This window comes from Harpia harpyja, chromosome 1 (assembly GCF_026419915.1).
Source record: "Harpia harpyja isolate bHarHar1 chromosome 1, bHarHar1 primary haplotype, whole genome shotgun sequence".
In the NCBI taxonomy this organism is placed as follows: domain Eukaryota; kingdom Metazoa; phylum Chordata; class Aves; order Accipitriformes; family Accipitridae; genus Harpia; species Harpia harpyja.
Window position 1 is genome coordinate 6,819,018 of NC_068940.1, and position 144,179 is coordinate 6,963,196.

At 42.5% G+C, this 144,179-nt stretch overlaps 4 long non-coding RNA genes across 4 annotated transcripts in view; 3 read left to right on the forward strand and 1 right to left on the reverse strand.

The window, feature by feature from the left end:
* Nucleotides 1-38,868: 38,868 nt before the first annotated feature.
* Nucleotides 38,869-68,299, forward strand: LOC128150445 (uncharacterized). Its single transcript, XR_008238062.1, has 3 exons — nucleotides 38,869-39,037; nucleotides 58,972-59,126; nucleotides 60,486-68,299. It is a non-coding gene; the product is annotated as an uncharacterized LOC128150445 (long non-coding RNA).
* Nucleotides 68,300-68,918: 619 nt separating this feature from the next.
* On the forward strand, nucleotides 68,919-77,531 carry LOC128150494 (uncharacterized). The gene is made up of 4 exons (XR_008238074.1): nucleotides 68,919-73,822; nucleotides 75,608-75,809; nucleotides 76,763-76,991; nucleotides 77,240-77,531. It is a non-coding gene; the product is annotated as an uncharacterized LOC128150494 (long non-coding RNA).
* A 12,760-nt stretch (nucleotides 77,532-90,291) lies between these two features.
* LOC128150572 (uncharacterized) lies at nucleotides 90,292-102,831 on the forward strand. Its single transcript, XR_008238111.1, has 2 exons — nucleotides 90,292-90,569; nucleotides 102,260-102,831. It is a non-coding gene; the product is annotated as an uncharacterized LOC128150572 (long non-coding RNA).
* Nucleotides 102,832-138,328: 35,497 nt separating this feature from the next.
* LOC128150535 (uncharacterized) overlaps nucleotides 138,329-144,179 on the reverse strand; it is an 18,231-nt gene continuing 12,380 nt past the window's right edge. The window contains exons 2-3 of the long non-coding RNA XR_008238091.1: nucleotides 138,980-139,027; nucleotides 138,329-138,443 (exon numbers count right to left, since the gene is read on the reverse strand). This is a non-coding gene — a long non-coding RNA (uncharacterized LOC128150535). The remainder of the gene's footprint in view (nucleotides 138,444-138,979; nucleotides 139,028-144,179) is intronic.

Sequence of the window (144,179 nt, forward strand, 5' to 3'; positions counted from 1 at the left end):
GGATTGTAGTGAACCCCAGGCTTTTGTGAACTTCTAGATTTGGCCTGGACCAAGAAGCTTGTACATTTGCAATTTCTCACAAGAGCTTTCCTGTACAAGCTGGTGCCTGTTGGAGGAGGTAATGGTCGATTGACCCTTATTCCAGCAGTAAGGTATGAGCACCAGAAGATTTTTCAGCTTCTGAAATCAGCAGTCTGATGGGTAAAGCAAAGCAAGACGTTCTCTTACAGAAAAGTATGACACAGCAGGTGTCATCTGCTATGACGACAGATAGGTGATGTATTTTATATATTGCCTATGATGTACTATCCTTCTACTAAGTTGGCTTCCTGGTGGAAGTGTGTGTTATTTTTACTCTGTTGTGCTAGTCAAAGTAGTGATTTTAGTGGCAGGTGAATATTAAATGCGTATGTTCAGATCAGACCTTACATTTGTAGTGGCTGCAGATGTGAAAGTCAAACGTAAGAGCAAATAGTGAAGTGATATACAGAGAAAACCTTGTGATGTTCTCAGCAGCTTCAGTGATGAAGCAATTGCTGTAGGTTAAAATGGTGGCTAAAAAGGTGAGTGTACAGATGTCATGATGAAAAAAAACAAAGAAGAAAGAAGAGGCCTAGGAGGTAATTTATTTGGAAATGTAGGAAAGACGAGGGGGTAGCTCTTCAGCTGCCATGAAGGGGCATATATCTGGCAAAATGGGTATGGTTCCTGTAAAAGTTAGCGGAAGTTGTTGTCTTGTTGACTTCAGTGGGAAGAGAGATCAGCCCCAAGATCAGGCAATTAACATTGGCACTAAAAATGGTTTGAATGATGAGCCTTCCTGTAAGTGATGAATGTAGAATGGCTTGCTAATGATTAATGCATATTTTGTATTAATAAATCATATTAATTGTTCTCTTCCTCTTTCCCTTTGCATTTTATTTCTCCCCGTGTATAAAAAACACTGTATATGGGTCCAAAACCAGAAGGATGACTAAGAAGAGACAATTACACTTGGGGTCCAGACAACATTAGAGGAGATTTAGACCAAAATCTTATATTCCTTGTAAAACTACCAATCTGATTTAGGTAGCTGTTTGAGAATATTGTCATGTTTTACTAAATTCTGGCTGTTTCCAAGTACAGTTTTCTAACGTGTGGCTTTTGTATTTTCATAGTGTTACAGGACATTGCATTATTTACAGCCATTAATTGCTATGGATTTGACTTATATATGCCAAGGGGACATAGCATGGAGGGAAATATGAAAAAGTGAACTTGCAGAAAAACCAAACCAAAAATTAGAAGGCAAGCGCGTTTTCCAGAATTTTTCTGAAACTGTAAAAAGATACAGGCTAACAGAAGAAGCTAGGCCAAAAGTAGAAGGGGTACTTAGGCGCACGTAATGCAACACGTAATGTACATAACATGATTTAAGTCACTGAGTATTTTGGAGTCAGAGCAGAGTAATAAGAGATTTGAAAAAAGTCTGAAGATTTGTCTATTCATCCAAGCCCTGAATCAGGGAAATGCTTTAGCATAGAATCATAGAATCATAGAATCATTTCGGTTGGAAAAGACCTTCAAGATCATCAAGTCCAACCATTAACCATGCCCCCTAAACCATGCCCTGGAGTACCCTGTCCACTCGCTTTTTGAATACCTCCAGGGATGGTGACTCAACCACTTCCCTGGGCAGCCCATTCCAATGTTTGACAACCCTCTCAGTAAAAAAATTTTTCCTAATATCTAACCTAAATCTCCCTTGCCTCAACTTGAGGCCATTTCCTCTTGTCCTATCTCCAGGCACCTGACAGAAGAGACCAGCACCCACCTCACTACAACCCCCTTTCAGGTAGTTGTAGAGAGCGATAAGGTCTTCCCTCAGCCTCCTCTTTTCTAGACGGAACAACCCCAGCATGTCCTTGTCCCCTAACTTTTCAGGTTTGCATGTGAGCAAACCCTTGACATAAGCCTTTATTTTGGATGTTAAGCATCTGCTGAGTACTCTTCTGAAACTCATAAAGGCACAAGGGACACCCCTTGGGAAAAAGGAGGGTAAGGTAATTGCAGCGTTAGCCTGCAGTGACCTCAGATTTGTTTCTCAGTTTGTCCTCAACATCCTCAAGGAAGTTATGCAAAGTGATTACACTCTCTTCCTTGTACATAAGAGTGGGTGAATAGCCTTGCCCTGGTCCCTCAAGTATTTTGAAGATGATTGTTGTACACCAGGCTCTTACTTGCCACTTCTGTCCTTGAAAATTATTGTCCATTATTAACTACAGTGACAACACCCAAAAGACAATTTGCATACCTGGTTTTAATCAGAAAACATTCCAGAGCACTGCAAAATATGCACAGAGTCTTGCAAGCTGTTCCTCATGTGAAATTTCACATGAAGTTAAGATACTCACATTATTAAGAACTGCTTACCTGAATAAGATGATGCGGAATTAAGTGTTCAGTCCACTCCTAACGTTTTCAGCTGCTTGGTTTTAGTTTAGTACAGCTCCCTTTAACGGTCATCCCCAACTGCCCCCAAGTTTCAGACAGGAAGTTTAACAGATTTTGTAAATTGAGATACTAAGAAAAAGCAGAGAGAAGCAGATTAGAATGGTCTGATTTGGAACTTACTTCCACCATATTTTTTTACTCCTTATATTGAGGAAAAGTGTTTTAGTGGAACCTAAAGTCCAGGCCATATTGTAGGTTTTAAGGTGGCAGGGGGGTTTGCCACCTCCATGATGCTGGAGATTCCAGCAACCTTGTTAATTCCCATTCTAAAAAAAATTAAGAAAGCTTTTTAAGGAGGTACTTGATGATAAACCAGATGAAAATAAGCAAACTGTGGCCATTTTCTAGGCAGCTGGATCATTAAGGGAAGACCCAGATTTGGAACTCAAGTGGAAAAATTTCAGAGTGATAAGAATTCCATGGAGAATATGTCTGAATCATTTGCCCTGTGTCCTTTAAGCTCATATTTCTCACAATTCAAGGACTGATGACACCTAATTCTGATTAATCTTTGGCATTTGAGGAGATTACAACTGGAGATGGCAAAAATACATCCTTAGAAGAGTAAAGCCCTGTTTTATTCATAGTGGTGAAGCATTATTGCATGCAGTAATTTAGATTTTTCACTACTGTCTTTTCCCTGATACTGTCTCTTGATAACATATTAACTACTGAAACTACCTTACTGAAGGTAGTACTCAGGATGGTCTTGTGCATGTAGCAAAGTGCCTGGTGATGTCTTGAGGCTGATGGAGAGTAGTGGGCTATTTTTTTTTATCAGCAATAATTATTTTCTCAGCAAATTTATGAGTTTATTGTCACTGTGTTGAATATCACTTCTCTATCATCCAGAAGAAGGAGCAATATAGAATCATGAATAGAATTTTTGTTAATCTTACACTTTTTCCTTGTTAGCTCTGAAGTAAACCTTCAAGTTCTTTGAGTTGTTATAAAATATATCTAATTAATTTGTGTGTTTAATTTTTTATGGTTTTGCTATTATCAAAATAGACATTATTTTAAATGTGTTCTAGGAAAGAGATCAGCACCCTGAATTATTTGTTGCAAATAAATTATACAATAAACAACCTACTTTCTATTGTTTGCAAACCAAGCCTGTTATCTCTGACTGTGTTGGTTTTAAGCATTAGGTGCATCTATTTTGGTCTATGGATTATTCATGACAGGTTCATTTCAGCTAGACAATGCTTGTGAGATATAATGGATTATCCAGTTCATACGTTTGGGGTTTTTTTTCTCTGTTTCCTCATTGGGTGACTGAAGCTTTTTTTGAAGAAAGGAGTTATGGTTAAAATTTGTGAAATCATCATGAGCCAAAAGTATTTTGCAAATGACCTGGCAATTATCTGCATACAATGAATAATGCAACTCAGTGAATAATATCAGAGCTAACTCATTTAATGATATAATTCTGAAGTAGTTCACTGTTTGACCAGCTCTACTTATTTTATCCATCTAGTATGGGACGCAGGCTGATTCTCTTTTCTTCCTCACTGTGGCTATATGTTGGTCTGACTCCACTGACGTTGACAGAATTCTAATTCCCTTGCAGAGATGTAAATGATGAGAGAGGCACACTCTCTGCATGCAACTGTCAAACAAATGTGATCAGACTCCGTACTGGGTATTGTGTTTATGCTACTCTAGTGCAGTAATGACAGTTGAGACTGGCTCAAATCTTGCCCTAATATCACAATGGTATCCCAGAGCTCCATTATGTAGAATGGTTTACATGCAATGTTAATTTAAAAGAACATGAACAAACATCCCAAATGTTTTTGGTCCATTAGGTACTACTTCTTATTGACCAGAGTGGTGACGTGGTACACGGATGACCCATTAGATTCTATTTGACCCACCAGTTAACACTTGAGATTTGGAAGACTTTGAAGTTGTCTACTTTCTTGGCAATTACCCCACAAGACTGAGATTTGAGAAAGCTTCTTGACAAGAAAAACGTAAGCAATGGTTATATGAGAAATGCCTGTCATGAAAAATCTTAAAGATTTTGGCTCGGTGGTCAGAAAACAAACCCATTTCCTGTGAGTTTAGCAACTCTGTCATGAATTATCTCAGTTTGTTTAACACAGTTTTCAAAGGTGTGTTTTTTGTTAATACTGTGTATGGTAAGTGCTACAATTTTCCTGACAGCTTGGATAAGAAGTGATGAACACAGCGAATAAGCTCCATCAAATAGGGCCAGGAATTATAACTGTTCTAGTAATGTCAACTCATCTTAATACTGCATTTCTTGGCACTATACCTTTATCACATTTTATAGCTTTTTTTCCCCTCTCACCCTTCACTCTCCAACTCCCCCCCCCCCCCCCAAAAAAAAAAGAAGTCATGTTGTCTTCTGATGCTTACACTTCTGTCGCATTTCTGTATTCCTTTTGGTAGAACCCAAAGGAATAGCAGGACTCTTGAGGTATGGGATAGATGATCAAGTTACAGTGTTTCTCAAGTTTGTTCCTTGACAAAGCTTCATCTTTTGGAGATTTGCAATAGATCTGTTTTTCCTCTTCTTTTTTTTTTTAATAATTTCTTGGCAAGTTACTTGTTTTCCAGTGAAAGCTGTTGCCTTTACTGTAAATGACCATTCAGAACTTTGAGCACAGCAAGAATAATGTGTCTGTTTGGCTAGAAGACGTGAGCTTAGGGATAATCTTCTACCTCTTCTTGTACAAAGAGATCTGTTAACAAGCCAGCGCATTACTCAGATGCTGGCAGCAGAGCGCCTGCATTTTAGAATGAGATCTAACTTAAAAAATATCCATCAACTTGATAATATGTCAGGTATAACTGTCCCTTATTACAAATAAAAGTCCGATTTGCTAGGTCCTGAAGACTTAGTTCTTTTAAAATAGATTGTTCTGAAGTTTCAATAGCCGTATTTTTTTTTTTCTTAAACACAAATTAATATCTCTTGCAGGTGCCCAGTGTTACTGGTAAAAATACTATTGGTAGGAAGGAGAAAACTCAGGGTTTTTTCTATCTTTCATGAACTAAAATACAATTGTTTTATCTCCCAAATGGACTAAGTCTGGACGCCTGGATATTAGCAGAATCAAGCATGGTCTCAGCCTAGCTTCACTGCTTATTTTCTTATGTGTGTGTGGCAGGGGCAGGGGATGTGATAGAAAACTGAAGAAACTTTCCACAATTTATATGATCCCCCCAGCTCTGAGCTAATTTCACTTTCTAGTTTTCATGTGTTAATGCTGAGCTGCTTTGAGGTCCCTGTCAGTGCAGGGAGCTATTTAAATAAATGCATCTGTTTGTGTAGGCAAATCACAGAGCAGTAGTAGCTTATAAAGTTTGGTATATATTTCAGAAGTAGGCTCTTCATTTGATTCATATCCACAGTTGCACATGAACATAACTTCTCTGTGTGGCTGTCCCTGCTGACTGGGAGAAGGACTGTAGAGAAGTCTGCAGGAATTACAGTGGTTGTGTTTTGGAATTTGGAGAAAATTTGTACTAATTTAAGTAAACTGTCTTCATTTTTGCTGCTTTTAATAATGGGTATTGTATTCCACATACATTGCCTAGCTGAGTTGCAGGTGCATTCTACGTCTAGAAGGCAAGGAGCATTTTCCTTTTGTCAGGAGCCACATTAGGGGCAGAAGAGTCATGGAGGGAGATGGTCTTTAGCCATCATTCATCTGCTCCCATTCCAAGTATGACCATGCATAGGGGCGTAGCTGTGCAGGTGATTCACTTTTCTGAAAACGACTCAGGTGAATTCTCATTTTCAGATAAGAGGTACTGAATGAGAAGGTGCTCTCATTAAGGTACTGAGATGGTGATCCAGGCAAGGCTGAAAGAAGCAGTCCTGGAAATCAAGAAGTCACTTTACTGTTAATGGCGTGTTGTGCAGCTTTTCCTTCAGTTTACCCCATCACCTTGTGTTAGGAAGATAAAGCCAGAAGTGCCTCTGTAGCTGAAAGTAAAGTTCCTCTTCCCCTACCTCTGTGCTGTAGGTAGCATGACCATGTAGCAGAGATTCTGCCACCCAGAAAGATATTCAACATTTTGTGTTAGCTGCCGGAGAGAGTCCAGACCTCCACTGGCAATTCAAATCGATCTTCTGGTTGGAGAACCTTCTAACACAGCTGAAACAGTCATCTTTTGTCTGAGCTGAAGTCCTATTCTCTTTGAATAGGACTGTTCTCTGACTGCTACAAAGTCATTGCTGTTTTGGCATTTTTCCTGATGTTTTTATGATACTCCTTTTAATGTACTGCACATTTTTCATTTTGGGATAGTGCTCAAAAATTTGCCCATAAATGCCACTTCAGCTGGGTGAATGCTGCTTTTTATCACTGCATTGCTAAAGGCTTTTCTGTTGTTTTCCCAGACCACTGCTTTCGTTCGTTGATGTTGAAACCAATTTCAGCACAGGTACAATGGGTTAATGTTTTCCTGCTTGTTTGTGTAGTGATTGCAGCTCTGAGACTAACCCATAGCAGGCAACGGAATACAGGTATTTTACAAGAGATAAAATAGATAGACCTGCACATATTTTTGAGAGGAAAATTTTAGGGACAGAGGGAGGCAAGATGGGAAGGATGAAAAACTGTGGATGTTGTCTAATGAAATACAATGGAACAGGAGAAACAGGAATTTTCCTGTTTCGTGCCCTACACCGTTTTTCAATGTGCAGCTTCTTGTTATATGGGAAAGGCCTCTGTTTCAAGGCGCTTCGATAAGGAGTGCACAACCCTCAATGGACTTGGCGGGGATATGCAGCGCAGGGACCTTGAGGAGGGGGTGATAGGAAAGGAGGCAATGCATACCCACGGTGTCTGGTGAACAGAGTAACACTGAACCATCACATAGCCTGTTGCTATTTCTGCTTTTCCAAATGGAAATCAAATGACAACAGCCTCCTCGTTGGTCCCTCTAATTTCATCTCCTTTCCGGATTAGCTGTACTGAACAGTGGGAGAAAGGAGACAACATTGTCTTCTCTGACCTGCCTCAGTTAGAGGCTTATGTGGGTAGCACAGGAGAATCAATCCCCTTGCTTCACTGTGGGAGCCTGTCAGCAAGATTAGTCCAGTGAGATTAAGAATAGCAAGACTGGTCCCTGACAGCTTTAGTCCATGTTGAGGTTGTCTTCAGCCCCAGGGGCTGCTGAGATTTTCTTTACGAGCTTCTACATAAAAAGCCTCATCGCAAAAATCCCTCTTTGTTTTTAAAACTAGCTTGAGAAGATATTTTAATTAAAAACTACCAGTGGCAGTACATAGCAGGGCACTGGAAATCCTTTCTCTGTGGCAGTTTCTCAGCACAAATGCTTCTGTGTGGTTGTGGTCACATGTTTGATTGACTTGGTTCCCAAGCTGATGTTCACAGTGCTGTATTCATCTTGTTCAGATGACTGTGACATGCTGCCTGAATGCACTGATGCTGACAGTGAATGTGAGGAGAACCAGACAGTTGACAGCATCTCCATTTTTCAGAGCTGATGTAGGATGATCTGTCACATGATGCTAGGCCGCAGCCTGTCATTTATACAGCTACAGCTGTAATGTGGGTAAAATGAGCAGAAAAGAGAGAGAAGTGACAGGAGGGGGAAAAAAGGGGGGGGGGGGCATGACTATTTATGCCCACCTCCTCCCACAAAATTGCACAAGCGTTTTTGATTTCAATGAACGCTATATGGATCCCATATCTCAGATCTCCCTGTGATTTCTGCGGGTTGGAACAGCACGGGCAGCCCATCCATGCCTGCCATTCAGGGCAACGTGTCTGCCTAGGGCAGGTGTCAGAGATCCTTTGGGCCGATCCTGTGCCACATCCATTATGGCTGTTAGGGAAGCCTTTCTCATTGTTGCTTGGAGTGCACAAGCAACAGCAGCCAGAAACGCGGAAGATTAAAAAAATCACTTTATCTTGAGCTAAATAGCCATACTCTTAAGCTGGGAGATGAACAGCCTTGTATATTTTGTAGCAGGCACAGAAGAAGGAGACCCCTAAGGATGTATTCAATGCTGCCATTCAGCACCTAAGATGGATTAAGGGACCTTTTCTGGCAGGAGATCAATAGGTGATTCAAGCCACCCTTCCAGGTCAGGCAGCCTGTGGTCTCTGTACAGTTGCTGGGAAGACGAGTGTGCGGAACATGTAACTCTGTAAGCAGTTCTTTACCTGGATTTTTCCCCATGCATTGACTAATGCTGTTCCTTGTTTGGCTGGTCTTCCCTGTAATTTGGGAATAATAGTTCTTGTAGCACTGGACTGTTCAGATCTGTGTAAAGGAAATGCAGCTACATCATAAGGGCAGCATTCAAAAACACGTCTTCTACTTGCTGTCTGCTTGTTTCCCCACCTGGTCCCATATGACCCCAAAACAGAAGGTTGGATGCAGTGGTAGAGGGGTGAGGCATGAGCTGCGCTGTCCCAGGCTTTGCGCTAGTAGTTGTGAGCCTGAGTGATGTCTTGTGAGTCCCAGCTGCCTCTCTGCTTCACTTTTTCTCTAGGATGTGCATAATAAATTGCTGGTGGCCTAAAAGTGCAGGGGACGTGATGTGCACTGGCTACCACGCTGGGGGCTTAGGAGAGAAAAAGAACAAGGCTCCTGTCCATTCCTCTCATTCTCTGTTCACCCTCTCACAAGTGAATGGAAAGTCAGTGCCATTCAGCTTAGTCCTGTCTGGGTATGAGGGTCAGCCAGCTTGCACCGGCGGGGTGTGTGTAAGGAAGGTTGTTCTTGTGCATCCTTGAAGTCTTGCTTGACTGTAAATCATATTCTTGTGCCTAACTTGGGTTAAAAAGAAAGCCCCATGATGTATGTGGTACTTCTGTGACAAATGCTACATTTTTCTTAGTATCATATACTTATGTTGAGATGACTGGGGCACCACACTTGACAATGATGAATTATTTACAGCAGACCGACAGCCATTTATCCTGTGGTACCATCTGCCATAAAGATCACATTTTGTCTTAGCAGTTTCCTCCCTTTGTTATTCTTTGAAACAATATTTGAAGATGTGGAAGCAGTGAGGAATGGATAACCACCTCTGGGCCATGGTTTCAGTGGTATGTTCAGATGTTCCTGGACAACAGTGTTAAAGGTTAAACGCTCTTGGCATTTGATGGGAAAAACTCTAACAAAGGTGAAGTGAATGATGCAAGCCTAGCATGAGCTTTAACTGTTTAGGATGTTTCCCATGTGCATCATTTGCTGGTCTCCTTGGTATAAGGGTCATGTTGTGGGCAAGGAGGAGGTGTGACTGGAGCAGAACTGGCAGATGGTCCCTTGAAGGTCGTTTCTTGTTGCTATCTCCTGTAGTGATGCCATATGCTGTGCAGGGGGATGTTTCCTTCCTCTTCATGGAGTGTAAACTCATCAAAACAGTAAGTGCAGCATGCCATCAACTCTCAGCTCTTCAAGTTTCTGTTTAGGTCTGTAGCTTTAAGACATTTTTTAGTATGTTGTCAAAAAGTATATAGAATAAGTATGTTTGAAAAGAAATTAAAAAAAAGTCTGTCCATGATGAAGGTGGAGGTGTTCTCTTTAGTGATTTAACTTTTTTCTCCTGAAATTTTCTTTCTGCCTATAAGATTTTTTATTTTTCTTTTTATTTTTTTCCCTAAGATCTTTCCTTGTAACCTGTGAACATCCAGTGCATGGACAGGGCTGCATAAGAGATTTGGGGGAATTGAATGCCACCACTACTTCTGGATTCATAGCTGCTCCTCTTAGCTGTTGTTAATGGCAAGTATTTCCAACAGAAAATACCTGAAGCAAGTGCCTACAGCAACTGGGAGGCAAGCAGTGTATCAAACAGAAGAATTTGACTGTGTCTTGAATGTAGTTAGTGTTTCTGAGCTGCTTGTGCAAATTTTACTCTCACAGTGGAGTCTTTCTAAAACTGAGTCCCATAGTGAAAGCACATGAAAACCATTGTTGCTCTATATAATATGTGATCTTTAGAAAGATCCCCCCCCGTCCTTTTTTTTTTGTTAATTGTGATTAATAACATCAGGAGATTTTTATCCTGAAAGACTAAATGGAGGCATAAATGAGTTTATAGAGGTACAAATCCTGGCGTACTTTTTCAAGCAAATTCATTATCAAACTAAAAGGGAACAATGTCTGAGCAAAGCAGTAGAGCAGGATGTGTTTGCCCGTTCAGATGACTTGAGCCCTTTTAGAAAGGGCTTGACTGTCTTAGCATTATACCACCTTATGCCACTGGCACTGGTGTTTAATATCACTCACTCGTCAGTGCTGGCTCTGACCTGGTTGGCCCAGACAATAACTATAACTTTACAACTCTTTAGAGGGAGGAAAAGTTTTTGTGAAGTGCTTCAAGCCACTCTTCCAGGGCTAAGATAAGATCCAAGAGTAGCCAGGCCACCAAGGCTTAACGTGGTATAACTTTTCTTTGGTTTACTCTTCTCTTTTGCTCTTTAGGTTTCATTGACATTTCTCCGTCAGCCTGTTTACGATTTGCTATTAAAGCTATTCTTTGAACACAGTATTTCATGGGCTGTATAGCCAATAGGTGGGTTTAAGATTGCAAGGGCTGCGCATGAAATTAACAAATCAGCTATTAAAACAGTGATATTTGGTACTACTATTTAAGGTTGTAATATTTACCTGTGGGTCATAATTGAATATTGACAGCGTGTACAGTTATACAACTTCTCTTAACATTAGATATTTACAATTAGCTTATTCTTTGTGTAAATGATGATTGAGTGATCGATATCATCTCATTTTGCCTAATTACTAACAGATACCTTGTTAAATATCTACAGTTTTGGTTTGGATGGGGGGGTGGTGTATTTAACAAATTACATAGCTACTGTTGCTGAATTGACCCTTTCCCTATCAGCCTTTCCTTCTTTGTATTCTGAAAAACATATCCAATGTTCATGCAGCTTCCTTGGTCACTTCTGCCTCTGTAGCAGGGCAATACTTTCATACCTTGATAAGATCAGAGACGTGGAAACTGTAAAGATTAAAGGAAAACAATGGTCAAGCTAAATTTTGCTTTTTTTCTTTGACTTTGAAAGATAATTGTCAAGCAGATTCAGGTAAATGCAATGGGCAAAAACATAGAAGGTGTGGAAATTTAGAAATCATAATCTGACTTATGTTTATTTAATTTTCTTACAATGGCAATTTGAAGCACTGATGTGCTGGCATTCCTGACCACCGAAAGTACTATTTTATCTACTACATGAGCGAAGAATAGGAGAGTAGTATAGTTAACATGCCTCAGCATTGCCTGGTCATTGGCTTTCTTGGTCTCCAACACTGCTTCCATAGACAGAGACTTCTTGATTTTGGAAAGGGACCAGTTCTGACAGAGGAAAAAAAAGGTGATCAGGACACTTTTGCAGGAAGCAAGATGAGATTGGTAAGTTAATGCTGTCATCGTAATGGTTAGATTTTAGGAAGCAAAGTAACTAGCTTATACTTGCAGTAGAATCAGCACTGTAGTGCTGAATCGTGTAGCGTGTCCTGTGAGATGTTTCATTTAGTATTGGCAAAAAGCCAAAAGTCACACCTTAAAATGCCCTTTTTCAGTTCTTCTAACCCAGGTGAGCCTTGTTCTTGTTTGTTGTGAATGTGGACAGTGAATGGTTTGCATATTTATCTGCTTGTTAGGCGTGAGTTCAATTCAGTTTAATTACTATTTTGTATGGGTTGATGTAGAGCTCTATTACTGTGTTGCACTAATTTTTCAAGTGATATACTTGAAAAATATATATCTATATACTGGATATAGAAGTCAGAGGAAGAATCAACAAGATTGTGTCTAAATAACAGCATAATTAACCTCCTATTATGTAGCAACTTTGTCTCATCCCACAGGATGCACAAAGAATTTAAAGAGCTGGTGTAAGAGCGATGTGAAGAGGGTTCATACATGCGTGATGACTGCTTCCAGGATAGAGTGTGGCAACTGTGTAATATCATATGTCACTAGTGCACAATACTAAAAACCAATTTATTCAACAGAATCAGCAGCAAGATGTTTTTGGTTTTTTTTTTTTTCCCTCAGGTGGCAGAGTAGAGCTACCCGGGTTGGTATTTGGCTAGTATACTGGAGTTGATGTGTAAATTCTGGAGCAAAAATTACTGTTGGATATTCTGATTCTACTGGTCATCTAAAAAGTGAGGTCTTCGTCAGTACAGCCTCTACTTCTGACATGGCTTACTTTGTAGTGTTTTTGCTGAGGGGAAAAGTGATGTCCTTCCTATGAAGGAAATACGACATGGCCTGGCCTTCCTCTCTTTAGGGAATAGGGTTGTAGCCAATAGTTCAAGAGACGTCGCTGAGTTTTCCTTACGTTTCAGAAGTTTTGTTGTTTGTTGGAAGCAACTCCTGTGTTTAATTTGGCTGGAAATATTGTAAGTAGTAGAACTGGCACGGGATAGGCTGGTGGTGGAAAAGAAAGTTAGAAAGATCTGGAATACCCAGGTACAAAGCCCTGTGCAGAAGACAGGTGCTGAAAGCTGGGGAAATCCAATTCATCTTCAATGGAAACACTACATCCCTGGCTGAGCATGTCGGTGGAGCATCTCAATGTGAAAAGGGCACCTGTAGCACCTGCTCCCTATGCCCATCTTCCAGAGCAGCCAGTTTCTTCATGAAGCGAAGCTCTTTGTGTTAATGGGAGTGTATGACCATGTAATGTGACTTTTGGAAGCGTTACAGCAAGTTCTGAATGATACATGAAATGAAAAATCCCTGCCTGGTGCAGAGAAAACATGTACAGCGCTGGGTGATACACTGCCAACAATTCTAACAAGGGGCTCCTTCACAGATTTTCCACCTCAATCAGCAATGCAGTTGACGTCCCCTGAGCAAAATCTCTCCTCTACTTTTTTTTTTTTTCTCTGTATGAGCAAAGAAAAATTCTTCAGCTTTATAGCTTACCCACCGCCTAAAATACTCATTCAATAATCTTTCTCTGCTTCCAGTTGTGACAGTCTCTATAGGCAAGCATCCTTTCCCCATAATTCATGCAGGCTCTTTCAGGTACTTTTTACTGTAAATTTAGTCTCCATACACTGGGAGGGTGGGGCAGGCAAATCTTGATCAGCAATCTAGTCAGTGATGTATAACATTTGCTTGTCAAGTCCAATGCAAAACTTAGTGAGGAAATAAACAATAAGGCCGGGTAAAGAGTGATCACCTAGTTTAATATTTCTGTTTCAACAAAACACTGTTTTTTAATACAGTCGAGGCCTGTATTGGGATGGAGAATGGAGTAAATCACATTTTGGAAGGCAGTGGCTTGTGGAATAACTTAAGTGGCATCACAGATAACTTCTTTAACTTGATTTTTTTGCTGTTGTGCTATGGCAAAAAAGAGCTGATGTGATCTATGAAAAAGAGAAACACTTAGTACTGTTTGTAAGCTTCCTCCTAGGACAAATGCGTCCTGTTCTGCCCAAGCTCGCCTATAAAATGAGTTAAAGACTGGAAAACAAGCATCGGGATGAGGGGCTTAAAGAAGTCAGAGCATTCAGCTAACTGAAGAGCAGGCTGAGAGGCCACTCTGAAGAAGATACCTGATAGCAGAGGCTTTTCCACCTGGCTGACAGAAGCTGAAGTTCAGCTAATTCAGTCTTGAAATAAGAAGTTACTTTCTGGCTGCGAGGTCTGTTGAACATGAGAGTGTCTCTCTGGGGAAGAGACAGAGTTGTGATCGCTTCAAGCCTTTTGATAAGCCTGGGCTGGACGGCTGTGTCCCTGTGCAGCTAGCCTTGCTTGTCCCTTTCCTTTAGGGGAAAGAATTGCGCTCAAAAGCTTATAGCTAGCAACTCCTTATTAAGACAATTAACAGACCCGAATGTCATGGCTCAGGTTTTCAGTGAGCTGTCTGAAGATGATCAGGGCAGATTTCTTTTCATCTCTTCCCTTGCACAATGAACAAAGATTTCTGTATGCTGCTTCTTTTCATTGTTATTAATTGCTTTCCCCTGCAGCATTAGAGATTGGCCACAGCAGGAGATCTCTTTGTAGGTGGTATAGAGAGTGATTACGGATTGCCTTAGTTGGTTTGGGAGGGAATTTTCCCTGGGTCAGGTTGGCAGGCTCTGTGGATCTTTCACCTCATATAGCATGAGGTGTGGTTCGTCTGCTAGGATCATTTGTGTACATCTCACATGATTAATTCCTTGCCATCGCAGGGCTTCCTCAGGTTTTGCCAACCCTGTGTCTGTGGCAGATAGTTTTCTAAGCACAGAAGTGCTTTCTCCTCACTGAAGTCTTTGGGCATCAACTAGGATGCTTTGGTTAAAGTTAATGGTCTGTGAATATACAGTAGGTGCATCTGGTATCCTTTTTGGCGTTAATTTTTAGGGAATGATATCTATATGCTATCTGATTGGTTAAGGCTGGGGTGGTTATTTAGGAAAGCATGCTCTTATGTTCTGAAAAATGGCCTGACTCCTTCAGATGGCTTGTCCTGGCAGCCTGAGAAAAGCTTGATCTCTATTGAGCAGAAGTGCAGCTTGCTTTAGTTTAATTGCAGAGACCAGTCAACACCGTTCAGATTGTGCATTTCCATGTGTAAAAACATGCAATTCTATAGATTTATCTTGACTAGGTATCTGTACTGTCCTAAAGGATATCCCATTCGATTAGCTTTCTGGCTCTGTACAGAAACAACCAGTGTGAAACAAAAGATAACTCAGTGTTCTTCTTATAGTTAAAGTAGGTAGATAGCTAATGAATTCCTGTCTTACTGTGTGCTGGTACTGCAGGAGTATCATTTCTACAGTGACTTTTCAATGTCAGTGAAGTCAATGAGGTATTCCTGAGTTCAAATCCTTTTTCAAAAAAGCATACAATTTAGCCCTTAAGTCTGTCTACTTCAGCAAAATAACAAAGCCTGCCTTCAAAATACAGGCTTTGCAGCCTCAGGGGCCCTGTGATATACGTGACAGAGCCTGACCTGCTCTATATGCAGGCAAGTATTTGTGAGTGTTTGTGTGCATAATATTATGGTATAGTATGCATTTTATGAAAACTTCCGTTTCACTGGAGCTAGAATTTCACCATACAGGTATATGCAGGAGTGCAAAGACAACGTGTGCATGAAATGCTAAGTTGAAGTTCTGCTATTTATAGAATGTGTAGCAGCACAATAGAAAGAGACGTCGTATAAGCAGGAGTGTTTGATAGTTGTCTTTCACTTCCCGATCAAAGAGAGAGAGATTTGTATTTTTCATGAAATGGCCTTTGCAGGAATGCCATAAGCAATCAAGATTCACCCTGTGCATATCAGGAGAAACCATGCCACTTGCACGTGTCTGGCTTCATCCTGTAAAGTAGAAAACAGCAGCAATTGTGTGACTTCATTCAAATGCTATCTGCTGTTCTACATCTTTTTTCTTTGCACACTAAACTAAAAACTTTAAAATAAAAATAATTGAAAAACAGAATACTGTATTTCTAAGCTGAGTTGTCCTTAAAAATTTGAATGAGTCATTTAGATAACATTCACAATACCGGCAGCTCCAGGGCACTTTAGAGAATACATTTCAGCACAGAGACATTTGAAACAAAAATCGTAATGTTCTAAATGGAATTAGATGAGCAAACCCGTGTCATACAGAGATGAAATATAAATAAGTGCTTTAGGCCCACTCCATGAAAAATGTATACACTTTTTAAAAAGCCTTTTTTCTTCTGCAATGGTGTCATTTCTGTAGAAACCAGTGGTTGGTTGTGGGTTGTTTTTGTTGGGTTTGTTTGTTTGTTTGTTTTTGGTTGTTTTTTTTTTTTTCCTCCTAGTGCATTCTCCTAGAATGTGCTTTTGCCACTCAATAAACCCTTCTTTTGACTAAATGTCTGTCTCTGTATTAAGCCCCCAAGGAACCGTACAAGCCAAAGGCAGATGGAAACAATAGGCATTCCGTGTTCAAACGTACAACCTACAGAAAGTTCATTTGTCAAGTCTGAAGAACATTTCCAAGGAGGCTGCTTCATAAACAACATCCACATGGGGCAGATCTGACTTGTGCTACTGCTTTTCATGCACATATTCCATAAGAATTTAATAGGCTCTTTACTCTTCAATTAATAGTTAAAGCAACATTTACAGAAACTTGTTCCAAATCCCAGTCTCAGTTCTCTCCTTCCCCTCTCGCCCTACTTATTAAATATTTTCATTTTTACATGCCCTAACTACTTTCCTTCTTTTTACAGAAGCCTTATCCTAGCCCCTCTGTTAAGACCAAAGCACTCTCAGACTTTTTTGAACTCTACTTTTGTACCTATTGGAGTTGTGTTCCTTCATTGGTAAGTATGCAAACTCCACTACGGTACCAGTCTTTGAGATATCAATCATTAATGCCAGTACGGTAGTGTTGAAAGTTAATCTAACCTTCTGACTCATGCCTGGAAGACAAAAGTTACTCTGGTTGGTACTGTCTAGCAGACAGCATACTTGCTTTTTAAAGCTCTAATTACTTATGGTAAGTGTTTGCCTTCATTCCTTGGCTTTGTATTAATGAAAAATTTTTAATGTGGTTAAGTTGTAGATTCTGTAAAGTTGTGAAATCACTTTGGCTCCCATGGACTTCAACACCTTCCCTGATCAGACCCCAGATTAGTGACAAGGAAAACAGGGAAGACTTTGTTGATACCTGGATGCTGCATGCATGATTCTGAGCTTGTTCTGATGTAATCCAGAGCTGAGACCAGCAGAGCTGAAGAGCTATCAGCCAGCTACTCATAGGTCATACGTATGTGTGTAGGACACATGTTCTTATACCAGGCCACATCTGTGCACATTCTACCCAAACACCTTCTGAATTGAATATATGGACTGTCAAAATAGGCAGCTGATTCAGAGTGCTCTCATCATATAAATGGAACTAGCTAGCTTCTGGATTAGGCCAATTTGAATTTACCTAGGACACCCAAATTCTGTATCTGGTACTTAAAATCCCAGGTAGTAGTTTCTGGTGCCCAAGGAAGATGATTAAATGGTGTCATTAGAAAATTAGTCACCCACAAATGCAAGATTCAGTTTTGATCTGTAGTTAATCAATGACCATGTATCGCTCTTCAAAATTATAAAACGTTGGAAGGTGGCTTGAAACCAGAGGTATATTACATACATTTCTATGTATAATCTCCTAGCACTAAAAAATGTATAGCCAATTCTTAGCCTCTGACTGGATTTCAAAAGCAGCAGTTGTGAATAATAGATACAGAAGAGTGAAAACTACTCAGTGGCAGTTTATCATGTGCCACAGGACATCATAATTCCTCCCAAGCAACATCAAATTCATCTGAACGAGCTGCTCCCCGGCTGGCAGGGTCCAGGCAGAACTTGGATCTCCCCCTCGCCTGAGCTGCATGGAGGTGCAGGGGTGTGAATGAGCGTGAGGCATATTGACAGCTTTGGGTAAGGTTTCTCCAGCATAAGTACAGCCCTCAGACTCTAAGGTCACCGGTGAATTTTTGTCTGCTATGACTATGGAAGCTGCTAGCTTTGACCAGTACAAGAAGAGAAATTGCAACCTGATCCTCTTCTTGAAATGTTGGACAGGAGCACAGACCGCATGTGGTCTTAAAATGGATCCGGGTCTCCTCATGGCAGCTGCTAAGTGTGTTTAAGCCTAACACAGGAGCTTTTCACCTCCCAGAATTGGGGCCAAAAAGCTCCATCTAGGAGATGCTGACACAGTCCATGTGTTTCATTGCCCTCTGGTGGCATGTCCACCAGAGTATAAGGCTATTGCTGTTACCAGTTGCAGTATATGCTGCTTGTGTAAGAGAAGAAGGTACTACAGAAAGCAGAGAAAAAACGGGTTAATATTGGTCAGGGCCTTATTTTATAAGAACTGTTGTCTGCTGTTGCTCTAGTTTATTATGAAAATTGTAAAACAAAAACAATGGGCCGAGGTCTGCTATCAGTTATCCCCATGTGAATCCAGAGACTTCTGCTGGAGCCAGACTCATCACTCTGGATTTATACCTGTGCAGAAAAAGTTGGAGTGTGGCTTGGAGGGACGGGCCAACCTTTAAACTGCTTGACTATTAATCTATGGTAAAGTTATGAGTTTGCCCTTGCAGCATATGGGCAGCCTCTTAGAGCTCAAAGAATAAAAAAAAATTTCAGTGAAAATCCAAGTGCTTTCAGTACTGTATAGTCACTGAAGGCAAAACTCAAGTGGACTGAAGCTAGAACCCTCTTCTGTAATAGTCACCATCTGCTCTCTGAGGTTGGGCACCTCACCTCCCGGGTGCTGTAGCCTTAAATCACTTACAGCCTTTGACATGGTACATTGGATTTTAGCAGTTGAGGTCAGCTGCTGCTTTCAATTGTGCTGGTACTAGTAGAGTAAACCTGTATTTACACTTGTGGGTCTGCTGTCTGAGATGTGGAAGAATACGAATGTTTTAGCATAAGCGACTTACTATAGACCATTATTTTTCATTCCTGCTAGAAATGGTTCCCAGGAGAAAGATACTGTGAAAGGGAGTGACAACCTTGGAATCAGATGCTTTCATTTTTGTTTATGTTAGTTTGTTGTCTTCAGTGGCTGTCTACATATATGTTAATGATCATTTGCATGTCTGTGGTATTTTTATAGGTGGGGAAGAAGTCTCAAACCTATTTAACAGTGTGCTTCCAGAAATAGGTCTTTACAAGTCATGGCAAAAGCATGGTAGGAAGTGAGCCAGAGAAGCAACGCTTTTTCCATTTACGCTGGAAGAGTTTTGGCTCCACAAGGTTATCTGTTATCACAAAGAAGTCCAGATCAGGAGAGCCAATGGAGAATTTTCTTTGTGGATTGTTTGTATCCCAGCTACTTTTGCTTGCATTTGTCATGGAATATATTAAAATAGTCATATTCCACAGTCCACACAGCATGTCAGCTTTGAGACAAGTACTCTGAAATGTGCTCACAGATGATAAATTGCACACTATGTCAACTACATCTTTGTCATGAGATTCTATTTTCTATTTATAGTTGAAATGAAACACTTGAGAAAAATTCTAAACCAAAGCAATTTCACAGAAATCTCGTAAATTTTTCCTTATTTGTGTATCAGTGAAAAGACCCTCCTGTGCTATCTTTTTGCTCTGTGGGGCTCCAGCAATCAACTTCCGAGATCAAAGTAGGATGCTCTCAAGATTGTGAAACTTATAATGTGTCCATGTAATTTAGCTGGTGTGCCTTTGGAGTATGTTCCCTTTCAAACGTTAAGGGGAAAGAGCACTTAACCATAACACAGTGCAAGTACATGCAAAATTTGATACAGTTTGGGGGAATCAAAACCCATTATCTCCATAACAGAAGAGATTATTTAGTTACTACTTTGGCTTGTTGTACTAGTTTTGTTTGAAGCTGTCAGTGATGTCTGTGATGTACTTTGCAGTACTTTGCCTATTTTTTTTTTTCTCTCCTTCTAGAGACGGCTTCCTTTTCACTTATGCATCTTAAACACGTAATCTGCTGCAACAGAGTTGTGGGTAGCAAAAACTGGAAAAAGGTACATATTTGGAGATAGCACTAGGTATGATTTGAAGCTAGAAATGCAGCTGTGGATTTTTTTTTTTTTTTCTTTTTCCTCTGATTACAGCAGCCTACTTTAGGAAAAGCATGTCTGGATAGCAGTCATGATGCACTCTGATGGGAGATCTCCCAGCTCACACTCGCCTAGATACGACAGGATGTTCTGCAATGTGCTGAATGAATATTTAAGATTAGGCCTTGGGATGGCTTCCTTCTGCTTTGGGCACCCAAGTCTTAATGGGATGCACAAGGAAATTTTCTTGCCTCAGAAAGAATCATGCAAGCAAGGATCTAAGATTAGTGAAGTACATGCAGGAGAGAGGCCCTGCTGTCTGGTCAGCATCCTCTGTATGGGGTTCAGGCAAGAGCTTGCCTGAGAAAGGACTTGTAGCTGTCCACACGGTGAGCAAGGCATTTGTCCAGGAGGGTTCAGATCTCTGGAACCCACGGCCTGGGGGAGCCTGGAGCAAAAGCAAGCTACAGCTTTCTTGCAGTTGTAGAAGTGGCTTTTTATGTGCTACCGATAGAAGTGTTATACTTTCTGTGGCCTTTGTGGCTTTCCTCTACTACTTCTGGGCTTCTCAAAGTATACTTTCTACCCAGCTCTCCCTTCTTGAATCTAAGAGGAGTTTTGGTGGTTTATTCCCAATTTACGTGCATGTAACTGATTTTAAAGCTAACTCTTAACTTGAACACTAGAATAGCTGGCTTGTGAACCTGAAGGTATAGACACTTCTTCAAAATGATGTCTTCCTGCATCTGACTCTGCTCTAAAGCTGTAGTGGAAGTAGGGAGGTCCTGGATTTAAATTCTCTTCAACTCTATAACCTTAGCCATCCATTGATCTGAGTGCCATGATCTAGCTTAGAAGTGTATATGCAGGGCATTAACTGCAAAAGAAACCATTGCAACATCAGTGCACTGGAAAGGTTGAGATAATTACTGCAACTCAGTTAGACTAGAAAGGTAATTGATCATACTTAGCAGCATTTTTACAAATAGCGAGCTAATAACTTGTGCCCAGTCTTGCAAAATAGCTGCATCAACTGCCTTTCTTTGAAAATTGTTCTATGGAGGAAGGGATCTTTAAAAGCTACATATAAAAAAATCCTGATGTTCTTTGTTTAAGCTAATAAAGAACACCAAAGAGAACGTGAAATCCACTCTCCTTGTTTGGAGACAGCACCCTAAAAACAGTTTGCCTTTTTTTTGTTTTTTTCCTTTTCTCTCTTCCATCTCTCCTCAGACATCTCCGGCTCTTTCCTTCTGTTCTTTTTCAAGGCACTTTTTCTAGGCACTATTCTACCAAATTTTGGATGACATTAGAAAATGAACCTCCTTCTGCTGCAAGTTTGGTCTGCTCATACTGCCAGCTTTCTGCCAGTACTGTGTTTAATCAGGCAGCTTCCTCCTCTGCAACTTGTCTGTCCTGTTTAACTAAATCTTTTCACCCAGAGCAGCAATAGTGTTTTGCTTAACCGGTGTGCTAGCAGAGATTACTGAAGATATTTGTCTGGATGCGATGTGATATGCACTTGGGTCAGTATCATTAACTTTTACCATACTGCTTTGTTGTTTGCTTATTTGTTTAAAATACTCGACTGTTATATTTGCAGTGATGAAAAATAAACTAACTAGCATCCGGCTCCAAAACCGTTGGTGGGGGAGGGCTGCCCACTTGAAAACAAGCAAGAAGTCTTACAAATATTTGGACTGATTAATTCACCAGCTTTTCTTTACAGAGCTCTTTTGTGGTATAAAGCCATTCATTGACCAAGAGAGTACATTGTCCATTTAGTTACTGTTTTGTATCTTGTGTCAAACAAAAGCCACTGCCTCCTACAACAGTAACAGCTGAATATTTTCACTGCTCATGCAGTTTCCTCTTCTAGCTGCTGGATCATCAAAAATTCTAATCAACTCTGATCTAACGCAAAGTACTACGTGGCATTCATCATCTGTTTTAGCCTTTAATGCACCATGCAGGTTTTAATCAAAGGTATGCAACCATTAGCAAAAAAGAAAGACAAGAATTATGATGGTGTCCTAAGCAGAGCTCTTAAGCCCACATCACAGGCAGCAGATAAGTTCACCTCCCCCTGCCAAGTACAAATACAGGAGGGTAAGATGGGTCTCGTTTGAAATAATTGCAGGGGAGCACCACTGAGGTTTCAGGACCATGACTTCTGTTGTTTTGTTTTAGTACTAAACACGAAGACTTATTTGCTTGGCTTTCCTGAATATTGAAAACAAATGTTGGCACTGTTGCCTTGGTGTGTGGGGGCTGCTGGATCGTCTACTCGGTTCGGTGTACGCCTGTGTCTTCCACTGTTGCCAGAGGGAGCCAAGGGGATTGGCAGTGACTGGCAAAACTGAGCCCAGCACCCTGCTTGTGGCAGCCAGGCCTTTTGGTCTCTCACCTCCTCCTAAATGAAACTCCATTAGTCACCTCCCCTCTTTTTCTTAAGTGCAGGACTGCTGGCTTGTGGGTAGAATTAGATCCATGTGCCCTGCTTGCATGCAAGCAGCAGACTTACGCTGTTTCTCCTGGATTTGGCCTCTATTCCAGCACCTCTTACTTCCCTGCCTTTTTAATCAGAGACATCCATCCCTAACAGGATGGCAAGCAGCCCCCTCCTGCCTTTCCCTGACTCACTACTCACAAAGCACTAGGGTTGCATTTGACTGTAAGGATGCATATTCAATACCGGGTCAAGAAGTTCCTCCTCCTGCTTCCCCACCCACCCCAGCCCAGTAAATCAAAGCCAAGCAGCAACAAGCCACAAGCATCGTATCAGGCTTTGAATCCAGTTCGGCATGGGGAAGAGGTACTGGTCCATGCTGCAGAATTGTTTCATTTACACCTAGCTGAGGGAAGGGCGAAAGCAGTCTTTTTAGGGAGGGGAGCGGGCTGCGGACGCAGTAGTGTGATCTCTCTCCTGCCACGTGAACTCATGAGTGTACCTTGCTGGAAGTGGCTCATTTGAGGGTGAAGGACCTCACGCTCCTTCATGTGTCCTGAGCAAAGGTCCCCTTCGTGGGGTTCGAAGGTTGGCTGCCTCTAAGACAACTGCAGTTGTTTGCTCAGCCTTCCCCCTTGCCCTCTTCTTCCTTCTCCTCAGTTCTGGTATTGGCAGAGCTGTTTCAGGTCCTGGCTTAAGAATAAATGGTTGTGACCCCTGCCAGCTCGTAGCATTTCCTTGAAGCTGTGATAGCAACAGGGAATGAAGCCATGCATCGCTCTCTGGCTGTGCCCCACACAGCTGATAAGGGCAGGGTGGGGAGCTGACAGTCACCCAGGGAGCCCGATGCGAGCAGGGAATCACCGTTGAAATGAGTGATCTGGAGGTCTTTGGGCTTGTGAAGCCAGGCGAATGGTGCATGGGTGGATTTCCTCCTCAGGCTGGCTCACACAGAACATGAACTTGGTGAATTATGTTGATTTTGGGATACGCAGCGGAATTTCCCCGTGTCACGGCAAACGTAGAGGACAGTGCTGTGGGCTCAATTCCCCCTTATAAATTGTTACCGCTAGCAGGAGCTGGCCCTGGACAGACATTAAAAATTGGTCTTTCTCATGTGTTGTCTGGGGGCTGAACCCTGATTTTGCTCATGTGCTTTGTTCAGTGCCGGTGGGGAATGGTGTTCAATCGGAGTGTACGCGTACCTGCCCGCATCAGCTCCTGTGCTCAGCCTCCCGCCAGGCTGAGGTCCCAGGCACGCCTGGGCTTTCGCACCACACTGTCGCTCTTGTAGCAGAAACCCTACGTAAACGGTTGTCTTTTATTTTGACGTGGCCTTTAATGTGCAACATGTGGGTCTTTTAATGACCACCTCTGGCAAAAGCTTAATTTGGTTGGGGGTGGGGGGAATGGATGCTTTAAATCTACCTGCGCTTCCTGTGTCCGGCCTGTGCCCAGCTATGCGTGGAAGCCAGAGATTTTCCACAGCACCTAGGGCCCAAACGGTGGGATTATGTTTTCAATTTCCTATTTAATGAGGCTAAAAAATAAACAGGTTCCTGTTGTTTTAACCCAGGTAGGTCATTTGCTTTACCCCATTTGTAGGTATTGGTTCATCGTTGCAGTGTATTGTTGCGGGTTCCAGAGGTGGATAATCAGCAGTACAGTGTCGCAAAGATTTAGTTCCAGGTCACAGACGAGTAATGAAAAAACAGCAGTCACTGAGGATTTGATTTACACACTGCAATGACTATGTGATAGCCCCTTTTGTGAGAAGGAAAGTCTCCCTCTGGAGACCACATTCTAACCAGTAGCAAACATTCAAGCTCCCCGGTGCTTCAGATGTCAATTATACCAAAGCCTCTTATTGTATAATGCAAGTCTGTTATAATAATACTGTCTGGAACAGCAATAATAATGTGAATGAATTTCCAAACAGTGGAGATGGGAGGGGGAGATTGATCAATACGGTACTAATGATGGCCTTGTCTTTCACTGAAATAATTGTGATAGGGTTTATAGCACTTCCTTCCTACACCATGCTGTGCGGCAGTGTTGGTTTACTACCTGCTGTTATTGCTTTTGTATAAAAAGGTGTTAAAAAGAAATGTCTGTCAAGTTTTAAGGCTGTGAGTCTTTTTTAATGCAGTGGGGTTGTTCTAGTCAAGATGGTCTGGGATAGGAGAGACGCAAGGTTCGCAGGGAGAAGTGAAATCTTTTATTAGACATGCTGACACAGTTAGGAAAAAAAGCAGCTTTTGGGCTCACAAACCAGTAGCAAGCTCCCCATTTTTATAGGGAATTACTCATACTTTATCATAAAGATGCCATTTGAAGGCCAGAGTTCTTCCAAGTGGACTCATCCTGCTTGCTTGGACATACAAAAGTCTCTCCTTTGAGAGAGAGCGTAAGCACTTGAACACATAAGGGTTCAAAAAAAAAAAAAAAAAGCTCTCTGGCACGCTAAGCATGTTTTCCATTTGTGTGCCCCCCTTTCTTGTCTGATAATGATGTGGGGTTTTCTTTGTTATTCCTCCAAGTGTATAGCATGCATACTGAGACCCGTTGGAAGAAATATCCTTTGAATTTTCTGATTAAAAAAGAGGTTATTTCTTTTAAGAGAGTCAAATTTTTGCATCAACATTTGTATTCATCCAGTGGGAAGCCATATCCTCATAATGTGTTCCTGAATGTTGGTGGAGAAAGCAGGGAAAAGCCCGTTAAGGAGGAAGATAACAACGTATTGGAAGTTATTTGTTTGTTATATATAAAGTCCTAAAATTTTCTGCAGTATCTCAGAGTTACTTTATTTCTCAATATGCTGGAATGATGGATTCCATACATTTTCTTTTGTGAAGTGAGAGAAATTGAAAGAAAACATAGCCTGAGTCTAATGATAAAAATCCCCTCTGTTGAAGCTCTTCATTACGATACTTTTCAGAACAGAAAAGACAAACTGCTTTTGCAGTGGCACAGGTCCAATCTCAAACTAGAATCAATTGCTTTGCCAACGCTGAACACAAAGGATGTTCATTGTTTGCAAACTGAATTTTTCTTAGTGTGTGCAAAACCGATGATCAGATTTTTTTTTTTTTTTCTTTAGAGAAACCCCTGCAGTGAAAAAACTGCAGCTGATTCTATGCTTCCCATCCTGGTTTGCAGGAAGGCTTCTTGCTTCACAGTGTGATTTCTTCATAATAGCTGCATGACAACAGCATGCCAATGTTTTGAAAAAGCAATGGCCAATGTTATAACGCAGTTGTTTATGTTAGCTACTTACTGCTGGTTTGGGTTTTTTTCCTTGAGAAAATAAATCTGCCTTTGTGATCTTACTCTTCTGAGGCTCACCTTGCTATATATAACAAACCTGTATCTATGTCTGTCTATGTATGTAAGTTTTGGCAGGAGTAGGGGGACCTTCCCAGGCCTGTCCCTTCCTGTCACAAGTAACTGCATTGTATCATGCTTGGTATCAACTGATGAAATTCCATGTTAAAAAATGAGGAAAGGTTTTTTCCCTTGTTATTTTTATGCAAAGTCTGCCTCAGAGTCACTTTTCCTGAACCTTATGACCTTGTTTTCTAATATCTAAACACATATCTGTCTGACTTCTCCCTATTGCTGTGCCAACATTGTCTTTACATTCTTCTTTCCTCCCCTTATATAATTCCTCCTTGGTATATTTGCAGAAAGTAATCACGTCCCTCTCCGTGTCTTTTGCTGCTGAGCCAGCATCTTACAATATAAGGTCATTATGGGGTGGCACAAACTCACCCAAACATTCACATAACCCCTGGGACATAGTGGATATGGCACCTACTTGGAGTCATCTCGACTGTGACTGCAGTATTTTGTACTTTGAGGACTGGATTCTGAGTGGAGGCTGGTGATGCTAATTTTGCAAAGTTGTATTTATTTATTCATTGGCCATACCCCCCTGCAAAGCATTGCATAGGATTCCCTGGTACAGAAGGCTGCTCCGTGCCAGAGCATGGGCTGTATGTGTTCCATGGAAAACAGTCCCACTTGCTGACAGAAGAGTGAAAGTAATCTAGATGCTGCATTAGCTATGTACGTATTAAAGCTGAATCAATTGCTTATTTGAATCTTGCCTACATGTCTTTTTACGCAACATCTCCTGGTTGGCTGCAGTTTCCTCAAAAGTCTTTGCAGCTGAATGACATGTTGTAAATTACTCTGTGGTTTGTGGAGGTGTTCAATATTGGTAATTCAAGCCGTGCTGCCTGTTTGTTATTGGTCACATGGCACAGTTTGTCTTCCCTGACTGAATGAGCTTAGTGAGTCAAAATTTTCTCTTGAATCCTCACAGGAAGTTATTTGAAAACTTTCTGCAGAATCATAGAATCATAGAATCATTTCGGTTGGAAAAGACCTTCAAGATATGCAGGGTTAAAGATTTGCTTCCTCTTGCACATTTGCACTGGTTTAACATGACCACAGAAATGCTGGTAGAAAACTTAACAGGGGGTTGTGTATATAGTAGCACTGATTTGTGTTAGGGGGTCCTGCAGAAACTTGTTTGCAGTATTTCTGAGTAATCATGTCAATGTATCAGCATAAAAACTCCCTCATTTGCCATTTGTTAATATGTATCTCTTCGCAGGTCTCTTCTGAGAATCTTTGCTAAATGTGTAACAAAGTGCTATAATGAGAATTTCTTTCCTATATGTTATATATTCTTACATATTTTCTAATATCTAGTATTACAGGGTGTTCGTTGGTTCTCTTGGTAAGATGCTATACAGTATCAGTTATGACATTTATCAAATATAAGAAATGGCATACATTTTGTGAAGCGTTCGGCTTTACTTCTATTTGCAGATTATTTTTTTTTTTCCTGCTTGTTCACTAATTGGCAGCACTAAGTAATTTGTAATCTGTCTTCCCAACTAAACCAGTGAGTGTTCTGTGTGCATATGCATATGTTTATAAAGCCTTAGGATTAGTCTACGTGGTAACTAGAACCAAAGGAAATAACTGCATTCTAATTCATAATATTTTGATTAAGGTCTATTTGTAGACCCTGGTTTTGATGTAATTTAAGCTGATAAAAGAAATCACATTAAGCTATACTGAAATGGCTCTGAAATCTGTGTCTCATGCTAACTACTGAAATGCTAAGGGTGTGATTTACAACTGATTTAATTGGATTGGTTCCATTTACCATCTAAGCAAGCCCTTAAATGTTGGAGTGTTTACCACCTGTTGTGACTCTTACCTTACAGAGATCTTTGTTCACAGGCAGGAGGGTGTGCACTATAATGAGAGAGGAAAAGGAGGGCTATAAAAATGCATCTCGGCTTATGTGTGCTATTTAAGCTTGCCCCTGGAAAAATAAGAAGTTTTTTCTAAAATTTGCAATAAATTTCTTCAGGATGTTGATGGCGATTTCTGTCTAGCTTCTGACAAGTACTGCATTTCCTTCTCATCAGCTGTGATAGTTAATGTGGAAAAAGGTGTCTTTGTTGTAGTATATCATGCTAGCTCCTCTTATGCTGCTGCTGTACTAATCTATGTCTTTTAATAGTTTGTGAGCAACCCTGATAAACAATTCTGAAAAATATGAAGGATTTCTTAAAATTTAGTTGGGATGTTGGTTTTTGGAGCTGAGTCTTTGCCATAGTCAGTGGGAAAGATATATTTAAGACAGAATTGTCTATACTGGAGAAACCCTGTGAGATTATTTTGATCTAACCAGGTTGGACTGTTGACACAACATAGTCACCCTGCTCCCCTCACAGTCTTCTCTGCAAATGTAATAGGCTGAGTCTTCCTTTGCTGATCTTCTGCAATAGTTCTGTTGTCTTTGCTGTCCTGGAGAAGGGATGGTAATTGGAGCTTGAAAAGAAAAGCTGCAATGGGACCCTCTTTGAGGATCAAGGACAGCTAGGAAGATGCAGGATCCACCTAAGTGGGGCAAAAGCATCCTTGCCAACAGGCTGGCCAACTGGGGAGGAGATCTTTAAGCTAGGAATGACAGGGGAGAGACAGGGTGACCCACAGTCAAGTGAGGAACTGGTCATCCAGGCTGGTAAGGAAGGGGTACAGGGTGATGTGGACAAGACAGACCTGTTGAGACCAACAAAACAGAATCGAAGGAGGCTCACCGCCCCAAATGTATGCACACAAATGAGGAAGTGCCTATAGGATAGCATGAGGGGCGAAGCACTTGTACCTTATCTTGAAAATCTGTACAACTGGGTGCCTGTGTGAAATGCCTCTACATTAACACAAACAGCCAGGGGACTGAACAGGAAGAATTACAGGTCTGCATGCAGTTATATGTCAGTGATCTGCTTTGGGATCACAGAGACGTGGTGGGATAACCCTCCCAATGGAACGTTGCCATGGCTGGATACAGGCTTTTTCGTAAGGACAGGTCCAGACAGCAAGGAGGGGAGTTATCTTTTATTTATATGTGGGAGAGCAGCAAGAACACATGGAGCTATGCCTAGGGATGGACAAAGCCAGCTGAGAGCTTGTGGATCAGGACTGGAGGGCTGAACAATGTGGGTGACATTGTGGTGGGTGTCTGCTACCGACTTGCCTGATCAGGAGGAAGTAGTAGATGAGGCCTTCTTCAGACAGTTGGAAGAATCATCATGTTTTGCAAGCCCTGGTCCTCGTGAGGGACTTTAGTCGCTCTGATATCTGCTGGAAGGACAACACAGCAAAGCAAAAGCAATCCAGGAGGTTTCTGGAGTGCATTGATGAGAAGGATCCAAGGGAGCTGGTTGATTTTCAAGGATCATTTCTGCAAGCTTGAGATGGGTCCATCCAAATGTGCAGAAAGTCAGTCAAAGGTGCCAGGAGGCTGGTATGGATGAACAAGGATCTTCTGACTCAAACGTAAAAAGGAAGAATATAAGAGGTGTAAGCAGGTACAGGTGACCCAGGAATAGACACACTGTCTGAGCCGGCAGAGATGGGGTTAGGAAAGCCAAATACCTCCTATTGAATATGGTAAAAGATGTGAAGGGCAACCAGAAGAGCTTCTACAGGTATATGAGGTGCAAAAGAAAGACTAGGGAAAATGCGGGCCCGCTGCTGAATGGGGCAGGGGACCTGATGACAAAGGACATGGAGAAGGCCGAGGTACTGAATGCCTTCATTGCTCCAGTCCTTACTGGTAAAATTTGCCTCAAGAAATCCCAGATCTCTGAGACCAGTAGGAAAGTCTGGAGCAAGGAGGACTTGCCCTCTGTGAAGGAGGATCAGCTTGGGGAACATTTAAACAAACTGGATATACACAAGTCCATGGGGCCTGATGGGATGCACCCATGAGTGCTGAAGGAGCTGGCCAGTGTCACTGTGAGGCCACTCTCAATAGTAAGTGAAAGATCATGAAGACTGTGGGATGTTCCTGAAGACTGGAAGAAAGCAAATGTTGCTGGTATCATCAATGAGGACAAGGGGGATCCAGGGAACTACAGGCCAGTCAGCCTCATCTCAGTCCCTGAGAAGGTGGTGGAGCAAATAATCCTGGAAACCATTTCCAAACATATGATGGACAGCAAGTTGGTGGGGAGTAGTCAGCATGAATTTATGAAGGGGAAGTCATGCTTAAGCAACATAATGGCCTTCTACAGTGAGGTGATTGGTTCAGTGAATGCAAGAAGAGCAGTTAATGTTGTTTGTCTTGTCTTCAGTAAGTCTTTTGATAGCATCTCCCATAACATCCTCATAAACAAACTCAAGATGTACAGGCTAGATGAGTAGACAGTGAGGTGGACTGAAAACTAGCTGAACTGCTGGGTTGTGATCAGCAGCTGGATGCCAGTCACTAGTGGTATACCCTAGGGAGAGATACCAGAGCCAACGTTCTTGAACATTTTCATTAATAATCCCATTGATGTTACAAAGGGCATCCTCAGCAAGACTGCAAATGATACAAATTTGGGAGGAGTGGTTGATAGTCCAGATGGGTGTGCTGCCATTCAGAGGGACCTCAGCAGGCTGGGGAAATGGGCCAAAGAGAACTTTATAAAGTTCAATAAAGGGAAATGGTAATTCCTGCCCCTGGGGAGGAACAGCACCATGCACCAGGACAGGCTGAGAGTCAATCAGTTGGAAAGCAGCTTTGAAGAGAGTTTGTTGGCCAGGACAAGTTGACCAAGAGCCAGCAGTGCACCCTTGCAGCAAAGAAGGTCAACGGCCTCCTGGGCTGCACTAGGTAGAGCATCACCAGTAGGGCGAAGGAGATGATCCTTCCCCTTTGCTCAGTTGTGGTGACACCCATCTGGAGTTGTGGATCCAGTTCTGGGCTCCCCAGTGCAAGAGAGACATGGACATACTGAAATGGGTCCAGCAGAGGGCCATGAAGATGATTAAAGTACTGGAGCATCTGAATTTGATGAGAGGCTGAGAGTGCTGGGACTCTCACCCTAGAAAAGAAAGGACTCAGGACAGGTCTTTTCAATGTGTACAAATACCTGGTGGGGCAGTGGTAAAGACGACAGAGCCAGACTCTTCTCAGTAGTGCCCAATGAAAGGACAAGAGGTAGTGGGCACAAACTGAAATACAGGAAATTCTCTTTAAACATAAAAGATAACTTTTTTACTGTACAGGTGCTTGAACACTGGAACAAGTTGCACAGAGAGGTTGATGAGCCTCCATCCTTGGAGTTACTCAAAACCTTAGTGGACCAACCTGCTCTAGTTGCCCCTGCTTTGAGCAGAGATGTTAGACGATCTCCAGAGGTCTCTTTGCACCCCAGCGATTCTTTGAATCAGTAATTTTTGCACTATTCCCTACTTAAGGTAAATTTGATTGTGGATTCTGCTAGATATATGCCTCTATATGGAAACTAAACTGAAGCCAAAAAATCACTCTGAACTTAAACTGAGATAGTTCAGGTCACACCACCACCAACAGATTGGGGAAATATATTCAAAAGAACCCAACAGCCCAAAAGTAGGAAGTCAGTCTCCTCCTCCAAGGCGTGTTTACCCCTGCTTCTACCAGCAACTTCATTCCTCTTTGACCCCAGGTGTAACTTATTACTTTGTCACTTCTTTTCCTCTTTGGTGTTACATACTGCTCTGCATGTTCTCTCTCTTCGATGACTTGACTTAAATATTAGCAGCCCGTTAGGCTCACCATTTCCTGCTGGCCCAGCAATCACAATTAAAATGTCTCACATTAGAGTCTGATTCAAGCAGAATGCCCTACTGGGACATGCGCTCAGTGGCAAAAGCAATAATCAAGGTTTCAATAGGATTTGCTTACAACCTTATTGCTTTCCTGAGATACTGAGAAATCGGATGCCTTTAGGCACCAAATTCTGTCATCTTACTCATTCAGACTTTCACTTCTTTCTTTGCTCCTTCCATTTGCCCCACCTTTTAGCCCCAATTTCCCTGTGATCTCTAGGATGCCATAATCTAATAGCCGCTTTCTTTGTAATTTCCCAGAGTTCATCAGAATTATGGATCTTTCTGGCTGCAGATTACTGGGATTATTAATGTTCAGCTCTTAGCCACCTCCTCACTTCATCCAGCCTAATGATGTAAAAATGGAACATTATTTGGGTGGAGGCCTCTGTTGTTCATATGCTGTCATCAGTGAACATCTCTAGTTGCTTCATACATTGGTTTTCAAAGCATTCTTCTTTAATGGCTTCCAGCATCTCTGTTTTCAAGCTTTAGTGAATTCAAAATGCTGGATTAAATCAGTAAATGAGTCTCTAAGACCCATGTGTTTTTTGACCTTCATGTGCTCCCTGTCATTAAGGCCACTGTCGTCTTTCTCTACTCAGAAACGTTCCGATTCATCTATAAGGTGAAGGGTAACCTGGATCAGATCATTTCTACCCACCTTGGACACATTCTTTGTTCTCCCAGTCTAGCCCTCCTCTCCTTTTCCATTCTTTCTAACCCTGGATGTGCATGTCATATATCTTCATTTGCAATTTATATATATATTTTATTGTGCTATATAGTTTATATTTGGTAGCTTCTTTAAAATGCCTTATCATTTGGGGTTTTTTCATCCAGAACTGACCCTCATAATTTCAGAAAGCCAGACACATCTTTTAGGATGCCAAATGGAGTCCTTAACAGCATGCCCAATTTGTGCCTGCAAGTAAGCAGGCTGATTCTCCATACAAGCAGGTACCCCTCTTACACGTGGAGCCTGCCAAGCCGTTAGTAGCATCACTCAGCAGTTTCACTGTTTCTTGCTGGTCCAGGAACTATAATCAACAAACCAATTCAACTTACAGATTATTAATTCTACTAAAAAATAACCTGTCCATGTCCTCCTCATTCTCAGAACACTTAAGTTTTGTGTTGGTGTTAAAAAAATAATACTAAGTAAAAAAAAAAAATCCCCAAACTTTTGGGGAGCAAGACCACATTATGTTTGTAAAAGTGTGTATATACTGCTGGGTTTAAGTACTGTCCAGTGTGCCTAGAGTCGTGTGTTCTTTCTGCAAGAGAAAATGTTCATATTTTCATGTTTTTAAAGGTTTTAGTAATATTAGATGAGATATTGTGCCTGGCAGTGTTGTCTCTATTTTGTGAACCCAACCACCACCAGAATTCCTGGAACGTTCTCAGAGTTGATGGTAGCTTCCCTCTACAGCAAGAGCCCATCATCAAAGACTTCCTTTGCCATGAATTCTCTAGAGCCATCTAGAAATAAGTATATAAATTTTCCAAGGATTTTACTTTAATAGCTCAATCTTACTGAGAGCCAAAAAAGCACCTTGTCTTGTCAAGGTAATAATACATTAGCCTTTGACGTACTTTTAACTTCTTGTACACTTTGGCAAAGAGGAGGCAGGAAAAGTGTTTTTTCTGATATGTCTAGAAACAGTTTCATTTCATTTGGTAGCAGCTAGGATTTCTGCTTCTGAAAGTTACACTGTAGGGACCATGCCCCTTGTCTGAATTGGTGATAAATCTGTATCTCTTCTTCTTTGGATTAGGTTTTGCTACAGTAAGTCATGCAGTTAAAAGTCATGGGGAGAATCATGTTGTCTCAGAGACACAGTAGAGCATGCAGGTATTAGAGCACTGGAGGTAACACCCTAAGAGCAAACAAATCTTAGTGATAAAGCTCACAGAAACAAAGGATAAAGTTTTCTTAGACTTACATAGGGTTTTGCATCAGGCTGCTGGTAGCAATTGGATTTTGCACACCTACCACTTTATAGCAGATTAATCTGCTTTTTTATTCTTTTGAATGGAAAGTGTAGTGTATTGAATTGAAATCAAATACTATAAGTCTCAGTAGGACTGAAGACCCTGGAGACAGAAGAGCACAATCATGGCGTAGCATATGTAGTTAGGCAAACTTGTTCTTTCTGCAGGCTTCTTTCTGAGATCCCTCTTGGCTTTTAGTTCTCCTCTACAGGCATCTTGTAAACATTTCAGCAGAGATTATGTTGCAGTGAATCTCCTGCAAATTAAGTCTGATTTGTCTAAGTTAAATTCTGTTTCCAGTACTGTTTTAGATTTAGGACGATTAACTGCAGTAATGGTAAAATCAAGGGAAGTTGCATGCAGAATGGGAATACTAGAGCAAAGAAATGAACACCACTGCAAATATTGGAAGAAATCATTGCCTGGCGTATGTAGTCAGAACTCCCCTGGACTAGGATTTATCCTGAGCAATGTACTTAAGTTCCCTAAACCTTTGTTAAATCAACATATTTTGAAATTGCAGGAGGATTTGAATGTTCATGTCATCTTTGTAGCCAATTTGTTGTAACCGACTTTTCTCTGAAAAAAACGTATTGTATCTGTCTAAAAGCTGCTCCCCTCCTCAGAACATGTGTAATTCTTTTGTTCTTAAAGCTATTTAATAACTTTTGCAAAATCAACATAGGAAAATGAACAAGGTCTGTGAATGGAAAGATGACTTAGGAGGAACTGATCTATAGAGAATCCTTTTGTAAGAAGTATTATTTGCCTCCTGCCTTTTGTCCTCTGCTAAAAAAATACTTATTTAAAATTTGGTTCAAAAGCTGAATAGAAATAAGATAACAAAAACAACCAGTGCTGTCTGGCATGGTTCTGTTTGTCTGTCTCATAATTATAGCATCATTATCTGGATTTTAGTAAACGTCTGCCCAGTGCTGAAATTATCTTAAATGCACAGACAACACAAATCTGTGTACAGGGAAAATGGCATTATCCAAGGGACATCTATACCTTTTGGGTTTAAATACCAGGTTAAAGGGAATAGGCAAAATACTGCCTGTGACTGTATGCCTCTTCAGATGTCAGTATGGTTGCTGATGAATATTCTGTTGGTATTTTCCCTAACAGCTGTTGCTGCATTGCCAAGTTACACAGAAGCAAGTGTACATGGAGTCCTATGCATAAGATGCAAAGAAAAGTATCTAGGTTTTTTTGCTGCAGGGTATCTTCTGCTAAATCAGTATGGTGGTTGCTGTGGGCTGATGGTGTTGAAAACCTCTGAAAAATTGTTCCCATGGCTCCACTTCTTCCCTTTGTTGGATTTGAAGGTAGAAGGAACAAAGTCACTCATGTCTCTGGTGAGAGGATTTATGGCTAAACAGTCTCTCAGGCTGGAATTTGGCACATTAGACTCCCATCCACTTGCATATGGATGAGAGCAATGAACTACCTTTAATACAAAGTGGTCTTTGGACTTTCAGTGGTCTACAAAACAAACCCAAATTGCTTGTTGATTTGAGTGAAACTGTGGATGGTAAGGCTCTGTGTATTTTTACACCCTCTTAGTGGGGTGGTTGTGGCCAGAGAAAGAAATACTACTCCTTCGGGAACACTTTTAAATGATCTACTCCTCTGTGGAAGCTGCCAATCGTATACTCAGTCTTGCGCTCCATGTACATCTAAATGCTTCATTGACTTGTACCAAGAGGTGGAAACTGCCCTGCTTGTTTTAATACATTCCTGATGATTTTGGTGAAAAATCTAAATGTGTAAAGAATACAAGATCCTGCCCACTAGCAGCCAAAAGGACAAAATTTCAAATTTGCTACTCTGGGGAATCAGGAAAAAAAACCCCAACAGTAAGAGCAAGCTCTTGAAGTTAGAAGGAAACCAGGGAGGAAAAGCTGTGATTAAGCTGAAAGCCATCTATCAGAGCAGATCTTCCCATCTTATAGAATCACAGAACAGCCCAGGTTGGAAGGGACCTCAAAAGGTCATCTGGTCCAAACTTTCATGGGAGAGGGAGCCTAGATGAGCTTATCTAGTGCCCTGTCCAGCTTCTCACGTGGCAAAGGATTCTGGTTCCCCATACACTGTAAGGGGAGAGCTGAGTAGCGCTTCCTAGCCTACCTCATCAGATTGCCGTGTTGGTGGCTTTCAATCTGATTGTTAATTATTCTTTTTTATTGCATGTTTTTGTATTAGACACTTAGCTCTTCTTTGTAATTAGACATAGTGATTATAGTATCTTTTTATATTACACTGGAGTGTTCCTTTAATGCAGACATCAAATAAAACAAAACACATTAAAAAAAAAATAAAAAGGACTGCAACAGTAATGCTTGGGTCCGAAGGATTGAAGAAGCGGGAGAAAGCAAGTTGCAGTTATTGCTTTTGGCTCCAGCAACGCAGTTGGTTTTGTTTTTTTTTTTATTCCTCTCCAAATTATGTTTATTCATTTATTACAACCCACTGAATGAATTAAATATAAAACCAATCCAGATTTTTAAAGACAGACATTATGTGTTGTATCTAAATGCAACTTTTTTGTTGTTGTTCAATTGCTGGGAAACATTTTTCTTCTTAGTGTTAATGTTTCCTGAAGAAAGGGTTACATGGGGTGAGGAAAGAACACTCAGGATGGAAGAAGTAGTAGCAGAGTATCTAATACCACAGAGCGGATTCATGCTGTTCCTTCATGGCAGCATCCACACAGTGATCAGCAGTCTGACAGCTTCCCTTTATCTAAGGAAGAACACGTGTATTCCAGGAATACTGTTCCACATGGCCCCATCTGGGAGTTTGTTTCAGAACAGAATTACCTTCCCCATGATAAGAATCTTTGCTTGAGGAATTATTTTGGAAAAAGTTCAACTGCTAGTGAAAAAAAAATTTAAAAGTGCATGATTCAGAGCATAAAGCTTTGATTACCGCTCTCTTAGGAGGATGGACGAGGAAGCAAGGGTCCAAGGAGCTGTCCCTGGAACACATTTTAGAACAAGCTGTTGGGATTGACTGTAATGTCATGCAGAGGCTTGTTGTGTGAGATACACCAGTCATTTGGCTCCCAGTGAATGAAGCAGGTTTCCTTCACCACCCTTGGCTCTGAGTGGTTCCTGAACAGTGCACAAGTAGTGAGGAAGGAGATTTCTTCCTGGTGTAAGCATCATCAGCGCTTGGTGGCATCTAGTGAGACTGGCATGAGAGAGTGGGATAGAACTGCCCTGAGGAGGCAGCTGGTGTGATGTGGTGTGAGGTGTTTGCTGAACCTAAGACACTTCAAACTAAGATGGTTTTATAGTAGTTCAGTAGCTAATTCATGAGTGTCTCAACAGAGACAATAGTGGAGAGATGACACCTTAGCAGCCAGATATTAGTCATACCTTCTACAAAATCCCTGATCCCGTTCCACATAGAGTTCCATGTAATATAAGTCCAAGAAACACTAAAGTTTGAGTGAACTCTCTTATTTTTACATGATTTTAAAGACTGCTTTGATTCCTTCAGTTGCTTATACAAGTATAAATCAGGAGTAACTTTTGGAGTGACTGTATTCCAGAGGAAAGTCTGCAAATGAAGTAAATCCTCCACTTAGTTGGAGACCTGGGTGGAGGAGGGCAACCATCCTTTGTAAGAGCTGTGTTTGAAAGTGCTCAGAAGATAAGATACACCAGCTGTGTTAAAACAAGCCATTTTCATCTCACACATACACCCTGCAATTCTACTTTTTAATTTCTAGGCAATCACACTGCTGGAATCTTATTCAGCCATTGAGTAAAATATATGTTTGTCTTGCAATTATGTAAATAAGGTAAGTGGTTAAGATTTAGACCTAGAATAATAATGTTAACATCATTGTCCCTTCAATAAACAGCAAGCTTTGGATGTAATGTTGGTTTTGCTATATATGTTCCATGCCACAGACAAACACAGGCTGACACAGAGATGATGTGGTATTCTTATTGTATTTGAAACAATATTTAGGCAGGGTAACTCCTACAGCCATTTACATGTGTTTGAAAGAAAGGCCTGTTTCATCAATGGGAATGTGTCAGAATTTTGTAATAAAGCATGCTGTGTAATATATTTAAACACAGTCCAAATTAATTAAAGTGTAGTGGACGTGAAAGATACATACTCAATGTGACATTTCAAATAGGGAGAAAATATGATAATGAGCTATTTCCATGTGTTGCCATCCTTCTGGTTAAATAATACTTCTGTTTTCAATGAAGCCACTGAGCAATAACATTCATTTTTGGAGTTCCACAGTGGTTAGAGCTGATTGTATACAGGCTGTAATCATTATCCTAATTCTGCCCAGGAAACCCTCTCTCCCCACCATGGAGAAATTTGGAATAAAAAGTCTCGTTCCAGGAAAAAGAATTTCCAAATAATCCTGGGCACCAGATCAAAATATGAGCTCCAAATCCGTTCCTTTTTCTTAATAAGAATCAGCACTTTGAAAAATGCTGCTTCACAAGGAAATAATTGCATTAGTCAGCCTCTTGGCACTGGTGTGGGCTGCAGCCTTCTCTTAAAATGAGGTCCAGCCTCGCCCTGCAGTGCATCCAAATCCCCCAAAGATGCAAATAGCCCCAAGACCCTTCGTTAACAGGGATGTTCGTTCACTGCTGGAATTCCTGTAGCTCTGGTGTTGCAAATGGCTGTGTTCTTACAGGCAGAAAACTAAAACATGGGACAACAGGACAGAAAGGGATCTGGAGACATAGCCTGTCTGTAACTGATGCTTGAGGCAGCCTTGGGTAAGAGAGACATCATCTTGCATGCTGAAGAGCAGAAGCCAAAGAAGGAGCTAGATATAAGAGGTGACTATTTCCACAGTGTCCTTTGCTTACAAAGGATCTGATCGCATAGATGGCAAATTTAGCTCTGCCTTAGATGCAGGGCCTTTGGCTAACTGTATAGCCCAAAGGGTTGGTGACATGTGATTACATATTTGCCTCTTGCTAGGTCTGTTCTTTGAATTATAGTGCTTACGATCAGGACAACTCCAATGTTCAGGACCTGACGAGCCCTAGCAAGATTCTGCAAGACTGCTTTGATTGCTCTAGACTGGAGAGATACTGCTTTTAGTCCAGAGAGTGAACCTCTGCACCTTTCACTTGAGTGATTTTTAGAACCATGTCAAAATATTCCTTTTTATTAATCCTCTGATTATCTGATTTTCAACAGTGAAAAGGTTGCATATCATTGGTGAAGGACGAAAGGCAAGCTGTGCGCGTTATTGGACATCAAAGCGTGATGCTGGAGCCTTGATCTACAGGAATAGAAACAAGCCTTGCCTAGCACTGAGACCTTAAACCCTCCAAGGAACCATCCAAGCTGGGCAACACCCCTGAATTCACTAGGAGGTAGGTGTTGAAGTACTTTTCATATGCTTACATTGTCCTTATGTTATTCCAACTTGTCCATTTGAGCCTTTCATCCCATCACCAACAGAACTATTTCTTTCACAGCTGCCCTTCAACTAGACAAGTAATCAGTACCAGTTTTAAGTAATGTAGTAGAGCCTGTAGTGGAAACTATTAAGATTGGTGTGGTACAGAATGGGCAACTCATCTCTTTTGTTCAAAGACTAAGAAAGGGAACTGTTTCCTAAAGTGCAGGGAGAGCAATTTATTTCTAAGATAGTTGTATGCACAACTTCGCAGCTAGCGCTGCTGAGTGCTATTGAATACACGGGAACCGGCTCCCTCCGTGAGGTCGATGATCAGGGCAGGCAGGCAGATGCCCACCCCATCCCTGCTGATGATCACTTTGTTGGCAGTACTCTTTCAGGTTCTCTACATTCCTCCCTCTTTGGGCTAATATTGTACTGATTGTTGTTTGCTCCTATCCAGCTAAATAACCAGTAGCAAGTGCTCCTTTATTGGCTGCCATTGACCTAATGGGAAAACACTATGCAGATGTAGTTTTCAGTCATCATTTGAATATAGACAGAGAAGAAAGATTCATTAACCTGTTAGCGTTAAAACTAAATATAGGAATGTGCATGTGTCAGTAGGGAAAGCATGTAACCCCACCTGTGCCAAATCAGAGCTTGCCAGAACCCTTACCACCTGGTAAAGTGATGGATGGAGCCAGGCTCTGTGTGGTAGATACAGCTTTACCCCTGTGTCACAGAAAGAGCTCTGGGGCAGAGAAAGGGGGAGGCTTGCAAAGGTGGAAATTAGTTGCAACACTTTTACAGGCTTTTGTGCATCTGTGGGAGGGGGGAACTGCTACTGGATAGTTTACTTTGTGCCCTTGCCAAGGTACTACAGAAATGCCCTGTCAAAGACAACAGAGGAATCCAGACCGTGTGCTCTGTGCTTTAACTACTAGGCTGTGCTGGTTCGTCTGCATTTAGATTCAGCTATTCTGTCGCTGGAGTATTCTAGCATTGTGGTCTCAAGGCACTCCGAGGTGTCTGAACAAAGAGAAAGATTCTGCTGCTGCCTTGGAGATGGTTTTCTGAAAAAGAAACACAACAGATAAAGTTCAGACCTGTAGGATCTAAGCTAGACTTACTGCTCTGGTGTGCGCTGGTCTGCCTGCACTGCTGCTTTGGCAGACTGGCAGTGCCCAGCAACCCCACCGAGAGGTAGGGGTGGTGCTGGGCAAGGGGCTGTCGTGTTATGTCCTGTCCTGAAGAAGATGGGGTTATCCTCAGATAAAATACACCTGTGTGTGTTTGGGAGGAAAGAGTGGGAGAATGAAGCAATAACAAAGATAATGTCTTCTATCACCAAAGAAAGGGTAAGTCAGGAAGAATTTGGAAGGGGGCAGTGGCATTACAGCTGTCAGTGTGGGATGTTTATGGCATTGAAGTAGGTGAGAGATTACTACTGGTTGGAAATTTTCCACCAAAATGTTTTTTCTTAGGGGAAGATTACCCATTAGTTTTAAAAGGGATGGGGTTTTGTGTGAGAGAGACTCTCATCCTCAGATTCAGAATGTGCTGAATGTGAGAAGGGCATGTGTGTACCTGTCCATCCCAGTCTTCTCCTGCTTCGCAGCACCTGCGCTGTAAATCTGAGATTTAAGTGCTGCACATTCAAGTATTCCCCTTTGCCTGCTGCAGATCAGACATTGAGTATTGACTCCAGCATCTTCTGGATGATTGTCCTAGTGAACAGGAGCTACGCTGTCTCAGGCTGAATATGGACAGTTGTCCCTCTGGCTTTGCTAGTTCAGAGATCTCTGTTCTTTACCAAATGGAGAATAAGAAAAAATTGTGAAACTGCGAAATCTGTTACGGATTATAGGGAAAACCAGACATGCTTGTGATCAGTGCAGTTATCACTGGCAGAGGGATGGTGGGAGTTGATTGTCTGAACAGCAAGAAGGGAAGATAGTGGGCTGGAAGGCAAAAACAAGAAAGCTGTTTGCAGTGAAGGAGGGAGAGCTGATAGAATGATGCATGGAGGGAACTGCGCAAGAGTGGAAATAACACGTTGGGCAGCAACATTGATTTGAGGGAAGCCCTGAAGTGCCAGCTCTACAGATCAACAACTCGGACAAATTAGAGAAACTAGTCCAGGATAGGTTTAGACAGAAGCAACCCAGTTCTCTTGCGTTATGCTCCCAGACTGTGCAAGAATGGCACTGAATTGAATATGGCCTGTGAGAGCCCAGAGGGCAGCTGTTGATTAAAAACCTGTGCAAGAGAGAGAGACAAGGACCAGGGCAGGGCTGCTGGGTTCAGAAAAAGGAGGGTTGAAGGGGGTGCGAGGGCATCAGTTAATCTGGAGCATTCTGCATGGGGGGTAAGATATAGAGACTGCTGTAAGGGCGTAAAATGGGTGAGACTTTAAGAAAATAAATCTGGTTAGGAAGGGAATGGAAATGAAATAGCACATGACCTCTGGTAAGTAAGGGAGTGAGAGGACATGATATCTAGAGAGCAGGCAGAAACGAGACAGAAGGAGGGGGATTGCCTTTCTAATTATGGGTATCTGTAACTTTCCTGAGATATAATGGGCAGAGGATGACTAACAAATGGCTGAGTCACAGAAACCGTGTGACTGAGAGTCTAAATTCAGCTGCTGAGGGGCCTGAATATTCACATGAAACTTGGAAATTTTCCTCTAATACTATTCTGGTGCAGGTGATCCTAAACCTCCTATGGCAAAAAAACTTTCCAACTGCTGTTTGGAAACATCTAGCTCAGTAAATAGGTCAATATTCATTCTGGCAGGCAAGTTTATTACCCGATTCACCCATTCCTAGTGGAGAACGCCACTTTTGGCCAACTAAACAATTGTTTGTCCATTTTTTACTCGTAGAACCATTTGCAGGAAACTTTAATCAAATGTTGTTTGAGCCTTCACTGTAGCCATTTGGTGAATGATGTTGCTCAGAGTCAGAACAATGCTCTGGCAGTCTTTGTAAGCCAACTTATTACATTAACCATCTACTACTTGTAGAACTTTCAAATACTTGATGCTTCAGGAAATAAGGAGAACACGTGTCCTCTGTTTTAAGGTGCTGACTATTGAAAGTCTTTGTTTCATGCATCGTTAATGCTGGCATAAATTGGTAGTGCTACCAAAAGAAGTGACCCGTGCCTTCCATGGGAACTCATGTAGGTTAGAATTATCTGTTGTCCTGGTCACCTGCTGATTGATCAGGTACAATCATGGTTGTCTGAAGTATTTCAGATAGTACATTTAGGGAAAAGATATAAATGTGAAATACCCCCCACCCCTCAAGAATGGGATAATTTATTTTCCTGATAGCAATTACGGAAGAAATGCAGGCTGATGGAAACCAGGATTAATGTCCCTCCCCAGCTGAGCTGGAGTTTCTGTGTGCGCAGTAGGGAGATTTGGGCAGCAGTGGGCTTTTGTGGGTAGTGTAGATTAATGAAGTTTACCTTCTTCTGACTTGGCAATCTGTAGTTTACTTGAGATAAGTGAGTTGACCCACTTCTCCCTTACCTTTTTGTCACTGGGAAAGGGCAATAAAACAAGCAAGCTGGCTACTGAGGACGAATGTAGAGTAAGCAGGCTTTTAGCCTCAGGTCTTAGACATTAGTCATATGCAAATCAGTGATAAATCAGTGCCACCTGGCTCATGAAGCTGCCTAGGAAATTGCCAACTGAAAACATGATTTTTTAAAAGTACACAACTAATCCTTCTCTCCATAAAGAAACAGTTCTGACTTCCCTGCTCAGCAGCATTTTTCAGAGCAGGAGCTGGGCTTTTTCCACAAGGTTTCCCTGAAGTTCTACATGGGCAGAAGGGAATCAAGGAGTTACCCGACTCCTAACCCTTCCTTAGTGCTCTTCCATCCCTTCTTCATAATAGCCAGAGGGTCTCAGCAGCTGATGCTTTTATGAAACAGCAGAGAGGAGGTGGTTCTGATTTTGTTTCTTTGTGAAAAGTTTCACTGTCACAATTCCCTGGGTTTTACACAGTGCTCTGGGGTTCTGTCTGCACAATAGCTAGTTTTAAACATTTCTGTTTAATCAAGAGTGAAGTAAATGTCAGAAATTCAATGTTCTAGATCAGCAGTTTCCAACACTGATACATCTTAATCAAGCAATTAGGTGCCTTTTTTGTTATTGTTTGGTGTTTTCCACATTGGAGAAGGGAACAGATTTGCTGCTTTGCTCTGATGACTGCTAGCAGCAGTGTTTGTTGTTAACAGAGACATTTACACCTAACCACCAGTTGGCAGGTGTTAACACTTTGTTACTTGCTATTCCCACATGCTGAGGATTGTGGGAAAGCTGTCAAGCTCTCTGTCTTGTGTAACACTTAGCTTTTACAATAACAACAACAACAAGAAGCTCCGAACAAATGCAGAAGCTCTGTAAGAATGCAGCGCTAGCAAGGGAAACAATAGGACGGATTCTCAGGCCTCCCGCTTGGATGGGAGGTAATATGAGGCTTTGTGGAAAGTTTGAGATATTTCCTTATCTTGATTTGGAAGCGGGTAGATGGAGGTTGAGTGCCTTTTTTTTTTTTTTTTTTTTTTTTTAATTCGTGATATGGTCTGATCTTTAGAAGAAACCAAGAATGTACCGTGTGTGCCCCAACATTTCTAGTCTGCCTCTGACATTTGTACTTGTTTGTATTCAGGAAAAAAAGGTATGAATACAGCATACAATCTGAGAAAATAACACAGAAAGAGGATAGGAATGCTTTGATTTGTTTGGGGGTGACTGGCAAGCAAGAAATGAGAATTTCTATTAGTACAGCCCTTCTGGAGAGCTCAGATGTGGCCAGAACAAAAAGACTCTCTGTGAACTATAGCAAATAGATATATAAAAATACTTTTTTTCTCTTTTGCTTGCTGTCATCCACATGCTCGCACATACTCTGCCTTTGCAGCCACAAGGTCGTTGTTTTATAGTCGAGTGATCCAAGTGATTGATTTATTACTGATGAAATGAGGTTTGATTGATTTTTTTGATTTACATGAAGACAGTAAAGAAGGAAGAGTGGGAGGTGCAAGGCAGCTGCAGAGCTGAGTACAAAGCAGAAACTCGCTAGAGCAAGTGGGCCAAACACTGCAATGACTTATATCAGTGGTCAGTTTATATGGCTGATTTTAATAGGGCTGCACTGCATAACTGCACCCTTTCCCCTGAAACAGTGTTATACTGATCATTTCTTTAACCTGCAGAATTATGCCATCAGTGAGGAGGGATTTCATGCATTTGCGTTTTGATGGGAGTGCTTCAGATGAAGGGAATGTGATAAAAGGAGTGATGGTGGATTTTCTTGCATGTGGACTATGGCTTGGCTGCCTTTCGAGCATGATTCCAAGTTTGGAGTCGTTCTCCAGTTCATCTTATGTCCAAACTGAACACTAGCTTTGGATCAGCTTTACGATGTGGTAGGAAAGAAACTTATCCTTGCGCTATGAATATAGGCTGGGTTCAGGATAGGGCATTTCTTGAGATACACCCATGCTGAGTTGAATCCGCCAATGCCCATCCTGTCAAACCTGAGGAGATGGTCCCCTTACAGGTGGGTTGGCCCAGTTCTTTCCTGCAAAGGTTCCTACTGCATGCCAAGAAGCCCTGTGGGATTTGGAGGCAGCTGAGCAGCAGGTTGTTAACAATATGGTTGCACGGTCATGCTTTAGTGGCCTGCCCCCAGGTCTGCGTTACATGAGGCAGTGTCAACTTAGCCTTGAAGTCTCTGAATTTGAGTTGATTTCAATTCTGGAAGACAGGTTCGAGATTAGTCAAAAGTTAGGGGCTTAATGGAGGAATCACTGGATGAAATCCCCTGGGCCGTATTTTGCACTGGGTGGGATCGCAATGGTCTGTTCTGACTTCACAGGTCTGCAAACCACTACAGTAATCAGGTTTTTTTAATGGAGGTAGCATTATTTTCTTGACATGAAAATCATCCCTGTACCTGTGCATCGCTTTAAAAAGTCTTCATGTTTGCAGAGCCACCTCCTGCAAGCTGGTTCTGAAAGATCTGCCTGCTAAACTTGGGTGTGTGGGGGAGGTACTGGCTTGCATGCATCTGCACGATATATTTCCTAACTTCAGACTTCTCTTTAAAAAATTATTCGCTCTTGCTTGGCCACAGGAAGCAAGTCAGGGGAGTCACTAATATTGGTAAAATCAATATGTGGAACAAATATTCATAAACACATATTGTGTGTAGGCATGGTCCTGAATTTGTTCCTGTGCATATTAAGTTATATTTGTGTCTTTTGAAAACCCTAGGTAGAAAAATCTTGTAGCTTAGGGAAGCCACAGTGAAAGTGAGAGGAGGGAAGACCAGTCATTTCATAAATGGGCCTCAGAAAGTGAGTTTGACTTCTGCCACACACCCTCTGTTGACTTAATTTTTTTGTGCGCTACTTGGTTTTTTATTAGTGGGGACATGTAGCGTGATACGTAGATTTTGTAGGGCTTGAAAAGCATGTGCTGATTGTTTTTGAGGTGCTCAGGTGAAAATAGGTGTTTTAATGCAATGAAATTGTAGATTTGATTTGAGGGTGTGGCTACAGGCTGACAAAAGACAAAGTTAACAGGCAATAAGAAGGTCCTTTCCTGAGACTGGAAGTCCATCCTCCCACCTGAAGGCCCAGGCATAGCTGTGAGCACAGTCTCGTCCACTGCAGCTCTGAGCAAAGTGGGTTATCCCATTTACTTTGGAGTGCAACATGTTGGGAAAGATGCTAGCAATCCTCTGTGTGTTCCTTTGTTGGGGGGTGAGATCTCCCTGAAACGTGGCAGTGGCTTTGCTGTGGTCATATGATTTCATCTGCAGTTGCTATTTTCTACTTGTACTGTGGAGGTGCCTAGAGGACTAACAGTGAGGACTTGGATATAGCTGGTTTGGGCCATAGGTATGCACAAGAGTCAGTTCCTCCTTCAGGGACTGTCTGTCTGGAGTGCTGATCCTGAAGACATGAGACCAATCACTTAATCTACTTGCTTATACGAATATCTGAAGGACTGGGGCTGAGCTTTGTGGCTTCTCAGCACCTTAGCTGCCCTAGTTTGAGTAGAGTCATCAGCATTTTCCAAGGGGATTCATGTTTAATTTGGATTATTTGATCTCCATACGCAAAACAAGGAAGGAAAGATTTCCTGAACTACTGGCAGGATTTCTGTTCTTTTTTTCCCTTCTTTATAAACTTCATTTGCTTCTTTTTTTTCTTCTTTCTTTTTCCCACCCCACCCAGGCTTAAACAGTGCCGGGAAATTCTGTACTTAACCAGCTGTACTGTCTGAGGAAAGCCAAGTGGTTTTTTTTTTTCCATGCATCAAAATCATAATAGTTTGAAATGACTTACTAACTCACTGAGTTTCCCAGAGAGAAGACATCAGCTACTTAACTAATATGCCCCTTGTACTTAGCCAAAAGGCCAAACAAAGGTTAGGGCAAGTGGATACACACAACTTCTTTATCCAAGTCCTTGAGGATTTCCCATTAGCTAAGTCAGAGTTTCTTCCTTTTTTTTTTTTCCAAGCAAAAATAATTAACATGGATCAAGTAAAATCGGTTAATTTTTTTCATTGCAGCCCTCTTCCTGGTGCACACTCTGCAGTCTGTGGACAGAGAAGCTATAGTTGGTTACTCAAATGGCTGTCTTGCCTGAAAAAATACAGTGATACCCTCAAATAGCTCACCTCAAATTGGGTCATTGCTTGAGAATGCGTATTATGAAATAGTTTTAGATCAAGTTGATTTGTGTGTTAGCAAATAGATCAAATAAACATTTCCTTGTATATAACCACTGCTTCTGTGTTGATGACAAAATTGTGTTACGCGTGTTTCTTTATCACTTCGCAGCAGTGTGACTTTTTTTTTGGTACTATTAAATGAAGTCCTAAAACACTGCAGTTCTGTGGGTTAGTACCGTCTTGCTCTGCTAGCAATAGAAAAATGTTTGTTTGGACTGGCAAGAAACACTATTCTGTTATTTACTGTGCTTTTTGGTGGGCGCATTGTATGTTCTGGGCCATGGCATACACAGTATATAATAACGCAACGTTCACAAGCATTCGCACCCAAATCAGGATGGAGAAACCTGTATCAGTAAAAACATTGTGACCTACAGCTAAGTGTTATCTGTGTCTGGAGTTCCCAAAATGCCCAGGGTGTGCTCACGCGACAAGAAATGGTGCACCAAAATAGAACCCTGCATGAGAAAGCGTCCAGGCTGCAATAATATTTCCTCAGCCGCACTGGCTGTTGTCGGGCCCTTCCTGGCAGAGCTGGACCGCGTCCACAGGTCATGTTGACTTTGTCTGGATTGATGGGGTTTCAGCAGCTGTCCCCTGCTGCTGTCAGGAAGCCAGGTTGGGAGCCGTAAGGTGAAACAGCCCTGTAAGATTAAGAAGGAGTGCCAGTGCCGGGCTGTGAGCGGTGGTGTGATTGGTGTCCGAAAGAATCGTATCCAGCAATACGCACTGTGTCCGTACCCGTGTCTGGGTGTGTCAGAGGACTCCATAGGAAGAAGTGTGGAATCTGGGGGCAAATTTGGGGCAGATAGGTCTCTAGTTCCCTTGCTCTTCTGACCCCATAGAGATCTCCAGCTGATGCGGTACGTAACTCCTGCGTCATTGTCCAGCTGTTGCCGTGTGACTGCGCGGGTCCCTTGCTGGGATGAGATCCATGTCCACCCTTGCTAACTCTGGTGGCACAAAAGCTGTCCTCCCTAATGCACTGTTTGCTGCGTTGTACGTTTCAGGAAGGTATCAGAGAAGAAGAAATGGAAAAGGGGTCTGGATGTCCCCAGAATAGGCAAATTAGTGAAACCTGCTGAACCTACAAAAATGCCTAAGAAATGTCTCCCTTTTCCCTGGGTGTGTTTATATCTTACCTGCACTTCACTGCCAGACTGGTGGGACTTGGAGCTGATAAGAGGCATCTCATGGGAAATAGTTTTTTCAAGCAGCAAGTCTGAGCTGTAGGACTTGGGGAGTCAAGGACTGGTCTTCTCCCATCAGAAGGTCACTCCTGGAGTACAGATGTTTTGCAGACCTTTGGTTTGATACTAATTAATTATGTGGATTTTTGAATACTTGGATCCTAGGTGGCAAATAGTTGGATCCAGGTGGTAACTGGTACAGATAGCAGAAAGTGAACAGCAACTTTGCTTCTGTTTTGTTTATGGGGTTGTTTTTTTTTTTCCTTGGGTACTTAAAAATTCCAATCTTGCTGCATTAAACTAAGTCATGCAGAAATGCTCCAGCTGTTCTTTGCATTGTGGAAGCCAAATTCAGCATTTTGATGGGTTTTTTTCCTTTGTTTTTGAGAGACCAGTTGTGAAACTATTTGATGTGTTAGGTAACAAAATCTTACCTGTACTCTCCTTCCAGTTATTTGGATTTTCCTAGCTATCTTATTTAAGGTGGACTCCTTCCAGCTTATCGTGTAAAATACCAAGGAGGTAAAACTGGCCAGCCTTTTTGTGAACTGGGACGTCTAGCGGTGCAGGTGAACTATTAGCCTTTTAGGCTCCCTCTTTTCCTTCACTAATACTCTGATGGCAGATGAACTCACAGGAATTTTGGTCAAAAGCAGTAGAACACATCCATAAATAATTTCTGTGGTAAAAAAAAATTCTGTTTTTAAAAAAAAGCTTTATTTGCTATGACGTGTGGTGAACCTTTCTCAGCTCCTCCATTTGCAGGAAGATGCAATCCTTCCTTTAATACTCCTAAGGGAGAATCCATTGAAGTTTGGGGATGTTTTTTGTTTGTTTTTGAAAATAAGATTTGTGTCCTTTTTTCCTAATAATTTTCAGGTGTGAGCTCTCTCTGAAATGTAGATGATCTTCATTATGGTGTTTTAATGAAGGCCCATGTCTCTGCGTAAAAGTGAGTTGCCTGCCCTCACTTCACACTCGGTGTATGAAGGAACAGGAATGCTGAGTTTGGGAGTGCTCACCCCATGGCATTAATCCCTAGAGCGGTGGGACCCGTGTCTGTTTTGGGATGGTCATGACATATTTCATTTCAGAGTCCTGCTTGTGACCTTCTGCTTATGCTGTGGTTTCTGGATGCATGATCAGGAGAACAGTACTTGCACTAAGCAGCTCCAGGGATTGATAGGGACACTGGGTAACCTCATGCTTACATGCAACATGGGATAGTCCCCCATCCCTGAAGTAAGCATGGACTTTCAGCGGTCAGTTCCTTGTGGTTTAATGGAGAAGAAAATAACCTGTGTCCATTATCAAATTATGCAGAGTCCTTTCCACAGGACTTGTGATTTCAAATTTGTTCCTCTTGTTGTTTTCAGCGAAGCTGTTTGAGGATTTCCAGGGTTACTAATATTTTTAATCTAAGCCTTTTTAATTTAAAGGTCAGTCAGCTCTCATAAGGCTAGAGCCAGGTGACTGGTGAAGGTCATGGCCAAGTGACAGGTGCAGTGTTAACTAGGCTGTTATCAGTGACTGCACCAGGTACAGTTCTGTACCTGACCATATGACAGTACGTAGCCTGTTTTGATCTTCATTTTCTCCCTTTAATTGGGTGGCCTTTCTTGTGTGTCTCCATGCCTGTAGTCTTGTTAACTTGTGAGCACAGAATGGACTGGCCAGGATATCAAAAGACTGGGTACTTAAAATGAACAAAACCATACATCAGTTTATAGCAATTCAAAGAATATGGCAGCATTTGCACTTCTGATACCACCTGCTTTGTGTGCCAAAGATTGTAATGGGAACAAAAAACTTACAAGGTTTGGGGAAAAAAGAAAGCCTTTTTGTGAAAAAAAAAAAAAAAAAAAATTAAAGAAAAAAGCAACAGAAGTTGTCTTGGGATGTGAGTGAAGCAGAAATATTTGTCATGAACTGAGTGAATGAGGTGGATCTAATCACTGTGTAACAAAACAAAGGAAGATGGCTTAGCAGCCATTTAAATTTCAGATACTTGGTGCTACTGAAGTGCTACAGATTTGACAGCTGTAGGTAAATGTTGAAAATGTCAGTCCAGTCCATTTTCTGGGGTTTGCCAGGATCACAGAGGTACTCGTATAGAAATCCATCAAATACTATTACCTCCATATATGTGTTAATAATATTCTTAATCTTCTTTATATTTTTCTCTTGGGCCTATATATGCTGCATGAATATTTCCTGGCATGCCTACAGATCTCTAATTGTTTGTATATTTGGCTTGCCTCAAGCCAACTTTAAATGAATGTGTACGGGAATCTTTGCTGTGTATGGGATTATTTAAGTACCATCACTATACCTGTGTGGTATTGTTGATCATGTGTCATCCCATTCAAAAAAACCCAAAGAAAATGCAGAAGGGGAATCCTGATTAGTTTTTGATCAAAGTGATATATTGGGGAATCCGGTCAGTGATATGCAGAGGTGTTAGGGCTCCTTCTGCACATTTCAAACTTCTGTTGGTAGAAGTAATTGTTTATATTTTTTTCAGGGTAGCCTAGAGGGGATAAGGCTGTGCTTTTGCAACTCATCTAGAAATGTCTGAAGTAGCTTTACGCTACCTTGTCTGATAGCACAGAGTTTGGTGTGGGCAGATGTCTTGCCTCTGACACTTGATAAATACACGGGGGACACTTCTTCTCAGGTGAGTTTGCTGCTTAGTCTGAACCAGAACTGAGCTATCTTTTCGTTTTGTCTCCCTCAGCAGCCCTTCCTTTGGATCCCAGCACTAAGTGTGTTGCATGAAGCCCTCTGTTTTACGTGCACCAGATGAAGTAGTTGCCTCTGGGGATGGGCAGCCAGCAACTTGAATATACCCGTAGCAGTGGTGACAGTGAGTTTCTGAGTAAATGCCAGTGAATGGGGAGGCAGAGGCAGACAAAGGTCAGGAAGTTGGGCCCACAAGATAGCAAAAGAAGTTATGAAATATGGTGCTATAAAAAAAATCTTCTGTGGGGTCCTCAAACCATTGGCACGTCTCTGTTGTGGTTTATGACATTTCTGGCATGACAGAGAATGACATCCCTGTCTTTCAGTGTTCGAGGTTGTTGTGGTTTAACCCCAGCCAGCAACTAAGCACCATGCAGCTGCTCACTCACTCATCACCCACCCAGTGGGATGGGGGAGAGAATCAGGGGAAAAAAACCCATAAAACTCATAGGTTGAGATAAAGACATTTTAATAGGGCAGAAAGGAAGAAAATAATGATGATGATGATAATAAAATGACAACAATAATAATAATAATAATAATAATAAAAGAATTGGAATATACAAAACAAGTGATGCACAATGCAATTGCTCACCACTCGACAACTGATGCCCAGTTAGTTCCCGGGCAGTGATTCCCCCCCTCCCCCGGCCTATTGCCCCCCAGTTTATATACTGGGCATGACGTCACATGGTATGGAATACCCCTTTGGCCAGTTTGGGTCAGCTGTCCTGGCTGTGTCCCCTCCCAACTTCTTGTGCCCCTCCAGCCTTCTTGCTGGCTGGACATCAGAAGCTGAAAAGTCCTTGACTTAGTCTAAACACTACTGAGCAACAACTGAAAACATCAATGTATTATCAACATTCTTCTCATACTGAATCCAAACCACAACATTATGCCAGCTACTAGGAAGAAAATTAACTCTATCCCAGCCAAAACCAGGACAAGGGTTATTTATCGGGTGTCATTGCCTTTGAGCCAGCTGTTCCCAACAGGTACTCTCATGTCCTTTCCTTATTCCTGCACTGTTGCTCTGCTTTGCTGTTTCTGTGTGGTGTTATTTACTACATGAGGAAAAAAAGACAGGGTGAGAAAAATGCCTGGTGTATTTGCTTGAATAGCACACTGTAGGGGCCAGATTTCTCAAGGAACATTTGTGCCTGTGTGGCACTGACACTTGAAGCAGGGCAATTAGGTGTGCAGAACAGAGCGTGCAAATGCCTGCAGAAATCTGGCTGATCATGGCCAACACACTCTGATGCAGGTACAAATGCTGATTATGAGGCTCAGTGCTACGCCAGTGGCACACTCAGAAGTGTTTGGCAACGGTCCTGACAGTGTCGGGGTTGAGGCTTTGGCAAAAAAGGTACTGAGCTACATGGATTTGCCCCATAGACCATACGTGGCCCTTGGGCCACCAGCTGATACGTCTGAATGAAATCATACCATGTGTAGTATCCCTGACTCAGGGTATTCTCTCTGGTGGTTCAGTTTGGACAGAATTCCAAACTGCTCCAAGCGGTTTGAGTACCATGATGTGGTGAGTGGCCTGGTCTCAGTCATGCTGAAGGGCTTTCATAGTTCAGTCCTTCTGCAAATAGGAGTCTCCAGCCCTAAAGCAAAGAGCAGACTTCCCCAAAGGCAGGGAGGCAAGCTAGAAGAGTGGCTGCTCACAGTTTCTGTTTGGTTCATTCAGGTTAAAAAATCAGCTTTGCATGTGGAGAAAGAGCAGAGGCCTCTGTTGGCTGACTTTCAAGAGACTCGCACCTTCCTTTTCTTCACTTCTGGAGCAGGGAGTTGTGATTTCTTTTCCCTTTCACGTACCCTTACCCCATCACAGACCTACCCTGTCTCTAAAGCTATCGCAAGGAACTTGTCACCTCTCTCTCTGCCCTCACCCCAGCATCTTAACCCACTCTCCCTGTGCTCCCTCACTTTTTGTTTTCCTCGTGTCTCTCTCCATTTCACCCCTCCTTCAGGCAAAATCTCCCCTGCAGAGCTGTGCTGGAATAGAGGCTGCATGTGGGCCGAGAGAGGAGAAAGGATTTAGACACCTCCAAGCACAATGCGTCGTCTTGACAAATAGCCTGGTTATTCTGGGTGAAGAAAGAGAAACAGATCTGACTCTTAGCCATCGCCACTGAAGCCTGTGCTGTTGCTACGCTCCAGGCAGCGCTCAGTTCCCGTAAGAGGAGCAGGTCGATGGGAAGGTTTCTGCGGCTGAGCTCCAAAACGCTCCCCAAGAGTCTCTGGGAGTGTCAGCAGATTTCTAACCGAGCCAAAAGAAAGGCCTCAGCGGATCGCCTGGCTAGCTGACAGCACCTCTGAACTATGCGTAGGATAAGCTGTTGTCACACGCGCAGCCTTCCTGTAAACTTGGGGTGTTTGGCTCCGTCCGTTCCCTCAGAGCATTGCAAAGGACAGGGGCTGTGGAGGCGTTTGATCTGCAGGAGGTTGGTGCAGCGTGGTGGTTAATGCGGTTATCTCTGGGTGGTGAAAGAGAAGGGGAGAAGCTGTTGTGAAAGAGGCTTTTTGATTTCATTACTTTCTTCCCGCACCCTGTATCCTGTCTGTAGAGAGCACTTAACAGATTCATGGACCTGGACTGCCATGTGTGTTGAAAAAAAGAAAAAGTGAGGGAGAGTGAGAGAAAACCAAGGGAATCCATTAAAAATTGCCTCTGCTACCTCATTAATCTTTTGCAGCAAATAATACATGCAAAACTTGGGCTAGCAAAGTCTCCAAAGGATAAAATTATTTTGGTGAGGTTTTAACAAATTAAAGAAATAAATTAAGTCACTAGCACAGCAGGAAAGTGCTTGAGGCCTCCAGGGTTTGTATGTTTTACCATTGTTCTAAAAATAAACTGGGAAAAAAATTTTAAAAGTCTTTCAGTTGAAAAATAATATTTGCTTTAAGTGGCCATGTTTGGGTTTTGCTCCCGCACGGCGCTTCACCACCTTCCCCGGCCCTGCGGCTGACTTTTGGAAACAGAAGCTGGAAAATGGTCGGAGTAGAGGTAGCAACGCCGTGCGGCGAAGGGAGAGGCATGCTGGGTGTTAGCAGGAAGGATGTAAAGCAGAAATTAAAACCCCTGTGCCTCACCCCACTACAAATGATGAGACAACGCACGTGTTAGAGATTAACAATCAGCTTTCTGGCCCCCCAGGCCCAAACCAGTGGGAATATCTCTGATAGCTTTTGTGAGTTTCAGAAGAGAGGTGGCTGGTGCCTCCCAAAAAATGGCCAGGCTGGTCCCCTCCTCTCTCACTGTATTATAGGCTGGTCATTTTTTTAATGAGCAGAACAAGGCTTACCAGGTTGCCAGAAATCAGAGGAACAAGGGCTGCCTTCTGATTTCCCGATTCCATGCTCCTTTTTGTAATTTGCAGTAAAGCGCCTAGAGAGAACAGCATTCCTCCTCTATTTTCTCTTCTCCCCTAAAATTGACTGCTTTCCCTCTCATCCCAGCTGCTACCTCAGTACTTGCTTCCACTGCTGGGCTACCTTCACTTCCCATTCACTGCCTGCTGTCATTTCTTCCAGCTCCACCCAGGCCTTGCCTTGGGGAAGAATAACTACGCTCACTCTTTCTAGCCTGTCCCAGAAATTGGAACAACTGGTTTTTGTCAAAGCTAGCTGAGCTGCATGATCTGCAGGCAAACAGCATTCTGGAGGAGGTTTTTTTTTTAAAGGTATAAATGACAGGTAGGTGCCTAGCTTCCCACTAAAGATTATCACTAGAAGTTAGGTATCATGAATTTCTCCTGCTCCAGCCATTGCTCACACTGAAGCTGAATGCATGCACATTAAAAAAGAAATTAGTTAAAGGATGCCTTCAGAGTTGCAAAGGCAAGGCTGCTGTTTTCTGGCAGGTAATCTGCAAATTGAGTGTAATTCTGCAGTAGTAGGTATTATATATATGCACGAGCAGTATAAGGAAACACTTACTCTGACATTCTGCATAGTTTTTTGCTGCTGGAGCTCTGACAATTGTTCCTCCAACCTCAATTCCCTGCCCTGTAGAAGCCTCTCAAGGGACTTGGCTGCTGATTTTGTGTGGATTACCTGTGCGTGGGGTAATCAAATGTGCACAGCATGCATACACACACGCACTCATACACGCATGTGTGTGATGCTTCCAAGTCAGTGAATGCCAGAACTCTGGTTACCCCTGGTATCTTCAGTTAGGCCCCTTGTGAATGTTTTTCTGCTGTAGCCTTTAATTACATATGCTTCTGCTATTTCCCCCCTCTTTCATCCCTGCCTTATTTCGTGCACAGAATGGGCTGTGCTCAATTACTGAGCAGCAACTTAATATTTAGTTTTCTCCTTGCTGCTCAGTGTGTGGCCCCTAGCCTTATTTACTGCACAATATTCAAGCCCTGCTCTGGTGACAAAATGGTTGATTTCCTCATGGGCTTTTCTCTGTCCTCATCACTGTATGTGTATCTGTGGCTACAGAAGTGATTTATGGTGGAACTTGTTCTGATACTTGTCCCCAGTCTCCTGATGGTGCCCACTTATTGCTTTCATTCTTGGGATGGTTTTAGAGTGGAAAAGTATGCCAGGAAAAGCTGTATAATTCACTGTGAAGGGAGGTAGCTACTTATTTTGTTCATTTGCAGCTAGCGCATGTTCTGTTTTGTTATAAAAGCTGTGGGTGAGCAGCGAGAGGGAGGCTGTTTTATTCTGCCTGCTTCAGTTCTGTAGAGAGGGGAAAACTGCCCCTTCTCAGAAGGCTATGGGGAGGGCAGGAGAGCTTTTGCAGAGTGCAGTGTGGGGCATCCCGTTCTCCCCGATACACCCCCCCAGACATGGAGCAGAGCTCACGGGAAGCTCCTGAGCATGACACTGAGCTGTGACGTCCACACGTGGCCCTCGTAGAGGGTCTCCCGGGAGCCAGTGGGAATGGTGCAGGGCTTGGAGCTGAGCAGAGCCCGCTGAAAACTGTTGGACTGAGAGAAGGATTGGGAGCTCCCTAGTGTGTGAACACAGAGCAGCTAGGAAGGTGCAGTGGGGAAGGAGTGGAGGGGACTGGTTTTTTTTCTGTTCTAAGATCCGTGTTCTCTCTGTTTTGAGTAGCCTGGATTCACATCTCTGCAGATCCTCACCCCTTTGGCAGGCTTGGGCTGATCACATTAAGGAAAAGGTGTGAGAAGACCACCTCAAAGCACTGGCCAGCCTGAAGACCCAGTTGCACCCAAAATGCAAGCAGCTTGGCAGCAGCTGGATTTCTTTGGCCGTATCTGCCTGTGTTGTACACTGTTAAAACCTAATGGCAGTCCTGGCTCTGGGACTCTATAGAAAGCTTCTGGCTCTTGCTGATTGCTGTGTTAACTCCCGAGTGGTTTGGGAAGGTAGGCTCTTTGTGTTGCTGGCATTTTCCCCTGAGGAGAGAGGGAATACGTTTGGTTCCTGTAGGGCTGTAACAACAACCACTGCCTATAAGGAAGACCTGAGACGTTGTGTGGTGTTGGACTCGTGTGACTAACAAGGATGGTGTTTTCTGGGCTGAGGATGACAAGGAATAATCCCCCTTTCCCTGCAGTTAGCAAGTCAGCAAGGTGTTTAAAGGTATTGATGGTTGGTTGGATGGGACTAAGGCAAGGTCAGTATTTAGCGTAAGCCTCTAGCAGGCTGAGGAGAAGGTCTCTGAGACAGCGATGGACTGCTGTAAGAGTGGGGCTTACATGTGATGATGGATGAAACTAGTGAGAAGGTTGCTGGGTGCTAATTGAAGGAGGAGAAGAAATGCTTTTCCATCTATAATGTTTTATTAAGGTTCTCCTTTACATAATCTTAGGAGAACTTTGTTTTGTGTTTTAAAGGCCAGCTGGGTATCAGAACCAAGAGATTGCTGGAGGTACATCACCTGATCAGAGTTTTCCCAAGCAGGTGACTTGATAAAGAGGCACTCTCAGCTTCCTGAAGTGTGGGGGACATCCTTTAACAGCTGTCATTTAAAACACTGGGAAACATATCTACATGAATGATGTCTCAATTCCACCGCTGTGGGAAAAAAGAAATCCTTACTCACTGCCCCCGTCACTGTGGTGTGAGGCCCAGGCTTGGCAGGAATCATGGTTCAGTCTCCTCTGAATTGCCAGCTCTCTAAACAAACTGTATGTTATTGAAACGGAAGAATCTGTTTTCCACTGGGACTTAAAGTAATTTGTATTGAGCCCTGGGAGTTTCCAAGCTACCAGATTTTGAAATTGTCTTTGTTAAAACAGGAAAGGGATCCTAGAGCATGGAGATTTTGAGTCAGTGGTCCGGATGCCCTCATCATGGGAGTGAAGGGGAGATCTGCAACTAGTTTCAATATCTGGACAGCAATGTTTATCAAGGTAGGGACAGAGATGCCAGTAGCCTCCCCTTTAGCACTCGCCATGTGAGCGGAGAGCGGCTGTGTTGCTGCGTACCCCCTCATCCCTCTGATGGTTGACTCCAGCCTTGAGTACCAAAAATTTGTAGCAACAGGTTTCTGGTCTTACAGGGAGAAAGGGGAGGAGATGGGCTTGCAAGCGACTTATAAGGTCATGTCACACTAGAAAACTAGTGTTTGCTTTTCTTTCCTGAACAGCACATGCTAACTCCAGGAGGCAGAAAGTATGGAGCAATAGGACAGGTTCTCCTGAAGTGACCGTGGGATGGCCTGCAGGGAGCCAGGCTAAATTGAAGCTAAGGAATGCTTTATGGGGAGCAAGTTTAGAAAGAGATTTAATTTTTTTTTTTTTTTAAAAGAGGGCAGCCTGGAAGCTGTGGCTGGTTCTGAACCAGGGTTTAAGCACTGTAATGAGCAGGAGTGGGGTTAAAAGGGGCTGACCCAGGTGGACGATATTCCACATCTACCCTTGGATTTGAGTCCGATTTCTGTGATAAGAACCATCTTTAATGTAAAGCTGAAAAGATAGTATGAAGATGAAAGAGTTGGAAATAAAAGAAGTCTGGCCAAAATTTTCATTTACATGGGCTATGTAAACCTCTCTCTCAAGCTGTAGTTACTGATCTGTTTTTATTTTCTTTGCTTCCCAGAGGCAAAAGTAATAACTCCATGCCAAAAAGGCCAATTTTCCCAGCATTTACCAAAACCAGCATGAATTCCTTAATAGCCAATGTCACAGAAGGTGCTTGTCTAAAAGTTTAGAGAGTTTTGTAAACATCGACGTCGTGGACAGAAAGGGACCAATTAAACACCAGGCCCTAGATAAGTTTGGATCTTTATTCGCACTCGATAGCTCATTATTGTGATCCAGGTTCCTCTCTGCTTGATGTCTTTCCAAGATTCCCCTGCATTCGTTTTATCCTTGACAGGCTAGTGAACATCTACTGGCACTTGTACCAAAAGGTTTGGAAAGGGAACAGCTGAATGTAATCTTCAGATAAATACCACATACCCTGACCACAGATAAATGGTCTCTCCCATGAACAGAAAAGTGAGGCCTGTAGTTCTGCAAAGCTTTCAATTAGAATTCTCCCTAGAGAATAGTGAAGACCATGTTATCACAGTTGTGATCCTGCAGCGTGGTGAGCTGGGCTGTGGAAACTCTTGGGTATATACCTGTAGCTTGGCTATCCAGAGGATTTTGTGGCTTGGGTCAGGAATGCCCTGTCAGGTGGTATGCTACTAGGGCTTAGTGGCTTGAGCCTTCCCCAAATTAACCAAAAGAGAAGAAATGAAATGCATATTCCACCCCAGATGCAGTAGAAGTATACAAACAAATGTATCCATCTCTGCTGGGCCACATTCACATGCACGTGTTGGTTCACCAGTGCCAGATCCTGCTATGAACTCTAGCATTGCATGCTGTTAGAAATGGCAGAAGGAGATAGATATCTGTATCTCTACACACACACGTACTTTTTTTTTTTTTTTTGGACCTGCAGCATAGGGTGATGTTTGCTTAATCCACAGAAAACTCACCTGCCCATACATGATGTGACATGTATTTTCTCCACAAAATGCAACCTATAGTTTCACACTGGGCTGTATTTGTTACTGGATCCTCAAGTCCATTTCTGCTGCATAGCTAGGCAGGTATGTTTGGTATTTCTGTTCTTTTTTTTTTTTCTTTTCTGTTCCAGTTTAAAAAAGAAAAAGCCAAACAAACAAAAAAACCTCCACCAGGAAACACATAAATAATTCAGAACACATGCTTTATGTCAACTGTTTCACTGTTACTATTTTATCTCTATAAACAGGGCAGAGGCAAATCCCATCCAAACAAGGAAGGGGAGGAAGATGCATTGCAAAATTATGGCTGGGTCACGTGAGTCAAGAATACATGCACAGATACATTTTTGACTGGAAGGCCCAGCTCAGAAACGTGGTGCCTGCATTTTAGTGCTTATGCACTGTGAGTTGCTGAATGCACATACAGTAAGTTGTGTGCACTCTGGCTGCACCTGACTTGTTGCATGTGTGCAGTCGCTATTTGTCCATGACTTTGGGTGTCCAGGCTTCCAGACGTTCAGAATTCCCCCACCAATGTGCTCTAACAAAAGACTCCATTGGAGGGTGCTAAACTTCTTGGCATTCCCTAGGAATTCAGCCCCTTATAAAATATGAAGTTTGGGTCACTTTTTGTTAAGGGGGAAGCCAAGTCAAAACTACTGAAGTCAGATGGAAGTGCTGTGTTGAATTAAAAAAGGAGTTGGGCTGGACCTGTAATAGATCTCATCTTCCATGCAGATGTGGCAGTTTCATTTGCTTTTTCATCTTGTGGGTTCTTGACTGATCAGCTGCTGACAGAATTCCTGAAGGTTGCTTTAATTTTCAGCACACCTTACATACTACCTATAGCCCATGCTGAAACCCTAGTCTCTTTATATGGAGATGTTCCCTCACACTCTGCTTACTGTGGTTCAACAGTAACCTGTTGTTCTCAGTAACCTGAGAGTGCCTGAGAGTGTTTTAATGACTTGAAGAGGTATATTATTTTGTATATCTTCTGACACGCTAGAATTAGACCCATCCCTATTTTACTGTGGTGATAACGTCTCCATTACTTGTCTACCACTCAAGTTCTGATATGCACTGCAAAGCTAACGATAGCGCAACAAACTAGGTAATATTCTAGGCTGTCATGTCCACAGTGTAGAACACAACAGGCTGGTTCAATCTTTCAAAAGACCCATTCCTGAGAATTATTTATTAGCCCTTTTTTAAAAACCTGTATGAAGGACATGCCACAGCATTGCTGTGAATATCCTGTCCCAGTACCTCATTTCTCTGCAGTTAGAAGATTGCCCTGATGTCCAACAGTTGTCTTTGATGTAAATCTTGTTCCCTCCTCAGTGGCCACAGAGGCAATCAGTAACAAGTTTTTATGTACCAGATAGATGGGGGACCCTATAACATAGATGCTTCTGCTGTGGTTATGAGGAACCAGAATTCTGGGGCCTTTCTCTGCCACATGTTTCCCTCCCATCTGACCTCAGACAAGTCTGTTAATCTCTGTATTTTGCTACCTCAAAGGGATGCTATGAGGGTAACTTCGCTGGTGTTTCCAGGGGTGTTCAGATACTGCACTGACGGGCTACATAGGTGAATAGAGAGAGAGAGCAGACATACATTTATTAAACTGGTAAAGGACTGATATTTAACTCAGCAATGCTCCCAAACAAATGTCAAAGGCTATATTATCAGCAAGTCTCTTATCTCTGGAATTTTGTTTTGTGCTGTGCTACTTGTTGGTTTGTGGTTTGTTTTGCAGCTTCCTGGAAGAGAGAACTTGAAAAACATGAACAGAAAACGCCTGGTAAAAGTCGTAACCGGCTCTGACTGTCCATGGTGTAACAGCCAACAAATATCACCTGCTGATGATTTACAGATTCCTGGGAGATGTGGTGTTGAGTTCTCAAAGAACTGGAACAAGAACAACTCACCCAATATGCTTCTCGGGAAACAGTGTAATGTATCCACCCGCTTCATGCTCTCCTAATTTAGGACATGTGTAGTGTGTAATGATGAACTGGCCAACTGGTTATGTTCCTGTAAATCTCATTCCCCACCTTGCAAAACACCCTTGATTGACCCCTTCTTTCATGAAAGCTCAGCCCAAGGTTTCTAATCCACCTCTTGGGAGGGAGACACATCACCCTGTTCGCGAATGCACTTCTCTAGAGAGAAAAATGCAATGTTTTGTTGTTTTTATTTCATTGGGCGGCCTTTTCAAGTTCTGTGACCCACTTTTGCTTCCCTTTAAACTGTGACCAGTATTTATTTATCCCTTTTTAAACACAATAATTTAATTAAGAAACTAATCAGCAGTGTTGAGATGATCTTTGAACTACACCCCTATCACTGAAGGATATTTATGAATGCATTACACAAGAAAGATCCTATTATCTAAAAAGCTTTCTACTAAAAGGATTTGGCATCTGCAAAGTAAGACTTGAAATTCTGTGCTAAATTTATAATGTAGAGATGTGAACATTATTTATAGAGTCTGAAAGGTATTCCAACTGAATCTGACAAGTTTGCCTGGATTGTTTACTAAAAATAAAACTGTTTCAAGTTCAAAGGATTTCAGAAGTGAGTTAGATATTTAGGAGTCCAAAGGACAGATTGTAAAGGTAGCTGTGTAGCAGATAGAGGTTTAATGATCTAGGCTGCCTCTTCAGTCAGTGGAGAGAGATTGGCATGTTCCGGTTATGTTCCATTTTCGTAGGCACTTATCTTCAGATGGGAATTTATTGGCTGATCATCTCAGCAGGGCATTAACAGGGCATCTGTAGTTAATCATTATCATCATTGGCCAATTCCAGTTCCCTCAGCTTCAGATCAAGAGAACGTTTCGGAAAGCTACCTGGGATGTAGGCACTTTGGGCAGAAAGTGACCAGATCCAAAAAAGAGAGTCCCACCTGTGCAGTCTTGTTCAACCCTAGGAACTGAGCTGTTGCTGGCTGTGTAACAGGACAGATTCAACAGAACTATCTCCTCCCCACCAGCCGCGTGCTAAGTGAACATCAGCACTAGAGGACCTAATTCGTAAGTCCCAAATGGCTTCTGGGGTATGAAGGCTCCAGGACATTTGGCCCAACGTAGTCAAGACAGCAGAAGAATTAAAGGTGCCTCAGTGAGTGGTCTGGAGGAGGACCCAGTGGTTAGGGGAGGGACAGAAGATCACTTACTTGCTGTCAGGCCTCTCTGCTCCATCTGAGTGGCACTGTGGGCACCTAACTGGAGGCTTAGATCCAGTCCTTTGTCCTCTATGGGCTTGAACTGACAGGTGGAGGTAACCAACTGGTTCTATCCAAATGCAGGTCTGGAGTCAGGGTCTGATAGGTGGAATTAATGAGCGGCACATGTGAAGCCTTGTTTTCTATGGCTTTGGATCTTGTGATGGAATTATCCTGTGTCTAAGAAGGTACGAGCTCTATTCCAAGGTTTGGCTGTGCTTGGGAAATTCCTCAAAGTGCTTGCCTCTGGGGATTCTCTGGTGACTAATAAATACGATAAAAGAGTTCTTCTTAGAGGTCTCTTTTGTTAAGAGCACTACAATTATTTCCTGTATTGCCTTCTTACTTTCACAATATTTGTGGAATTTCATCTTTTATCTCTTAGTCCTCTAGTAGGTTGACTTGAAATGTGCCAACAGGTTCAAAAGGCTTTGGTGTGGGGAGAGAATATAGATAGACAGAGGCTGACATGTAGCGCTTTCCCAAGAAAAGTAAAATAAAAAGGGCATAGTGTCTGTCCTATGAAGCTTACTGTATCTCTAAAGGATGGGCAAAACACAAGAGTATGGACTGAGAGGGGTATAGTATATTAAGGACTCATGTCAGAAAGACTGGGGAATTCTTTTAGCAACTTGATGAGACCCCCAGTTAAGTTTGCCACTATCTACACTGCTGGGGTCTATTGACATGAGCTTGCTCAGAGGTATGATGCAGTAATTAATATCCTCGCACTTTCCATTGCCTCATTTGCTTAGTTATGTATTATATACTCCACATGGGTTCTGTAGGGAAAAGAGAAATAAAGATGAGAATAAAGATTAAAAGAAAGGACTGCCATTTTTTCCATGAAGAGCAGATTGCAAGAGTGTGGCATTTTTCCCACACATCTTGAATAGTTTTGGGCTTGGGCTTTTTGAGGAGTTTTTAATTAATTTATTGTTTAAGTAACTATAATGAGAAGAGCCCCTGCCACACTGATTCTAATGAGGATTGCATGTGCTCTGTGTCTTTCTCATTGTGGCCTGTATCGTTTAAATATCTTAACCAACATGTGCTGTGGCAGATTTCACTTATATCTGCTTAAATTAAAGCTTGTCAGTTTAGGAGCTAAGAAACATACAAATATTTGAGAGTGATTTGACATTCACTGCTGAAATCATTGCACTAAGTATCTGGCATCAATGACATTACTTGAGAAGGGTTAGAAATTCTTGCTGTGTTGTACAGGCTGGACATTCTGGACTTGAAGAAAAATGTACTTCACCTTCTGTGTTCGTAATTAAGGTCTTCACCAAAATTTCAGCTTGTTTTTCTTCTGTATTTTCTCTGAGCAATATGTGACTGTTTGAGTTCCTCAAAGTTGCTGCTAGGAGAACAAACAGTACCAGTATCTCAGAAGTAGTTGGAGTAATAGCACGATCTAGCTGTAAAAGGAATGGCATTTCCTTATGTTCTCATCCCCCAGAAATGCAAGGGAAGATGGCGCTGTGCTGGAAGAGTCTGATGGAACCTTGGATATTTGAACAGCTTCAGCCACAGGAGATGAAGCTTAATTTCCCATGTGCATGTATTTTTAATTCTTGTGGATCACTGTAGCAAAACACCATGCTGTATGTAGTATGTATGGCAGTGTAAGGCACGCAAACTTTTCTGAGCTGGAAATTACTTGCTTGCTGACACACCGAAGTCAAACTTGGGTATTAATACAGAGGTATTACACGTCTAAATTTAATCTCAATTGTAACGTAATTGTAGTGGTACTTAATTGGCCATTACAAAAGGGACCAGAACCCAAATATTCCAATACCAGCAGAGAGTCCTTGCTACCACATGTAGAGTTGCTTTCTTTTCTCATACAGGATCAGTGAATATGTGCAGGCAAACAATTTCAGTGCAGGTAGGATCATAGGATAATTCAGGTTGGAAAACATCTCAGGAGGTCTCTAGTCCAACGTCCTGCTCTAAGCGGGACCAGCCATGAGATGAGACCAGGTTGCTCAGGGCTTTATCTAGGTGGGCCTTGAAAACCTCCAAGGAGGCTGCACAGCCTTTGGGCAACCCTGATTTTCCTCGTGGGGGGGGGATAAATATCCTTATAGCCAGTATGAACTTCTCTTGTTTCAATTTATGCCTTGTCTTCCCACCACACACCACTGTGAAGATCTTGGCTTTGTCTTCTTGATGACCTCCTCGCTCAGCAACGGGGTGCTCTGCTGACCGCCAGCTTCTGATGACTGAGATGCAGAGAGGAGGCCCAGTCAGTGTTCTCACATCTTTGATGGTATAAAGGCAAGTAATGGATGTTAAATACAGTGTTTCCTTTTCCAAAGTCTGTGTATTGGCCTATTCCCTCAGTTGCATCATTCCTTTCAAACCATTTTTTTTGTTCAACCTCAGACTGCTGGGTTTCCTACTGTTCAAAGATTCTGAGAGTTGGGGGGAGGCAACATTTTGTTTGATCTATATTGGTTTATCTTGTTTGCAACTAGGCACAGGAAAAAACACTACTTCCCACAGAGGCTTTCATTGTCCCATTTTCCATAGTTTAGTCCTCATTTCCTTTAGGATCTGACTTCTAGCCATAATCATCTGCGGTTATAACTTGGCTGTTTCAGGCTGTATTCCTTTAATATTTCTTATTTCTTGTCAAACTTTGCGTAAGCAGTGGTACAAGCCCTGAGCACATCCTGCTCTGCATACTCTCATCAGAGCCATGGGAGAAGAGTCACAAACTCAGGTCCTGGCCCTGCTACCTGTTCACTCTCCGTTGTGTTGGCTCCAAGTATTGTCCCTTGCGAGTGACATACAGCCCGCTGTCATGTCCAGGTCACTAGCTTTGAAGGAGCAGTAACCTGCCCCTCCACCAACTAAGCTCAACCTAGGTGAAGGTCAGATCTGTCATGCAGGGCTATTTATAGTTAGAGTGAAGCCGCAAAGGAAGTGGTGGGCAGAACACTGGTGGGGAAGCTGGAGCTGACAGAGCTGAACCAGTTTTTGTAGCACTTGAGCTTTCCTGTAGGGGAATTTTGCTTTGTGTTTGAACTCAGGATAGGTCCAAGCAGAGGTGTTGTTTAATTAAGCAGAAACCATATAGAGAGGAGTGGGTTCCTTCACCCCAAAACGTTGTGCAACTCTACCTCTTCGACTGCACTCCTCCGTGCTGTGGACTCACCTCTGTGATCCTCTCCCTTTACTCCAGCTCGCCCAGTTTCAGGCCTAGAATAATCCCTGTTGGCAGCCTCCTGTAGCACCGGAGTGCTGAGTGTTTCAGGCTGACTGCTAAATCTTCACTTTCTGGATAAGAAAACTGATATATAGAATGATGAAATTATATGGCTCCCTGTGCTTTGCAGAACTGCTATTTACTGTTGCCTGGGCCCCTGTTGACTGAAAAGCTTAGGAGGGGCTCAGGAACTTTGTACATTCAGGGTTCCTCTGAATTTTGTTCTCACTGATATTATTCAATTAATTAGTTTCCTCTGAAGAGTTGGACAGGCTTTCTCCTGCTTTAGTGCTGCACATTAATGCTTATGCACATAATATGGCTTTAAGAAAAGATGAATTGGTGAGTAGTCTGGAAACCTGAGGCACATTGCCCTTTTGAGTAATGATTCTGCATATGGAAGGGGGAGGAAAATATTGCTATAGGGCCTCTGTGACCTGTTCATGGGTAAATAATTATTTAGAAAACATTGATTTGGAATGAAAAGTCAGCTCAGAGGCCTGACGGTTATACAGCAGTCCACAGGGTTAATCTGGGAAGATTTTGAAGTCAGTCAAAAAGCAAATTCATCCCTGAACAAAACTGCCCTGGTTAAGTTTTTATTTTGGGAAATAGAGAGAAAAACAAAGCAATGTTGATTGCTGTAGGTGGAGAAAAGCATCCTCCAGGCTTGTGACATTTTTAAGACACAAAATTTTGTACATCACATGGATCAAGCCCAATGCTCTATGTATGCATGTGAACAATATCCTTTTGAGTGACGAGCGTGTAAGCTTTGCTAGAGTTTCCAGCACATGAAAGACTTAAAAATGGACTCATCTAAGTTTTTATGGCATGCTGTGTAAGCCAGCAAAGTGGGGTTGGAGGGTCAGGCAAGGCACACCTGGGAAGGCAGAGGTCTCCCAGTAATCTTTATTTTCTTCGATGTCTGCTTTTCTCGGCTCCCATTTCCCAAATGGAAAATGGGGATAATGCCAAGGTCCAATGGACAGTGTCTGCTTTATTTGTTCTCAGTTTATAGGTTAGATTTCTTTTTAAAAAGACATAGTTGGCTCAGCTGCAGCTCTTGTGAGAGGAAGATGGGTACTCCTACCCTTTATATCCATGCAGTAGTGTCAAGGAGGAGGTGATTTCACAGAAGAGGTAGGATATGGCAGACAGAGGAGCAACCACTCAGTAAGAGAGGCTTCCAGTCCGGTGGGCAGGTTGGGAGGTAGCAGAGAAGCAAGAAGTGGTATCACAATCAAGTGTCTTTGGGATGGGAAGAAGAAGCTTCATAGGGACCAGAAGGGACTATGCATGGCTTGCTGCAGCCCAAATATTGACTGAATTGAATGAAACCAGGCTAGAACCCATCCTTGTAAGGATGCAGTGGGCAGGGAGAAACTGATTTAAGTTATTCGTTTTATGGTGATTGTGTTTGACCCAGTCAGCGCAGTTTACACTGCTTTGAGAAGTTAAGGATTCTAATTTATATTCTAGTAAAATCCAGTTGGTTTATGTTCAAAAGCCTTGCTTATTTCTTTTCAGGGGCTCTGGATAATGGAGGTTTACCTGCCAAATTGGGATCTCATAACACAAGGATGCTTTTCTTTGCAAGATGATTTGGTGTTCTTGGAGTGAAAAGTACCATAGAAGAGTGAAATCGTAGTTATTGAACTGCTGAATACTCACTCGGGTCTAGAAGCCCATTTTCTGCACTCTTGTGCAGCTTCACCCTGCTGATGAGAGCCTTGCCAAATTCTGCAGAGATTGTAAGAAGTTAGTCCTTGAAGGTATGCTATTCCCTGCTGATACTGAATACAAGCAAAAGCAACAAAGATTCTGCTTGTCTTTGCTGAAGTGGAAACATCTTCAGTCAATTAAACCATTAAAATTATCTTTTGTTCTTTGATCCCTTTTTGTTCCCATCTGTCCCTTTGTTATATCCTTTCTGATGCTGAAGTGAAGGTTCTTTGGAGACAGGGCCACCTCTGCTTCTGTGCCTCTGGAGGTGGGCAGATCACCGCACGGTGCTGCTATGGAATGGTTTCCATCAACTCCAGGTCCCAGTGAGGTGTATAATTCTCCATAAATGGAGAAGCAACTTTCCAGGCTTTACCCAAAAGAAACACACAAAAGAAAATGTGCAATATATGGTTTTCTTTCTTTTGATCCCTTTTTCCATAGATGGTGCATGTCAAATTTAACTCAAATAGTCCCAGTGAGATCCAGTTTATTAGCTGTAATAATTTATATGTCTCACAGACTTAAACCTCCCTTCTTGCCCATTCCTGCAGAAGTCACTATACTAAATTCCCAAAACATAGTCTGAGCCTATGCAGACATCAAGATCCCAGTGATTGGAATATGTTGTTTAAGTCAGTGGGAATTCTGGAAGTATCTTATCACTCAAAGTCAGCTATTTATTGTAAGTAGTAATATTCATTCTTATTAATTATGGCTATAGAATTATGTTGGGCCTTGTCCATTTTTTAATGTTTTAGGCAGTGCTCCATGACACTTTGACCAACATTTAGAAAAATGGCCTGTATGTCTTTTTCTCAGAGCAAATAAATTAATTTTTATGGAATGGAAGTGGAGGGTAGAACTGAATAAGCTAGTTGCAATGGAAATAGTCTTTCAAAACATTGGAAAAGTTAGACACTCGCAATAGCATGTGGTCTAATTTCCTGAACCTGTGAGAAAGGACATGAATTATTATATAGCTTACTGCTGAACATATGCTTACTTCCTCATGTATGTAGAAGGCAAGGGTGGAATATGTGCGTGAATCAGGTCCAGCATTTCTCATTTTGTCTCTTACAAGTTCAAAACCAAAGCAGACATTGTGAATGACAAAAAGGCATGCCAAGAAGTGAGCCAGAGCAATTTAGAATAGCCTAGATGCTTCTAAACTGGACTGGACAAGAAGAAAAGTAACTTTTGCTAGCAGATACCTTTCTAATTTGTCAGTAGCTTTTATTTTGTTTTAAAAAATCTTGTCAGAAGCTTTGGAGTTATATTTTTTTCAGTCTGTACCAAAATGGTCAATGCTGTAATTTTGTGTAAGAACCATACTCATCCGCTGCTCCTCTGGCACAGCAGTCTTTCTCCAGTATTCCTGTACTTTTTTCACAACATTTCCAAATAAGTTTACTGAAACTTGAAGTAGGGGTGGGGACAAAGAGGGGTTTGGGGTGGGTGGTTTTGTTTGTTTGTTTGTTTGTTTGTTTTATTGTAAGAAAGAAACATATCCCTGAGTTTAAAACTCAGAAGGGATCTTGGCTCCTTTGAGGCAGCATTAAGGTGGGATCCTGCAAACATATGTTTGGTTGCCATCTAGGGAACTTAGTGCATTCACAATTCATATTCAATTTACTGCCTTTACGTGAAAGGATTCTGGATTTCAGAGCCTGAAGGTGGGGTGACATTGAATACAAGATTGTGTAGCACTTTATAGAACTTTTCTTTTATTAGCAGCTCTATAATCACATTAAGTTAGACTGAAAATTTGAACTAATTCTTTCCCTTGAGGCCCAGGCTCTAATAATGGTAAAAATCTGTGAAATAGGATAAATACAATTCAATAATTATATTGATAAATAAAATGAAAATCAACTAATTGTGTCATTCAGTCAGTTGCCTGCCTCCGTTGTTGCTGCCTTTCTGCATCAGCGACTGCTAAACTTTTTCTGTCACACTTCAATAAATTTAATTGTGCAGAATAAATGAGCTAATTTTTGAAGTCACAGGCTCTGTTTGCAAGATAAGGATGGTGATTTATTGACCTCCTCTAACTCTGTAAGAGTGTCACCCTCCTTTTTACTGACAACCGTAAGAATGGTTTTTGTCCCTCTTCACCCAGCGCCTTGCTAAATCCTACTTTGTATATTTACCTTCCCATCTCATTTTCTTGAAGTCACATAATACACCACAATAGACCAAAGATTCCTTCTTCAGCTGGTGGCTATACAGACTATTCCAAGTGATTAGCAGAACTGTGGGGTTTTTATCTTTCTTTTTAATGCTATTTTCTTCTGATGATCATTTAATTCCCTGGATTTTGGAAGGATGGGTGCTAAGGGGAAGTACAAGAAAAGGGGCATAGATTAATACCTGTTTTTTCTGGAAGCTCTGGTCTAATCTTATTCAGGAATCATGAGCTCATCCACCCTACCAGGATGCACACTCATTTCAGTGCTCTTTCACATTGATATTTTGACCACGAACACAGGGAAAAGGCAGATATTAGGTATTGGACATGCCTCATGAAAAAATTGCCTCCTTTTTTAACTTTTGTTTCTGTTTCCTGGGTTTTGTGTTTAGATGCTGAGAAGACGAGGAGAAGATACTGGCTATCTTGTCTGTTGCATTACTGCTGCATTTTTGACAGCAATGGGTTTGTGAAACTGACATAAAATGGTAGGAGTGAATAAGCTGCACCCTTTCTTTTGCACCTCTTTGATTTACTTTGATTGCGAGTCAGGGTTTTTTTAGCAAAACATCTGTATGACAGCCACAACTACCCTTTTTCATAAGGCTGGATCTTTTGCTCTATTCTTTAAATTAAAGCCATAAAACAACCTATATGCATATGAAAAGGGATGATTAGATACTGTGGTACAACTCCTCTCTGTTATAGCAGACAAATCAGTTGTCATGCTGTAGCAATATGATCCCTGAATCAAAACTCTTGGTATTCTGTTGAGTCAATAAAACTCTTCAGAGAAAAATAAAATCAGCACCGACACATCAACTATGTAAAAAAATGGTCTCAAAGTTCTGCCTCCCTGCCTCTGGCAAATAAATCCAATAAATGAGAATAGGATGGGGACACCTTCTTCGTATTACTAAATGGCTGCCTGCTGAGGTGCATAGGGCTATGCAAACCAAAGAGTTTTCAATCTCCGTGTACACTATATTTGTTCTTCGCAGTGAGATTGAATCTACTCTTCTTTGACTATGATGCTAGGCAACATAGCAAGTCAAATATATATGAAAGCTAGCTAGACTTTGACAAACTTGGCCTCCTAGAAATGCACAGCGAAAGACTTTTTATGGAGCCAGGATTTCAGCTGGGCACCTGGAACACAAACTGTGAGAAACCTTTTTTTCATGTTTTAGTTGTTATATTGGATGTCTTTCTGCTGTAATTTTCTTCTAAAGAAGACTTATAACCTCCTAAATATTGCCTGTCAGGTGTTGGCTAGGTGAAATGCATCCTAGGGATTCGCAGCTGGAGGAATCACAACATCCCACATACAGAGCAGTCCAAATTTCTGCCAAACTCTTCACTGTGTCTTTAACTCAAACCGCTTGCACTCTTTGTGATTGATGCTTGTATCAAAAGGCAGACCTAACCCAGGAAAGCCTTCTGCATCATGGCTCTGCCTTCCTTCAAACAAAAACTTTTGTCCAATTTCAAAGCTTGCCCTGGGAGCTCTACGCAAACCTAACACAGCCTTTGCATGAGATGATAATTGCTATTCCTCCTCATTTTCACTGTGTGGTTGATGTTTGTGCCTTGGTTGCTGTGGGTCACTTAATTTAGACTATCTCTGGAACCTTTCAACCTGTACCTGAGCAATTACATTGATTTTTGGGGGAGTATGAAAGTAAATTAAACCTGAACAAAACTTACTCTTTGGTGAAGAAACCTTTGCCAACTTTAACAGGATAAAATTCTGCTAGCATGTAATGTTTTATTGGGCTGTTGCAAAATACTTTGGAGAATGATTTCCAGTTCATAGAACACTTCCAAAAGACTTGACCTTACGTTTTGTGGGCCATTGTAATTTTTCTCTTTGCAAACCAAGTTCCAATTGTTCTGCAGATGCCTTGCACCAAGAACAAGAAGATAAAGTTTGTACTGAAGAGCTGGACCTTGTGGGAGGTACAGGAGATTTCTGAAAATGCTAAGTCTGATTCAGATCAACATTTCTAAAACAGTCACTTCCACTGAAGGAGGACTGTGTACTTCCTCTGAAAGAGGAAGTCATCAAACTCTTATGATAAAAATAATGCTCCTTTTCCAGCTCAGATTTTTTTTCTGCTGTGATCTTTGCCAGATCTTAAATTGTAAGTAGAGGAGTAGAACATGTTTCCTAATTAATCTGAATTGAACATGTTCATCATGGTCTGTAAATCATAATGCAATTCTGCCTTTTATCCGTTTTCATTGGTGCTCTGGTTATGTGGGTATGACTGAGAGTTGCTGGTCTGATCTGGAAGCGACCTGGCAAAATGCCACACACTTGTCACTCCAAGTCTGATTTACAGACTAGCTGAAGGGTACAAGCTTTGGTGAAATATGCAGTCTGTAGATGAAACCAAAGTTAGGCAAATGAGGGCTTTTCATGAAAGAAAGCCTACTTTACCTATTGCTGAATGCAGAAGCTGAACTGCCCAGGTGTGGAGATAAATCAGAACTGAGTACAGAGAGAAGACTTCATACTGCCTGGTAGAATTTAGGTATCTTCCTAAAATACCAGGCTTTTGGTTCAGTCTGCTGAAGAAAAGGAAGCCATCCCCATTATTGGGGCAATGCACAGCCAAGGTCAGGGTTGAGATGTGAGATCTTTCTGTGTTCTTTGATGTTTGAAAACTAAGGTGGCAATAACAAAACCATTCAAGTGTGTAAAAATAGGGAGCTTGAGGGTGTAATGAAGCCCGAGTTAAAACACATGGAGAACAATGTCTGGGGACAGGAGCCATTCTCTGTCCATGGCTCACTTGGGTCCCTGTGTTGCCAGACGTCTTCCAGTCCCCAGGACAGACCTAATACAATTAGATCAGAGCATCTCCTACTTCACAAAATACGCTTACTGCAAGACACTTGCTTCCAGTTGGGATTTTTTTTTAATGTTGTAGTTTTGAGACTGCCTTGGAATATTTTATATAACATCAGCCACTGTGCAGATTTGTGTATTGTACTGTAATTACTTAAATAAGGGATTTTGTATGCTACAGCCAGTGATTCATGAACTGCAGGGTATCTGCAAAAACAGGCTTTCATTGGGATTATGGGATGTAAAATGCCTGAAGGTTTTTGCCTTTGATAGCAGACCTGCCGTTGCATCCACACAGGGTTTGTCTAATAAATTGTATTAGTGCTTTCCAGCATCCTGATAACTTCCCTCCCCCAACTCCTTGCTATTCTGAAGTGTTTTGAAAGAAAACTGGTTCTCTGTGAATTATTGCTGTGGCAATCATTAAAGCATATGTTTGGCATGCTGCTTGTTGACCGTGCAGTATAACAGAGAAGAAAGTTGAAAAGGGTCTTCAAGAAGGACTTAATATTGTGATATTTGCAATTACATGATTTCTAACTAGAAATAAGGGAGTTGTGGAGGGTGTGGGGAAAAGACCATAGTTGGATGTTCTCAATGTCTTCAAGGGGATGTAGTCGCTTATCTTCTATCAGTTTGGGTTTATGTAGCTAAATCCCTTACCTGCTTCTGGAAATAGTCTCAGCCACTGAAGAAAATGGAGCTACTGTTTGATTTAAGGCATTGTCTAACTTGGCCTGTCAAATTATTCCAAGCCCACGAGAAGGAGGAGGACATGCTGATGACAGCGTGTTCATGCCTGTGTATCCAACCAATGCGTTAGACTAGGAGTCCTTGCAGACACAGGTAAGTCTAAAGCTTTTTCCTTTTGTAAGATCCAGCAGGAACTGGGCAAGGGGAATCATAAAGATATGATAATGGCTTGCTGCCTGATAAAAAGCCCTAATTCATCCAGGGGATAGCAGGTTTCTGGTGAAATTTCCTTGCTGACTTTTCTGTCAGCCCATTTCTAAATGTCTGCAGGTTTCATGCCGTAAAGCCAGAAACAGAGTTGTTTTGTAGTTGCTTGTGAGTTTTAATTATAGCAGGCACAGTATTTCAGACATGCCAATGCTTGTTTTTATGTTGGGATCCACATGGCTGCATTTTCTTCCCAGAGGTTGGGAAAGATAATTTTCTTAATCATATTTCTCTCGGATCTAGAGCTGTGCAGATAAAAAACAAAACAAAAAAAACCTTACCTCTACTAACTCCCTTCCTTCTGAAGTCATCACAGCTCAGGTAAGGAACTTCAGTAGATAGCAAGTACAAGTCAGGGTAAGTAGAATTACAGTGTGTGTTTGGTTCCCATGAGAGTCTTCACTGACTTTTATTCCCATGCATAAGGGTCATGTCAGCCATTAGCAGTGAGAAAATCCAAGGCCTCCCAATCTCCACCCTTGCCTGTTTCAAGCTGCCTAGTGTGCAGCAGGTTGCTCGCCATTTTAAAAACTCACTAAAAATATAAGGGCGGCAAGCAGCGTATAGCTGTGTATATACTGTGTATATACAGACAGAGCTGTATGTTCCTGGCTGAAATACTCTGTTCAGCAGAGGTTCTTTGGGGTTAGGTGCTTTGTAAAGGTTTGGTTTTGTTTTTTAAAGCCCTGCGTGCTTCCACTCTTGCTATTCTCAGCTCTGTTTTACAGCGCTTGGCCATGCAAAGCGATGCTCCCAAACAGAGCATCGGAGGAGACTCAGCCCAGCAAAGCTGCAGGTAGAGCAGAACTCCCTGCCACTGTTTTCCATATGTTCCTCTCTATGGGGGCCTGACTGGACCTCGACCGGAGGAGGAAGCAGAATGGAAACTTAACAGAGAAGTGAGTCCCACCCCAGGTATATGAAACAGCCAAATCCTTTTGTTCTCGTTCTCTCCGGTTTTAGCATGTTTCTGTCCTGGGGAGGGGGGGTGGGATGTGTGTGTGTGCAAATAGTAGAGGCAGCACAAGTTCATCCCTTGCTCTGCCTAAGTCCACAAAAACATGTCCTAGTGCTCAGCCTTAATTTGCAGCCTTCAAAAGAACCTTCCCCTATTTCCTCCTCTTTTTTTTTTTTTCTTTTTGTTTTAAGTTAGTTCACATTGATTAATCATTTTAGAAATGTTTAGGGCTGGGATTGTGAAACCTTTGCTGGCAAGAATTTTTCCCCTGGAGTCAAGGAGACTACTCATTAGCATGACTACTTGCCAGCGTGAGGGAGGGATTCACAATCTGGACGTTTGTAGTTTTAAAAATATGTCTCTATTTAGCTGATTTGAGCAGCCGAACAGGGCTGGTTATGGAAATCAGACTAACAGGCTGTCACACTCGGGTGTTTTACTTCAGAACGCATCTATGGTGAAATAATGTATTTTTACGTAACACACACATTTAAACAGTGTTTCAGTTGCCTGACTGGTGTCTTCAGTCTTACCTACAAGCATTGTGTGATACCCTTTCAGCATAAAGCAAACCAAACCCTTTGTTGTTAAATCCCCTCTCTATACCCCTCTTAGCTTACACACAGTGTAAAAATGTACGTGGGTCAGTATTGACAGGAAAGCCGTTGTGGGCCAATTACACAAATCTCTCGGAAGCGGCTAGCGCTTGCAGGACACCTGGTTTTGAGCCCAGCGGGTGGAGGGGGTAGAAGGTGAGGAGCTGGGTAAGGTTGTGTCCGCAGGACATGAAGGTGGCATGGCTGTACCTCTTGTTCCTGCTTGCAAGAAACAAAACTCCAAGGAAGGAAGTCTGGCTCTCTGACAGAAAACGCTGTGTTTTATATTACACCGGTTCCCTACTGCGAGTCAGTCACTCCCCCTTTTTTTCTGAGGACAAGTGAAACAATTCTGCCTCTGCTCTGCATGGCTAACAGCAGCAGTGACCTTCAGGCTTGCCACTTAAAACCGGTGTGGGATCATCCCAGTGAAAATTCAACAACGCTGTCTTTCCCTTTCCCCCACGCTCCTCCACCCCACTCTGCTGCGTTTACTCCTCTGCATGCAGCGTGGCCATCCAGCCTGGGTGCTGGGCTGCTGGAGCACCGGAGTTCCCTCTTCTCTCTGCGTCTCCCTCCACCTTGCACAAAGCTGACAGGGGGATTTTTCACCTCCTCACTTTCCTTTTTCCTCTTTGATTAACTTTGGACCAGATGGCCAGTCCCCAATCTCTCAGCATGCATTTGACTGACAGGAGCCTTTGATAAACCTCATAAGAATGAAGTCATCTTCAGGTCACCTCCTCTGCCTGGCCTTTAGCATCCCGCACATACCACCATTATCTGCTGAATAGGAGACAAAGGAAATTAGCTCCAATTCCCTATCATCCCCATTATTTCCACACTGATTTAAACAATGAGGCAATGAGATGCCCTTCACTTTCCTCCGAAAGGTACAAATGTCAGCTGTTAAGAAATGCAAACAAGAGGGTTCCCATGTTAATGGATGGGCTTCTTTGTAAAGCCATGAAGTGGTAAAGTGGATTTATTCACCGCCTGCCTGCAAAATGCTTAACACACTTCTAAACAAATTCTTTAACCACTTTTATTTTATACACAGTGCAGAGTGCTTGAGAAGCCTCATTGTTTTGGTCTGGATATATATAATGAGGTGATACACCACTCTGTTGTTTTTTCCATATGCAGTTATCAGAGCTTCATTTGAGACAGTCCTGAAGTGAAGTCTTGGAATCCAAATTCCTTGATATACAAAAAAGGTTTAGCTGTGTATGAATCCAAGTACTGAGATGCAGGAAACTACCTCCAGTTTCAAGTGAGGAAAGAAGTTTGGGTACTCTGGACAGAGGACACAAGAGTGTAAATCAGAACAGAATCTCTCCAGAGATTTGTAAGAAGTCTCATCCACTTGGCTATTAACCTTTTATCTGAGAAGAGAAGTAACAATACATCATAAGAAGTGTTGCCCAAGGGGTATTTTAAGCCAGGCGTGCTAGAAAATATCTTTAAAAATATTTATTTTTTACGAGATTTCTTTCCCAGGATTGTGGTCTTCCACTTGAATTGATTTGACTGGCAGTTAATTCTGGTTTTTTGGCAACTGAAAGTATTTGAATGTTTGGGTCCTTGCATGAAACCATTCTCCAGACCACTGGCATACCCACATACATTGCAGGAGATTAGAACAGCAATGATCTCCAAATTAACTCTTCAGAAAACTGGTCCATAAACTGTGCTTTACATTAAAATATAACTTTGCTTTTCTTCTTTGCTTACTAGTCTCTCCCTAGTAAAGCTGTCAGGATCTTGCCTCTGAAACGGGGCTTGCTACAGAGTCATCTCCTGACGTACAGTTGAAAAGCACCACACAAGAATATATCTATTTATGCCACAGAGCAAGGATCATGCTGAGAGCTAGAAACTGTGAGCTGTGTTCCCGTTGCCTGCTATGAAACATGGGAGCAATGACAGCATGTCAGGTCAAGAGAGTGGTGAGCAATTCTGACCACCTGTTATGCCAAGTTGCTAGACCTTGGCTTCCTGTGCAGTCAGTGGGAAAAAAAGTCACCCTACTACCCAAGTCAGGCACGTAGAGAAGTCAGTCCTGCCTACTTGATGCATTGCGACTGCTGCTCACAAAAGGTGGGAGTTTGAATCGCTCCTTGCTTATTGACCTTAGGTGCCATTGTAGTGGGCATTTCTAAGTTACGGTCTTACATTGGGCAGCCTGAACACGGCACTGAAAGTAATGGTCTGTGAAGACCTTTCCGTCGTTTTAAAGTCCTAGGTAGGGTTTGCCACATACCTTTAGCCACTGGTAAAGGCTGGTCTTTTTCTTTATAGTGTTATCGCAGGTACTGGCACTTCACCAGTGGCAGAGAGAATTCTGATGACGATCTAGGCTGATTTATGCTTCTGGGCACACCTGGCTAGCCTCCACCATGAACTCTGTGTCTGAAGAGTTGTGGCAGAACTGGAGCGTAAGAGGACACTAGGTTTTAAATGAAGACCCTCTCCATATGAATTCAAACATACTCTTGCTGCTGGAGGACAACTTTAATATGGAAGTCAGGTAGCACCTTTCTTTTTTTGCTTTGGGAGAATCTTTTTTAGGGCTCCCCTTACTAGTATAAGAACAACCCTATTGTGGCACTGCAGTAAAGGATTGCCGTTCAAAGCTGGGCATATAAACTCAACAGAAGTCCACTAGTTGAGAGAGGGCTTGAGAAAAGTAAGTTAAGCCTAATTAATGAATGTATTCATTCTGCAACCGTTCCTGCAAAAATCAAAATAAATGTTTTGCTTCTTTCGTCTTTCCAGCTGAAAAGCTTCCAGTGTGGCCTGCATCATTAAAGGACTCCAGCTGCTTTGCAATTATACCTTGTTCCTCTTTCCTCTATATTCCATCTTAGAGTGGTGAATCTTCAACTGCCACAATTTTGTTGGTGTGACAATAAAAGGACTGTCTTCTGACAGCTCTGGAGAACCTGTAATTCATGTTACTTCTTGAAGTATTTGACTAGCTAAGACAAAAGGCCAGATGCTTGCTTCCATTTATCAAGTCTCCCCTCTACCATGCTGGTGTTTCTGTCTTGATAATGACTGACTTTATCACCAAGCTGCTTTTTTTCTGACCCCTTGACATCCAGCTGGTCAACTGACTGAAGATGGGCCCTAGGCTTAGCTAGCTAGAACGTGGCCTAGTCTTGGGATTTACAGGAGCAGATGGCTTCTGCCCCTGTGATCAGCAGCCTTGGTAGTATTTTTAAGACATCTGAAGGCACCTTTGCACTGGTAAGGGCAGGAAGCTCAACACATTTCCATGTATCCTGCTGCATGCTTTCTGATCGAAATCTGGAGAAGGAATTGAGTTTCTGGCAGCAGTTACGAGTTTGGCAGCCACAAAGCTTCTTTTAAAGACCCTGCTGTGTCAGGGTGCAGATCAAGGTGCAAAAACATTCCTCTGAAGAGCTTATTTTCCTTAGATAGCTCTGTACAACTCAGTCTTCCCTAACCTGTGGCAGGGATCGAAAGCTGTCTGCAGTACTAAGTATTTTTTTTAAGCACAGTTCTCTCCCACAATTTGTTTTTTACACACAGCCTGTCACTACTTGAGGTGTTTGGCTGTCCACCTCTGCAAATAAATGGACACACTAAAAAGATGGTCAGATATACTGGTACCAACACAGTTTGACTTAGGTCACTTTACAGGAGATACTCAAGTCAGTCTGAAGAAGCAAGAACATGGCAAAAACTCTAATCTCAAGGTTTTGATTTTTTTCTTTTTGAGCAGAAGTATCAGCTATCTGCAATTCAAAGCGAGAGGTTGAGGGTGGGGGGCTTATGCCTCCCATTTTGCTTTTAAGAAGGTCACAGTGAAAGCTTGTGATTGAATATTTTGCATGGAACTGCTATGACAAAGACAAAGACGAGGGGTTTGTCAGAGTGCTATGAAAAGAGAGAGAGAGAAGGAGAGCGAAAGATCTGTGTTAGATTTTTAAGGTATATTTGAAAGAATGAAATAAAAAAAAATGCTTTCAAATCCTCAGGGACTTTCCAATTTATCAAGAAAGACACATTCTTCCTAATGAAAGGTTACTGACCTTCATGAATGTGACAGTTCAATTACAGCCCATTCATATGCAGAGCAGCCGTTGATAAAGGATTTAGGAAATGTGACTAGCATAGCAAAAAAAAAAGGGGGGGGGGAAATGTCTAGAAAATTATTTTTTATTGTGGAGCAAGAAATATAAATAAGATTCAGTCAGGTAGTAGAACCTTTTCTTCTCTGGCCCAGCAACCCATTAGATTTGCTTCAGTGAATACATTGACTTTTTCCTCTTCTTTTTCTACTAATATTTCTGTCTTTTTAATCCTCTGAACTACTAAACCTAACAAATCATAAAGCCCTTGGGGTGCTGAGATGCAGGGTTTCAAACATTTTTTCCCTCTGACTGGCAGAGAAAGCTGGAATGTGTCCTAATGTTATTTTAAGTGCTTGACTAGTATTTAAACTCTTAAATGGATGGAAAGTTAAAGCAGCAGCAAATGCACATGCACATACATGTACCCCCCCCTTCCTTTTCCTTCCACCTTCTCCTCCCCCCGCTTCCCCCACACACACCGAGCTTGGCCTCTCCAAGGCTGTTAATAGCCAAAGCAGATATTGGCTAGACTCTCTGGAGCCAGCCTTCAGCCAATGGAGGGTGACACCTGTGAGCTGATGTTTGTTGAACTCCTCCAGGTGTAGGAAAGATGCTTAAATTGACATAAGGCAGGAGCTGTAAAAACAGGCAAGTATGTCACTCATACATACAGCTCCCTGGAAGATCCCAAGGCCAAGTTGTTGCGAAACAACTAGAAAGAAAGAAAAACGTTTCACTTGCTTTGAAATAATTCCAGATTATCTGTTTATCTATCCACGTGCACGCACACACTCATGGATCTAGGCCTATGCGCGCTGTGTGCACGTGAAGTATGCATAGAAAATAACATGAGGAGTATGTCCCTACGTACACATGTACAAACCCATCTTGTGTTTTAAGGTGATAGCAGGCTGAGCAGTTGTGGAGTTAGATGAGGACAATCCTTTGCTTAGTGTAAGCCCTCACAGGTGGTCCCAGATGGAGCAGCTGTGGTAGAAGCTTAGTGCTCACCTATATTTGTTAGGCCATGATTATATGGAAGGCATTGTCTTCTACAGAGCAGCAAACAGATTCTTGACTTTAAGCAAGTGCTGAAATGCAAGTGCAATCAGATGGGTGTGAAGGAGTGCTAAAACTGTCTGCAGAAGTCGGAGCCAAAAGACATTTCCTTGACCTCCACTCAGTATCTGTGAAATGGCATGCAAGTTTCTGAGCAATGAGAAGCTCGGTTAATTGGTGCTACCTCCACCCAGATACAGGGCTGAAATCTTCCACACTGTTCAGGCTGGGAAGAACTGCAGGGACTGAGACTGTGAGATCTCTGTTCTTCCTAGCGGAGCAACTCCGGGGAGAAGAGGCCAGTGCAGAATATTTTCTACTTCTGTTATGGCCAATTATGGTTTCTGGGAAACCAGAACCACTCTCAGTACTTCAGCCTGCTGCACTAGATGTCTGACTTCCCTGCCTAATTCCCTTCCCTGAGTAAATTTCAAGACCTATTCCTACTATATATTTTGAGCACCTTGCTTGCTGGGTGCTGAAATTCGTATACATTCTCAGGAAAGTCCTGAGGGGCCTGTTCTTGAGGTCATGAGGTTTTTCATCAGTAATCACCCATTGGTATTGACTGCTTTGCAGACTCTCAGCCTCTGTTGGCTCATTCGGGTTCAGATGATCATTGTAGAGGAAAGAACACTTCCTTGTCCTTAGTCTAATTTTAGATCAAGGGCTGGCATGGAGTTGGCTTTGGCAGCGTTGAGTGATAATGTCTCATAGTGATGTATACAAATAAAGTAATCAATCTGTCTTTATTGGTTCTTTCAGATGACTTTGAAATGCATAATTGTAAGGTATTGAATTATGGAAATCATGGTAGAAATTACCAGGATCCCTTTGGAGTGGTCACATTCTCGCTTCTCTTTTAAGCAAAAGTTCATCTGATCAAAGGGGTTTTAAGGCAGAATGCTTTGTCCTCCCTTTTGTTAAGCATGTACCTGAGACTTTCAGGAGGGTGTTAGGAGGCCCCAGGAGAAATGAATCCAATACATTCCCGCCAGATCTGTTTCCAAGAAATCTGTTGATGCAGTGTAGCAGGCAACCCAGCATCTGTTTTGGACACCCTGAGATTTTTTAGATGCTTCTTACTTTTCCTGGTAGTACGCTGCCCAGCCTGCACTAGAAGCTCCGGGCAGGCTCTAACAAACAGATGACCATCTCCCCTGTCATAGCTTTTAGCTGTCTCATAGTGTGACAAGAGTAGAAATCGAGGCCTTTTGAGCACTGGAGAGGAGCTTCCTAGTAGTCTGCTCACCACTTGCTTTTAATGTTGAAAAGAAAAACAAGATAAAGGGATTGAAAATGTTGACATTTTTAAGTCCAGAAAACCTCTTTGGAGTCTGTCTGTGCAGTTAGATTCATTGTAGGTAGGGTCCTAATCCAGCAGAACAGTTAAACACTGAAGCTGGAACATTATTTTATCTGAACTGAGGACTGAATCAATTATATTCAAAATAGAGAGAGTACAAGAACTAATCCAAGTATATTCTATAAAACGCTCTATGTCATTCTTCAAATATGTTTTCTGCAACCTGCTGTAGTCTATTTGGACTATGACATATAAAGGGTTTACTGGAATTCATCTGGGATAACCTTTCTGCAATGTTTTGTCTTTCCCTCTTGTAGATAATGCATGCCATCTAGGCTTTTTTTTTTTTTTCCCTCGTAAGATCCACAAAACAAGTCTATAAAACATTTGGCACAGAAAATCTTTACTGTCTTTGGAAATTAGGCTTACTTTTCAGCACTAGTAAAATGTATTTAATTTACTTCCAATGGCTAGTGGACAATTGGATCAACTCTAATTTTTAGATAGCTTCATTTTCATGACAGATTTTAATATTCAAATTCAATTAAAAGCTATCTTTACTGAATGCAAAATAGTAAGAAAAATTATCGGTACCAGCATCGTGAGAACATTTCTGATCACTTTTCCTTTGGTTAAAAATATGGTCTTTGTTTTCTGCTTACATTTAATTGGCAGAGTTCCTTTAAAGTTTGCTCTTGGCCCTGAGACTTGAGAGTGCAGTCAGGCATGTGGCTGAGAGCACTCCTAATAGGCAGGCTGCATAACCTCACCAGCTAAAGCTCATGGGCTATGAGGGGGTTGTTCACCAGGGGAAAACCACAGTCCACTGCCACTCAAGCTAGCATGAACTTTACATACTGCATGCCTTGCTGATTGATTAAAAATGTAGTCATCCTTAAAGGCAAATCACCTAAGGACTTACAATAAGTCACAAATACAAAGATGGTTTTATGCAGTGTACTTTTATGTAACAGACTCTTTCAAGATGAGGACTTTCTCTGCAGTCAGTGCAAGTTGGTTGGTGAGTCCTGTTAGCTTACTGGTTGAGGCAAGTTCTCCTCAATCAGTTCATGTAGAAACTAAACTGCACCTGAGCAAACATTGGAATGTGGGGAAGGAATTGGTTTCAGTTCACAGCCACAAATGTTAGAGTGACTTATGCATGTACCAGTAGGGAAAACTTTCTCTCATGGCCGATTGTTTGATAAGATATGGCAGGAATTAATTTTAGTGGGGCTAGTAAACATGAGTTATTGTATGGCTGGCCTCCTTCTAGCTGGATTCAGAGGTGTATATGGAGAAAAAATATTAATCAGACTCTGTCTCTCAGTTGCTCTGATGCCCTCAGTCAACTGGTATGAGATAGCATACAGGAAAGCATTTGCATATATATTCTCTAGACACCAAAAAGAGCAAGCAGAGATGTACATGACAGCCCATGTGCTGCTTACAGTAGGCTTAATGGTTCATAGCCGCAGTTTCAGCTCAGCCTGGAGACCATCAGGAACAGAAGAGCAGGTCAGTGTGCAAAAGCACGCTGTGGTCAGCCCAGCAAAATGGCCTCTGAAAGAGTACTCATCCCATTGACAGTCAGCCACTGGATCAAGCTGTTGACAGATTTCCCTGTGTGAAGTAAGGAAAAAAAAAAAAAAAGTTCTTTTTCTAAGCAGATGTGATGCACTTCCAGTGTGTGTGCTAGCAGTCCTCTTTTCACTTAGAAGATTTCGATATGGGCATAAATTCTTTCAGGTGCTGTTCATTGAAACTGTGGTGAAGAAGATAACGGTACAGCAAGTTGTCTTACTATTATCTGTCTGGCCTAGCATATACTCTCCACGTTAGGGTAGAGACCGCTCTGACTAGTGTCTCACAACATATTGATAGTAAGAACTGGATCCAGACAGGCATGTGGGCTCATATCCAGAAAATGTTACAACTGTATGTGTATATATCAAACTTGAAGTATTTAAACAGACCCGAACTATGGTGTATCAAAGTGTCTAGAAAACACGTTTCTTCAAAAGAGCCTTTTCTACTTTGGAAGAAGCAAGAAAAATAGTAACAGGCAAGATATATTACAAAATCTGGGCCTCATTCCAGGAACAGCACAAGTTTCCAAGATCCTCGCATTTTTACATTATGGCCTATATTGAGGTCAAACCTTTTTAAGGTGCAGATTTTTCTTCTGGGTACTTGCAGAGGAAACAATGTGGGTTCGTTTCCGTTTTGTTTCTTTATGGTGCGTAAAGGAATCCTGTGATATTTGTTTTTTTAAAGGTTGCAGCTTTTCTTTTTATTGCTAGGTTCTATTCTTGTCTTGTCTTCTGGTTTGCAATAAGTCTTGCTGGTGCTTTTAGGGCTGAGGATTGTGGATCCCTCCTTGAAGAGGAAGGATACCAAAACTTTAACAGACTTTCTCCAACATGCATTTTAGCAATCAAAGAAAGCCTATGAAAGCTTGAGATTTCTGAGTCTTTGTTCATTTAAAACAGGTTTTGCTTTCATTGTATCTCATAACCCTACCAGTTTTCTAGTCCTCCAGAGTCTCACTATAGCAATGAGATAGATAAAGCATGAATTGCTATTGTCTGAAAAGAAGGCACTGGGAAAAATATCTCAAAAATAATATTAATAAAGAAAAAAAAAAGCTGAAAAACTATCTTATCCTTTTGTATACGATAGGGAAGGCCCTTAAGGATTTTTGTAGGATAAAGAAAAATCCTCTCAGTGGGTTCAGCAGTTCATCTCTTCTGACCACAGTAACGGAGGATGTAGCTAGGAGATCACTTGGCTCCAGGTACCATCCCCTTAGAGAGCTAACTGGCATTGGCACAGGTCGGTATCCAAGGCTGCTTTCCGATCCTTCTCTTGGGTTCGCTTGAAGGCAGTGCTGGGGTGACTCCAGATCAGGACTGTGTTCAGCCTGCCAGGGCAGTTGGTCCTGCCCTACTGGTTTGTACTAGATAAGAGCTATAGCACATGTATTTTATATTACTGTCTGCCCTTGGCCTTGCTGTGTAGACACTGATGAATATCCTTTCCACTCATCCCCCTGCCTGCTACAGTTAATCCTATGCGCCCATTCTTTTTAAGGCTGCATGTGGATACATGCAAATTTCATTACTAAGATGCCTTGTTTGGGTTTATCTTACTTTCTATTTGCCTTTGAATATAAAGGATCCCAAGGGATTTCATACTGGGGCACGTACTGACCACTCAGTGGTGCTATTAAGAAAAGAGAGGTAAGATACAATGGAGATGCGTCTCTTTCTAGCCACTCAGCTACATAGTGTAACGCTGATGCTACTTTCATGTTTTTCACGAATCACTGACAAAGTCAGTATCAATCTTATGAAGGAAGAGCTTCAAGTGGCTGCTCTGTTATACATTAGTAACGTGTACGTCCATTGCACAGGCTTTGTCTGCACACAGATACTGTTTGAACATTTGCACGTATTGACAGCCTGACAGATGGATAATACGTTAGACCTACCATGTATGTGCTGTGCAGATGCCCGTATGTCCATCCTGAGCTCATCCAACCTGCTGTCTCTGTGGGTTGGTTGTTGGCTCAGTGCAGTTGTATTGGCCTGACTTGGCATGGGAAATGCTGAGCTGTGCTCCTTGGTGTGTTCAGCGTAGCTGGACATCTGCAGCCTAGTGAGAAGCGTGTTACTGCTCTTGCTTGGACCTGTCTGTGGGGCAGCCAGCAAGCCTAGGCAATTGTCCCAACGCTTCTTTTCAGTCAGATTTCCGGACGGATAAAAGAGGCCATGTCTGGTGAAACTGGCCCCTAAAGTAGCCTTACTAATCTGTCAGTTCTTGGCCTCCTGTCTTGCCAGTTTAATTCACCATTTAAGGAGTCTTCTGCTATGCAATTCTGGAGTGCCACAGAACAGGTCTGCCTTTGCTCCATGCATCTCCTCTCCTGCAAGGAAGGCCAACAGAAGGGGCAAATCTAATAGAAAATGGGCTCTCACATAATCCCCAGTAACTGGAGTAGCCCCACAACCTTGCTAGAGACACCATAATTTATAGTGAAAGCTGAAGTGGTGCGGAAGAGTCAGTCCTTAGGTTTCAGTCCTGGGCATTTTCCACGGTGAACTCTGTGCATTTCCACAGAGACCTCAGCATTTCTATGTTGTTTTCTGGCCTGTTCTTGAATTAAGTGGTAGCCGCTAATCTCAGCGTCTCATACTGAAAACCTGGGAAGTCCATGCCTTCTGCCTCATGTAAAACCTTGCTTCATATACAATGAAAGATAAGGGCTTTATTTTTTTTCTGCTAGAGAATGTGTGGGTAGGAGAACATCCAATCTGTCAAACTCTTTGTGACTAATAAATATTAACTGCTTCAAATCTTCTAATTATCTCAATTTTTTAAAATCTGTGGCCAACTACTTAAATATTTAACCATCTGCCAAAAAGCACTCTTGGAGGTTTATTCTACAACATACAGGCTATGCTGTTGAAAATGGAAACTTTTAATACAGTATCTAGATGAGTATGACATTAATTTTTTTCTTAAGTCTATAAAGATAATGTGTTAAATTTTGTTAGGGTCTCCACGTAATGACACCCCCAGTCTCCTCTAAACATTCCTCCATTTGAACATGCCTGAAGATCAAATTGGCACAGAAAGGTTGAAAAACTCCCTGTGTTAGGGTATTGAACAGTGAGTTAACCCATGTTGAACACAATGAAGCTAGCGACAGGATATGCCCATTGCCTCTTCTATGCAATGCAATAACTAAACACAGTAGGATGCATGCAGAACAAGAATAACGATACTCATTTTCAATTCAAGCTTAGCAAAGCAGATGTGTAACAGCTGGCTCCCAACTCATGGTCTTCTCACTTTCACTTTCTTTTGCATTCTTTGCTTCTCTTGATCTGGCAATGTCTGTAAGACTGATGCCTTGAGGGGAAAAAAAGGGAGAGAGAGAGAGACTTTGAAATCCCAGGCAGCAAGCAGGAACAATCCAGACAGCAGGTGATATTTCAAAGCTTCAGGTCAAGATGAGTCATCAAGCCCTGAGGCCTTATATCCTTTCCAATCCCCCGAAGTCTTCTGAATTCCAGAAGCTTCCTGACCTCTTTAAAGGTAATAATGAATAATCAATACTATATTTGATCCTTTGCATGAAGGTATTGCAACAAATGGCACTAGATCTTTTGAAAGGAAGAATAACATTTTGATCTTACATTGTAAAATTGCCATGCTCAAGACTACCTCCTGGCTCATATGCTTAATTATGTAATGACATCCAGCTGGACTACAAAGGACTCTTGCAGAGAGCCAGGCTCCTCTGAGAATAAAGTGTCTGATAGGAAATGTTTAGACTCTGAGATCCTCTGACACAAAAAGATGTTTCTGAGGAGGATCCTATGTTGTATCATTTTTTATGGTGTTCTGCTTGGGACAGAGCAACCAAAACAAGCCCATTTTCAATACAAAAGACGCTGATTTTTTGGGGAGGCAGAGGAGATTTCGGGTCCAGTTTCACCAACATGTGAAGAAAATGCCATTCAGTGAGATCTTCCCAAAGGCTATAGAATTGACTTATATAAGGTCAAACTTACTTCCCTCCTTTCCCCTCGTTCCTCCTTTCCCACCAATTATACTTTCCCTCCATTGTCATATTAAAACTGTCTTGTGAGACACAAAGCGTGAGTGACATCAGCTTGAGGTGTCCCCTCACTAGTCAAGGAAAGACAAAATGTCTTTTGGCTATGGAATAAACTGTGTTGTGTTAGAGATGTCTGAGCACACATGGACTTATGAAACTGCATTTGCTATCCAACCAAGGCAAGGAGCCCTGCTGAATTCGGGAAGAAGTCCTGGAGAGATGACTGCCTCCTTTCAGGATGTCAGGGTAGTATTTAATTTCCTTTTCCTTTTTTCTTTTTCTTTTTTCTCTCGCTCTTTTTTTTTTTTTTTTGGTGAAAACTCTGAAATGCTTGTTTTATAAGTTAGGGTCCTGGGATGCCTGCCACATTGGCTAATGTTTCAATCTGAATTACATGTGGGACTTGCATGTCTGTCTTGTCTTCTGGGCTGGGATATGTACATCTTTATTGGTTTATATAACAGTTGTCTCTTGTACATAATGAAGTGCTAAGAGAAACAGTATGTACAGCCTTGGGTCTGGAGCCTGAGACTATAATGTTTCACTAACAGTGCACCAAGGGCATACTACAACACAAAATCTCTAGTATTGATCCTGACATGGACCTCACACCATCCCTGCCAGTAGCAAAGTCCATTAGTAGAGCTCTGACTCTGGTTGTGTGTTGTATTAATGGCTGAAAGCTCTTCATTTAGTGAAGAGGCAGAGCAGCTTTGCTTCCCATCATTTTTGGCTGAGGACAAGGATTGACTGATGCTTCACAAGCAGCGACTTCACAGGTTCTCCGGATGAAGAATCTCGCTTTTATTATCTTTAATGAGACTAATGATTCTGTACTCTGTTTATGAGGTACAGCAATTACTTGCAGGTGATTTTCTTTATTTTCTATTCATTGTGCTTGGCACTGACTAGCTGAAAATGAGAATGTACTGTTATGACTCTTGCAGATACTCCTAAATTCAAATCAAGACAGAAGAGTCTTTTAAGATGATCAGAGACCTACCATTTTCTTAAGTCTTAGGGATGGAAGGGCTGACACCAACTCTAATGGAGTCCTGTTAAATCAGGTTTCAAGCACACTCTGCTCTCCCAGTCCTATCCCTCCCTCGAGTGAAGTTTGCATCCATAGTGCCATTAGAAGCAAAAATGTATGGAGGGAGGTATTACATGCTAAGAAACTATAGCACAGGAACAAGTCCTAATGTTGTACCAAAGCTCCTTGGAGTGGGGATGGACGTGTACAATGCCTTCACTGAGTTGCCATTCTGGCACTGTTAGCTTGAACTATTTGTCCTTTTCAGCTCCTGTTCAAAGACAAAGGCTCCATAGCTATTACCACTCTTCACTGACAGTGCTGTAATCTAAGCTTTACTTTAGTCTTGCTCTTTTCTGTCACTTGAGTCCAAAGTTATTCTTTCCTTCTATACAAACTAGATACAGAAAATGATCTATCCCAGTTCAATGGGGTCTTCCAAAAGGCTATCTTCCTGAAGGACAGGTATGCAAGAAGAAAACATCATAATCATAGAAACAGAATTATGACAGAAGAAGAAGGAAATGTGAAAGATATTAGATAGCTAAGCTGTAATACTTCATAATCAAGCATTAGTTATCTCCTGATTCTGAATATGCTAGTTTTTTCTTGCTTTTCAGTAAACTCTCCTATTCACTGTTGGGCTTCGTGTGTGTATATGTGTGTATATATATGTATGTATTTGTGTGTGTGTCTGTATATATATACATATATATATACATACAGATATATAAATATACACACACTTGTGTGTGTAGGTATATAGAGAGATATATGCCACAGTTTGGTTTAAGGTAAATTTATAGTAGTTGTTGACAGCTGAAGCAATAAAAGGAGGGAAATTAATATGTAAAGGAACAGAGTTCCTGAAGGTTCTATAAGACAACAGTAAAGGAGCTTGTATTGTCTTTCTATTTCATAGAAAAGCCCATGACTCTGCATCTAATAAACTCATGAAAGCTGGGACACCGAAGTGGTGGAATGCATTGACAATGAATGCAGCCCTCTTTCAACTGGTGATGGATTTTCTGTAGATGGTATCAGTAGGCGCAGCAGAAATGAGATGCAGTGTATTCCTTCCCTGGAAAAGAGCTGCGGCTTCTGACTTCTGTGTCTGGAATTTTTTACTCTCTTTTGCTTGCTTTGCTAGTCTGGTGATGCTATCAACTTCACAAGACCTTTTGTTTAGAGTTGTTTTTTCCCCCGCTCCCTCCATTTTCCCTCCACCCCCCCAAGCCCCAGTATTTCCTTTCATGCTTTGGCTGTATGTAAATGAAACTTTCTGACTGCCAAGAGCAAACTTATAAATAAGCATAACCAAAGCAAAACTTCATTTAAATGTTAAACAAAAACTCTGGTCTAACCCTAGCTCAGTCATGCCCTTTGGAGTTGTCAGGTTAGTAGCAGCGTGCTAGTTTTCCTGTATGTGGCAACCACAGTGACAGCAGTCTGGTACAGAAACATCCAGGAAGGTTTGCATTAGTTGAAATGCTGGTAGCAGTCAAGTTATGGCAACGCAGTACTCAGCACACAATTAGCCATACCTTTTCACGTAGGTTTGCTGAGCTCTGTGTTGACACAACTGCTGTTGGTTTGCAGATAGTTTTTAAGTCTAGCTTTGGCTACATACTAGCCTGCGCTACACAGCAGCCACCATATGACTGCAATTTAGACATAACTTCAAGTACTGTCAGCAGGCTTGCACTGTAAGGGCCATGCTGTTCTCCCGTCTCCCAGGGGAGATCAGTGAAAAGGAGGCAAGGTCACAAAGTGGGACTACATCTTGGCCTGTGACCAGGGAGGATGTATACTGCAGTCCTTTTCAAGCAAGCTTGCTCGTAGAACCTGTTTAAAAATCTCTGTAAGTCCAGATTCAAGGACTCAGTTATGGTTAAGGCCCTATCTACTGTCTGTTAAAGACTTCCACTGACTAAGTGGGCATCTGGAAGAGTCTGCAAAGCCAGAGTCTGCAAGCAAATAGTACTTTTCCATGGATGATACCTTTAATTCCAATATTTACATTCTAAATCAGTATTCAACCATTTAAAGGCTCTGCCCAGATGGCTCTACCTGGCCTGAAAGACTCTTTCCCAAGAGATAGCCTTTCCCTTTTCTGTGATTAACGGTCAAAAAACGTATCAGGCTTTTCTCCCATGTTGCCTAGTCATGTCTCTCAAATCCTACTTGGACTAAAAATATTAGCAAACAATGTACTGAAGACAAGATTTTCAGTAAATAAAAATGTATTTTATAAGAAAAGGGCTGAAAGAGTTAAAAAAGTAAAACAGAGTCCATTCCAAGCCTTTACATTTTGAAAACATTGATGAAATTAGTTTTTCACTGTTTTACCAGCACTACTTTCAAGCTTCCTTCCCACGCTGTTGTGCAAGTTACTTGCAGAGTACTCAGGGATACAAATCTTCACCAAGCCCGACTCCTAGTTTCTCTGACAAATGCTCACGCTGTGAAAGAAGAGGCATTCAGCTGCCCTGGATTGAGCAGGCTGTCAGGCATCCCCAGAGAAGTCACCATGAAAAGAAGCTTCTTCAAAACTTTGTTTAAAGTGAGGGCTGTTAGTCAAGGCCTTCGTGCTCTCATTAGAGAGGGGAGGAACCATTTAAAGTCAGGAAGCTGCAGTATATGAAAGTCATGAAATTGAAATGAACGCATCTTTTGCCAGCTGGTTTCACACCCCCAGTTGGCAATCCACAAAGGTTTAGAGGAGGAATTAAATCCATTTTTCAGCAGAAATAACTATTTTTGTGATTATCATATAGATTCCATGAGCTACACTTTGGTCCTATCAAGACAGGCAGGCAGCTGCATGAGAGGTGGAAAGAGAGAAAATGATTGAGATGAAATCACCACCAACAGCTACTGCAGGCAGGAAGGCAGCATTGGATCCCAGCCACAATACTTCTGCAACCTGGTTTCAATGGGCCTGATGGGATACCATAATGTAACCTACACTGAACAAGGTACGTGGAAAGCTGTCTGACATGGGGCTCTATTTCAAAGAAAAAATACAGATTCCTTCCAGGCTTTAATTGCTTTTATTTTACTTGTTTTGCTCTTGAGGATAAGATTGCCTTCAATAAAATGAGATTAAAAAAGTAGAGTGAAATAACACTCTAAACCAGAGTCAAGTGAGAAGAGCTTGGAGAAGAATGGGTTTTTCTCAGTGTCAGTCTTTAAACCAGCTGAAAGGCCTGAATGAAATGGGTGACAGAAGTTTCTTATCGCTGTATGGAGTACAGTTCTGTTCTTATTTGGGTTGGTGGGGTTTTTTTCCCAAAATCACTGGCCTTCTAAGTCCATTAAGTGTTATTAGGGTGGAAGTGATTTTGGTCAGGAGATTGCTGCCTTACTTCAGAACCGACGACTCTTTCCCCACCTTTATCAGGTCTGGGCGCAATCTTACCCCCCAAGCACAAATGCTGCAACTGAGTTTCCAGCTGCAGAGCAAATCTGTTTTGTGTATCAAAGGTCAGGATCAAGTCCTCAGCTGTGAACTGCAGGAGTATAAATACTTTCTGGCAATTGGACTTTTGTTGTCTGGTGTATGTTCCTAGCCAACAATTGTGGCGCCTGCTGTTTCTGATAGCAATTTCCCCATCCCCTTTTGGATTACTGGAAATTCATCCCTGTGCAAAGAGCACATGTATCTCTTGAAGTCCCAATTTATGTCCTATTGTGATTATTTAAGAAGTGCCTGGGAGCCTTGTAGGGACTCAGCCCTGGGATGAACTAAAGATTAGTTTCTATTTACTGCAAAGTACCAGAAAGTGTCGTAGCCAAACACCCCTGGCAGGAAAGCAGAGAACAGCTAACTGCAGCACTCCAGCTACCTCACACTGGTGTGACCTGAGTGCTCAGAACGGCTCTGGCTGTGCACACAGGTGGAAGGTCAGTGTATTTCCATGTTAAAACAGAGAAAAGGGAGGCCGAGAAGGAGAGAATAAAATAAGTGACCTTTCTGAGCTCTCTTAAAGACTACACTAATTTAGACAGCAAAAAGTGAGGAGGACTGCCCATAAACTCTAGGCATTGGTTTAGTGGTTACTAAATATTAGGGAGAAAAATTGCTTTTCTGTCTAGAAGATGGCATGTCAGTTCTTGAAGGCTTGCTAACAAGACTCCCTTGTACCACCCCATTCCTCAAAAGATCCCACCTGTGAATATTTGTTCTGTTGTGAAATAGAAATAAAAATGGGCAGGTCACGGTTTTAGAGACTGGGTTTAGAGACTTTTTTTTAACTCTGTCTAGAAGACTCCACTGATTTATCCAGCAAAAGTGGAAAGCAATATCCGCAGTCTCTTGGTGTTTGCGAGTTATTGAATACTATACAAAAACTGCAGATCAGTAGTACACAACCTTTTCAGAACCCATGTGTCATTCTGACAACTTTCCAGGACCAAGGGGGGCAGACTTAATCTGCATACATATTAACATAAATTTACATAGGAATTGAATCAGAGATGAATGTGCGCAGTTGTTATTATTGTGTATTTACAATAAACTTCACTGTAAGTGTTGATAGCACTTCACAAAACAGAGAGGAAGACAAAACATTCTTTGCGAGTCAAAGAGAAAATGAAGCACCATTTTCCTGAAAATGGTTCCTCATGTCTTCCCAAAAATTTGATGTGGCCACAGGCATCAAGGAATGCAGCTTTGAGTCTGTCAGATGGCTACTGCATTTGCATGAATGGCAAAATAAATCTGATCTTCCACAGAGAGGAATGTGCTGTGGTCTATGTTTGGAGGGACTGATTTTTTTCCAGGGATGGAGATAAGGATTCTGGAATTGCTGTGCCCTCCTCCAACATTGTATCTCAACACCTACTTTTTTATTGATCTACATGAGTTCCACCTCTCTGAGATCTGTACAGAAAGAGGAAAAGCTTCACTTATGTTTCTGTCTACTTGCTGATTAACTGTTTACCCACTGGAGCTGGCATTTATGTGGTGAGTTCTGAGCCTGTGCTGCAAGAGGGGTTGCAACACTGCTGCAGATTTGAGGGCAAGACAAGGAAAATTTGCTGTCTCCTGGTGTGGTCAGTCAGTGGTGCACAGCAGGGCTACAAGTACAACTATTTTGTGCTATTTTATTCCAAAAGAAAGGAGCCCCTCTGAAAAGACCTTGAAATAGATGTGCTTTTGGTGTGGAGCAGAAGGAAAAACAATATTCTAAGGTTGATTTTTTTCAAAAATTAATCAGTAATGGGCATTGACATTTAATAAAATGGCCTGTAGCATCCCTGGCCATAGAAGATCCTGGGAAAAACTCCAAACTGCCAACACAATTGCTGGATAAGCCAGCCTAAGGGACCTGGAGGGCGCTGCCAGAAGAAATATCCCCTTTAACTTTCAGCCACGGTGATGCTGTGCATTCATTACCAAAGAGGTGGAAGAACAGCATGATGTACTCTGAATAAATTGTTCAATATACTTGTTTAGATCTTGGAGTTAACTCTTATTTAGACTGCTACACTCAATGCCTTTTCTCTTGAGAAAGTGCAGAATAATAAAAGGACGTACGTGACCAGCACAGGTGTCTCTGTACTGTTTTGGGGCATCGTGTTGTTCATGATAGGGAGGGAAATGAATTAAACCTTAAAAACATACACCTGCCAGTTCAGATAAATCTGATTTAGACCCAGGGTTGAATGTGGCAGCTCAGGAAATGTCTTGTTGAGAAGTGGATCACAACAATGGTTTGAGGGTCAGATGTGGTACAGGTATAAATCAGAGTAAGCCCCTGCAGCCTTTACAGGAAATGTACCACTGTGGGAGCCCAGTGTTGTTCAGAACGTCTTTTGGCAAGTCTGACCTCCCTTAGGACCTTGGGAATGAGAGAAAAGTGGCTGTGAGTTGGGGCTCACAGTCCCAAGCAGTTTGCCGTGGCAGCTTAACTAGTCACCCTGCATCAGCTACTGCTCATATGCGAGCTCCTAGCCTGTGGCAAGTATGAAGTAATGCAATTTATCCTAATATTTTTGACTCTGAGTTATCTCTGTGAGCCTACGTCTGAAGAGGAGAGAGGAACACTGGCCTTTTTACATACTTCTGCGGTGGGCCCGACCTCAGGCTGTAACTGCACCTACAGGAACAGGAGACTGATACAGTAGCACACGTCTCTTTGTCAAGTTCTTCTGGGCTGTTTGGTTCAAAAGCTCATCTTTTATACTGCATGAGTCACTTTGCTATTGGCACTCTAAAACAGGAGAATGAAATAATCCTTCTGCAAATCTTGGGACAATTATTGGCCATCCTAAAACATGTTCATGCCTTATGTCTGAACAAAAAATCATAAATAATGTTATCCCTGTGAATCAGAGTAACCCAGCTCAGGGCTTTTGCTTACAAATCGTCTCATAAATTATTCAGCCAGTTCCAATTTTGGGTGACTTGTTGAAGTGAATCTGGGTCATAAATTGATATATCCTAAATTGGGCCAGTGACAGGGTGGATTATATAAGGACTTTCACTGCAGAGCCCCAGGTCCTATCCCCTGCTGCAATAAATACTTAGGTTTTTTATGGAGTATGGAATAAATCCAAGACACTGGGAAAGCTTTGGTTTAAAATACACTATAGCCTAGTAGTTAGAGGCGTTTCCTGGGAGAGAGAGGCTCGGTTCTCTGGTCTAACTCAGGCAGAAGAGGGAGCTGTGAAACTCATCTCCAGCCTCCCAAGGGACAGATCCAGCTGCTGATAGATGGGAAGGTGGTCATGTTCCCTCCAGGTGCTTTCTGTGAGGCACCCACCTACGAGACAAGTTCTGGGAACACAAAAGTCAGGCAGAGGAATGCTTCATTTGTGAAAGCGCAGCTACAGGCATCAAGCTCCTTAGAGCCAGTGTAACGCATGTCTCCAGCAACTGAAATGTAAGGTAATTCCATCGTGTAACGTTAAGCATCTGTAAACTTAGTTGACCAAATGGGAGAAGTTTTGAAGATCTACATTTGAATTCAGGTGCCTAACACGGCAGCCTGTTACTTTAGTCTATTTAGGAGTTTGAGATCATGTGCTTTTATGTTTACTATAATCTTTTCAGCTCTTTCCCCAGATTGCTATTTTGAGCTAACCTCAGTACCCACAGAGGGCTCCATGACCCATCCACCGACTGCTGAGTTTGCTATGAGACTAACTGCAACTCTGAGCCTGGTTTTCCCTCCCATCTGGCAGCAAAAATGAACTGCTGCTGACTGAATGACCACTGATTCTCTTGGAAGGAGAGCTATGCAAACAGCAACAGCCAACTCTGTCACCATTTGTGAGGATTTGTAGCTTGGGCCCTGAGACATCTGGCTGAGATATTTACGCAGTCCCGTATTGCACTCACTGAGGCTCTGCGTTCACATCTGGAGTCTAGACTGAGTGACTCTATGGGCTGGCCTTGAAGCCTCCAAACAGCTCATGTCCCCCTTGTTCTCTCTCTTTGTCTTTTTATTGCTTTATTGGTTTATTTATTTGCTGTAGGTGCTTCTATCTCATCTCCTCAGACATTCTTGTCACGGCCACTTGAGAGCTTCGGTAAGGAAAGGCAATGACTAAAAGAGACCAGGTAAAAGCAGACCGGACAGGTAGGGGAGAAAGGCTGTGTCGTGGCGAGGCTTCGATCGTGTGGTTATGGTAATGGGGGATGCCTGGTGCTTGATTACGCTGTTTCTTCTGAGTTCTGCAGCTGCGATTGTGGGAAATGACGGTGCTGAGCTGCAGGGTTTGCATTCAACACACGTGACGGGGAGCAGGGGTTTCTGTAAGCTGTGAGACGTGGCCACGTGGCTGAGCCAGGCAGGGAGCTGAGCTGCCCACTACCCTGGGTCAGATCCATCAGCCAGCTGCAGGTACAACCTGGGTCATCACAGAGCTGTTCTGCCTCAAGTTGGCTGGAGTTGGTCCCTGTTCATTGTCCCGCTTTGAGGATGAGGAGCAGGGGGTCAAAGCCTAAAGACAGGACACAGTGGTAGAGATCTGAGGCATTGGCACAGGGCTGGTAGATGCATCACAAGTCCCGTGGGAGAGACTTTGGGCATCTAAAAGAGGCATCCGGGTTTAGGAAATTAATCTTGCCAGTTAGTCATGCATCTTTGTGCTTAGTTGTGTATTGTTTTGAACATGGGATGCTAAGAGCTTTAGCCCTGTGCTGGTGCTGTACTTCCGTGACGGGTGAACTCCTGCTTGATCTGACACTGTCCCTAGCAGTATTGGCAGCTGCTGCTGCTGCCTGCACCGGGAGCAAATCTTCCTGAATGTTGCTGTCCTTATTCCCAGCCTCTCATCTTTCCCTTGGGCCTTTCGTCTGTTAGTTCCACTTGCTCCTCTGCCTGTCCCATGTTCTTCTTGTAACAGTTTTCCTTTGTTTTAGATTTCCTGGTTGCCTAACAGCCCTGTCTGCCACTGCTGAAGAAATACTGCTAGGGAGTCAAGGGCTAAGTATTGCTGACAACAGTGGGGTTATGACCTGGAAATGTAGTGGAGAAGCTGAATGGGCTAATAGTGAAAATGTATGCAGTGCTTGAAAAGATGGGTACTATGGATGTACCTGTTTACGTAGGTAGATCTGTATGTATTTGGATATAGATAAGCCAGAATCTACATTACGAGAATGCCGCAAACCCTAGAAATTCAGGCACTGCAATACAGTTCGATTCACCCTTTAAAGAAGGGTAAAAAGAGATTTCTCTGTGCACACAAAGTAGCCAGCAACAGCATGATGGCAGTTCTAAGTAAAGGGCCTTAATCAGAGTATATAAAAAGACTGGAATGATGTTTGAACAACATGTCCAGCTCTCAAGCATTGTCTCTTTCCTGCTATCAATGACACCCATTGTGCAATAACAGCATTTGCACAGAGATACGTCCTGTTTCGCGCACGGAGAATATACTGAAGCAGCCACAGGGCTGCACTAGCCTTGGCTAGAAAAGTCCCCAAGGGCCCATCTGCCAGCTGCTGACTGATGTAGAGCTGCTGCTGCTGATAATAGGGTATGTGTGCTGGCTTTGAGCTGAACTAGGCAATCTGGGGCACAGTCAGATGTGCTCAACAAGGATCAAGTTCAAACCTGTTTAAGAAGTTAGTTCCCGTCAGTGGTGATTTAAGCTAAGTAGTTTTGCTGTGTATTGGAAAGGACGAGGAATGTTCACACAGTCAGCTACTTCATCTTGGCTGTCACAGTGGTGATTTCAACACAGCCAGGGGAGTCAGAAAGACAACAAACAGCTGAGATCTGTGACATCCTAAATCACGCAGACACAAGCTGCTAAAGGTGTATTTCCATTAGATGTTTGCCTGCTTGTATGTAGCAGAATTATGCTACATAATTCACTCTCTCTTTCCGAGTAGTTGAAATCACGAGGTGCCTAGGCTTCTTTGAAGATGTAGATCATTGTTCCACACTGGAAACGGCTGTTGTTGGTTGAATGTTGCTGATACATTCAGGAGCTCAACTGCAGCAGGCAAAATGTCAGTGTGGGTGAGGCTAGGAAACACAGATTTTTGCTGTAGAGATTGACGTATCATCATTGGAGAGCAAACATAAATTCCTCCACTCTACTAAATGCTCTCACTGGAGAGGAAATTAAAAAATAATCACTGCAAGATTCAAGAAACATAAATACACTAATAATTAGGCAAAAGAGGATTGTACATGACATCTGTGTTAATGTCACCCAACTTTACCATCAGCCACGTTCCTTCTAGGAATATCCCACATGTGCTAAGCAGGATATACTTTTGTGTGAATACTGTTTCACACCATCCGGTATCACAGAGATCAGCTATATTGTTTTCCAGGCTTGGGAGCCAGAGTTGGCCTTGTATCAGAACAGTCATATTGTGAAGTTGCTGAGTATAGCTCCACTATGTTTCCCAAAGTTATTCAGTTCCTTCACCAGAAGACCATGCGTTGCACAGCAGGAAACGCAACTAAAGATCTTCCTAGGGATTATCGCCTCCTGGAATTATTAATGCCACATTCATTCTGATGGAGAAACTGAGTTCTGGAGCAGCAGTTCAGTTGTAACTCTTCAGCTTTTTCCTGAGAGATGCCCAGTGAGGGCACCTTCAGGCAGATCCACAAAAATATATAAGCCCTAGGTAGGCCCCCGAGCCATAATAAAACCCAATGCTGAGATTCCTGCTGGTTGTGTCAACAGGAGTTTAGATATCAAAAAAAAAAAAAAAAGAAAGAAAAGCAAAAGCACAGTAATTAAGTACTTTCCTGGCTTGGACAAACTGTAGTTGAAACAAAGATGACTTCTTTCTGGAGTAAATTGTTTTGTCTGCTAAGCGATCACTTTATTTTATAGTGAAATGGCAGGCAAAGAAATACAAGGAAAATGGTTTAAATCTTGTTACCTTGGTAAAGATCCCACTGACCACAATAGTATTTTACCTTTGCATGGATTAAGAGAACAGCAGGATCTGAACAGCTGGTCACATAGTTGTGTTGTTGGTATTTCTAAACCTCTAATAAGGCAGTGCTGAATACAAATATCTTATAATCTGAATACAGAGATCTTACAGCATCACTCAAGGCTTCTTGAAGGCAATGCATATAACATACGAATGGAAGCTGTAATCTATAATGCCACAAATCCTTTATGAGGATTACCTCTGTTATCTCATCTGACATCAGAGAATTACATGTAATATAGACACATAAATGGCTTAGTCACAGAAAGGTCCTTTAGAAAAAGGTCAGGGAAAGGAAGTTTTGTTTGTTTCTAAGCTGGGGAGAAGAGGGAAAGCTCTGCAAATGACAAGTGCATTGGAGCTAAAGTCCTGTTTGGGTTCACTGCAGAGATCTTACTTGGGAGAATTAGGCGACGGAACTGAGTCCCCACTGTCTTGATTTGCATGTAGTCATTTACAGCCATGCAAAAGGCAGATGCCATACATGCTTGTACCTCCATTTCCCTTTAGCTAGGTTCAGCCAGTCTGCATGAGTGTCAGGGACTATGGAAAGCGTAAGACAATCAATGATTAAACCCTGTAGCTCCACATTGGCCAAACAGAAGCCTTAGATTTAAATAACTCGAGCTCAGGATAGGATTGTTTGAATTATGAGGCTCAGTTGCATAGCTAAACAGAAGATTTACTCATTGCAGAGCCAGCCTGGATTCATCTTTGGTAGTTCTCTCCTACTGCCTTCACTTATTTTTCTTTATAGGACCCTGCTGGTTTCTTCAAAGAGAAAACTGATAAAGTATGATGCAGTTTCCCTGCTGACTGTGACTTTCGTTATGCCTCCTACCTATCTTGTCTCATTTTCCATCCAGATGAATGAGATTCTAACCAAGCCTTGTACACTTGCTCTAGTTACCTTATTCCCCTCTCCTTCACACCTGCGTATCACCCTATTTTTCTTCTTAAAATCTCTGGCTCTTTTTCATTAACAATAAAGCAGATTTGGTCTTTCCCTTCTTAGAAATTCTTATCTATCAGCATCCCTTCCCTCTCCAGTTACCAACCAATTACTAACTCTTTCCTTCCTTTCATCTCTAATTGCACCTCTGACAGCACTGAATGTGGTGTTTATTGCTTACAAGCCAATGTCAGAGGTGCTGTCTTAGACCCTCTCCAGTCCAGCCTCTACACTTCTCATTCATCTCAAACCACTCTCACCAAGCTCTCTAATGATGGTAGGACAAAAGGAAAAGAAGGGAAAGGACATGTTGGCATACCTTGCAATTTTAAATACCTATTTTGAATTCTCCTGTTTTGGGAACTGATTAAAACCCCACTAAAATTAATGAAGTCTTTCCATTGATGTAACGATCCTTAAGACCAGTACCAGCAAAATCATACATTATGTAAGTCAGGGTTCAAGAAGGAATTCCAGTATTTTCATTCATAGATGGCTCATTTCCTGTAGCTTTCACACTGTCCTTTCCACTCCACTGACCTCTGTCTGATCGTATACAATCTCCTTTATATTCCCTCTTACAGGATAAGTAGTTGGATGTGCGTAGAAGAATGTTCCATTTTCTGAAAGAATTTCTTGGATTCCCTGAAGAGATTAGTACAAAATTTTAATTAGGGGCATTGGCAGAGTTCCCAAATGCTGGTATATTAGGCTGTGGTTTTCATTTTCATCACCCGTTTTGGTTCCTATACAATGCATAGGATTTCTGATGAGTAGTTTACTTTAAATGATGTACATTTTGTTCCTCCAGTTTTTGTCTGTCCCATTGACACAGATGAGTCATGATTAGCAGCAAAGTCTTGTCTTTTCCTTCCAAAGACTGGGGAGGTTGCCCAATATTCTGAGGACAATTGTCCAAAAGATGTCAGAGTTTGAAGTGACCAGTAAAATTTCCACTAAAACTCTGGAAGGCATACAGGATGCAAGTGTCATTAATTAAGCTCTAAGAACCTACAGTGCTGTGGGAACCTGGCATAAAATACACAAGCTGAACTTTGTTTGCAACTTCCTTCTATTTAGGAATTCATTAAAGGGCTGAAGCATTTGCAGAGATTTCAGGGCCCAGTGCTAGAATGGCTAATTGCTGGCTTGGTCTTTTGTATACAGTGTAGCACATAAAAGGACTGTGATCAAAGAATGCAGGTGCTGCTGAGGGCAATGAGAATGCAAGTCTGGTGATTGCTTGCCAGATACAATATATAACCTTTCATTTAGCTGTGCTTTGCTTTCGTCCATGATAGGATTTTGTAGGAATTGCTGAATGATTTTGACTGAAGTGATTTAATAAATGCATTGTTTAAGCAGAGCTAAAAGTTAATACTTCTTCTTTCATCTTCCTCCTGTTTTCCCCCCTTCTAGCACCTGAGGGGAACATAACCACTACTGCAGATCTAACTTAGATGAAGGCTTTAGTAAGTTTAAGTTGGTTGCACCTTCTCCAGTACATTAGAGGTGGCTATCACAGTTAATTTTTGCTGGATCCATGGTCTTGTAGTGGAGGAGAGTGAGATTACACAGTACAGCTTAGCTCACATATCTTCACAGTGAGAGCTAAAGAAGTCACAAATAATTTTATGACTATATTTACTATACCTAGATTTTCCTCAGTTCCTGCCCTAACTGTTCTCATCTTGCCAATGTTTTCATATATTGTTCTCATCAAATAGCAACAAGAAGTCTATGGTGAAGCTTTCTCCTTTTTAAACAACCATCCTATTTGATCACCCCCCAAAAATAGCACAAGCCATATGAAACAAGTGGAGCTATGGACCCTGTCTTGGAGACCATGCATGAGTAATTAAATAATATGCCCTTCTGTCACCATTTTTGCAGGGAGGGGGATTAAAATCTGTGTTCACAGGCTGAGAGCAGGTGTCTCTGATGAGATCCCATGCTGTGACATGCATGCAGCACATTCTTACATGAAAAGCCCTGGCTGATGAAATGACCACAGGAAGACAACATGGAACCCTCCCGGCATGATCAGAAGAAGCTTAATTAAGCTCTGTGGTTAATTTTAAAGTGAGTGTGTGCCTGTTTTAGAAGAGCATTAAGAAAACTGAAAACATGGCTATTTTTTAATTATATTCTGGTCTTCCTGACATTCCTCAAGCAAACTGTGTTGTTTCTTGTGTGGTCAAATGATACAGTGACTCAGAAGTGAACACACACATCTTTACGTAGATGGGATTTAGTAACTTGTCTAGTGTGGTTTTAGAGGTTGTTTCTTAGTTGTGGACATCTTTTTCTTTGGCAGAAGGCAGCACTGAACCCACAGTTTCTGCAGTTATTCTCGACACAGTTGTTCTAGTTGCAATTTCGTGACTGAAAGCATACAGAGACTACAAATTCCCTATAATCTTGTTAGAACTTTCATTAGAGAAGGTAAAAAAAATTGGGCAAGACTCAGAGAAAAGATGAATGTTTGTGTTAGAATAGTTAAAAAAAAAAAAAAGACAGTAGTACTGATGGCAACAGTCCTTTGCCTTGTATTACTGTGCTTTTCCACTACAGAACTTAAAATGCTTTCCTGATTTCTGTGAAGCAACTTAAGAAATTCTTTACATGTGCGTGACCATGGCTGTTGCAACAGTGGTAAAACAGAGGTTTGAAAAGTGAAGCCACTTGTTCTAACAATGCAGTGAGTCAGTGATGAAACTGGAAAGTCAAAACTAAAGTACTCATGTCCATCTTAATGTAGAATATGTGGTGAAAAACTGTAGCCTAGCTGTATATGGATGGATGGAGTGACAAAGAAAAGCTTAAGGCTTCATAAACACCTTTGCTTTTCTCAGTAGAAGAATTTGTTCTCTCTTCCTGGTCTTGTTTTGGTTTTGGTTTTTGTTTTTTTCTTTTAACCTCAATACAGGCTAGGTCCTTCTCAAACATGAAAGAAGGCTCTGTCTGAGAAATTCATTAGCCAAATTAGACATAAAATAATGAGGGTGTGAGAATGAGGCAGCAAGGGATGGGGGTTGGAGGGGAAACATGGACAAAGATAGCTAGAGACAGTTCTCTGCGAGGGTAGCTGATTGAAACAATGGTACAGTACCTTGACTAATGTAGAGCTAATTAAAACTGTATAGGACAAAGCACTTCTAAATATACTACAGGGAACAATCTTTCTATGGTAAATCCATCCCCAATGAAATTCCATTGACTTCAATAGGTTTTCTTCTGGGATGAATTTGGCCTGATAACCTAATAAGTCTTTTCTGTCTCTGATTTCTAAGGACCTTTTGTGAGAAGCATAGCAAGGAACTTCAGTCTGGCTTTCAAAAGTGCTGAACACCCAAAACTCCTATTGAGGTCTCCGGGAGTTACAGGTACTCAATACCACTGCAAATTAAAGCTGAATGAACTGTTTCATGTTTGCTGTGAGTTTGCTTTCTGTACAGTGCCATCACATCTGCAAAATGACCCTGAGTTAACCTCCTAAGCCTTCTGAGGCAGAAACTTCCTATGCATAGGTACAACATCTCACACAATGCAGTACAGAGCTTAGCAAAGGCCTCCAGGCACTAATACAATAAAATTAATTAGTAAAAACAACAGTAAATTATAAATTCACAGTATCTGTATTTGCAGGGCAATGGGGAATACATATTTGGGCTAGTTATGTGTAGATGGGCCTGCTTTTGCTATCCAGTTTCCATCTGACTATCTGTGGTCTGATTTGTTGGACAAATTATGTCCAATGTGTTCATAGTTTTTGTGAACTTAAAAATTTGTCTTTTGATGACTCTGTAAAAGCCACATTGAGAAATAGTAAAAAATAAATAAATGATTCTTATTATTGCCTTCAGCACAGAACGCATGATTCTTCCCTTCACTCTTCAAGATTCATGTACTTCTAATAAAATGTTTGTGTACCCATTAAATTTACAGTGGGAATTACAGTTGGCATCTTTGAGATGACCAGGACTATCATGTAAAACCACATAAGACTTGTTTTGAAAGGTTCAGGTCAAACACAGAACATGCTCTTTGGAACATTTTTCCTTTTACTGGTCTACTATTGTAAAGTCTACTCTGCTTTGGCTTCCACTCCATGGAAGATGTACATCATATAGATAATGATAGTGTTTTAATAATGCACTTCGTTCTCTCACTTAACTTCTTGGTTTTATCTGAGGGAAAAACCCAAGCAAACAAATTCCCAAAAACAGAAGACCCCACCATTTAATGAGTTGTGCTCTGGTTTTATTCTGCGGGCTGTCTCTGAGAGGAGGATTACTAGTTTATCTCTGTTAGTTTAAAAAACAGATCTGTTCGATTACTCAATGTTTGGTTTTTAAAAGGGCAGCTCCTGGGGATCTTAAAGAAATCCATAATGCAACAGGGAAGGAATATAATAGACTGGTTTGGGAAAAAAAAATACAATGAGGGGAAAACATAACATGCAATACATTTGGTGTGAACTTTTCCCAGAAGATTGCTTGAGCCTCATAGTTCACTTACAACCAGAGTATAGTGATGCTGGGCAGCCTGCCAGTGTTTGTTATTGTAGTACTGTGTGAGCCAGTTCCCTGGTGAAGAAAGAGAAAGAGAGAGGGAGACTTTTCTTTGCCTTTCATAGGTGTCCCACACTTTCCTCTCTGCTCCCTCTGAACACCCTCCCATTCTTTACATCAAGGTGTTTTGGTGCATGATACACTGTGCAGATGTCGTGCTACTAGTTTCGCATGTGGTACTTTCACAGTTCAAGAGGGCTGACAGAGGGTTGTATCGCCTCACTGCACTGGAGGTTTCAGATGACAGCTCTGCCTGACAGTCTAACAGTAAGGCACCCTGTGATATGCGTAGTGTGATGAGTAACACCTTGTCCTCGCAACAGAAGTATTTGGGAAGGGAAGCACTTCTAGGAGTGGGTGCCAGGCTAAGTTGCATGTCTACACTGAATTCTGCAGTCAGATGTGAGCCAGGATAGCTTGGGCTTAATACCATGCTACAGATGCCAGTGAGGCATCTCTGAGTTGTTCAGAGCACTGGCAGACCTCCTTCATGTCAGCCTACAAAACAGTGCACAGGCATGCATGAGTTAAAGGCTCACAGTCTGGCCCTGAACGTATAGCAAAACTAGGTATAGATGAAGGAGGCCTCCCACGTTCTTGTATCTATATTCTACCTGGAAATTCATCCAAGAACATTTCAAAATCAGCAAACATGGCATGGGGTTGTTTTTATTTCCCCCCTCCACATCCACACACCTCCTCTTCAAGCTGATATGTTGCCTTGAACCCTGAAACTACAGCACTCTCTGGGAAGCACTTACACAGCCTCCATCAGAAGCATGCTGGGCTCCCAAATGTGATAAGAAGCTGATAAAAACGATCTGGGCGTTAAAACAGCCTTAGTGGAAGAATGTTTAGCTAAATAGATACCATCTGTCCCTTAAAGTGAGCATGTCCTTGTTCTGCCCTGGCCTGACCACTGCGAGCTCTTGCTTTTGTGGTGCAGTCCATGTGTGGACTGGCTGTTGTTCCCAGGACCTGGGGCAACTGTTTATGCAATGTGGACTTTATGAGAAACAGTTTCAGTTGCAGGGATTTTTTTTTTTTTGTCTTAAGGATTAAAGATTGGTAATGAAAACAACATTTTTGCCTAATACAGAAAAGTACTGGACTGGAGCTCAGCTGAACGCTCATGTTAGCCTGTATAGCACATTTCTTTAGGGAAGCCAAAGAGGGAAGGAATCCTGAAGAGCTAAAAGCAGCGTACAAATTACCAAGAGAACTTTCATGTCAATAACAAACAGTGCAAATATTTTCCAAGGGACACAGGCAGTTAGCACACAGCACTGACTCTACAGTTTTTAAATGCATTTTCTTTACCTCCTCACAGACATAGTGGAAAGAGCTTGGATAGACTGACACTACAGACAGTTCATTGAGCTACTATGCAGATATATGGGAAAGAGGTTAAAGACAAGAATCAGAGGGTGACTTGCTCTGAGAATGACTGAGCAAACTTTGGGACGCACAGGATTAAAGCAAGAGTGAAGCCTACCTAGAGCAAAGTCCTGCAGAGCATGAGGGCCCCAAGAACAGAAGAACTATCAGACTTCCCCAGAGAGGGTCAGGTAGTGAGACCTGCAGTGGGATAGTCACACCATCTAGCTAACCTAAGTAAATTCACACTATATTGTCCAAGTATAGAGAAGTCAGCCTAGCTGAGGTGCCTCACTGCGATACCTAAAGGTAGACAGGTCAATGCCCCGTGATGGATGTCAGGGCCCTGAGAGCACTAATAGGCCTTAGTGGTTGTGACCAGCCAAACTCGGGGCCTCCACTCACACCCCTTCCCATGGACACAAGAGCCCCATTTCAGGTCAGGCCTGGGCCTCCATCTCTGTTTGACCTGTGTTGTAGGTAGAATGGAATGGAATGGAAGAAAAGAGTTGAGTTGGAAAGGACCTACAACGATCATCGCATCCAACTGCCTGACCACTTCAGGGCTGACCAAAAGTTAAAGTATGTTATTAAGCTCGTTGTCTAAATGCCCCTTCAACACTGACCAGCATGGGGCATCAACCACACGTCTAGCAAGCCTGTTCCAGGCTTTGAGCACCCTCTCAGTAAAGAAATATTTCCTAACGCCAAGTCTGAACCTCCCCTCATGGAGCTTTATACTGTTCCCACGTGTCCTGGCACTGGATCCCAGGGAGAAGAGCTCAGCACCTCCCTCTCCCCTTCCCCTCCTCAGGAAGCTGTAGGGAGCAATGAGGTCGCCCCTCAGCCTCCTCCCTCCAAACTAGACAAGCCCAAAGTCCTCAGCCGCTCATCACAGGACATGCCTTCCAGCCCCTTCACCATCTTCAGTCCCTTCTCTGGACGCATTCAAGGACCTTAATATCCTTTTGAAATTGTGGGGCCCAGAACTGCACACAATATTCAAGGTGAGGCTGCACCAGTGCTAAATACAGTGGCAAACAAGCGCTCCTGTCTCTAGTGCTGTCCCTGGCCCTGTCTCCTAGATGGACCTTGGACCTATGTTGTGGGTGGTTTGTTTTCTGGATAGCCCTCTCAGATGTACGTTGTAGTTTTTTTCCAGTCCTGTCTTTAGTCCTGCGTCTTTTGAACCTGGCTGGAGCCCCTGGAAGGTCCCTGGACCTGATTCAGCACTTTCTGTGTCTGAAGCTGTTGATGGACCACGTTACCATGCCCTGGCTCTGCCCACTGTACTCGGGTCCTGGGTGATGAGGGTGCTGGCTGTGCTGGGGCTCCTCTCGGCTCCCGGATCACCTTCCCTTGGGGAGCAGCCCTGCTCTTGCTGCTTCCTCACAGCATCAGAGCCTCTATACTCACAGGATAATACTGTGTGAACTCTAGTGAGCAGTCATGAGATGTCAAGGGGTGTTATTCTATTGTTTGTAAGACAATGCACACGTATAGTTAGTTGGCAACAGGGGCTAAAGAGTCCATAGGTCTTGAGGTGGGCAGCAGGAGGGGCTTTTCTGTCATCCGCTGTAGCAGCCCTAATGTACAACATCTGCTTCTTGGCAGGGCAAAGGCTTCTCACCATCTTGTTACAGTGTGTGCTGATTGTCAAGAGAGGAAGATGAGGGTCAAGTATTTGCCTGTAGAATGAAATAGAGGCCCCTCATACGTCCTGCGCAGTTACTGTTGTCTGTGAACTCGCTGAGGGAGCAGGCAGGTGCCATGACTTCAGTGCTCTGAAACTCCGGACCAGCAGCAAATGAACAAACAGTGTCCTTGAGTATAGAGGTATATCAGGAGGAGTGATGCTTACACAACCCTCGTACAGGGCAGTGCTTATAGCTAAAATCTCACACAGCACCTCACCATCATAGCTGCTGTGTGGGTCAGCAGTAGTATTTCTCAGAGCAACAGATTTGCTAAAGAGGGCAGGCAGGCTTAAGGGAACTGGTTGTTCCAGTTCATCTCCAATGGGGTTTGGGCTTTAATTGCCTGACGATGCCGAGAAGCAGGGCAGCTGGTGTAAGAAACTGAGATCTCGGAAAAGGGACAAAGTTTCTTTTATTCCATGCCTCAACATCTGCAGAGGCAAGGAGGTCCCATAGACTTCCAAGAAGAGGCCATTGACACTGCAGGGGATTATGAAGGCTTTTCGTGCTTTACTTGAAGGGCTGTAATGCTTGTGTGGTTTGAGAGTGAGGTTGCTGCGCAAATCTGTTTCTTTTTCTCTTAATTACTTTTGATTCTAAAGTGAATCTATCACCCTAGAGGTGTGTGCTGTTGAGTAGGTTGTTCAGGCACGAGTGGTCTCAGCAGTGCTTGTAAGGCCTGGAGCAGGAGAATTGCGAAGCCCTGCACTCAGGGAAGAGCAGCCAGAAAGGGGATCTTCACACACAAGCCATATTGTGGTCCTAGAGTTAGAAACACTTCCAAGGTCAGGCCCAGACCCAGCTGGACTGGGAACATGTGGAATCCCTATTCAGCCCAGTTACACTGACAAGAGAGACCTAACAGTATATGCAAAAGTTGTGGAGGTTACAAATGTGTACAATTCATACGTTTTGGAAGTACGTTACAGGATGGAAAGGATATTCTGTAGTTCTGAATCAGAAGGTGTTTCTGGTATAAGGAACACAAGAAGAAAATTCAGAATTCTGGTTTGGTTTAATTTTTCCCTTCCACCCCTACGACAAAGGATGGCAAGTGCAAATAGCTTGGAAACAGCTTGAAAGAAAGTGGTCGCTGATTTGCACACAAAGGGGTGCAATGGTTAGAAAAGTGGATCCTCTAAAGGGTTTCAGTTCTGTAGCTAAATATGTAAAAAGCCCAGAAGGGGTCTTATGAGGAGAGATGCCTCTGGAAGTGACATCACTTTGATCAGCTTGGATGACTGCAGCGTAATACTAACAGGTTGTGCTTTATAAAGAACATGCATGGCAGTGATGTTATTCAGCGTAGTACTTGCTATGCTATCTTTTGATTAAAGCTCAAAAACACAGGTCTTGGGATGGGGCGCAGAAACTGAAGCCTGCTAGCCAGTTGACTGTTCATACAAGAAACTCTTCAAATGTTCATAATTATAGTCAGAGGACAGCCAGATAAGAGGTAAAATTCAATTCTGTTGTTTGAAATTTTCAGGATCGGACCCTAGTGAGCACATTTCTTCCTGTTGTGGAAGGGTGAAACGAAACTTCTCTTTGATGGGTGTTTTGGTTCAGCCTTTATGAGCTGGTTAGAAGGGCTGATCTTAGGACCTGGTCTATTTTCATTGCATGTGTTACGCAGACTTCCTTAAAAAGGAATCTTGTGCCTTAGCCAGGAAGATAAATAATGAGAAAACATCTGCTATTTAAGCTCTGGAATGACCTATAAATCTTAATGACGAATGCAATTCCAGAAGCAGAAATCATCTACAGATTGCAAAATTCTCTCACTCTCTCTTTTTGGTTTTCCTTTTATTCTGTTTCTTGGTTTGGTTTTTTGTTGTTGTTTTGTTTGTTTTTTTTTTTTTTACAATTTGTTGTTGTTCCTTTAATTCCTGGTAATTTGGGAGCCCAAGTGTTTGGTTTTTTTCCTCTCACTGTTTCATTATAACTGATAGGAGCTGCTGAGAGGAGGGCATGGCAACCATAATAACACAAGAGGGATGGAACAGACAGCCCCTACAAGGAGCTGACAGGCAGAGAATAATGACAGAGTAGAGGATGGATAACTAATAGTTTGGATGATTTACTCTTGAGAAGCTCTGGAGGGTGGGATGCTTCTTTGCCTGTTTATTTCAACCTCACATGCTGAAGAAATGAGTTTGCTTAGCTGCTTTAATCCTTTGCTGCATTTTCTCCTACCAGGGGATGGGAATCTGCTTCTCTCTTCAGTGCTTCCCTGTGGCCTGCCTCCCAAAGACAAGATTGCTGTTAAGAATAACAAGAGGTTTCTCTCTCCTTTTGCCTCTAGAGCTGCAACAGAAGGGCCCTAGCAGACATTTAAAACAACTGTATCTGTGATGACCATAAAATTAAAGAGGCTAGAATTCAAAATGCTGTGGAGAATGTCAGGTTCAGTATTCAGAGAAGGATGTTAGTGTGGGGCATGGCCCACCTGCAGCATGAGCAAAGATAAGGAAATTCTCGTCTTGAATTTGCCTGAGATGCTGAATAGAACTGGAGGGCCTCTCATACAGCAAGTCATTCTGTTATCTGTTTGTTTATTGCAAGGTCAGGCTAATTTTATTCTCCGTTTCACGTTGCTTTAAATATTGGAAGAGGTGATGTTGAGGTAAAAGTCTCAGGAGATTGTGAGCAGAATATGGACCATTTCTCTTGATAAATCATGGAACCATCCACCTGCAAGTGGGCAGGGATGGAGTAATTCTTCTCCTGAAGCTGTTAAGTGATCCTTGCATCCCATGAGTCAGTATCCTTAGTCCATAATTTCACAGGCAGGTCTGTGGGTAAGATGCCTATGGAAATCATTCACTTACCTGTCCCAGACTGAGACAGGAGGGACAAGTAAGCTGGGCTTGAAACTCAACCATCTTCTGGGACTGGTGCTCCCAGGGCAGAAATTAACTCATTCTGAATTACACTAGAGAGGCATGACTGCAATTCTGGAGTGGCATTGCTGACACCATTCAGGCACACAAGCAGACTAAAAATAAGATAATGTTTTATGGTTGAAACGGCAATTCAGGGAGTGAGAGCTAAAATTAAACACATGGCGATACTCTGTTTTGTTGTTTCCTGTGCCCTGAATACCATCTGCTTGAAAATCAGGTGAATCCAAGTGTTATTCTGAAGGGCTGTCTTTATTAGATAGAGATTTTCTTTAAAGTGGAGCAAAGAATTTTGTCTAAAGAGGAAATAAATAGGAGTCTAATAAGTAAATGCAGAAGAGACTGCAAACTGATCAGTGATCAGAAGAGAGTGAATGGGTTTGACTGACATCTGGAGTAAAGCAGTGCTGTGCTCTTTCAATTACAGGTTTAAGACTGCCACAATTGACAGATTAAAGGTGTTCACCCTAATCCAAAATTATACTTTCCCCAGTCAAATTGACCATTGTGTCAGCTTCAATTTGTTCAGATACGTCACCTGCAGTGACTGATTGGACTGATTCACTTGTACACTCTTTGACAAGGTCCCTGTTTTGTGTTCACTCCTTACCCTTGCTATTTCCCTTGTCAGACAGATACTCTAGAGGCATTTCCATTATATCCCATGTAGCTGTACCTCAGAAATGTACTGGACTGGAAAGAAAAATCCGCAGGCCAATTATTCTGACATAAACTCTACTTATCAGAAAGCACTAGAATATGAAGCGTAAGTTAAAATAGCTCAAAAATAGGATGCATACATACACACGCACATACACCCCAGGCAGACACCGAAGTAATGCTGTGCTCGGTCTCTGCCGTGACTGAGAATGGATGAACACTTCTAAATAAGAAACGACCCAAACATTGTCTCAACATCCAGATTGAAACAGTCTCTCTGAGAATGGAAGTGCTTTAATTTAAAGCAAAACCAACCAATTGTTTGCACAGATCTGCCCTGTATTGTTTCTGTTAGGAGCAGAAGTGGCATATTGCTTGGAGAACAGTTACCCTGCAGCCTTCCTGACTCTGAAAAAGGAACAAAAATAAACAACTTTTACAAATTTCTGAGAACCATGCTGGTGCTGATGCTCTTTGCGTGAGGAGACAGGGAAGAAGAGATGAGTTGCATTTCTTTTCTACAAACTGAAGGAAGAGGAGGTACTCATCTCATAAGCACAAAGGCGTGAAGTGGCATTCAGATTAGTGAGATTTAACTTTAGCCAAATTCATCAGGTGGGCTCTCCCTTGTGAGCCAGATTGAAAGGATGTCACATCCCACTGAAGAAGGTTCCCATGGGGAGCTTTTGGAGAGCTCTTAGTGGTGTACCCTAACTTTCCGCAAGAGTACAGGCAGTCCTGCAGACAGCAGCATGGTAACAGTGAGGGGGGGTGGCAGGGTTCAGCCTCTTGGGCTGTGGATGTGCAGCGCTTCCACCAGAGTGGTCAAACTCAAAGCAATGCAAAAGGGATGAATTTGCTTCATCTCATCTCCCTTGAGCTTTGTGCAAAAAAAAAGAAAAATCACTTCTTAGCTCTACATACTAGCAGGACATGGTGGTGTGACTGGCACTCAAGCCTCAAGCATGACTCTTGCTGAAACTTCACTTGAATCTTATTTCAAGGTGATGTAGATGAGTGTATAATTAATTTCATTGTCCTCTCAGATTCTTTTGCATCTCTGCTAGTGTTTTGGTTTTGGTTGTTTTTTTTTTCTGTGGTTTTATTCTTTGAAGTTATCCATGGACATAAAAATGAAATATTTTTATCAGGTTACAAGTACATAAAAATGTCCACTGTTATCTATCTCTGTAATCCATCTGTCACAGTTTCACACACAGCCATTAGCGGAGTTTCCAGGCACTGCAACAGATAACATTTAAAAGAGGTACTATAGCCAGAACAAACATTACTCGTCTATCCACCAAAAAAGGCTTGCACTAAAGCTGAAGGAAGTTTTTTTTTTTTCCCTCTGCTTGCAATAGCAGTTTTGAGTAGGATGTGTGCACAGGTTCTGGGTAGCTCACAGAACAATGGCATGCTACAGAAGCTTATGAAGCAGGACATTAAGGACTGACTATGGTACCACTTGTTATCAGTGCTAGAAAATCCTTTGCTTTACATTCTGGAGACTCCTGTAGTTAAAATACTTTTATTCTACAGGGCATTTCCAGAACATTTATCATTCTGTCAATATTTTGCCCAAAATGTTATATATCCCTTGAAAGACCCAGAGTGAAGTTGATGGATTTTAGTTTGTAATTAAGTTTTGAATTACAGAGAATGGGCAAAAAATGCACTCTTTTTGTTATGGCTTTTAAGCAACTCTAACACCTTAAAGAATTGGTGTAGAAGTTTGAACTTTGGCACGTACTTTATCCCCAACCACAGCCGTGCCTTTGGGTTTTCTGAATAGTTATAGAGAAAGATATAAAATGTGAAGCATAAGAGCACAGCAGTACCCAGTACTGTCTATTTATCTAACAGTTTAATTTGCCTCTATGAGGTCTAAAGCACATGCCTCATACATACCCCTCACTCAGTATTTGTGTACAGCAGCAGAATTTGTTTTTAATTACTGATTTTCCAACTTTCGATAGTCATGGCTGAATTACACGGAGGTAAGGTGGGAACTATCCCTTCTACCTCTTTGGGTATGCCTGCAACCCTCATGCATAAGCAGGCTCAACTTTTCGTTAAGATATATGTTCACAGGGGATGCAACCTGTGAGGGGAAGTCTTGGAGCAGCTAGTATATTTGTTAACTGTAAAATCAAAAGGTACCACTGGAACCATTTATGTGACTCATGGTTCAGTTTTCATGGAGATGAGTTGTAGCTGTCACTCCCACTTTAATCTGGAGATGAGAGATTTTTATAAGCAACTAAGCTGTGCAAGGCAAGAAAGCAGAAAAAAAGAGGGACCACAGAGGTGAGCTTATTGAGTAAGTACCAGTTAGTAACAGTTTGAAGCAGAGAAGTAAAATCATCAGAGATTCAGCAGGGGAAAAAAGCAGAAAACCATCATTGACTTGACAAGATCTAAAAACCCTGTGAGAAGAGGCAGAGAGGAAGGCAGTGCATCAACAGGACTGAGGATCAGCCTGTTCTAAGGAGAAACAGAGGTTGACACGTCTCTTCTTGACTGACAGCACCTTGGCCAGCAGAGACTCACAAGGTGACTGCCCCATGGATACTGAGCATATGAATGCTTAGCCTAATAATGTTAGTCCTGGCCTACTGCTGTGTGTGTTAGCAATAAATAAGACTATTTTTATATACGTACGATCCTGCTTTTGGGCCTCTCTGCCCAGTAAAAGATGCCCAAAACATCAAGGGTTACATTTAATGTGATCTCCTGCATTATGCAGACTGCAGTACTGGCCTCAATTAATTCCTCCTTGAATTAGAGCATATCTGTTTGGGAAAAAAAGCCCAAACCCGCATTCTCTCTTGATTGAAAAGTTCTCCAATGATGTATACTCTATTGTAGCCCTAGGGAAATAACTCCACTGGTTAATTATCCTGAATGTTAAAAATCTGCATGTCAGTTTTATTCTGAATTTAACTGGTTTCAACTTCCAGCCACAGAATGTTATGTATCTGCTAAACTAAAAAGCCCACACATTATCAGGTTTTTGTTGCCTGTTTTGATGGTGATTAAATAAGTCTTTTGCCTTTGCCTTGACATGCTAACCACACTCTCACCTTCAGGTCTGTGCCCTAGTCATGTGCCCCAAGCCCATCATTCCCCTGAGGGGATCTTTTCTGAGTGCTCATAGTGCTTCAACACCCAGAAACAGACGCAGTACTGCAGAGATCCTGCCACTACCAAATACATAAGAGACCCACGAGTGGCAGGAGAAACGGTGTTTTCTAATATAACTGAGCACTGCAATGGCTGACGCATCACGCTGAGATGCCACGTACCGTGTCGCCTACCACACCTCTGGGCACTGACTGTCAGGGGTAGCCTGTGCACCCCTTCAGTGTGAGGAATTCTCTGTTGGCAGATATAGGCCTGTATCATCAGGCATGCCATTTGCTTGTGCCTAATTTAGCAAGTGCTCCAGACTGGTGATCTGCAATCTTTATCACTCCCACTGACTCTTTTTGTCAGGGTAGACTTAGTCCGTAATGCAGTTATGCTTCCATCCATGCCACTGATAAAAGTGTTTGATAGCAGAGAGGCAAAAAATTAATTTGTAAGGGAGCTTGCTCAAGTCTCACCTCCTTGACTGAAGTCACTCTGCTTTAATTCTTCCTAAACTGACTCTCATAGTAGGCAATGCTCTGCTTACCTGGTTTTTATACGGCACAAAGAGATAACATCTCATGACACCTGCTGAAGCAAACATGGAGCCATGACAGGATGGTCCAGGCAATGCAACACACCACATTGTAAGCCAGGTGAAGTCCTGCCCAGCTCTCACACCACACCAGCACACTGTTATTGGATCTGCTTCTTCTCACCTCTTTGATGCTGCTGCTTTAACCCTTAGATTGAAATAGGGCCAAGAACTGATCCTTGGAGACTGGCACTCATAATTCATCGCCTAAGTTACTCCTGCTGCTCTTTACATTTGCCGGTACCAACAGTCTCACTTCAAGGTTGCCAGCTTATGTTCATGGGGTGAATGGCGACTTAAAGTTTAATGTTTCCTGATTTCCTGCTGCTTGTTCTTGCAACATCTATGTTGTTACAACATCTGTTGTAAAACCAGAATGATATATAAATGTGAAAATCATTCCTATAAACCAGCAAGCAGTATAGCAGACAATGAAGGAAAGTGCAGGGGTTTACATGTGTATCATACAGGGAATACATTGTGTTAACTAAATACAAACATACATTTTCTTGGGTTTTGTCTTTTGGAATGAGAACAAAGGGGACAAATCAACAGAACAGGGATACCCCGGTGAAACTTCACTGAAGTCAGTAGAGTTACACCAGGGATACATTTGGCTGATTCTTTCGCTAACGGCTGTATGAAAGCCTTAATATAGAGTTTCTGCATGTGTGAAGTGTATGCCAAGACAAACGCAACGTGCTAAATGGAACCTCTTGATTTATTTAAATAAAAAATATGTTACAAAAAAACAGTGGATAATTGCAGTGGAATGGATCCAGACTGGAATCGTCTGTCTCATGTCTCCAGAGTGTCTGAGGGAGGAGCAGTAAGGAATATCTTACTTGTATACCTAAGCAATGTAGGATATGCAGATAGCAGATAATTTCTTGAAACTGCTACGATCCACCAAGGGACTCGGAGCTCTTTAGAAGACAAAGGTTGTAATCAGATGTAAAACAGCACTTTTGGCTGCAGCTGATATGGACTAAGGGATTACCAAACACAGTCTGTTCTCAGCTGTTCATCAGTTATCTTCCTTATAGGCATTTGTCTCCCTCTCCCCTTCCAGTTCAGATCTGCCAGTATCACTGTCACTCCCCAGCTGGCCAAAATAGTCTAAGTATATATAAAAAAAAAATCCTATCGAAAATGTTAAGGCTAAACAAGCTTAACTGGGTTGGAGTATAAGCATAGAGATGTGCTATGGATGTGGTAGCCATCGAGTTACGCCAAACACCTGGGGCTGGGCTAGAAGAGGCAACATCTTGCTGTAGATCAGCAGCAGCCTGAACAGCATCTCTGAGAACAGTCTAACTTCAGTGTTTGAACACCATGGACCTTCACACTACAACCTCTAATTGCCTGCTAACCGTGGACGTACCTGGAACCCTCCAATGGCCACCCTTCTGCTTGTGCCAACCTGCAAAACCATTTAGACCATGTAACTGTTGAGCTGCTCAGAGACCTACCTCACATCAAAGGTACGGTGGGTTTCTCTAGTTCTGGGTTTCCCCTGTCTTTAATAGCCGGTATGCCTAACCAAACTGGTGCTCCCAGACATACCTAACTTGCACTTGAGGGCTAGTGCTGGGAGGAAGGAAGGGGAGAAGTGACCGTGTACCCAATAACTTCAGATATAAGACACCCAACTTTGAAGGAACACTAGAAGGAAATCTAGTGCTCCCATGTGCACTGTTGGAAATGGTGCAAAGAAGCTTCCTCAAGACACGAAGCTGTTCTACTTAGCATGAAATAATTATGCAAATGACTCTAGGAAGAGGTCAGAGTAATTGTAAAAGCTAATGCCCATATTAGCAGCTCATCAGATAGATTTGAGTGTCTTCAGCTCCCACGAAGGAGCACTATGGAATAAAAATCCTCAGCAAAGTTCTCAGCTGCGATGGGTCACTGTTAGGAATAACAGAGCAACTTTGTGTCTACATATGCACTCACAGCCGGTGGCAGACTATTTTAATTCTAAGGCACCGTCTGTGATAAGAAACAACCAGCAAGAAGATAGTGAGAATCTCGAGAGAAGCTAAAGCACTCCAGGAAATTCCATCAAATCCCCGGATATATGTCATCTCATATGTCGAGAAGTGTGATGCTGCAGCACTGCAGGAGTTATCTTGGTTACATGAGTATTGCGGTATTGCTGTGTTTGGTGAAAGTACCTGTTAGAAGAGCAAGAGGGAGTGACAGTGCTTGCATAAATGTATTGGGATGGAAAAATACTAAAATACGGTCCACAGAAAGAATTAAACGTGAGGTTTTCAAAACTAGTTTTAGAAAGTTGACACTCAGTTCTCCCTCATTTCTAGAGGAAAAAGGGTATCTAAACTGGACACCTTTGAAAATGCCTCCTTTTTTCAAAGGGACATAAATTCATTTTAATGGGTTTGTATTCTTCAGCTGTTTAAGCACTTTAGAAAATGTCACCATGAGTCAACAAAGATGTGCTAATCGATTACATCGGAGAGTTTAACATTAACATCCCAGTATTAAATTAATTCCTTGAGGTTTAGTATATGGCTTCTAAAAGAAGTTGTCTCTTATTAGCTTGGGTTATATGAAAAATAGTAGTAACCTTAATGCTGTCAAATCCGGGTGCCTTGGAGCAGTGCAAATAGCCTGACTTTGACATCCTGAAGTTTGAGTACTGAAATGTGAAATCATAATGTACTTTCACAGCCTGATCCAGTGTCCACAGAAGTCAGACAGAAAATTTCTGATGACTCCAACAAGTCTTGACTCATGCTTTTAATATGGCTTTTCTACCCTATTTAATGTCTGACCTCATACAGCTTTATTCCTGTAACAAAACTCTGAGGGAATCTCATTCTGTCCAGTACCTGACTTCTGCCTAATTTCTTAGAAATCACAAGGTCATTTGCTAGCACAGTTGAACTCAGAAAAAAGCCTAAAGGCTGGTGAATATGTAGCTTCTTTAAACACATACACATCTAGACAATAAGGTTTATAGAATATAGGATTCATTGTTTTTTGGCTAATACTATGCAACTCTGGTGACAGGGTGAGAGGTCTCAGTTCCAGTTGTGGTTTGTGAGATACAAGAGTTATGCACACCTGAAAACACTAAATAAGCGTGGTGCAGAATCAGGCCTGTAACAACTTCTGATGTAGGGAGCCCATCCTGCAACCAAGCTCATCCACTGGAGGGGACAACATTACAGTCCAGCAGTTAATGAGCTGGACTGGGTCCTTGGAGCCGTGTACTTTACTCCTGGCTTACAAACCATATTGTATGGATTACTATAACTCTGCCAGCCTGTTTTTCCCTCCATTTAAAGGAAGAGAATGATAATTTTTTCACAAAACCCTTTGGTAGGTGCGTGCTTTATTTGATTAGGACCAGCTTGTTTATTATTACTCAGACAGCAAGAAAAATTCAAAGAAGCGAGAATTTTTTAGACGGTGACATTAATTTGTTTATGGCATGTTTTGCATTGGTAGTGTAACAAACTGAAAACCACAGCTCTTTGAACCTCACTTTCTTCCTGCACAGAGTTTTTCAATTTCACAGCGCACCACTGATTCTGTAGGGGGGGGGCAGAGGGGAGAAGAGAAGTGATGATTTTGGCAGCAACACCGTTATGATTTGCTAAAATAGCAGCTTGGCAAATCTGGTTTCTCAAATATCTCATGTTTTGTTAATTACTGACAGCTTTGTTTTTAACTGAACGTGAAACAATGTGGAGAAATGGGCAAGCGTGGCCCCTGACTCACCACTGCCCGTCTGAGCTCGGCAGGTGGGAGCAAACCGTCTCCAAGATGGGGCCCGAGCAGCAGCCGCTGCCCCAGTTCATGACTTTCAGCAGATAGATGCAAGGGGAGAGGTCCTGGGACTCAGTTATGGGATGCCCAAAAGGGGTTCTTTCCACTCCTGGGCCAGTAGGAGGTTGGAAGTCTTGCCAAAAAGGAATGTGAAGCAGGGTGCTCAGCCCCCAGGGTTTGCTGCTGAGGTACCCCTTTCCGCAGCCAGTTTGATGCGGGTAATGACGAGGCATGAGATGGCTTGGGGGAACTGTTGGCCTCAGTTCTGTCCTGTGTGAAGAATCGGGGGGATCTGGCTGATCTAGACCACCAGTGACTGGAAGCATCCCTTCAGGGGCCAGTGTGTTTACCTGGGAGTACATCTTCAGGGGTAGGTGGAGCCAGGTCACCTTCCCCATGTTCACTTCACACTAGGCACCACATCTCATGAAAAGCAGCAAAGTGTGAGATGGACGTCTGCAGTAAGCGTGGGCAAAGTGGGCAAAGAACTCCTCTCGCAGTTCATCTGCCAGCATTTCCTGGCCACCTGGAAGCTCACGTGGAGCAGTTTCTCTGCATGCTTTGATCTCCGCATACTTTGATGTCCACCTACTTTGAGTGGTGTTCGGTCTCCCTGGGTCAACGAATACAGAGCACGCACAAAGCATGTCCTCACTGGGCAAGCTTGAGAGCTGCACTTTGGGCTGGATTCTCCTAGGCAGAAACATGGGAGCTTTGTACGAGCAGGTACCTGTTCTGCAGCTCCTGCCCTCCCTGTTCCTCTCCCAGCGAGCATGAGGGGATCCTGGTACCAGAACAGGGGGAAATTCAAAGACATAGGAAAGTGGAAAATTCAAAGTTAGTGAAAGACAGATGATTTTTTTATGCCTGCACGCATGTAACTAATCTATCCACTGTTCCAGGAGATCTCAGAGGCCAAGAACATAGCAGATTTTTTTTTTTTTAAAGGACCTGATACCAAATGAGATAACAAAAATATACAGCCAGGTTAACAAATTTGACAAAAGCAGAAGAAACTCTTCAACTTCAAGGTTTATACCTTTCTAATGTGTGCAGACTAGGATTAAGATATTCCTTGGAACCAGGGTTCCTAAGGGTGCTTGTGTGGTGACAAGATACTGGACTAGCAATACTGCTGGCCATATAAAGCTATTCGTGCATAACTCTGGTCCTAATGATCTCATGGCAACTTGGTTTTTGACCTATGTTTATTGTATTGGGTAAATGTCACGTCCACTTTTTGTCTCTATATTAGCATAGCTCATCAAGTGCTCTGTGTGTGTGTGTTTGTATATGCACAACACATAGACATAATTACACATAAGTCCTTTGGTGTCACTTTTCTCAGAGCAGTGTAACGCTTTGCATATGAAATGAATTTTTTTAGAAATAATGCCACAGAGATAATTTTTTTCAACCATTTTTTCCTTTTTACTAATATATAAGAGAAATGGAAATAGTGAGTCAGAATATATCTGTAATCACATAGCATGAAGAGAAATTCAATTTCAGAAATGCTGAGCTTTGTGTCTCAGTGCAGGAGGAAGTCTACAAACTCAAGCTGTACAACACACATCACAGATCTGGCATTTATGACTGATAAACTGTTTTGAGAAGCAGCAGCAGCTCAGCCCTGATTAGTCAAAGATATTTTGCAACTGTCCTCTCACTGAAGTTAACTGGAGCTAAGGAAGTGTTCTGGGAAATCAAGCCTGTACAGTGAAAGCAGAGCGCTGGGAATACAGGCTGCTAACTTTGGCTCTTCCACAAACTCATTGCTTGACCTTCAGCACATCAGAAGAAGGACGGCAGTCCAAGAGTGATTTGGGGCTGCTTTTCCATCACTGGGCTGTCCCTCTTTAACTTGCACTTGTTTGTCTTGCTATCCATCAGGATCTCATTTCCTCAGCCCAAAACAAAAAGGCAGGGGGAAAAAAAAATCCCCTATAAAGGGATCCTGAGTTACGAAGTCCAAGCCCCAGTCCCAGAAAACGTTGCTGACACATTTCTCCCTTCTTACACAATGCGGAGGAGGAAGCCTTACTCTGTGAACTAAGATTTTGCTGGATGAAGCACTGAATAATGTTTCTGCTTGCAGCCATCCCCCCCACCTCCCCATCCCGCACACTCCCTCCTGCCCCCCCGCCGCTGTGCAGAGAAGGAATCCAGCGCTCCCACCCCACAGGTGGAGAAGTCTCCTCGTCCCACCGCCCTGATGCTCCTCTGGGATGCTGCCGCAGGCCCGGGGACCAGCTCCGCGCAGACCCCTCTGCACCCCCGGCTGCTCCCCCAGCACCCCAGGCACAGGCGCTTGCCACGCTTCGCTCCAGCAGGTCGTTGCCTTGACCTCTGAACAATGGAACTGTATTTCAAGAACGAAGGGATAAAAAGAAGAGAAGAAAAGAAACCAAGCAATGGCGGGGATTAAAGCAAAGAAAAAAAATTACAGGAGTGCAAAGTACAAAGGGGGTTAAAAAAGGAGAGAGAGAAAAAGAGACGGGAGACTTGAATAGCATTGAATATTTGAATTTCTTTTGTTTGAGAGGGTTTTTTTTTTTTAAAGCCGCTTGGAAACATGGAGGGTTTTTTTTCATTCAGGTGTTGTGTATACATTTTTCCAATTAGAAGAATCTCCTTTATATATTTAGCACTATTTAGAGGGGACTGGGAAGATAAGGCTGCTGAGGAATGCTTCAGGCTAAAGCTAGGTTCTCCAAACTGGCTTTTGTTGCGCCAATGTGAATCACTTAATAATTCATATTTCAGAATACATTAATGCAAATGATAATTTTAGCTTGCTATTGAATTTTTAAATATGCACTACAAGCAATTTATGTTTCTGTTCATTTTCCCAGGTAAAACTGTTTAGACGTTTTTAACATATGCTTGGTTTCACTCATCATATATCATCCCATTGTTTTAATTTGGGGTAATTAAAAATTAGGAGCATTGCAAATAATACATGGAGCCCTGTGTTCATGGAAAAATAACATGGAACTGATAGTCTTGCAATTTGAATGAAAGAGATTTTTCAGCGACGCTGCAGTAAAAAAATAGTGGTGTCCTGTGTTTATGCAGATAATCTATATCTAAATAGTAATTACTGTGATTAATCTGTATCTATCTCTTTTCTTTAAATCATTAGGGTTTCTTCTGGGATTTTTTTTAGATTTATGAGGAATAGTTGGTGTAGGAAGGACAAACATGTTGTTCCTCTCCTACTGGGCTGGCTAGATAATTAGAAGACTGAAAAACAGAGGTTATTGAAGATTTGCTCTCTTTTTTTGTTTCTGGAAACTAATTGTCAGCTTTGACCCCGCTTTTCAGAAACATGGTGGGAGCTCAAGTGGCAGGCGAGCTGTGAGACCCAGAGAGCCCAAGCTGAGCTTTGCCCAGGGAAGGGTAAGAAGCTCTGTGCCTCTTGCATTGCCCCTCACCCCTCCAAGCTCCCCGTGGGGCAGGAGCCAGTCCTGCCTGCCCGGGTGATGATGGTCCAGCAATGTGTCACTTCGTAGGGATATATTTAAAGCAGCGGTTTGGGACAGGGGACGCAGCATCCTGCAGTATCTTGCTCTTCCACGAACCGTGCAGGTGCCCTCTGTGACTTGCTGAGAAGAAATAAAACGTCCACAGAGAGGGCCAAGGGGTGAGGAGGACATCCTGAGGCCCGGCTGTCCCTTCTCTCTTCCTCACATTTCTGACTGTGGCCCTCCAGCTCCAGCATGCCTGTGGGGATGTTAGCTTGGCCCTTGCCGTGTACAAAGGGTGATGTAACTTCTCTCCCATTCGACCGTGCCCGTGATGAAGGACAAGAAAGAGACTTTCGCACCCTCTTCTCCACCCCTGGGGGAGATGCACCACCCCCTCCCCTTCCCACTTTTCCCTCCTGGGCAAGAGAAATAAAAAATGTTGCCTTCCATCCCTTTCCAGGACAGAAAGCCATCCTTTACCAGTATCAGACTGTATTCCACAAACACCTCCTAGCCCCTGGCTTCCACTCGGCCGTGACTGCTCGACTGTGATAAAGTGGTAGCATTTCCTAGATACGAGATCTACAGACAGATATGACCCACCTAACTGCTGGACGTATCCCTGAGCTCCCACATGCAAATCTCATCCTGTACTTAATCAAATATCATCCATCCAGGGGGGAGGAAAAGAAAAAATGAAGGCGCTATTAGAAAGGAAATGGTAATGAGAAGAAAAGAGATATCAAGGAACCAAAATAATTTGTTATAAATTAATATTACAACCTGGGGATATAAATATGTCTGGTTATTGGAATGCACATTCTCCCCCTTAAACCATTGCTAGAAGCATAAAACTTCCCACGACATGCTGTATTGGTCAATGTATCTCTGTAAGAAGGTGCTTTGTATCTCAGAGGTAGCATAAGAGCCATTAGATGTGGGTGTTGCTATGGTAACTGCTCTTTTTTTTAATTGAATAGCATAGTAAGTAGTCTTGTAAAACCCACCAACCCGTAACTTGCTGGTGCCCTGAGGCAGCATTAATGCAAGCACCTTTTCTTTGTCTTATTTCCTTCCTAGAGAGATGCAGGTATCTCAGCATAAGCTACATCCTTACAAGGGTAGTAACTGTGCCAGGAGAGTATGTCCAGCTGCCTCTTAGTAAAGGGATGATGATAAACAGAAGGTCAGGTAAGATATACCAGCTTTACTCCAGGCCACTTTATATACCATGGGCTCAGGGAGGCAGAAGACTCTCCCCTTCTTTTGCAGCTGAGATGGCTAGCCAAAATCTTATGCTAATGTGCCATCTTTCACTTCTTTCACACACAAACTAAGACTGCCAACCCCCCCCTCCCCACCCCACCCAGCCCCCCAAGCCACGGTGCTGTATTGCAGCCAATTAGTAAACCATCCAAATGAAACCTTCTAGTACACCAGCCAGTTGGATGAGATTACTTTTGGTTGGTGTAAGTTTGTTGTGGTTTAACCCCAGCCAGCAACTAAACACCACGCAGCCGCTCACTCACTCCCCCCCACCCAGTGGGATGGGGGAGAAAATCGGGAAAAGAAGCAAAACCCGTGGGTTGAGATAAGAATGGTTTAATAGAACAGAAAAGAAGAAACTAATAATGATAATAACACTAATAAAATGACAACAGTAATAATGAAAGGATTGGAATGTACAAATGATGCTCACCACCCGCCGACCGACACCCAGCCAGTCCCCCCAGCGGCAATTCCCCACCCCCACTTCCCCATTCCTATACTGGATGGGACGTCCCATGGTATGGAATACCCCGTTGGCCAGTTTGGGTCAGCTGCCCTGGCTGTGTCCTGTGCCAACTTCTTGTGCCCCTCCAGCTTTCTCGCTGGCTGGGCATGAGAAGCTGAAAAATCCTTGACATTAGTCTAAACACTACTGAGCAACAACTGAAGACATCAGTGTTATCAACATTCTTCGCATACTGAACTCAAAACATAGCACTGTACCAGCTACTAGGAAGACAGTTAACTCTATCCCAGCTGAAACCAGGACAAAGTTTTATTGGTTTTCTCCTTCTCTTGACATGTGTCAAGTGTGACTCTTTCTGAATCTCTAAGACCTTCTGCTTTTATAGTCCTCTTCTTTTCAGAAGAGCAGTGATCTATTTGACTGCTGAGCTGGATCACCCATCTGGATCTTTGATCCTACCTGTTCTCGCTGCTGTTCATGTTTTAAGTCAGTAGCAGAGTATTTTTATAAGTACAAGAGTACCAGCCCTCCTCTGAGCAGCGAGACTGTCTCCCTGGTTGAAGTAAGGCTTGTTTAATTTGGTCAAACACATCAATTTTTCAGCTTCAGCTCCAGAATTCCCCTTGCCACTGCTGACAGGCGTGCCCTGTCACAGTTTTGCTGTGGGATGCTCCGCACGGGGCTGTGTCTCCAGCTTCATTGTCCTTGGCACTTGCAGCTCTCTCCCTGGAGTCCCCGCCAGGCTGTACTTCACCTGACCGAAGTGTGCTCACAGACCTATTCAGAAAGCTGCCAGCAGCCAAAGGGGAACAGCTAACGCTTCCCTCCGCCTTCCCCTCCCAGCCCAGCCCCTCAACCTCGGCACAGGTGTGATGTTTTAGGTGGTGCTTGGGCAGGTCCTGCCCTTGGCTGACCAGAAGAGCTCCCATGTGAACCTGGGACCGCTGACTCATCTCCCTCCATACATTGCAGCGTTGTGTCACTTTTCTTATGTTTGTAATTCCCTGTGACCAATCATCCCTATGCTATTCTGTGCAAACCCACCGAATGGAGCACTTCATCGTGATGAAGGTGAGATAACTGGCTTTTATGCTGAAAGAATAACTAACTGTAAGGCTTCTTTTGTTTGGGATTTTCATTTACATGTTGTCTGGGGCAAAGTCCACAGCCGAGATCTTGGAACTCCCCATTCAGGTGCTGCTAAACAAGGGTGGCACTGACACAGATTTTTGAGATAAGCACACTTTTTTTTTCACCTTAAAGGTTTCCTGGTCATCTGAAAGCTCTGCTTCCACTATTGCATGGTTTCAGTTTTGGCAGGGCTCAAACCGATCAGATCCAGAACTGGGGGTTCTCCTACCTGAGTCTCCAAAGAAACTCTCAAAGCACCTGATATGTGCCGGCAGGATTGAACTGCCCACATAATACTGCTTTCTTCTAAAGCACTGTTGCAGGAGCTGGCATTCTCCCACCTCCAGGCTGTATCCCAGGCTGGGCAGGGCAGCCCCCCAGTTCTCCTAGCACAGTTGTTCCACTGTGGGAAAAGCAATTCAAGATTTATTGGGTTAGACTTTGCTCCAAGGCCCCTGCCTATGTATTTTTTCAATGGCGTTTTGATGTCAAATAAAAAAAAGGAAAGATGAAATGATGCTGAATACAAATCTCAGCTTCAGACAGCTGTAAACTTTGGGTATATTAGAGATAGGAGCTGAGCAGTATGGCCAGTGCCCATGATGTATTTATTAACCAAAAGTGAGAACATTCATCCCGCTTCAGAGAACTGAAGTGAACTTTGGGTGGCATGTAAGCCTGGTATTGCTCTGCCATTTGGGAAGTTAATTTCCCCTAGAAGAAAGTTATGGTCTTTAATCAAAGGCTTGTGAATAGTGACTCATTTTGCTAGGGTGGCAAAGGCTTCTGATTTGTTTTGATATTTTTGGTCCTATCTAGGGAATGTCCTTTATTGGGAAAGACAGATTAAAAAAATAGATAAAAAAGAGGAGGAAATGCTTGATGTGCACTTGAGGAGCCTGGATTTGTTCAAATATGAGCATGGAAAGTCTGAGTGATCTTCACATTCAGATCACAACTTCGCTGTAAAGGAAAGGTCACTTTTGCTTGTGTTCTGGGGCAGCTTTTTCTCTTTTGTCCCCTTGGTAAGATCTCTCCTTTTGTATTATTATGGATGTACCTTGGTTTTGAACTTTTCCTTTTTTCTTTTTTTCTTTTCTTTTCTTTTTTTTTTTTTTTTTGTACAGAGAACTGATATTTCCTCTTTTAAAAGATTTACAAGAAAAAGAAATAATATATGCACCACTGTGGAAAAGCATGTCTCTGTTCATACCTTTGCATTTTACAGGAAAATATGTCATTCCTTTCAGATCCATGAATTAAGATGCACTATTTTTTGCTGAAGGCTATTTTAAATTAGGCTAATAAATTGCTGCTCTCTGCCTTGCGTGATAATGCATTACATTATCTACTGATGTACACGTATTGTTTGACTCTAATGGTGTGGAAATTAAATGTTAGACATGGGCCAGATGTTCCTATAGATGAATATGAAGTATGACTCTGTCGTAGCTGAGTCTCAATGGGACAGAAGGTAGATGGTGAGGTTTTCTGAACAACAGCAACAAAAAATCTTAAGTGGGTCACTCACATCCACACCCAAGATCCAGCCCTAACACTGAGGAGCATTATCAACCTGAGCTCCGTTATTATTCCTCAGTCAGAGCTAGCGCCTTTCTTATTTCAAATGCTTCAGTGCTTATAAGGACACAGAGAATGGCTCGTAGAGATGGTAAATGTTTGCTGTCCCTGTCAGACTGACAGAAACAGCTCGGGGTGCATCCCCAGCTCCTGCCTTAGCTACAAACATTTTAAAGCTCTCCCTCTGCCCTTCCCCCTCTCCCTGTGTATTTTCATGCAGTGGCTGAGGGGGCAAACAGATGTACATTACAGTGAATATTAATGAAGGTCCCCCACTGGCATCTCCTCTCTGGAAAAGACAGGGGGAGAACAGTTTACAATCTCCCTCGCAGGGCTAAATTACCCAGTGACTCATAATCTAAGTACCAGCAGAATGCTGCTGAACATGGGTATTTAGGATATTTGATAATGATGGACAGGGGCATTTTCAAAATTGGTAATAAAGCAGCTTTGCTTTGGAAATGTTCTGACTCGCTACAGCCCACTAGCACCTAAAAAAAAAAAAAATCCTAATCATGAGATTAACTGAATGTTTGTATTTGTGTGTGCATATGTGCATGTATGTTCATATAGTGTGTGAGATGGGAAGGAAAGACAATTTTTGCATTATCAGTAGAGGTCTGTGAGCAAAGCAGAAGGACTTTCAGGAGCAGTGAGTTGGTAATGCATGGATGCTTTATCACCAAAAGGCAGAGATGAACTTTCTTTTCTTTTTGCCAGCCCTGCTTGCAGGAGTGGCCCCCTTTGACCACTGAGGGTTTTTTAACACTGACCCAGCATGCAGATGGCCCCAGACTGGTACGAGAGGGAGGGTGGTGAACTGCAGGGTGGGTGAGGGAACGAGCAGTGGCACGCGGGAGCAGAAAACAGCTTTGCAGCCAGAAAAAGGGCTTGTAATAACTGCTTCTGGAGAAAGGTGCCGTGGGGTGCCCTGAGGAGCGAAGTGAGTTGAAGGAGAGCTGGCTGCGGCCACAGCACCACATTGCTGCTGAATGGGCAGTGGTGCTCAGCTGTGTCCCATGAGGGGATGAAATGGTCAGTCATTTCTGAGGCAGAGACCCATCTGGCTTGAAGGCTCTGAGCTGCTACCCTGTCCTGACCCATCCTCCTGTCGGGATAATATTTCTGCAAAGATTTGGGTGCCCAAGCTCACCGAAAGCCAGGGATCGTAAGGAGTTATGTTATTACCCGTGCTGAATGTGGCAGTCACCCCCAAGAGCATTAGGCCCTGACGGCAAGCTCTGTGCAGCCACATCCATGTCTCCCACAGCTCTGTGAGCGGTGTGGCATGGTGGAGGGAAGATGGGCACAGCGTATATCCCAGCGCAGCCCACGGGCATCACCACCCGTGTCGTGGCTGGAGGAGTCACCGAAGGGACCTCGCCGTGAACCAGGGACGATGCTGCAGCACTGACCCCAGGTGAAAGCCAGCATCAGGTCTTCAGTGTATGGTTTGTAGAAAGCAAGGCTCATTCCCCATCTAGCTGCAGTGTTTCTCGGGCCTCTTCAGTGGCAGGCACCGTCGGATATACTGGAGAATGTTTTCATCACAGCTAACAGAGGGCTATCCAGATTGCTCGTAACTGTTTTTAGCACAGTAAACATGTAAACCAAGTGCCTGGGGAAAGAAAAAAAAAAAAAGAAAAAGCCTGTCCTTGCAGTAGCTGATCATTTTTAATTAAATCTCAATCTATCAATCTAGTAACTGTGTGAGAGGGAGAGAACCAGCCCTGAATGATTTAGGATGTGGGTGATCTGAGATGGCTGCTAGCTCCGTGGCCCCGTGCAGCGGCCAAACCGAGCCGAGGCACTCCTGCTGCCAGCATGAGGACAAGGCACAGGGTCAGGATGGTCCCACCAGCCTGGCCTCCATCATACGGCTCATGGGCCAAGACAGTCTGTGAGAGCCTGGAGTGGGTTTCTGTCAGGAGGTGATGTGGTCCTGCACCTCACCGAGCTCCCACGGAAAGCAGGGTTTGTAGCGGTCGGGTGTCTTTGACGGTACCATGGGAAGCACGAGCACTTCTGCCCACGCTGCTGCAGTGCCGGCTTCCTTCCCGGTCGGATGGTGCTGAGCATGGCTCAGGAGTGCTGGATGCCACGGCAGGTGAGCATCGTTGGGATGGGCACCCTGCACCCTTGACATCTGTAGTCCCACTCCTCCATGGATGAGGAGAGGGTGAGGGGAGCGTGAGCTACCTTTTGGTCTCTGGGCTTAGGGATTTACCCTTTCTAATGAAACTGGTCCAAAGTACTCTAAAATGTGAAGGTAGGGAGGGCTCATTTGACAAAACGTGATATTTACTGTCTTCATATCTTTTCTCTCCCAGAGTCAGTTACCCATGTTGTTCATGAATGAAGAACAAAAACAAAAAGTAAAGACAGTTGCCAGTTTTGATACCAGTTTTGAGTCTGAGTGGAGGCGGGAGGGGGAGAGAATGGCATGCATTCATCTGCGTTTCAGGAACAATGAACCTCAAACCTGAAGTTATTTCCTATTTGAAAATAAGGCTTAGATAGAATTTTATTGACAGAGCCAATTTATCTCACTGTATAGTCCCCACCATCTGAGCTCTTGCAAATCACTTGCAAGCTTCTCTTCTTCTCCATCACTTGCATAGCAGTGAAAACTGTATTTCAGATTTAACTGAGGCTGATCACCAGGTAGCTGGAGAAACAACTGAGAGAAAGTGAAGGGAAAATAAAGAGACTCAGGGACTAAAAATGTGCAGAAAAAAGTGAGAGAAGGGGTTTTAAACCTAAAACCATACAAATCTTTTTATCTATCTAGCATTTAGATAGCAAAGGCTACCTAGACCAACACATTCTTATACACATGCTCACACATGTATTCACAAATCACCAGAGACAACCTGAACCAGACACTTATCCTCCCCACCATGGACGGTATTAGGTGAGAATTACTTCAGATGTGATTTGATAGTCTAGGATTTTTATAAACTATTCCTGTCACTGAAGAGGATTGTGACAGCACTGGGGTCTGTATCCTCCCTCCCTAAGAGGAAATGTTTGCCTGTAGCTCTGAGTACACACTACTTTTATCCTCTGTGGGCAAAATATATGATCTTGGCAATCTGATCACTATGGCCTACTCACAGTGTGCATTATCTCTTTTACAATCCGTTCTCATGAGTGAGCTGGCCTCAATTTCAACTCTCAGTTGTCTGGTCTGGGCTCACCACTAATGAAGGATATGAGTGAGTAAAGGAAATTCTTCTTCAGAAGTCAGTGGCTCTGAGCTCCGTGATGTTGTTTCCCCTTCAGGATCTGTCCATATAACCAGCCACTCACAAGCCTGCCAGAAAATATTAGCCTTGAAAATAAACAAGATGATAAACCTTGATTTAATGTTCACAAGTGCTAGCTCTGTTTGAAGAGTCCAGAGTGAATAATGCACAATACTTCAGAGAGAGAACTCGAGAGCTACCTCACCTCGTTGGGTTACTGATGACGAGATGGGGAGCTCTACCAGAAGCCCTGAGCACCCGTTGCAGGCTGTGCCATGGGGAGTTCCTGTGGTTGCTTCCTGCTCCCCCCCCCCAAAAAGCCTCTCATTGGGGAGGCAGGGCAGATGTTCCCACTTTTTCAGCTGTACTGAAATCCCTGGCACTTTTGTGATGATCTCATCATAGTGGATATTGTGGATATGGTGGATGCAGTGGCTAGTATCTACTGGGACTTCAGTATGGCCTTTGACACTGTCTCCCACAAGATCCTCATAGGCAAGCTGTCAACGTATGGGCTTGATGAGCAGACAGTGAGGTGGACTGAAAACTGGCTGAACAGCCAGGCTCCAGGTATGGTGATCAGTGGCATGAAGTCTAGTTGGAGGCCAGTAACTAGCAGTGTACCCCAGGCGACAGCACTGGGTCCAGTCCTGTTTAACATCTTCATTAATGATCTGGATGATGGAGCAGAGTGTACCCTCAGCAATTTTTCAGATGACACAAAACTGAGAGGAGTGCCTGATATGCCAGAAGGTCATGCTGCCATTCAGAAAGAACTCAACAGGCTGGAGAAATGGGCTGACAGGAAGATCATGAAGTTCAACAAGGAGAAGGGCCAAGTCCTGCACCTGGGGAGCAACAACTCCCTGCACCAGGACAGGCTGGGGGCCACCCAGCCGGAAAGCAGCTTGCAGAAATAGACCTGGAATGTCCTGGTGGACACCAAGTTGAACATGAGCCAGCAATGTGCCCATGTGGCAAAGAAGGCAAGTGGCATCCTGGGCTGCATTAGGAGGAGTGTTGCCAGCCGGCCAAGGGACGTGATTCTTCCCCTCTACTCAGCACTGGTAAGGCCACACCTGGAGTCCTGTGTCCAATTCTAGGGTCGTCAGTGGAAGAGAGACATGGACATATTGGTAAGAGTCCAGTGAAGGGCCACGAAGATGATTAAGGGACTGGAGCATCTCTCCTATGAGGAGAGGCTGGCAGACCTGGGACTGTTCAGCCTGGAGGAGAGAAGGCTCAGGGGGGATCAAAGTATATAGATACCTAATGGGAGGGTGCAAAGTAGACAGAGACAGGTTCTTTTCAGTAGTGACCCAGTCACAGGACAAGAGTTAACAGGCACAAACTAAAACACAAGAGGGTCTGTCTGAACATCAGGAAAAAATTTACACTGTGGGAGTGACCAAGCACTGGCACATGTTGCCCAGAGAGGTGGTGGAGTCTCCCTTCTTGGAGATATTCAAAAGCCATATGGAGGTGGTCCTGGACAACTGGCTCTAGGTGGCCCTGCTTGAGCCGGGGGGTTGGACCAGATGACACCAGAGGTCCTGCCAACCTCAGCCCTGTGATTCTGTGATCTCGAAGATATTACAAAAGGCAAACAAATGAAGCCTCTGAGACCCTGTTTTATTCAGAAGTGTACTGTTACAACAGGGAACTAGAGCATGTAGTCATGTATCTAAGTATACAGTGGCTTGGTTGCTGTGCTGAGAAGCACTAACAGGACAACTTAACGTGCAGCCTTGGTCCCTTAAACAAGCAGCCAGAGCTTGTCATCTGGCCTTTGGCACTTGTTAAAATAAGGATAGAGACAGCCCTATCTCATCTACGAGAGCGTCTGAAGTGGCCTTGATTACCTATTGAGGCATCTTAGTCCAAGAGAACAAGTTTCTTATCCATCTCATAACATGTCCCTTGGTTTTAGCATGGCATGTGCCTTATGTATTAATTAGTTTTCCTGCAACTCACATTTCAAAGGACTGTAGCTCTTCAGTGGGAGGAAACCACAGCAAGCCAATAGGAGCTATTCAGATAATATGTCTCAAGAAACCATCAGGTTTTCCATGCTCACACAGTAGCAGCAATTTTGGCAACAGTACCTTCCATTTACTGCGGTGGAAAAAATGTCATCCATTCTTAATTCAGTGGAAACTACTAAATTAAAAATCCTTAAAGTATCTGGATCCAGGGAAATTCAGGGCTTGATTCTGCATCTATCAACTGAATGAGCATATTCCTCTTGCACTCTGTGGGACCAAGACTAGCCCCTGGTTAAAGGAGCTTCAGGCTAAATACAAGCAGTATTTAGTGATGGGGGCGGGGGGGGGATCCATCCTAAATCTTTTCCTTTTCTTATAAAGGTGAGTTGTTGTCATTCTGGAAACCCTCACTTTGCTGTAGGTCTCTATATGCAGCCTTCCCTGAGGGAGATGGGTGTTTTTTTCCTACTATTTGCCTCAAAATTCTCCATCCTTGCTGGCTGCCTAAATTAAAGTGATATGATCACTGTCCTTTGTTATAATGAGTTCTTACAGCACAAAGGGACTCCCACAGCAGCCAGGCAGTAACAGAAAGTGAATGTCAGGCATTTTCTATCTGTTCACCAGAAGAAGGTACCCAACGATCCTGCACAGGACCTTGTCTCCTAGCTGTGACAGGTCTGTGATGGGCTTGCCGCCTTCTGAATGGCAAGTTGCCCACTTTGTAGGATTTTCTGCTTTATGCCTGTGCTTTCGTGGTCTCTGCAAAGACTTCCAGGGAAACTCTTAAATGAGAGCTTGTCCTTCCTTTTTATGATGTGGACCTGTGGCCATGGAAAACTAGGCCAAGATCTCCAAACACACACAGGCCACCACTGGAAGCAACATCCGATCAGAACTGCTACCATACAAAGCTGAGCACATTTCAATTGGTGACCCGGCTGCCTGATCACTGCTCACATAAGCCAGCCAGCCCTCTTATTACTAACAGCTTTAGCTGGAACTGTTACTTAATTAAAAATGCCTTGACCAGTTCCATCACTGTGGGAAGCCAAGACCAAGAAGACTTTATAAGAAAAGTCACTGTGACTCCAAATGAAAAACCTACCCTGTTTTTTCCCTTTGCTCTTTAATTCCCACTGCAGATTCACGTCCTGGTGAGTCATGACATATGCACAGCACATATGTATGAAATAAGTTGTCTCTTCTGCCCTTCTCTTACTACAGCTGCTTCCTCACCCCCACGCCTCATTCTTGTTTCTAGACCTTATTCACCAAACCTTTCTATGAAAGAAAGAAAGAAGGAAAGAATTTTCCCATAGCCACCAGTGCTGTTATGACAGTACAAGCATTTAGTGTGGATTTAACCTAGAGCTTCAGCCCAGGACTGTGAGCCTGAGCTCTGACTGATGATGTGAGCAATCTCTCTGCCACACTAAGCTAATCACAACAAGCCAGCTTGAAGTGTCAGAGTAAGATGGACAAATGCTAAATGGCAAAACAGATGGGACATAATAAGTCTTTATTTTACACTGTGAGCCTACTAAGAATTGTTTGCTAGTGATGAAATCTCTGCAAACACATCCCTGCAGATAGCTTGAATATGGCCTCATTTCAGAGCTGCTAAGTGAAATACTGAACAGTGGTTTCCTCTGTGCAAATACATTTTTGTTAAAAAAAAAGTTGAGGTTAAACCGTTCAAGAGTACCAAGTGCTTCAGGTTGGACCCCTGGCCCCAGATATTGGAATTTTGTCCCATTGAAAGTGACTTTGACAAAATGCTCCCAAGCACCCTCCTTCTGCACCACAGGGAGGACAGCCATGGGTACACAAATAAAGAATGGTTACATCTGAAGGAGAAACCTCAGTGAGCTGGCATTAGAGATGCCACCAGAGCTTTGTTTGTTGTATAAAGCATGAGGGCCTACTTCTGGCCGAGGAAGTAAACAGAATTTGTCTGCAAGCTTATCCTCCTACAGCACTAAAATATCTCCTTCCTGCACTTTTTCATCTCTTTATTTTTGATTAAATGCCATGCCTCTGCCGTCTGCTGCTCCATTCTCCCTTCTCCAATGGTTCTCTTTTCTTCCAGTTTCTCTTTTCGCTATTGCCTTCTCTCATTCCTCTTGGACATTTTGTGCAACATCCCATCATGTGCCATCATGTTTTATCCTCTCTCTACTCCATAGACTCCAGCTAGTACTTGTAGGCTCCCCTGGCAGTTGTCCTGCAGAAGTGTTTCCATACTAGCACTTCCTTCATCCTTTGCCCCTAGCCAGTTATGGCCATTTGTTTGTGTTTCCAAAAGGCACAGGCACATCCTTTTTTAAAGATCTTATCCCACAGCTATGTCAAGTTCCTAACACCATTTTCATCATATAAAAGGCTGCATTCTTCGCAGATGAAATGAGAGCCTGCTGGCTGTTTACAGTGACTGATAAAATGGCAACCACAAGAAGCCTAAAATATAAAATTAATCTGTGTGGGCTGGTTCATGACCCTGACAAAGCATCCATCCATGCAATAATCCTTGTCTTTGGTCTACCACTGATCTAAGCGTAAAGAAATTGGCAGATTTTTGTTACCTAACAGCATCCTTTTCTGAGAGATATATAAGGAAACTTAAATAACAGGCCTCCCTAGGAAGCATACGGTATAGCAGCAGAAAATTGTGACTCCAGCAGTGGGACTCTGCCACGGTAACCTCACTTAACACGGGGAATACTGTATCTTCTCCTAGTTGGTCCGCGCTTTCAATCACTTTTAAAGAGACAATAATTTATTCAGGAATGGTTTCAGTGGAGAAATCCTAATGCCCACATGAAAATCCTACTCATTGCAAAGAGTTTCCCAGGGCAGGACTAGACTTCAGGTTTCGGACCAAAGCTCTGCTGAGGCTCTACTCCTACAGGAGTGTGGATGGTTCTTTAGTTCATCTCAGGCTCAGAGAAAACCCACATTCAGTTTTTGCCAGATCCTGTTGCTTAAACACAAACTCAGACACTTGGCTGGATTTGCTCATACAGCAGCAGCCAGCATCTTCTTCTGCAGCCTCTGACATCTCTATTGTTGGCGCTCCCATTCTTCCGAGGGGGATAACTGGCAGCAGGAAGCTCAAGGCGGGCAGAGACGAGAAGAAAGAGGAATTCCTGCCAGACATTGCAGGGATGTTGAATTGCCCCTCTGGGTCTTGGTCTGCTCACTGCACACATGTCAATCTGTGGAGCAGGGTTCACAAATCAACCCCTTCTCAGATGCTTTGAGTAAATTCTTGAATTTCAGAAAAAGCCACGCTGGGATTTCTTGTGCAAGGTGAAGCAGACAACCCATAAAACACTCACCAAGCCACACACGTGGAGCGCCAGGCAGACCTGTTTTGTATGGGATGTTATTGGTGACAGGAGAGAGATGTATGGAAATATTTCTAGCAGTGTCTCACAGCCTCTACTGTGACAATAGTGGTGATGACTGTGGGGAGACTAGGTGTTGCTATTAGGCCTGCTCAAAGACCACGTGGACAAGATGACCCATCTCCAGTCTCTTTTCCATCCTTGATGGATGTCTCAGTCATCTAGGCATCTTCACACACACACCAGTGACGTTCAGCTCCAGGGTGGCATATTGCTCTGCAGTAGAGAAAGTCTGTAGGCCAGCCTGAAATGGCCCACCTGATGGGTAACTCTGCTTTAGAGCACACACATGTCGCAGTTTCTTCCATGATCTTCCCATTGCAACATCCTGCTTTCATATTCTCAGAACTTTACCAAACTTAGTTGTTTGAACTAAATTATTGAACTGAATATTTTTCTTTTCCAGTTATCCATCCAAAGGTAAGGATCTGGGAGAAGTTCAATCAAAATACTTCAGCCTTTTTTTTTTTTCTTAAGTTGAGATTGAAATCAAGGAAAATTATTTGTTTAGGAAAAAAGAAAGCATACAACCTTCCTTAAGATGCTCTAACGCTGTGCTACTTGAAACTTGGTATCTACTTTCAGGACGTTACTGTGCATATGCTTGTTTGCCATTTTAATGGACGTTTTTCTCAAATGTGGCAAATTATACATATATATAAAATGAAAATCACCATATGTTCATGTCTGGAGAAGACTTTTTGAAGCTTAGCAACTGAAGTATCTCAAGAATCCCACTTTCAGACCCTTCCAGTGAGGACATTTCATCCTCTCATGCCTAGAGACCAAATTATATGGTCTTGTTATCAAGTGACTTGGCATGTTCCAGACAGCAGTACAACCTAGTCCATCCTTGCAGTTGCTGAAGGACAGTGTGTTACTGTCACTGGAGCACAAATTCCCAGTTCTCCTCCATCTGCTCATGCCCAGAAAAAGGAGTGAATGGGACGAGGTAGAGTTTTGGGAAAAAGTTGAGCAGAAGAGATAATCTGAACCTTAATTCCAGTATTTTCTCATTTTTTAACCAGCTTGATTCTGGCATCTTTGTATTCTTTTCTTATGATGCAATGATATGCTATCCATTTAAAATATCCTTTTTATTTACAGGCAAGCATAAGAGTAAAATAGAAGCATCATTTTCTTTGCACTGTAGCTACAGAAAAGGTTTATGAAATTGTCTGTGACAGTTCCTTGACAAGGAAAAACAGAGCTATTACTATAGTAACATTCAAAGGTGGTTGCAACAAAAATAAAATAATTCAAACTAAGGCAATATTTGCTCACATAACATGAGTCATTTGGATTGTGAATTCCTGACAGTGGTGAAGAAGGGGAAAGTTGTCAAGGAAGAGTGACAACGTGTCCCCACTTCATACTGCGGAATCCAAAGGTTCTCACTGTCAACCAAGGAAAAGACAATAACACAAAAGTGGAACATATATTCCTCTTCAGCAGCCTTAAGATATGCACTAACAGTGGGCTGAGTTCTGCTTTCACATATGCTTTGGATTGCCTCTTGATTTCTGTACAAGTGCCTGTTTATAGCAGTGATATATCTGCGCAGAGAGGGACTCGGTGCCCTTTGGATCAGGCTGTGAATACGAAAGACACCACAGAGATCTTCATGACAGATCGGAGATATGCAGAAAGAATCTGAGAGCAGATTTTGGCCTGCACAAGAGCATGGGATCAAATGTGGTGATTCCTGCTCTGCCCCCCACAAAGTGTATGTAATAATAAAAATAAATGTAAAGCCTCTGTGCTCCTGAAGACCTCTGAGCTCTTAAACAAAAAATAGCTAAAAACAATGTGCCAAACAAATTCTGTTCTTCCCATGCAGCTCCATTGATGTGCCAGGGATACAAAGACAGAGTCTGACATTAGGACATTAGCACAATGCAGGTGGGATCCAGAGCACCACAAAAAGACAATGTTATAATTTTTCCATATAGCAAGACTGATGAGGGACTCCTGCTCTGAGTGATTTGACTTTAGATGACAGGCAAAGAAACAAATGGAATAGAAGACTGTGTGTATCTCTCTAACGTGCTGTAGCAGTTCGGCTTGATACAATGGCAGCTGGGAGTCTGGGGAGATACTCCTTCGAATTGTAAAGGCATAGGGAAAATCCAGTTGTATCAGACACTGAGCCCCCTGTTTCTCAGCACTGGAGCTATCTGCCCCAACATATGCTACATTTACTCAAGAGTGGGCAAAACACACTTCAGATTCCATAAATGCAACAAAATAAATTGTACCTTGGTATAGTAGCCTTGCCCCATAAAACAAGACTGCCATTCTCAGCCTACCAGAGAGCCTGATTCCAGGTAAGGCAGCTAGAGGCTTTGGTGGAAGGGAATGGCATCCATTTGTTGCAGGGGGGTGGGGGGTGCATGGGGAGAAGGACAGGACAGGAGCAAAGGAAATACTTCAGCTTTACCCTCTAAAATCCAATCGTCTTCTTTAAGAAGAAATTTTTTCAAAATCACCTTGACAGCCAGTGTAGCCAGCTCTGAAGTAGGAAAGTTCAAAGATATTGTGCTTCTATTGCCTAATTTTTAATTAGCCTGTGCATAAATGGGGAACTTTGAAGTTGTCTACACAGCGATTTTCATGTGCCCTGTTGACCTGAAGAGACCAAAGACTCCAGCAACACTCAAAGCTGCCCTCTGCACACGTGTAAATGATTCCACAAAGCGCAAATGTGGTGATTTAGGTCTTAGCCTGAAAGATCTTTTTAAGGATGTGCATGCTAATTCCAAAAAGAGACCTTCCACGCAGACCTGTAGGTCTCCAAAGAATAGCAGCAAAGTCAGGTTCCCAAAAGAGCTGAGACCTGCAGACGTGGTACAGACCGCTGTGTCTTAGTTTAGCACAAGATGCTTTGAGCAATAAAATAGTGTAAGCGATAAAATCACCCAGTTTGTAGAAAAATCAGGTTGCGTTCATTTCCATGAAAATCCCTGCTTTGGTTGAGCTACTTTTGACTTCCAGTGAGAGATGAATTTGACCTGCTCTCTCTTTCTCATCTGTTGGGCTGCAGCTGTGCCCTCTAGCACTGTATATGTATTCCAAGCTCATCTAGACGTCGAAACAAAAGCACAAATTAGATGACAATCTTCCATTCTTTCTGTGTGCTGCCAATACCTGTTTGTCACTATAATGGTATTAATCATCTTTTATTTATAGTGGAACATTGGAAGCTTCCATTTTTCCCTTTTGATTTATTTGTAGGACAACAGGTGCACAACTTAAGCAGGTGTATGGATGTGTGCATATGTTGTGAGTTTGCTGATAGCCACAAAACATCTTTGGTAAATTATTACTTGTATCAAAGCTGCCATTATTTTTATTTCATGCCTAAACTTAATTCCACAGCTGTTAGCTCCCAGAGTCCATTATCTGCTTTGTATTGCAACTGCAGTAATGCAACTCATAGATGCAAGACCTCTTCTCTCGCCCTCCAAAAACAAAACATCCCTAAACCACACACTGCTTCCAGTTTCTGAAACTTGGGAAAGATACTGAAAATGTATCAACAGTTTCCATTGGCAACTGCTGCAGAATAGCACGATACTGGTTCAACAGCTGACATGAAATGCCTTTCCATATGTAAAGCTGTGCCTTAAAAACACAAGGGACACTAAGAATAAACTTTGTACTTTCTTTTTCTTTTGTCTAACAGCAAATGGGTTGTGAAGAAGTGCTGGATGCTTTAAAAAAATGCAGTTATAATTTTGGATCCAAGCTGTGAGAACACTCATTGGAGACAACTGTTCTCTCATGGGCTAGCCTTGAATAAACAATCACAGCTCTGTGTGATATTACTTCTTAACCAGATTCTAGCATTGAGCTGTTGCCTTGCCATGGTTACTTGCCTTTTAAACCAATGTTTCTTTTCCTTCTTTTTTGCCAAGATTCTTGCTTGCTTGGCAGTGGCTCGTTCTCATTTGAACTTTTGCCCTATTTTAATCTCCACCAAATTTTTACTCTAAAAGAACCTTTTCACTGATATCTTTTTGTTGTCTTGAATTTCTTTTCTGCGTGTGAGAACTTACTTGGGGACATGGCTTACAGGAAAGAGCCCAAGTGACTGTCTTCTTCTGAGTATCCAGCAGCTGCCAGGCATCCGTGAGGAGATTAGAAAACAAAGCCACATCAGCACAAGACGTTAGCCACTCCTGAAATAAAATTAAATTGGAAAGAAGGACACACACGTATACACACATAAACTACCAGGTCATTCACTTGGAGATTTATTTGCACTTGTCAGCTCCTGAGCTTGCCTCACTTGAATTCATCTGAGGATAACACCATTAAAACCCATGTAAGAGCATCACTCTGCCACGTGGGGGTCCGAGGCAGAATCCCTCACTCGTGTTGCACCCCTGGAGCTGGCAGAACACCGGGGTCCCATGGATCATATTAGAGTCCTAGGGAAGGGGAACATGTCTCTCGTTGCTTTGGGGTAATTCTCCAGGCAACCTGGACGAAACAAACCAATAGCTTCTATAAAGAAGCTAAAAGTCCTCTTACACAAGAAGAACAGGTCATCTTGAAATATCTTGACTATTTTTTGTTATGTGTTTTGTGGAGGTTCTGAAAGGAGAAAATAAATGGGAACTTGCTGAAGGCTCTCTCCAAAATATTTCTAGCCACATAGTTGACTAATATTATTCCATTGCTGAAAAAGAAAAAACCCACACCATTCTCTTACTTGCTCATTCAGTTTCTTATTCATCGGACGACGTCACTGTGTGGTTGCCTAAAAGAAAGGCAAGTACATAATCTACATGTGCATATGTGCATACATACATACATATGTACAAAAACACAGCAACAGTATTTCTTACTAATATTTGTTATTGGTAAAATCCATTTTCTTACCAGAAGCATAACTGCCAAATTTCTGGTGTTAGTGAAAGTACAGTTATTACTATTTAGAAATCTCTCGGTCTTAGGCTCTATCATTTTTGGCTACGTTTTTAACGTAAAGTAAAACCTAGTTCAAGCCTCTAGGACAATAGACCCCCTTTGGTGTGCTGTATGTAAAATGAACCTGAGTAACATTCATCTGGTATGTGCATCAGATGTTCTGATAGACAAACCAGAGGCCAACCATTTAGTCATCTTTATTCACAGATTAATAAGGAGCTGTGTTCGTAGACTAACATATACCTAAGACCAACTTTTTACCATTTAAAATCTTCTAACTGACATTTAAATATAGGAAAACCAGCAAGTTACCTCTTTCTTTTAAAACATAATCTTCCCAATATTTTACATGTTAGAAGATTTTAAATTAAATCAGACAATTAAAAGTCTATCCTTGCTTACTCTTATTTATTAACTTTGAGAGAGCAATTTTGTTCACAGTAGCAAAATCAATACTCTCAGATAAAATTTCTAACAAGAATTTCCTTTCTCATAAAATTTTATTGGCAATTTAATTTTTCATCTGTACTGAATTGGTAAAATGTAAAGAACAATGTTCTTTTTTTGCTAGTAAAAAGTCTTTATTTACTTTGGAACACAAGCAGGAGGTACATTTTCAACTGAGTTCAATCATTTTCTACATCCTTGATATCTCTTCATTTGCACAGAATCCTGGCTGACAGAAAAATCACTAGCTAATTGACTACAGCAAGCTTTATATGGGAGTATTGGTTACAATCTGCTTCTCAACCCCCTTGTGTCTGAGTTGGAAGTGGGCAAAAGTGCCCGCCCAAACACAGCACTGTACTGCACAGAATCAAGCTGTTACCTTGGGGCAATTTACCCCTTAATGCCTAATATACAAACTTCCAGTTGAATCTAGCTGAATTACTATGTTTTGCTGTAGCATATGTACAGCAGCAAATCATTGCACTACCTTGGGCACGGAGGGGAAGTAAAAGGGCCGGCCCAGTGTGTCACTCAGTCCAGGATGGGAATATGGACATTTCTGTGAGAAAGACAAGGTCCTTTCCCATAACAAAGCAGGAGACAGAGAAGGAAGGCTATTCAAAGCCTTGCATAGGGTTTGGCCACATGGTAGTAATGCTCTGCTCCATTCTAGGCTCTCCCATCTGATGATTTCAAAATTATTTGTATAGTTTGAGTCATCAGAAGATGCCAAGGTGGACACAAATATTATGCCCATGCTATGGCAGGAAAGCAGGGATGCAGCCAAGTTAGGTAAGTTCAGTCCAGGACCCACACTGAGACCAACACCTAATACAGCTCCTGCTGCATGCTTGTTTCTTATGCTAGAACTGGTCTTCCTGGTGAATAGCAGCCTCCTTTGATAGCTGGCTCCTGCATGGTGAGCAAAACCGGCACAAAATGGTACCTTGCAGAAGTGTGGATGAGAGGACACACAGGCACGCTCTGTCACCAGCTGTGCAGCTCCCACCAGGTAGCAATTAGCGCAGAATTTGCCCCACGATATGTAGGCACAATAATCCTAAACTGCTGGCAAACCCTCTCATTCGGTGTTATAGCTATTCTGGTAGTAAGTCAGGCTGGCACAGCCAGTGTAGCTCAGCCTTTGGGAAGGTGGCTTCTCCCCGTACAATGCTGTCTTGAGTCCCAGTGCAGAGTGTCACTTTCCCACACTGAGTAGTCCCTTGATCTGTGAGTAGCGCCTATGACTTCTTCGGGGACTACTTGCAAAGGACAATGCGGCTCAGCAGGCTTTTTGTAAATGTGTGGCCACGACTCATTCATCAGTAACAATGACCCCTGTAATCATTTACAATGCCTTTGGGCCTCCGTGTGTAAAAAAAGTGCTGCTATGCCAAACCAATGGGAGAAAAACGTGCGGTGGTTGTGGCTTTAAAACCGGAATTGTGAAGCATTATTTGTATCGAGAGATGAAATAACAAGAAGTGGGAAGGGTGAGAAAACATGAAAGGAAGTAGACTTAGGGAAACAGAAGCTGGAAGTAATCAATAAATCATAGAATAAAGTAAAGAGAAAGAACCTTTGAAGTGCCCAAGCTTAAATGTCAAGAGTATTAGAACAAAAGAGCTCCAAGCAGGAGAATGTGTGACAGAGGAATATGCTGAAACTCTGACAGAAAGCACGCTCGCTCCTGAGCGTGGAAAAGAGTACAGGCAACAAAGGGCAGCAGAGAAGAACAGAATAAGAAATTAGGAAACCATGTAGGTTCCTCTTCCTTAAATAGTTTGAACACACAGGATCAATATTATTGTTTCTAGAAGATTCTGAGGAGTAAAACTGGAAAGAAACACCATCAAGGTGGTGGAAAAGATCAGGTTTAAACTATATAATATGCTGGGAATGTACTATCACATATGCATGAAGGTATGCCATCAATATTGCAGAGCAATAGCATCTTGCTTGCTTTGCGCTACACCAAAAAGAAACAGAGCCAGCCAAGGCAGAGCTGTTGTTATATTTATCCCTAGACAAATTCATACAGCTAAAATGTAGGGTTTTTTCTAATGACAATCTTTCAGTGATGCCCTTAATCACACATAGCTCTAGGCACAGGTTTGCCCCACTGAAATCTATGTATATAAACATACACTTAAAGTTAAGCGGGTAGTCAAAATGTTTTTCCAAGCTGAAGCCTACGTGCTGATGGATTAGCTACTTAGCTATAAATTGCATGGTTACATCTGGTTTTGGCTACTGGCTCAGAAACAGATACCTATTCTGTTTGAAGCAAGCTTATAATGACTGTTATTCATGTAATACAATAGATCCTTCTGGCACTGCACGCGTGTACATTGTGAAAACAAAATTTTCTGTTCAAATGGTGTTTGCAGTCAACTGAGCAAAGGCTGCTTATGCTCTCCTCAGCAGAAACCTGCATGGAAAGAAACTACCACGCTTTGATGTGCCTTGAAGAGCAAAATCTGGGAAACCCTCACAGAGGCTGCTGGGACGCGTCCTGCCCTTCTGCTGTGTGCACACAAATGACAGTACAGATGTGTAACGGTAATGTCAGCAAGTAAACTGAGTGTTAATGCTTGCGTTGATGTTGCTGAGCATGCCCACTATAAAAAAAAAAAAGATGCTTCCAAAAAGCCAATGGGTCTGATGTAAGCAGAGTGTTGAGTCAGGCAAAAAAAAAAAAAAGTTACTGCAAGTGCTCATTTGACAGCAAAGAATTTTGTGGTATGCCTCAATGAGACATTTAAAATTTCACTCATAATTTTATGAAATGTCTCTCATTCAAGTTGTCAAAGCCTGACAGGCTTGTTAACAACATCAAGGGGTGAATGGTCCTTCATCTTCTTGCTTTTGCTCAACTGAATGATCGATGAACAAACTAAAACTGACAGCTGTTGCGAAGATACCGAGAATTAAAGGAGATGATACAGAAGATGTTTCTACTTCTCCCTGTCTAATTCATCCCAAAGAAGTTGATATTCTGTTCAAGAAAAGGTTGGAAAAGCAAGAAGAGCAGTAGCCTAGGTCCTGGCCTTAAGTCCAGCTGTTCTGCCCACTCCAAGCAAGGCCACTATAGCGGCATGAGGCAGGGCAGCTCACGAGACTGGGGTCCATTAGTTATCTTCTGCTTCCAGGGGTCTATTTCCACCAGGAACCAAGAAGCTGGGAACCCACTGAAGGAATAAACATGAAAGGTTGTCAGCGTGTCCCCAGGATTCACACCGTATCTCGACAAATTTGACTTTAAGAATAGCAAAACAAAACCTCAAGCTACAGTCTTTTCGTTAAATATTTGACCTCCATTAAAATTTCGGTATTTTTTGATGATGTTAGCTCTCACTTTAAGTGAATGTCTTCAGTCCACATCTTAGTTTCCCTGAATTTCCCAGTAAAAAAAAAAATTAGTAATGTACATGAAATCCTGTGTTTTTTCACTGCGTATCAATACTTGCTGAAAGCCAATTTTGACCAGATGTACTTGAAACCTCATTCTAAGAATTAACCAGGGAACCAAAGCATGTTACATGAATAAATGGCCACACAGATCGGCTAAGGTTTTGAACAGCAGATCAACATTATAACAAACCACACGAATGACATGCAGACCAAGAATGACTCCAAGTTCAGGATGTGAAATACACTGGGCGGGGAGGGGACAGACAATGATGAAGGGACATGGGGACACTCCGCATAGTCTGAGCAGAGGCATTTTGTGATCAGGAAGTCAAATATCATTAAATAAATGACTCCTTAGAAGTTATTCAGCTCTCTCCTATCAAGCCAGCAAGGTCTACACTGAAGTTGTTGCATGCTTTGCAAACCTGGTAGACTTCAATGATGAGAAGACAGGCTTGGCGTTTTAGGGGAGACCAGTGGCTGTGATTTCTTTCAACTTTGGCAGGACTTTCAGCACTGTCTCCCATAACACCACTAGCGTAACATCCACCAAACTGATGAATTACAGAGTAAATAAACGGACAGTAAGGTAGACTGTAAACTGGCAGAACTGCTGAGCTCAAAGGCTTATGATCACTGGCACGTCCAGCTGGAGGCCAGTCACTAGTGATGTACCCCAGGAGAAGACACTGGGACCAGTACTATTTATCTTCTTTAATGACCTGAACGGTAGAACAGAGTGCATCCTCAGCAAGTTTGCAGATGCTATAAAGTTGGGAAGAGAGGTTGCTAGACCAGATGACTGTGCCTCCATTCAAAGGGACATTGACACGCTGGAGAACTAGGCTGACAGGAATCTCATGAAGTTACATAAAGGGAAATGTCAAGTCCTGCCCCTGGGTAGGAACAGCCCCATGCACCAGGACAGGCTGGGGCCAACTAGCTGGAAAGTAGCATTGTAGAAAAGTCCCTGGGGGTCCTAGTGAACGACAAGTTGACCAGAAGCCAGCGATGCACCCTCATGGCAAAGACGACCAACAGCCTTCCAGGCAGCACTCAGCAGAGTGTCTCCAGCAGGTTGAGGGAGGTGATCCTCCCCGTCTGCTCAGCCCCAGTGA